The following is a 144,179-nucleotide window of genomic DNA, read 5'->3' on the forward strand; positions in this document are numbered from 1 at the left end:
AACATGCTTTTGGGACTGTAGTGACGAGCCATGTGTACTACATTCTTCTATTTTGTCCTTTTCCTTTTTCTTTGTTTTTTCCACTGCACAACGAAGCACCACCTCATACCCTAGCAAAACTACATCTGCGCAGCAACTAAACCGCAACTGGACGCATCTTATATGCATCATTTTTTGCAACTGAAATGTAAGACAACATGCACCAAACTGCAAGCACGCTGCCACTAAACTGCTTGCTACCTCGGCCGCTGGAGCTAGACGCCTGCATTACAAATCGAACTGATGCTCTCTACTTGAGAGAGGAGTATGGCGGTGAGGGACAACCGAGAGGGACTGTAGCGCCACACGTCAGGGTAGAGCTCCACTCCAGCTCGCAGTAGCACCACCACCAGGGGGAAGGAACACCACCACTAGGATTTAGACAATCTCCAACGGCAAATCCTAGATGCAAAAACAGATTTCTGAGCTGCACTTTTTTTAGCACCAAACTGAATTGAACTGTACTGCATCCTGAAAAACACTAGAAAATGCTTGTAAACAGCAACAAACCTGGACAGCATTCGCACAGCAAACTACATGGCGTCACCATCCGTATTGCATGCCGTGGGTGGCTGGGACCTCGCCAAGTTTGATAAAACTTGTTGCTGCAGCCAGGATAATATAGTTGTTACCGACACTAGGATGGAACTGACAATAAAGAATGTTAAAAGCGCCAAAAACACTCTATATATGTATTGGTTTGTATACTACTCGTACTTGCATATACATTGAGGATTTTAGAGGATAAAAAAATGGATCAATGGGAAGCACCAAACACCAAATTCGAATTCCATAGTGACAACACCAAATTGCTAACTAAGAGGTTCAGTTGCTATATATAACCTTTCAACCTGGAGTGAGGTGAAATTGGGGGAAATAAATTAACTCTGAGAATGGAGAGGATCATGCCGTCGTTGGGCTGGAAGCTGCACACACAAACTTCACGTCGGCATCGCATGGACTACAAACCGCTTCTTCTTCATCTGGACAACAGGTGGCGGCCGCCGTTGACGAGGAGCACGGGATCTGCAGTGGTCCTCCATTGCTGCTCGTCGGATCGGCGGGATGCAGGTGATGGAGCGGGTCCAGGGAGCAGCGCCATGTGAGTAATGGCCGTCGGCAGAGAGACGGGATCGAGGGGCTGTTGACCACTGCCATCTGGTGCTCTATTGCACTGCACGCCTTCGATTTTTGGACTGCACGCACGCACACCGCACTGCACCTCGGGGAGCACTGCCCTGCACATCCACACCCCCGCCCAACTGCCTGGATCGGCATGGGGTGACGCTGGCTAGCAAAGGGTCAAGGGAGAAGAGCAGACGCTCGAGCCTGGTGGCTGCGGCGCCATGGCTAGCAACGAGGGCAGGGCGCCGCTGGTTGAGGACGTGGCCATGGAGGTAGAGGTGAGGGGGCCCGTGGTGGCCGCGAACTACACGACCACGCGTCACCGAACCGCATCGCGTACCCCGGCGCACTTCAATTCTGTTGCTATTACGGACGCGCTTGGTGGCCATGGCTTTGGCCGTGGACCTCGTCGCGGTGATGGTGGTGAAGGGGCGCACGGGCTGGGAAGGAGGGAAGGGAGGTGAGATGTGATGCGGAGACGGCGTGCTAGTCTTTGTTTGGCCATGGACAGAGAGGACGACTCTGGCCGGCGTGGGAGGGTAGGCCCCCGCCGGAGTCTTGTTTCAGATTTGTGGCTGAGCCATGGTGGTCCGAGCCACTGGAGGAGGGTAGGCCCCCGTCGGGGTAGGGGCTCGCCGCGGGGTTCCGGCGAGGTCGGGCCTGACGAGCGCGGCCACCGGTGGGGGAGGAGGCCATGGAGAAGGTGGTGGGGTGTGGGGCTCCGGCGAGGAAGAAGGTAGGGGTGCGGGGGCCCCGACGGGGAAGAAGGTGGGGGATCGGGGGGTGGCCATGGCCCTGTGTGTCGGTTGTGTGTGGGATTAGAAGGTGGGGCGTGGGAGGCTGGTGGTGCGCAGGGTGGGGGTGGGAGAGAGGTGGGGGTCTGGTGGTGGTGGGGTGGGGCGCCGCGGGGGCCGCCGGCTGTGGGAGTGGTGGTGGGCGGCCGGTCTTGTGGTAGGTGGTGGTCTTGCGGGGCACCGATGCGGAATGGGAGGGAGGTTATGCCCTCGGGGCTCGGGGGGAGTGGTGGGTCGTGGGGGTAGGCGGAGTAGGAGGTGTTATTAGAATAAGACTCGTGTTATTAGAATAAGACTCTTAAGGGTGTTATTAGAATAGACCCACCCTATATATATGTAATAAAATAAGATATAAATATAGGTTCAGTTTTGCATTCTTATAGAGAACATGTTCAGTTTTGCATTCTTATAGAAAAATAGAACTGAGCTATGCGTCGTCTTGAAAAAACAAACATAACTTGGGCTGCTGATGTTATAGACAAGCTAGGTTGGTAGGCCCAGAGGCCGCTTGATACCTGCTGAATCCAAAAAATGTTGAAACATGTCGTGGGCTGCCCATGTTAAACAACGAATCCTAGGCCATGGACCTGGTGGGCCCGGGACTGTCAGCCTCTCAACGAATAGTTGTCTCCCGATTCCTCTTGTTTTGCTGACCATGTCAGGAATGACAGACGGCGGCACCGCGTCTAGAGCACCAAGGCGGAGGATGACGTCCCGCACACATACCTGGGCAACGGCGATCCGCTGGTCCCTGTCAGCAGACGAATGGATGGGCACAAGGTCTAGTCCTACAACCTTGTGCTTTCTCGTCCTGTAGGTACTGCATGAACTCGGTGAGGCAGAGCTTCACCAAGTCCGGATCGTTGGTGTACATCACATTCAACTTGGTGCAGCCATAGGACTGAACGGCAAACTCAAAGGGGAATTCCTTGCTGAAGTCCATATCCAGCAGGCTCACCCCTCGGATCACCATTGGAGTGTTTTCAAGTGAACGAGTGTGTAGGCGGTGGTAGCAGTTCATTTTTCAGCTCTTGGGGAACTGGATTCAACAGTAAACTGAGTGTGTACAGGCGACAACAGTTACTACCCCTCCCTCGTCCGTTGCACGACCGACAGAAGATGCACCCTCGGCACATTCAAATGCCTCCATTAAGAAACCTACTCCAGCCACACGTCGGTTCACGAGCGGGTCTGTATTGGTACTGTAAAAACAGGAGTTAGAGGTTACTTTACTTCAATTTAATTAGTTTTAGTAGAAATTTATACTTAAAACAAGCAATGCATTGGCTCATTATATCAGTGCCACAGGATCAACATGCACAAAAATTAGAATTATTATTCTCAGGACGCACACGATCAGCACATTTGTTGCACTTTCACAAAGATAATACTACTAAGTTTGAACTGTTTGTTATGGTTGTTGTCCTCTACATCATCATGCTGTGTTTCCCAGCTTGCAAGATTCAGAACCAATAAATAAGATCCAAATAATAAGTACAACAAAGATGCCTACACATCTCATTGATTCCCAGCTTGCAAGATTCAGAACCAACAAGTAAGATCCAAATAATAAGTACAACAAAGATGCCTACACATCTCATTGATTCCCAGCTTGCAAGATTCAGAACCAACAAATAAGATTCAAATAATAAGTACAACAAAGATGCCTACACATCTCATTGATTCCCAGCTTGAAAGATTCAGAACCAACCCATTAGAGCCTTTTGATAAAGTGAATATCGGGATTAAATCCATCTTGGCTAGCCATGTCATACAATCGAAGAACTTGGCGAATGCTCTTGGCCGTCACAACATCTATAGTTGAGTATTCCTGTTTGCACAACACAAACAAGAAGAGCATGATTTCACTTTAATAGTGGCCTCCTTGAACTCAACCTGCAGCTCCACTCGGATGAGGCCTGCCTCGAGTTCCATGATTCAATTCATGCGCCTTTTTTCTGAAGTTCACCTGAAATGAAGCAAAGATTGCATCATTTAGCTAGCCAGAAGTACTTGCTCTCGTGAGCTGACAGGTTCTTCTTTAGTAGTTGCACTAAAATTGAGGAACATTAAGGTTGGCTGTCCGGCTCATGTAAGGTGCAAATATAATTTTCTTATCCTTTTTTGCAGTCCATTGTGGTGACAGTGACAGCTCATCTTGCAAATGCTAATAAAATGTTGCACGAGATTACCAGCAGAACTTGACGGAGATTTTGGAAACTCCAATCACCATTTTGTGCAGTTCCACCAAAATTGAGAGATGTTGCCCACGTGACATTTTAGTTGAACTGCGCAAGACACGCATTCCAAAAAAAGTGTTTTGTGCAGTTCACCAAAAGGTCACAATAGCAACAAGGTGAAATGGATATCCCTATCTGCAAAAAAAAGATAGAAAGTAAACAGTTGCTGGTCAAAAAGAATATACGAAACATATACGAAATGAAAAGAAGCATCTTAATTATGTTCATGGCAATCACACAAGGACAGTAGAAATATTAAAACGTCAGCAATGCTTCATGTTACCAGAAGCATTACGATCAAAAATGAGATTCCTCAAATATGGGATTACTTTAATGGTGGCATTGCTTGTTTACCAGATACAGTAAATCAACAACAGCTAAAGAGTTGGTTTAAGGGCATGGGATCGTGGGGACACCAGGACACTCAGCAGCATAAAGCAGCAACTTACTTATCATACTAGGGAAAACAGCAGGAGTGTCATTTGTAACACAGTTTAATTGCATCTTATCACTGGAGGCATTAGATTAACAATAACACTGGTTAGACATGTCTCTAAGGTAACAGTGTGATCGCTTCATTTTACATGCGCCCTTACATTAACAACATCAAAAGGTTGGTATAAGGACATGCGATAGTGGACGCATCAGCACAATGTACCTACAAGGAGGCATAAAGTGGTGATCCCGAGTTTGTTCATGCTATGTGAGGGCAGCAAATCTAATCCTAGAGACCTTTTACTATGTGAGGGCAGCAATTCTAATCCTGGAGACCTTTTACTATGTGAGGGTAACAGATCTAATCTTGGACATACTCTGTTGACTTGTCCACCAGCCGCCACTTTCTATCCTTTTTTCAACCAATAATAGATATGTTCCTTATCTAGTTTGTACTGCGTTTTCCCATTATTTCCCTTTTCAACCAAGAGACCGGTTGGGTATCCGGTCTCTACTACTTTCACCAAATTATTTCCTCTTTGAATCAAGTCCCAGATTCATGCTACAACTTTCCCCCCTTTCTTCGTTGTTTGAACAAAGCCCTAGATTTGAATGCATGAAGTAGCTTTACCTCTAATAATACAAAAAAATTAGGTGGCTTTGGAAGAGCTGATGGGAGTAGAAAAAGATGCACATGTAGACACGTGGGGAGCTGGGGCAGTAGAGCAAGGCTGCTTTCGAAGAACTTATACCTAAGGGTCGTCGGGATGTCGGCGGCGGCAGGCCGGAGCACAAGGTTATGAAGATTTCCGCCTCCACGTCGCCGTCAAGCGGCTAATTGGCCGCCGATTTTTATCCCACCAAACTTGGCGTTGACTGAGTGGAGGAGCCGTGGCCTTCCTGGGACTAGAGCGGTGGCGACCTACCGTGTACTACTCTTCCTCGCTGCTGGCTGCACCCGCGCACGCGCGCCGGCTTCGTGGTTGTGGCGGCGGAGGGCGGCCAGGGGGGGAGCCGGCGATCTCCTTCATCTGCTCTTGCGACAGTACATCCAAGAGAGATTTGGAGGGCGGCCAGGGGGGGCGACGATCTCCTTCGTCTGCTCCTGTGACAGTACGTCCAGGAGAGCTTTGGAGCGCGCCCGGAGCGGAGCCACCGATGTCCTTCGTCTGCTCCTGCGACAGTACGTCCAAGAGAGCTTTGGAGTGCCCGGAGGCCATGGTTGGAGTGGTGCCAACAGAAGGAAGGGACTGGAGGAGAATGAGTGTGGGTCTTTGGCTATGGCTGGGAGCTAGGGCTCAAGGTAATATATCGGGCGAATGGCAACAAGCCACGGCAGACAGATGGACGGCTCGCATCGGAGTAGGTTCGTCGGCAGCCGTGGTGTCATTAACGCGGAGCAGTCACTTGCACCGGGATGCCACGCCGGTGGCGCCCTCTCGGTCGTCGCGCTGCTGCAATGCCGGTGCCAGTGAGAGGCCGCGTCGGGCTGAATGCGGACGCTGCTTCAGTGACTTAAACGCAGGTGCGTTGTCTCACTGACATGTGGCCCAACGGGCATCAGGCCCGCATGTTAGGGACGCACCAACCGCAGGTGATTTATATTTATTTTTTATTTCTAATGAATGCTAGCATTTCAACTCTTATGATGAAGGAGTGCCAAACACACGGCACGTGCTGGATGTCGCACACGTCAGCGAAAGAAGTGGGACATGAACAACGTGGTAGAGCGTCTCCACTTCTGGGTCGGAGACCACACGTAGTAGTACTACTGTACTAGTGGTATGAATGATACAAAGTGCGACCCGGAGAGAAAGACACGTCTGGTTGCAAGGTCTCGGGGCATACACATAAACAAATAAAACCTAATATGTGCCTCCAATTAATATAGTAGTAATAGAGTACTTAGTCACATACTCCATAACATCACCGGGCATTGCACGTACAACATTAAGTGGTAGTAAGAGACAAATGCCTATATGCCATGCATGTTCATACTATTTGTGCCTTTCTACTTCACTTACCACGCTACATTACAAAGGTTCGCACGTCCACTCTTGGGTATATGTCTGTCTCATAGTTCCAGTCCCACGTGTTCTTCATATAGATGGAACGATCCTTGCATGACACATGCACCTTGATGCTAGATGTGTCGCGTGTTGGCAAAAGGATGAACAAAGCTCACGTAAAAAAATTAGAGTGGAAGAACATAGATTCTCGACGACTGAGAAGGAGCAAGGAACCTCGGGGTGGAGCGTCTACACTCATAATATTTTATATTATTCAGCGATATAAAATCAACCAATCATCTCCACAGTGGACTGGAAGAGTACGAAACACGACAGCCCAGTGTAGTTACATCATACTAGTACATGGCTAACCCACGCTATCACCATATTTCTTGGCTTCCGTGTGACACCTATCAATAGTAATCTAGCAGCCCGTATCGCTTCTCCCTCCTCGTCTCTCTCAAAGTGTGGCGGGCTGGCGTTTTTGCCATCTATTGAGGTCGGTTAACTCATCAAATGTTAGCGACATGCCAAGAGCATTCTAAAAAAATTCCTTTCACGTTCCGTTTTCAAAAAGAAAAAAATCCTTTCACGTACGAATCTGACTACTAGTTGGACCAAGTATGGTTCCGTTTGTGCTTCTTCGTGAGCACGGTTCGGTCGTGAGGCGACCATGTTGGTAAGAGAGTCCGAGTGACTCGATGCACAAGTCTGGTTTCACTGCATGAGTAGCATGATGTTGTTTGCATTTAACTTGATTAAATGTCATGATATTGTTTGTCATTATGGTTATGTTTGCTGTGAGCTTGCAAGCACATTCAATGTACTGACCAATGTACTGACCTGGTGTGTTATGCCATATTTCAAGAAAGTCTAACTGGATCAGAGTGATGCCATGTCTAGACCGTGTCCACATCAGTGTCCCTGTGCTATGGAGTCCCGCTACGTCATTGTTCCGCTGCCGTGTAGATGTCATGCTCGAGGCCCCCTTTATGTCCACTAAATAATGTACATATTGTTCAGCCACACTGAGTGTGCTGCTTGGCCTTGCAACTTGATGCAACATCACACTTTGCTTCCGCTAGTTCAGTAAAGCGGTGTTTTCTGTACCAAGATGTTGTGTGTTGCCAGAAGACATGATCTCTGGGTTGGCAATACAAGGTAAACCCGTCGCTCTGAGCCGGGGTGTCACATGCATCCTCACACTCGTGTACACATATGACGCCACAGCACATTATACAATGCAGACACCTAACAAAGATACCAAAATGACGCAAGTTATGTTACAGATCCACCTCAATGTATGACAAAAACCACTTCTTACCGACGACGTGTGTTCATCAATCAATACAACAAAAAAGATGTGTCAGTACAACTATGCCCCTTGGTGCGGTGCTTGGTTTTCCCCCTAAAAAGATAGATAATGGGGAAAGTCCATGCAAGGAAGATGGGTCAGTACAACTATACCCCTCGGTGCGGTGCTGGTTTTTCCCCTAAAAAGATAGATAATGGGGGCAAGTCCATACAAGGAAGACGTGTCAGTATAACTATGCAACTCGGTGCATTGCTGGTTTTCCCCTAAAAAGATGGATAATGGGGCAAGTCATGTTACGGACTTGCCTCTGCATGCGATGCCGCGGCGTGCCGTGGTGTCGCCTGCTACGACTCGTTACTGGCTTGACCTCGCCGGGATGGGGGAGGGGGGTCCCGACCCCCCTCTCCCAGGCTCATCATCGTGCTAACGCGGTAGTGCGCTTGTTTGACAGGCATAGTGCGGTTATTCTGTCCCCCCACGCACCCACACACCCTAAAATGATAGATAATGGGGCAAGTCATGTTACGGACTCGCCTCTACATGCGACGCCACGGCACGCCGCGCCGTCGCCTGCTACGGCTCGTTCCTGGCTCGGGCTCGCCGGCATGGGGGAGGGGGTCGGCCTCGCACTAACGCGGCAGTGCCCTTGTTTGACAGGCGCAGTGCGGTTATTCTGTCCCCCCCACGCACCCACACACCCTAAGATAGATAATGGGGGCAAGTCCATACAAGGAGGATGTGTCAGTACAACTATGCCCCTCCGTGCGGTGCTGGTTTTTTGCCTAAAAAGATAGATAATGGGGGAAAGTCCATACAAGGAAGATGTGTCAGTACAACTATCCCCTCGGTGCGGTGCTGGTTTTCCCCTAGAGAGGTAGATAATGGGGCAAGTCATGTTACAGACTCGCCTCCGCATGCGATGTCGCGGCACGCCGCGTCGTCACCTGCTACAGCTCGTTCTTGGACCGGCCTTGCCGGGATGAAGGAGGGGGGTCCCGACCCCCCTCCCCCTGGCTCGGCTTCGCGCTAACTCGGCAGTGCGCTCGTTTGACAGGCGCAGTGCGATTATTTTGTTTACCTCCCATGCACACACACACCCTAAAAAGATAGATAATAGGGAAAGTCATGTTACGGACTCGACTCCGCATGCAACGACGTGTCGTGCCTGCTATGGCTCGTTCCTAACTCGGCCTCGCCGGGATGGGGGAGGGGTCCCCCTCCCCCCGGCTCAGCCTCGCGCTAACGCGGCAGTGTGCTCGTTTGACAGGCGTAGTGCAGTTATTCTATTTCCCCACCCCCACGCAACCACACACCCTAAAAAGATAAATGTTCTTCAGTCCATACAAAAAATGTGTCAGTACGACTATGCCACTCGATGCGGTCCTATATATCTTATCCAGATGTTCATAAAAAAATAAAAAAAATGCTGAAAGAAAATGAGAACAAAGAGAAAGCGAGGGAAACACACTATAAAAAAGATGTCGGTTCAAGCAGATGAGAACATTCGGTACTAATATAAAAAATGCTTATATTAGGAAAAAAATCATAAAAACTAGAAGGACAAAATGCTAAGAATCAAAAATATTGACCGCCCAAGGGACAGGCCAGCCCAACGCAGGTGGGTACTAGGACCCAAGCCAACTGCGAAACCACCGGCGAATCCGTTGTAAACCAGACTGCGGAGGCCAACCCACCAGGGCCCACAGGTCATGGCAGAGAGCGAGTGCCGTGTTTAAGCGCTCAGGTAAGTATTCAGAGGAGTTCGACCAGTAAGCCACGGCAACGCTTATAAACAGGTCGAGAGCCCCCTCGACTAGCGAGGTGGGACTAAAACGTATAGCGCACGCGCACGCCCCACTGCACAGCGTGTGGACGAGCTATTTGGGCCGAAAACAATGGCTCCGGGGGGATGGCCCAATACAACAATTCGCCCCATTACAAAATTCCAGCCGATCACACATGACCAAATAAAAGAAACGAATGCAGATAATTTTAAAAAAACCTCATAAGAAATCAGTTCAAAATAAAGAATGCAGAAAAGTTCAAACACATGTTAATTGTAAGAACTAAAAAAATAAAAAAATTGGAAAATTAAACGTAGAAGATTGTAATAAAAATTTCAGAAACAAGTTTTTAAAAAGTTCAACTACTAAAATTCATAAGGTTCAAGTAAAATTAATACTATGCAGCAAAGACTAAATTCTTTTTATTTTAAAAAATGCTAGAACTATCACTATTCAACTAAAAAATTGTGTTCTAAAATTCCTGTCAAATAGTAAGGAAAAATGCTCTACAACAAACGAATGTGGTTGGCCATTGACATCCAAAATAGTTCAGTACTATCATTAATAGTATGTAAGTTCAACAAACTCAAACCCAAGGGGTCCTACAACCATCATCAGCGTATATTTTTCGTGTCCGAGCTATGTACATGAAAATATCCCAGTAAAAGCAAAGGATTCCCATCAGTTCAACTATAATTGTTCCAATTCAGATATAAAAAAATAGTTGTGCTTGAGCAAAAAATAGGAAGCATTACATAAATAAAAAATAGCGCATACAATAACATACGAACAAATTGTTCCAAACCATCTGGTAATAACATATAATTCAACCATCTCACATGCATTGTTTTAAAGAAAAATACTGCAACATAATCAAACACACACAAATCTCACAACCAGCATCATTTGCCACATTTAAACCTACAACACATGAATTCTGAATGTCAAAGAGTCTTCTTCCCTGGAGAACATAACCATAACCACATCTCCATCCTCAATTCCAGACTCTGCCACAAACTCCTTCCACCCAGTAGTTAGGTTGATGCAACCATCAAACTCGATGTGGTAGGCAACTTCCATCAACTGATACCCGTTTTGTCTGAAGTCTCCATCTTCAGTATCCCGGAACTAGGAGCGACAATCCTGATTCTGGGTGACATTTTCTGCAAATGGGCATGGGAGTTGAAAATAAAGTGAACACCTAACATAACTGAATATTTACACAGATCTAGGAACTGCTGCATAACAAAGTGAAAAGAAATATCTGAACCAAAACAAAAACACCGAACTAACTAGTCATATGACCTGACTAAACTGAAGAAATATACATATCAATACCCCTACAGTAAAACATCTGACAAAAAAGAACAAGGATTATACAAAAATGGATAAATACTATTAAGTAATGAACGAATACACACACGAATCCCTACTGTTAACTTCTAACAAAACCAAATAAAAATTATAGGCAAACTATTGATAAAACTAAACTACAGATTTAGTCCATGGGATTCAAAATGAGACCTACAAAAAGAAGAAAACAAAAAGAATAGAAACACATACCCATGATTCCTCCAAGTCCCCAACCGTCAGGCGACAAACATAGGGTGCATGAAACCCATGGTTGATGTACAACAGACATGAAAGTTGCCCACGACACTGACTCTCGGTGAGCTCCAAACCAGATTCGTACACACAGCCGTCAGCTATGCGCGCCATCTTTGCGAGATATCCGCATGAACAATCCTCCATGGGAAACACAAGAAAAGGGAAGAAAACAACAGAGAGAAGAGGGAGGAACCTAGATCTGATTCTAGAAGAAGGAAGAAAAAGGAGGGGGAGCTGAGCCACACACCACACATAGATGGATAGAATTTATAACCAAGAAGACTCGGAGATTATAAAAATAATAAATAGGTAGGTGGGCAGCCAGTTGGTAGAAAATAGTTAATATACAGGTCACACAACATTGACCGCAAATCAGTTCAACTTCAGATAAAGAAGCAGTTCAAAAATAATTGTTGGAGAGCACATATGGCAGCAGTTCAAACTGCACAAAACAAACATATGTAGATAAAAGAACTCATTCAGAGGTAGACAGTTGAATTCATTTAGTCATTCAACCATCTGCTCCCTCACAACACAAACTTAAAAACATAAAAATTCAGTACTTCGGTCATAACGATCAAAGAAATGACGCCATTTGGCCCTGGTGGATGGATGTGGAGCCGTGGCTTCTCTCACCCTAGCCCAAATGATGATCTGAATATGGTTCCTTCCCCTGCCCTCTAGGAAAAGTAGCTCCAGTTCATTGGAGTTGCAAGTATCCATCACCTTGCATGCAAGGCATCCGTTGAACTTTGCCTCCACTTCCTCCTCGGCAGCACGTCGTGCCCTCTGCCTACACTTGTGCCTCCTCCTCCTCTGCTATGCTACTGCAGCCCTCACATCGAAGACATCCCCCTCCTCCTCTATGACCTCTCCCAGCTCAGGATCCATCTAGCTTTTCTTTGGTGGCAGCTGGTGGAATGAAAGTGACAGAGGGCTCGGGTTTTATACTCAAAGTGCAGATGTTTGGGTAGGCAGCTAGTAGAAAATACTTACTCTGATGTGAACATACAGTAATACAACTATGACATGGAGCAGTCCAACTACACATACGGCAGTCATTCAAACAACACTGAAAAACACACAACTTAATTACACATTTTGACCAGATTACAAGAAATCGTAGGCTACAGTCAGCCACCATACACCACCTCCGCCAACGATAAAATCACATGGGAAACCGGGGTAGAAACAACTCAAGAAGCAAAATTGACAACACAAATATATTCATACAATCCTCATCTCTCTCCCTGCAACGCCAATTCGAAAATAAAACATCATAAAAAGAAGAACACATTTGCATGGCGGACATGGCTAACGACCAAGAACACCAAAACTTCTAATCAGAAATTACAGTGAAAGAATCTCCAAAAACTCTAACACACTGATCATTCCCACATCCCAATAACACATAAAATAACAAAGCGGACGTAAAATCAACGACTATGAACACCACGGTAAACACCAACGCCTACAACACCTCCGCCACCAAATACCCACGCCGTCACCTCCGGTGACTTGAGATCGAAAAACACGACCAGGTGAGCGTGCGCACGTGCGAAGCCCCGTACATGTCTACTCTGGCAACGAATGGCCGGCAGCACCACGCCGGAGAACCCCCGAAAGCCCCCTGTTGAATCCCATGTTTCCGTCCGTCGAAGACGCAAGAAGATCACTTCAAGTAGCAAACCACGTCAGTCCAACTTGTAAACTTAGTCAGTTCAAGTTGGGTAACAGAATAATATTCTGTTACGCGAGACAGAATAGCCCATATATATATATATATATATATATATATATATATATATATATATATATTCTAATAACACCCTTAAGAGTCTTATTCTAATAACACGAGTCTTATTCTGATAACACCTCCTACTCCGCCTACCCCCACAACCCATCACTCCCCCGAGCCCCGAGGGCATAACCTCCCTCCCATTCCGCATCGGTGCCCCGCAAGACCACCACCTACCACAAGCCCGGCCGCCCACCACAACTCCCACAGCCGGCGGCCCCTGCGGCGCCCCTCCCCACCACCACCAGACCCCCGCCTCTCTCCAACCCCCACCCCGCGCACCACCAACCTCCCATGCCCCACCTTCTAATCCCACGCACAACCGACACACAAGGCCATGGCCACCCCCCGATCCCCCACCTTCTTCCCCGCCGGGGGGCCCGCACCCCTACCTACTTCCTCGCCGGAGCCCCACAACCCACCACCTTCTCCATGGCCTCCTCCCCCACCGGTGGCCGTGCTCGTCAGGCCCGACCTCGCCGGAACCCCGCGGCGAGCCCCTACCCCGACGGGGGCCTACCCTCCTCCAGTGGCTCGGACCACCATGGCTCCGCCACAAATCTAAAACAAGACTCTGGCGGGGGCCTGCCCCCCGCGCCGGCCAGGGTCATCCTCTCTGTCCATGGCCAGACGAAGACTAGCACGTCGTCTCCGACCTCCGCTGACAACCATGGCCATCGCGCCACATCTCACCTCCCTTCCCTCCTTCCCAGGTCATGCGCCCCTTCACCGCCATCGACGCGACGAGGTCAACGGCCAAAGCCATGGCCACCAAGCGCGTCCGCAACAGCAACAGAATTGAAGTGCGTCGGGGCACGCGATGCGGTTCGGTGACGCGTGGTCATGTAGTTCGCGGCCACCACGGCCCCCCTGATCTCTACCTCCATGGCCACGTCCTCAACCAGCGGCGCCCTGACCTCGTTGCCGGCCATGGCGCCGCAGCCACCAGGCTCAAGCGTCTGCTCTTCTCCCTGGACCCTTTGCTAGCCGGCGTCACCCTGGGCCGATCCAGGCAGTTGGGCGGGGGTGTGGATGTGCAGGGCAGTGCTTCCCGAGGTGAAGTGCGGTGCGTGTGCGTGCAATCCAAAACTCAGAGGCGTGCAGTGCAGTAGAGCACCAGACGGCAGTGGCCAACAGCCCCTCGATCCCGTCTCTCTGTCGACGGCAACTACTCACATGGCGCTGCTCCCTGGACCCGCTCCATCACCGGCATCCCGCCGATCCGACGAGCAGCAACGGAGGACCCCTGCAGATCCCGTGCTCCTCGTCAACGGTGGCTGCCACCTATTGTCCAGATGAAGAAGAAGCGGTTTGCTGTCCACGCGATGCCGGCGTACAGTTTGTGTGTGCAGCTTCCAGCCCAACGACGGCCTGATCCTCTCCATTCTCGGAGTTAATTTATTTCCCCCAATTTCACCTCACTCCCTGTAGAAAGGTTATATATAGCAACTGAACCTCTTAGTTAGCAATTTGGTGTTGTCACTATGGAATTCGAATTTGGTGTTTGGTGCTTCCCATTGATCCATTTTTTTGTCCTCTAAAATCCTCAATGTATATGCAAGTACGAGTAGTATACAAACCAATACATATATAGAGTGTGTTTGGTGCTTTTAACATTCTTTATTGTCAGTTCCATCCTAGTGTCGGTAACAACTATATTATCCTGGCTGCAGCAACAAGTTTTATCAAACTTGGCGAGGTCCCAGCCACCCACGGCATGCAATACGGATGGTGACGTCGTGCAGTTTGTTGTGCGAATATTGTCCAGGTTTGTTGTTGTTTACAAACATTTTCTTGTGTTTTTCAGGATGCAGTACAGTTCAATTCAGTTTGGTGCTAAAAAAGTGCAACTCAGAAATCTGTTTTTGCATCTAGGATTTGCCCTTGGAGATTGTCTAAATCCTTGTGGTGGTGTTCCTTCCCGCTGGTGGTGGTGCTACTGCGAGCTGGAGTGGAGCTCTACCCTGACGCGTGGCGCTACAGTCCCTCTCGGTTGTCCCTCACCGCCATACTCCTCTCTCAAGTAGAGAGCATCAGTTCGATTTGTAATGCAGGCGTCTAGTTCCAGCGGCCGAGGTAGAAAGCAGTTTAGTGGCAGCGTGCTTGCAGTTTGGTGCATGTTGTCTTACATTTCGGTTGCAAAAAAATGATAAATATAAGATGCGTCCAGTTGCAGTTTAGTTGCTGCGCAGATGCAGTTTTGCTAGGGTACGAGGTGGTGCTTCATTGTGCAGTGGAAAAACAAAGAAAACGGAAAAGGGCAAAATAGAAGAATGCAGTACACATGGCTCATCACTACAGTCCCAAAAGCATGTTAATGAAAAACATTGTCCCAAAAAAAATGTTACATGAAAATGTCAGCAGTAACTCGTGCGATTCACAGAGTTTACGGTAGTCTTGAGGTTCACTTTTTATAGTATTGCGGTTTCACCAACGCTTACATGAAGTGCACTCCATCTCGTTTGGGAAATTTACGTCCCACAAAAAAGAAATCATGCAGTGCACTTGTCCGTCCGATGAAGTGCGGGTTTTAGTCTAAAGAAGTTCGGTTTGCTACCTTGTTTGGGAAAATTTACATCCCATAAAAAAAGAAATCGTGCAGTGCATTTGTTCGTGTGATGGAGTGCGGATTTTAGTCTAAAGAAGTGCGGTTTGCTACCTCGTTTGGGAAAATTTACGTCCCACAAAAAAAATCATGCAGTGCACTTGTTTGTCTGATGAAGTGCGATTTTGCGTCCGATGCAGTGCGGTTTTCAGGTGGATGAAGCACCCACGTCGATTTGGGTGTCGCAAAAAACAGAGTGTCCGCATTTCGGTAAATTTAAAACTGCTCTTAAACCGTAACGGATTAGAGAGAGTGTTCTACATGAAAAAGTTGCATCTCGTCGATATCTTTCCAACGGCATATCATTTGAATCATTTCGACAACCGGTTTGTAAAAATTTCGCGAAAAACGGCCGCTGTCACTCGTCGTCCGCCGCCCGATTTTCAAAATTAACTTAAAACCATAAGGAATCTAAAAAACATTTCAACATATGAAAGTTGCGCCTCGCCCATAGATTTTCAACGGTATATTACACGCCTTGTTTCGACAAACGGTTAGAAAACTGGAGCGAAAACAGTACCGAAAATTTGAATTTTTTTGAAAAACAGAATTCCGTGATTTAGTAAATTTGAAACTGCTCTAAAACCGTAACGATTTAGAGAAAAAAATAGTTATGAAAAAGATGTGCCTCGATGATATCTATCCAAGGGTGTATCGTTTGCTTCATTCCGACAAGCGGTTTAGAAAAAAACACGAAAAAACGCTCGCTGTCACTCGTCATGGGCCGCACCATTTTCAAAACTGCTCTTAAACCGTGAGAAATCTCGAAATGTGTTCAATATGGCGAATTTGCACCTAATCCATAGCTTTCGAGCGGTATATCATACGCCTCTTTCCGATAAACGGTTAAAAAACTAGAGCAAAAACAGTACTGAAAAAACACTGCGTACAGTTTTTTACGACACGAAGTTTACTAGTCTCTGTAATGCAGTGCTCTTGCTAAAGAAAGTGCAGTGCCCTCGCGTTGAGCATGCAGTGCGAAAGTGTTATCAGAATAGTTATTCTGATAATATATATATATATATATATATATATATATATATATATATTAGAAACAACATAAGTTTCCGTTAAACCTGTCGTTCATCCAACCATTTTATAGACCTTCCCACTTCCTTTATTTTTTTCGTTTTCATTAATCCTATATTTGAATTTTCTCCCACTTTCTTTTTCGATGTAAACTGAGTTTTCTCCCAGTATTTTTCCCTAGAACCAACTCAACTGTCCCACGTCTAGCCTAAAAAATAATAATACCCCACGTACTATTAACTCATCAAATTTAAATAATATTTTATTTCGTAAGTTGAAAGTTCTTACAAAATAATAATAATTGTTTATATATAACTTGGCAAGTTAACTTCTAGTGATTGCGTACATAAGCTTGCAAAGATTTTACTGACCAATGCAGTAATAGACGTGCAATCATGTGTTTATGTTTTTATAACATTTCTCCGTCTAGCCCAACATGATATTTTCACCCAGCCCAGCAAGTCCGCGGATTTCGAGAAAAATGCAAATGGGCTTTAAATTTTACCATATATATAAACGAGCTGCATAGATGCTACATCATTGTTTCACCCAACCCACCAAATAGACTAAAAAAACAAATGGACTGGCTGACATGTGGGCCAGTAGGTCGAAGCCTAAGAAGGCATTGGATTTACATCCAACGGTCGACATTCTTCTTCAATCTCTCGTCTTCTTCCCCCAGCGCTGCCGGGACCGCCTGCTCCAGCCTCCGGCGTCCAGCGGCGTTGTTTTGCGCTCCTCAGCGAAATGCTACCGCACCGACGGCCAGACCATCCCTCCACTCCGCACCTCCTGTTATTCTCTGCCGAGTGTAGGCCCACCCCGCACCCGAACCAGTCAAGTTTCCCGCTCCTCTCCGTCTGCGACTCCACAGCCGCGTCTTCCCCATCTCCGGGTCGTTCCAGTCTAGGGCCTCGCCGTCGTCCACCGCCTCGGTGCGCTCGGCGCGGCGTGGTCAACATACGAGAGTCATCGGAAGAGGACTGTACGTGGAGAGCCTGACGACTAGGACCCACGAGGTCCATGGTCGCATGCAAGGAAAGTTCCTCCTTATTACACACTGTACGTGGACTGTACGTGGGAAGGGCTTCTGTATTTCGCGAAAAAAAATGTTCCCCCTGCTAACAGGTCGGACCCACCAGCTATATCTTCGCACGCAAGGAAGTGCCTCCATATTACGCACAAAAAAGAATACCCCCTGCTAGCTGGGACCCACCATAGTGGGTGGCTGACTTGTGGGCCTACTAAGTTGACGGGGACGTAGGGCTTTGTCAACTTAGTCAATATGAACGATTCTAGCTCCAGTGACCGTACGATGTCCATCCAACCGTCATAGTGTTTCTTCAACCTCTGGTCTTCTTGCTCCAGCCGCCCAAAGCGGCGGGGGTCGTGCCGCGTGCTCCTGCCTTGCGTGGTCGGCTGTGATGCCGGGGAGGCCTCACCGCCCCCTACTACTCCCATCGCTGGCCAGGGCATCCCTCTACTCACCCACACCCCCTGTTATTCTACGGCAACGGCAGCCTCATGCCGCAGCCGAACCAGTGAACCCTCGTACTCCTCTCCACGTGGGCATCCACTGCAGCGTCTTCCCCGGCTCCGCGTCGGCCCCTTCCTAGGCCTCGCCGTCATCCACCGCCTTGGTGCTCTCGGCATGGCATGGTCAATGTGGTCAACGACCGACTTCCATCGGAATAGTACTGTACGTGGAGAGGCTGACAGGTGGGTCCACGGCCACATCCCAGATTTTTTTGTGATTTGCCAAGTAAGTCGCTTTGTCAGGCCTATTGGGCTGCAAATCTTTTAAGACGAGGAGAGCTTCATTTGGCTGGCCGAGAAAATGGCCTATCAGTAATGAGAAGTGGGCTGTACATTTTTAAAACACATCAAACCAGCAATTCTTTCAAATTTCTTTTTTTCATTTTGAGATTTTAAATTGCATTGATTTTTATGCGTGGACAATTTGTTGGATTTTATATTGATATATATTTATTTTTAAAATCAGAAATCAGTTTGAATGTGACTCGAAATTTCGGGATTAAAAAGAATTAGGACCGCACTAAAATATGCAAAATTTCGTATAATTTTTCAAACGTGGCCATAATATGGGCTGTAATGCTAACAAAAAGAATATGGGCTCCAAAAAAACCTTAAGAATTAGCAAATGGGCTGTAAATTATTAGAAATAATGGCAGATGGGATGTATGTTGTTTTCCACAGATTTGAGGCTTTCCTAAAAATAGGTTGACGCACAAGCAGTGACTATTGGATGTCCATCCAATGGCTGTCGTGCTTCTTCAATCTCTGCTCTTCCTACTCCAGCCGCTCAAACAAGCGCGGCGGGACTACCTGCTCCATCCTCCCCGCAGCAGGCTGTGCTGCCGCGCAGGCCTCACCGCCCCACCGTACTCCCATCGCTGGCCTGGCCATCCCTCTACTCACCCACACCTGCTGTTATTCTCCAGCGACGGTAGACAAACCAGTAAACCCTCGTACAGTCGTACTCCCCTCCACGTGGGAAACAAGTGCCGAGTCTTCCCTGGCTCCGTGTCGTTCCCTTCCTAGGCCTCGCCGTCGTCCACCGCCCTGGTGCTCTCGGCGCGGCCTGGTCAACGTGGTCAACGACCGACATGCATCTGAAGTGGACTGTGCGTGGAGAGGCTGACAGCTGGGTCCACAGCCGCACGTAAGGAAATGCCTCCTTATTACGCGCAAAATAATGATTCCTCCACCTGACATCTGGGACCCACCGAAAGGGCCTCTGTATTTCGCAAAAAAACGTTACTTCCACTGACAGCTCAGACCCACCAGCTATATCTTCGCACGCAAGGAAGTGCCTCCTTATTACGCACACAAAAATGAATACTCCCCCTGCTTGTTGGGACCCAGTATAGTGGGAGGCTGACTTGTGGGCCTACTAAGTTGATGGGGACGGAGGGCTTTGTCAACTTAGTCAATATGCACGATTCTAGCTCCATTGACCGTATGATGTCCATCCAATGGGCATAGTGCTTCTTCAACCTCTGGTCTTCTTGCTCCAGCCACCCAAACCAGCGTCGGTCGTGCCTCGTGCTCCTGCCTCCTGTGGCCGGCTGCGATGCCACAGAGGCCTCACCGCCCCCTACTACTCCCACCGCTGGCCAGGCCATCACTCGACTCACCCACACCCCCTGTTATTCTGCGGCGACGGCAGCCTCACACCGCAGCCGAACCAGTGAACCCTCGTACTCCTCTCCACGTGGGCATCCACTGTCGCGTCCTCCCTGGCTCCGTGTCGTCCCCTTCCTATGTGTCACCGTCATCCACCGCCTTGGTGCTCTCGGTGCGGCGTGGTCAATGTGGTCAATGACCGACTTCCATCGGAAGAGTACTGTATGTGGAGAGGCTGACAGCTGGGTCCACGGCCGTAGCAAGGAAGTGCCTCCTTATTACGCGCAAAATAAATATTCCTCCACCTGACAGCGGGGACCCACCGGACGGGACACCGTATTTCGTGAAAAAACGTTTCCCCCTGACTGCTTGGACCCACCAGCTACATCTTCGCACGCAAGGAAGTGCGTCCGGGCAAAAAAAACGATTCGCCCCCTGACTGCTGGGACCCACCAGCTACATCGTCGCATGCAAGTGCCTGACAGTCGGGACCCACCTGGTCTAAGCGTATGTAGGGTTGTCATTCTGGTCGCGAATGTGTACATACATACTGGTCGATATAGAGGCATGCACGTGTCGTAGCAGAGGCGCGCACGTAGCATGTACACGTACGTACAGCGGCCAGGGTGCAAGAAAGTAAATACGGCCACGTACGTACATACGAGCGGGGTCTCGAACGCCTACTCGCGCGTATGTACGGACAGGGCACGTGTACATGGCTGGGTCAGAACGGAGAAACATCGTCGTCGTCGTCATGTTCATGGGGAGCCAACCGGCTCGGTCAGAACAGAATGCGTCGTCGTGTTCATCGGGAGGGCTTGGACGGAACAGCCGATAGAAACGAGGTCTGGCGTACCGCAGAACGGAGGAAACGGCCTTGTGTTTGACCGGCCACGTTCGAAACGGGTTCCTGTTCATCGGGAGGGGTCTGGCGTACCGCAAAATGGAGGAAACAGACCTCCTACGGTCGAAACGGGGGTCCTGTTAATCGGGAGGGGTGTGGCATACCGCAAAACGGAGGAAACGGACTTGTGTTGGAGCGCTACGGTCGAAACAGGGTCCTGTTCATCGGGAGGGGTGTGGTGTGCTGCAAAACGGGACTCCACGGGATATTGTTCATCTCCACTGTCGACCCCCTCTAGCTTCCACGGGCTACTGTTCATCCACTGTTGACCTCCTCCAGCCTCCACCTGCGACTGTTCATCCACGGGCTCCTGTTCATCCAGCTTCCACCGCGCGCTACTCCACCAGCTACTGTTCAACCAGCCCTCTCAACGGGCTCCTGTTCAACCACCCCTCCACGGGCTACTGTTCATCCTGCCCTCCACCGTCTACTGTTCATCCTTCCCTCCACGGGGTCCTGTTCATCCAGCCCCAACCGGCTCGATCGATCGGGGTCCTGTTCATCCAGAGGCAACACCACGGGGTCATGTTCATCCACCCCCACCGAGAACTGTTCACCCCCCCTGCAACGCTCACTGTTCATCCAGAGGCAGCATCGAACGACTTCAGTTAGCAGCAGTAGCGAAGGAATCGCTCGATCGGGTTTAGTTAACAACCATCGATCGATCGCTCGGGTTCAATAACGCGTAGCCTGCAGTGCAATCGCTCGGGTTCAGTTAGAGCCCAACGCCTCGCTCGGGTACAGTTAGAGCCCAACGCCTCGCACACACGCGCGTACGTATGAGAGAAACGCGCATCGCTCGGCCCCCGACCACCCACCATAACCGGGGACTCCCCGATATTTTCCGCGCCCTGGCTTCTACCATGGTTTTTTCTGTCATGGACGGCCCAAAGAATGTCATGCAGCTGCGTCTCCTGCCCGCCCAGGACGAAAAGCCCATTTTCTGTCATGATTTTTTGTCATAGAAGTAGGACCCCACCACATCTATAATGATACCATGTTTTGTCACAATTATCGTCATAGAAGTGTCATAAGTATGACAGAAAAGATTTCTGTTCGGCCCAAAATGTCACGGATGTGTCTTTTTTGGTAGTGTGTGGTGCACGTGCTTTTCAAAAGTAAAGTAGGAACATTAGCTGACCAATCAAATGTTATCTGTTTTAGTAATATCAGCATCATATTAGATTCGTATTTGAGCAACAAGTTTGGAATTATGAGTGGCACATTGTTTAGCTTGATGGATTCAGGAGCAGTGCTAAGCAGGTACGATGATGGTACTGAATATAAAGGCATGTCTACATGCAAGTCGCGTGACTTTTGTCATTTGGGTCAGTCGACCATTTCAGGCGGTTGGATGAAGATCCTACGTCTCCTAACCCTTCTTCTTCCTCGTCTTTGATTCTTCCCATACATAACACCGCACGGGCCGCTGGCCGAACCACCGGCCCCCACCGCCTATGTTCCTCCGCCACCCCCACCCCCACCCTCGCCCCACCCGTGTCGAGTTTTCTTCATTCGACGAGGCCCCACCACTGCCCCCCATAACCACCATCCCCACCCGAGCCCCTTCCATCGCACCAGCGAACTCCGGCGAGCTCTGAAAAATCGACTGACCCAATCTAAAATTTAGTCTACTATCATTTAACTAGTGTGGAATATAAAAGGGGAAAACCATAAGCATTGCGAGTATAGGGTTGAGCGTTCCATGGCGGATCTGAAGGTGCAAACCGGACAAAGGAAACTTTGCAACCAATGTTTGCTTTCAACTAGCAAGTAAGTGATGGACAAGAAATCAGAGTAAAGCAGTGGCGATCTATTTTCTTACTGCGATAAATAAGTTGAGCGGATACAAAAGAGTATCGCCTTTGGTGCGACGCCGTGTATGCATCTGCTGAGAATTTGACTGTGTTGCGGTAGCGATGGCTGTCGGCGGCGTGGAAGCAGATCTAGGAGGGTAGACGGTGGCGGCGGGGCACGGTGGACGAGACAGTCGTAGGAGCGGCGTCGGCAAGGTGGACGATGGCGGGGATGAAGCGAGAGGACGGGATGCGAGGATCCCGGTCGAAGCCGTGGATGAGAGAGGTCGATCTCTTGTAATGGAAGACAGCGTTGGGGTATCAGCTCCGGCATGGTGGAGGAGGACGATGGTGGATGGGGTGGCAGACGGAGGAGGCTGGGGTGGAGAGGGTGTTTTGGTGCCCACGGAGTACGAATGGGGAAATGGAAAGAGAGAGGAAGGGGGGAACTGTGGCAACCCGACCTCAAACGGTGAAGTCTCTATGCTTTAGTGTCATCCCTGGATCGGTAATGCTGACACACACAAACGGAAGACTTGGAAGATAAAGTGAGTCCATCAACTCCAACGGCATAGCTGAGCTGCACGACAACGACCTAACGAACCTTACTCCTCATCTGAAAAGTCTGCAACATAATATGTTGCAGCCCGAAAACGGGTTAGCACATGGAATATGCTGGCAATATAACATAGTAGAGCAAGAACAGAATAATGCTATCACTATATGCATATTTGGCTGGTGGAAAGCTCTACAGTTATAGTTTTGCGAAAAGCCAATTTTTCCCTACAACAAAGGAATAGATTTTATTTACTATCATGGTAGTTGAAACATCATTGAGAAGGTTCCTCCAACTCAATCCCAATTAAAAGTAATTATCAACCCATCAATATTAATTTAGAGTGATGAGATACATATGATAATCCAAGTACTAGATACTCAAGATGTTCATAACCGGGGACACGGCTAACCATGATTAGTTTGTACACTCTGCAGAGGTTTGCGCACTTTTCCCCACAAGACTCGATCTCCTCTGTTGGATTTCTCGCACTACATGGTGTTTGAGAAACGGATGACCGAGACACAGTCTTTCAGAAGCATTAACTCTCTACTCCGGATAGACTATACCACCTACAAGCCACTACCTGCTAGTCTACCTCTTCAAGAGCTTCATGCAACTTACTCAACTATGCTAGAGGCCATAATAGCTTGTGGCTGCACACGGAAGTTTCTAGCATGAGATATCTCAGTTCCCTTTGAGCCTGGGTGGCGGACCTTAGGATTATCACACGGGTACTCTGAGATATCGTAGGACAACACTAGATTCTCCAGGTGCCCGACAAGCAATCCGCCCGGATGTGAATTAAAGTTGCCACCTTAAGTTGAACCATTAATTAACAATCTCACATCTGTCATGGTTTCACTCAAACCCAATCCACAACTACGAGCATATCATAGCAATAGAAGCAATACGTAGAAGTAACTCCCAAGGGTTTGATAATAACAGGGCAATAGGTTCTACCTCATCAACTACTTCCCAATCCCACATGTTATCAGGTCCTAATCATGCAATGTTTGAGGGTTGAAACAAATGCATAAAAACTAGGTGATAAAGGGATATGATCAAAGTGTTACTTGCCTTGCTGATGATCTGCAAAACCTAGAGACTCGTAGTAGCACGCTTCGCACTCCGGGTGTTCTATCACAAACAAACAAGCATACAATAAGCAATCAAACAAGGGCACGAGTAAAACTCAAATAAGAGATCTAACCAGAAAGTTCAACTTAAGAACTCCGGTTTGCAAAAAGATTCAAATCAAACAGAGCAACGAAACTCAAACTGCGAAAGAAACAAGATTATATTACTAATCTAGACTAAGGTCAAATTTTACTGTATCAAAATCTTGTTCAAGTTGGTTAAGCAGAAAGAGTGTTTCAAGACGAAACTCTAGGCGCTTGAATCGCCTGATTCCGATAAACGAGCGAAAAGTTATACTAAAACGAAAATCGGATCAGAAATCACGATCGAAAATTAATCACGGAAAATCCGAGAAAAAGAAAAGCTGACGAACAGGCTAACGAACGAACCTTCGCTGTCTGCGGCTAAAGGGTGAAAGTCGTTCGTTAAAACGAACGTAAAAATGGGCGTTTGCTAAATAACTAAACCGAAAATAAACCGAACCGGATCTAATAAAAAACGGATTTAGGGTTTTGAAAAAAACCAAACGGTTTTCTCATGAAAACCGAGGCGGCTACCTCGGGTCCGGCGAGGTCCAGCGGCGCGGCGCGGCGGGCGGCGGCGCGGCACGGATCGGCGGTGGCGACGCGGATCGGCTAGGGTTAGGGTTTGGGGCGGCGGGTGGCTGGGCTGGCTCTGGTGCGGCTTATAAGAGGGCCGGCCCGAGGTCTCCTGGTCGGGTACGGCCCAAAGTCGGTTTGACTTTATATATATAAAAACACTATTCTGATCATGGGATCAGAATAATATTCTGATCACAACATGAACTTCCCGAGTAACGCGCCTGACCTTCCCCGAGTACTAGGTTGAACTTCAGCTAAAAGGTGTCCAAATGGGGCTTGCGATATACCGTTGGATAGCTATGGACATCAATATCATGACCCAAGTTAAATTTTTGGCAAAATGTAAGTGGATTAAGAGCAGTTTTGAAAACCGTTCTTTCTTCATATAAAAAACATGAATCGTATTTTCGATCGCATTTTTAAACCGTTTATCGGAATGAGGCAAATAATATGGCGTTGGAAAGCTGCTGCAAAACCGCTCCTTCCACATGTTGAAAGTTTTCTCTAATTCCCTACGGTTAAAGAGTAATTCGGAAAATCATAAAATTTCGCAAACCGAACACCTGAGTTCGTATTTTCAATGCCATTTCTAAACTGCTAATCCAATTGAGGCAAATAGTATGGCGTTGGAAAGCTTATGAAAATGTGCTACTTTTTTGTGTTAAAAGGTTTTTCTAATTTTGAACAGTTTAAAAGTAATTTAGAAAACGGTAAAAGTTCCACCGAGTTCATATTTTTGAGCTAATTTTTAACCGTACATCCACATGCAGCAAATGATATGGCGTTGGAAAGCTTGAACAAATGCGAAACTTTTTTGTATATATTGTTTCTCCTAATTCATTACTGTTTTATGTCAGTTTTGAGAATGGCTAAAACCGTATTTTTGCCGTAATTTCTACAAACTTTATCGGAATAGGGCAAATAATATACCGCTGAAAAGCTACGGAAAATGCGAAACTTTTTCATGTTGATAGTTTTCTCTGATTCCTTGCCGTTTTTATGTAATTTCGAAAACTGCGAGATCGCTCGTTCTGCCTTTATTTCGAAAGAGATTCTTCAAAAATGCACCGCGTGAAGAACCTGACCTTCTCGGCATGTGCACCTGAACTTCACTCTGTTTTTCACGTGCTTTTTTTGCCCGCAGATCTACATCCACTGCTCGTAGCTCTCCATCCACTCACCGAAATTGAGCAAATAATATACCGGCAGAAAGTTGATGTAAACACGCAACTTTCCCGTGTTGATCATTTTTTCATACTCGCGACTATTTTAAAAGTTTTTCATCTCAAATTCATTCACTATAATAGTCGAACTTCCTGTTGTTTTCACGTTGAACTTCTGTGACGTATTTTCGTTTGTAATTTTCTCATCCATTCGTCAGTGTTACACAAATGATATTACTTTTGTAGAAATCTCTCTCACAATAATTTTTTTAACTTTCTCCGACCGAGGACTTGAAATTACACAAATAATATTCCTGCTGTTTTGAAGTAAATTATAAAATGACGAGATCATGATTTTTGCTTTCATCGTGAATGGAAAAGCACTGTGTGAAGTAATTGGACTTCTCGGGCATGTTTGTTTGAACTTCACTCTGTTTTTGACGTGCTGTTTTTTGCACTGCTTGAAGTAGTTGAACTTCTGGGCATGTCCGTTTGAACTTCACTCTGTTTCAATTTATTGTATTTCTCTTATATGAAATATGCACCATGTAGTACGTGAACTTCCAGTTGTTATCACTTTGAACTTCTCTCTGGTTTGAGATAGTTATTTTAAAACACAAAAAAAACAAATTTTTATGTATTTTGGACATCTAAATACACGATAAACTTCTCAGACAAGAATTTTTTGAACTTTTCCTCGCCGAGCACTTGAACTTCTAGCAACCTTTTTTTCGTTTATGAGTTGTTTTCAAAACTGCAAAAAATGGCGTTGTGTTTTTTATTTTTTGAAAAGGTAAATCCTAGGTTTTAATAAACTCCGAACTTCTGTGTTATTTCAATTTGAACTTAACCTTTTTATATTTTGATTAAAGAATTGTATTCGATTTTTATACGAAAAAATCGAGCATGGAAATACAAGGTGAACCTCTCTTGCAAGAATTTTTGAACCTCCCCGGCCAGAGCACTTGAACTTCTTGCAACAAACCTTTTAAGCTTTTAATTTTCTATACTTTTATTCTCATTTGAAATGCATCCCTTGTAGTAGTTGAACGTCTCGTTGTTTTCACCTTGAACTTCTGTCACATATTTTTATTCAACTTCTCACAAGAATTTTTGAACTTTCTCGGGCTGAGCACTTGAACTTCTAGCAAAAAAAACTTTTTAGCCTTTGCTTTTTTATTCTTTTTTCCATACAAAATGCACACTGTGTAGTATGTGAACTTCTGGCAGTTATCAACCTGAACTTCTCTCGGTTACGTGAGAATATCTAAGTTTTTTTCAATTTTTTGAACCTCTTTTGTGTATTTTCTAGAAATGTGAAAAATTGGAGTTTTTTTAGTAAATGTCAAACTTCTTCGTTATTTCAAACCGAACTTCTTGGTTTATTCATTAGTAATGGGAAATATTTGAGTTTTTTGCAATAAATATTGAACTCCTCTGTTCTTTTAAATATATCTTGTTGGTTTTTCATGTACATTGTACTATTCTATTTTTTTAAATTGAACTTCTTGGTTTTTTCAATTTGGATTTTCTTGGTGTTATTCATTAGTAACGGTTCAAGTCTTAGTTATGTGAAAAACATCAAACCACCCAATTATTTAAATTTGAACTCAGATAGGTGCTCAAGTATATTTTTGGATCTGCTCATTCCTTTTAGATTTCCAATTTTCATCTGCCACCGTGGTGACTTTGTTTGGTGCAAGCCATTGGGACATAGGTGCAAAGTGCAAACCATTGCAGTGAAAAAAACCTCAAATATACTAGAGCAAGCAAGAAGCACTCAACAACAGCATCAGTCTTTTGTGCAACACAACACGATGATGGTACAGCAGGTACAGATTACAGTCTCGCGGCAGTAAAGATAAAAAAAGTTGGTACTACAAATTACACACACTGAAAAGACAACAAGGCTGTAGGAGGGTAAAATCCTAGGACTCTTTCAGACTTTACACTTCACAACACGATGGGGCAGCAGCATGCATGATCCACCGTAGCGACACACGACATGGCCGCATGCGCACTGCATGCACGCACGGACATCTTTTTTATTTTTTATACTCGATCGACAGGTTCAAAAGCACAAAACGGGACAGATATATGGGAGTAAAATATGAGGATCACATAGGAACTGGACAGACAAACTTAGCAGCAAACATTACAAAACACCATCGTGGTGGACATGGTGGATGGGCAGGTCAAGCGAGGAGCCAGAAGTTCGTGTGCCACCGGGTGCTGACGAGGTAGCTGCCGACGCCCTTGCTCTGCTTCCTCACCGCCAGTGTCAGGCACTCGGCTTGGTGTGGCGCACGACCTGCCCAAGGGGTTGCTCGCGACCTTCCCAGGGCGCTGCCGTGACCTGCCCTCACGCGCACCTCGGATGACGCTGGATCCTGGGAGGACACATGCGTCAGATCCGCGTCGACGGCCGAGGAGGTGGATGGGCCCATTGGAAGGAGGGTGCCGCTGTAGCCGGGACAATAGCGAGCGTGGATTTGGGCAGCGGTGCGCGTGAGGTTGACGGCCCGCGGAGGAGGCCGCCGCCATGGTGGATTCAGGGGGAGGTAGGCCACCACCGAGGTGGATCCAGGGGAGGGGGTCGCTGCCGTGATGGATTTAGGGGGGAGAGACCACCACTACAGTGGATTCAGGGGGAGGGAGGCGGTGGCTGCTCGTGGGATCCAGGGCCGCGCCGCCGTTGCGGAAGAAGGGAGGTGGCGAGACGGTCCGAGGGGGAGGGGAGGGGCCGCGCCGCCGTTGGGAGGAGGGGAGGTGGCGCGCTGCCGTTGGGAGGAGGGGAGGTGGCGAGCTGGCCCGGGGGGAAGGGGAGGGGTTGCGTCGCCGTTGGGAGTAGGGGAGGTGGCGCGCCGGCCACGGGGGAGGAGGCGATGCGTCGTGGGGGCAGTGGGTCGGGGATGAGGGCCGAGAGCTGGAGAGGTGGGGTTCGGTGTTTTTTTAGATCTCAGGAACGTCCGGTCGCCTCCTATATAGGGCATTCCGTGATCCGAATAGTTATTCTAATCCTGGGATTAGAATAGTGCTACTATATATATATACAGACGGACTATTCTGATAATATTATCAGAATAACTATTCTGTAACACTTTTGCACTGAATGCTCAACGCGAGGGCACTGCACTTTCTTTAGCAAGAGCACTGCATTACAGAGACTAGTGAACTTCGTGTCGTAAAAAATTGTAGGCAGTGTTTTTTGGTACTGTTTTTTGTTCTTGTTTTTTAACCGTTTATCAGAACGAGGCGTATGATATACCGTTGGAAAGCTATGGATTAGGCGCAAATTCGCCATGTTGAACACTTTTCGAGATTTCTCACGGTTTAAGAGCAGTTTTGATAATGGTGCGGCCCATGACGAGTGATAGCGAGCCTTTTTTCGCGTTTTTTCTAAACCGCTCATCGGAATGAAGCAAACGATACACCACTGGATAGATATCATCGAGGCGCATCTTTTTCATAACTATTTTTTTCTCTAATTCATTACGGTTTAAGAGCATTTTCAAATTTGCTAAATCGCGGAATTCTGTTTTTCAAAAAAATTCAAATTTTTGGTACTGTTTTCGCTCCAGTTTTCTAACCGTTTGTCGAAACAAGGCGTGTAATATACTGTTGAAAAGCTATGGGCGAGGTGCAACTTTCATATGTTGAAATGTTTTTTAGATTCCTTATGGTTTTAAGTTAATTTTGAAAATCGGGCGGCGGACGATGAGTGACAGCGGCCGTTTTTCGCGAAATTTTTACAAACCGGTTGTCGAAATGATTCAAATGATATGCCGTTGGAAAGATATCGACGAGATGCAACTTTTTCATGTAGAACACTCTCTCTAATTCGTTACGGTTTAAGACCAGTTTTAAATTTACCGAAATGCGGACACTCTGTTTTTTGCGACACCCAAATCGACGTGGGTGCTTCATCCGACTGAAAACCGCACTGCATCGGACGCAAAATCGCACTTCATCAGACAAACAAGTGCACTGCATGATTTTTTTTGTGGGACATAAATTTTCCCAAACGAGGTAGCAAACCGCACTTCTTTAGACTAAAATCCGCACTCCATCACACGAACAAATGCACTGCACGATTTCTTTTTTTGTGGGATGTAAATTTTCCCAAACAAGGTAGCAAACCGAACTTCTTTAGACTAAAACCCGCACTTCATCGGACGGACAAGTGCACTGCATGATTTCTTTTTTGTGGGGCGTAAATTTCCCAAACGAGATGGAGTGCACTTCATGTAAGCGTTGGTGAAACCGCAATACTATAAAAAGTGAACCTCAAGACTACCGTAAACTCTATGAATCGCACGAGTTACTGCTGACATTTTCATGTAACATTTTTTTTGGGACAATGTTTTTCATTAACATGCTTTTGGGACTGTAGTGATGAGCCATGTGTACTGCATTCTTCTATTTTGCCCTTTTCCGTTTTCTTTGTTTTTCCACTGCACAACGAAGCACCACCTCGTACCCTAGCAAAACTGCATTTGCGCAGCAACTAAACTGCAACTGGACGCATCTTATATTTATCATTTTTTTGCAACCAAAATGTAAGACAACATGCACCAAACTGCAAGCACGCTGCCACTAAACTGCTTGCCACCTCGGCCGCTGGAACTAGACGCCTGCATTACAAATCGAACTGATGCTCTCTACTTGAGAGAGGAGTATGGCGGTGAGGGACAACCGAGAGGGACTGTAGCGCCACGCGTCAGGGTAGAGCTCCACTCCAGCTCGCAGTAGCACCACCACCAGCGGGAAGGAACACCACCACAAGGATTTAGACAATCTCCAAGGGCAAATCCTAGATGCAAAAACAGATTTCTGAGTTGCACTTTTTTAGCACCAAACTAAATTGAACTGTACTGCATCCTGAAAAACACAAGAAAATGTTTGTAAACAACAACAAACCTGGACAGCATTCGCACAACAAACTGCATGGCGTCACCATCCGTATTGCATGCCGTGGGTGGCTGGGACCTCGCCAAGTTTGATAAAACTTGTTGCTGCAGCCAGGATAATATAGTTGTTACCGACACTAGGATGGAACTGACAATAAAGAATGTTAAAAGCGCCAAAAACACTCTATATATGTATTGGTTTGTATACTACTCGTACTTGCATATACATTGAGGATTTTAGAGGATAAAAAATGGATCAATGGGAAGCACCAAACACCAAATTCGAATTCCATAGTGACAACACCAAATTGCTAACTAAGAGGTTCAGTTGCTATATATAACCTTTCTACAGGGAGTGAGGTGAAATTGGGGGAAATAAATTAACTCCGAGAATGGAGAGGATCAGGCCGTCGTTGGGCTGGAAGCTGCACACACAAACTGTACGCCGGCATCGCGTGGACTGCAAACCGCTTCTTCTTCATCTGGACAACAGGTGGCGGCCACCGTTGACGAGGAGCACGGGATCTGCAGGGGTCCTCCGTTGCTGCTCGTCGGATCGGCGGGATGCCGGTGATGGAGCGGGTCCAGGGAGCAGCGCCATGTGAGTAGTTGCCGTCGACAGAGAGATGGGATCGAGGGGCTGTTGGCCACTGCCGTCTGGTGCTCTACTGCACTGCACGCCTCCGAGTTTTGGATTGCACGCACGCGCGCCGCCCTTCACCTCGGGAAGCACTGCCCTGCACATCCACACCCCCGCCCAACTGCCTGGATCGGCCCAGGGTGACGCCGGCTAGCAAAGGGTCCAGGGAGAAGAGCAGACGCTTGAGCCTGGTGGCTGCGGCGCCATGGCCGGCGACGAGGTCAGGGCGCCGCTGGTTGAGGACGTGGCCATGGAGGTAGAGATGAGGGGGGCCGTGGTGGCCGCGAACTACATGACCACGCGTCACCGAACCGCATCGCGTGCCCCGACGCACTTCAATTCTGTTGCTATTGCGGACGCGCTTGGTGGCCATGGCTTTGGCCGTTGACCTCGTCACGTCGATGGCGGTGAAGGGGCGCATGACCTGGGAAGGAGGGAAGGGAGGTGAGATGTGGCGCGGTGGCCATGGTTGTCAGCGGAGGTCGGAGACGACGCGCTAGTCTTCGTCTGGCCATGGACAGAGAGGATGACCCTAGCCGGCGCGGGGGGCAGGCCCCCTCCAGAGTCTTGTTTTAGATTTGTGGCGGAGCCATGGTGGTCCGAGCCACTGGAGGAGGGTAGGCCCCTGTCGGGGTAGGGGCTCGCCGCGGGGTTCCGGCGAGGTCGGGCCTGACGAGCACGGCCACCGGTGGGGGAGGAGGCCATGGAGAAGGTGGTGGGTTGTGGGGCTCCGGCGAGGAAGAAGGTAGGGGTGCGGGGCCCCCGGCGGGGAAGAAGGTGGGGGATCGGGGGGTGGCCATGGCCTTGTGTGTCGATTGTGCGTGGGATTAGAAGGTGGGGCATGGGAGGCTGGTGGTGCGCGGGGTGGGGGTTGGAGAGAGGCGGGGGTCTGGTGGTGGTGGGGAGGGGCGCCGCAGGGGCCGCCGGCTGTGGGAGTTGTGGTGGGCGGCCGGGCTTGTGGTAGGTGGTGGTCTTGCGGGGCACCGATGCGGAATGGGAGGGAGGTTATGCCCTCGGGGCTCGGGGGAGTGATGGGTTGTGGGGGTAGGCGGAGTAGGAGGTGTTATCAGAATAAGACTCGTGTTATTAGAATAAGACTCTTAAGGGTGTTATTAGAATATATATATGGGCTATTCTGTCTCGCGTAACAGAGTATTATTCTGTCACCCAACTTGAACTGACGAAGTTTACAAGTTGGACTGACGTGGTTTGCTACTTGAAGTGATCTTCTTGCGTCTTCGACGGACGGAAACATGGGATTCAACAGGGGGCTTCCGGGGGTTCTCCGGCGCGGTGCTGCCGGCCATTCATTGCCAGAGTAGACATGTACGGGGCTTCGCACGTGCGCACGCTCACCTGGTCGTGTTTTTTGATCTCAAGTCACCGAAGGTGACGGCGTGGGTATTTGGTGGCGGAGGTGTTGTAGGCGTTGGTGTTTACCGTGGTGTTCATAGTCGTTGATTTTACGTCCGCTTTGTTATTTTATGTGTTATTGGGATGTGGGAATGATCAGTGTGTTAGAGCTTTTGGAGATTCTTTCACTGTAATTTCTGATTAGAAGTTTTGGTGTTCTTGGTCGTTAGCCATGTCCGCCATGCAAATGTGTTCTTCTTTTTATGATGTTTTATTTTCGAATTGGCGTTGCAGGGAGAGAGATGAGGATTGTATGAATATATTTGTGTTGTCAATTTTGCTTCTTGAGTTGTTTCTACCCCGGTTTCCCATGTGATTTTATCGTTGGTGGAGGTGGTGTATGGTGGCTGACTGTAGCCTACGATTTCTTGTAATCTGGTCAAAATGTGTAATTAAGTTGTGTGTTTTTCAGTGTTGTTTGAATGACTGCCGTATGTGTAGTTGGACTGCTCCATGTCATAGTTGTATTACTGTATGTTCACATCAGAGTAAGTATTTTCTACTAGCTGCCTACCCAAACATCTGCACTTTGAGTATAAAACCCGAGCCCTCTGTCACTTTCATTCCACCAGCTGCCACCAAAGAAAAGCTAGATGGATCCTGAGCTGGGAGAGGTCATAGAGGAGGAGGGGGATGTCTTCGATGTGAGGGCTGCAGTAGCATAGCAGAGGAGGAGGAGGCACAAGTGCAGGCAGAGGGCACGACGTGCTGCCGAGGAGGAAGTGGAGGCAAAGTTCAACGGATGCCTTGCATGCAAGGTGATGGATACTTGCAACTCCAATGAACTGGAGCTACTTTTCCTAGAGGGCAGGGGAAGGAACCATATTCAGATCATCATTTGGGCTAGGGTGAGAGAAGCCACGGCTCCACATCCATCCACCAGGGCCAAATGGCGTCGTTTCTTTGATCGTTATGACCGAAGTACTGAATTTTTATGTTTTTAAGTTTGTGTTGTGAGGGAGCAGATGGTTGAATGACTAAATGAATTCAACTGTCTACCTCTGAATGAGTTCTTTTATCTACATATGTTTGTTTTGTGCAGTTTGAACTGCTGCCGTATGTGCTCTCCAATAATTATTTTTGAACTGCTTCTTTATCTGAAGTTGAACTGATTTGCGGTCAATGTTGTGTGACTTGTATATTAACTATTTTCTACCAACTGGCTGCCCACCTACCTATTTATTATTTTTATAATCTCCGAGTCTTCTTGGTTATAAATTCTATCCATCTATGTGTGGTGTGTGGCTCAGCTCCCCCTCCTTTTTCTTCCTTCTTCTAGAATCAGATCTAGGTTCCTCCCTCTTCTCTCTGTTGTTTTCTTCCCTTTTCTTGTGTTTCCCATGGAGGATTGTTCATGCGGATATCTCGCAAAGATGGCGCGCATAGCTGACGGCTGTGTGTACGAATCTGGTTTGGAGCTCACCGAGAGTCAGTGTCGTGGGCAACTTTCATGTCTGTTGTACATCAACCATGGGTTTCGTGCACCCTATGTTTGTCGCCTGACGGTTGGGGACTTGGAGGAATCATGGGTATGTGTTTCTATTCTTTTTGTTTTCTTCTTTTTGTAGGTCTCATTTTGAATCCCATGGACTAAATCTGTAGTTTAGTTTTATCAATAGTTTGCCTATAATTTTTATTTGGTTTTGTTAGAAGTTAACAGTAGGGATTCGTGTGTGTATTCGTTCATTACTTAATAGTATTTATCCATTTTTGTATAATCCTTGTTCTTTTTTGTCAGATGTTTTACTGTAGGGGTATTGATATGTATATTTATTCAGTTTAGTCAGGTCATATGACTAGTTAGTTTGGTGTTTTTGTTTTGGTTCAGATATTTCTTTTCACTTTGTTATGCAGCAGTTCCTAGATCTGTGTAAATATTCAGTTATGTTAGGTGTTCACTTTATTTTCAACTCCCATGCCCATTTGCAGAAAATGTCACCCAGAATCAGGATTGTCGCTCCTAGTTCCGGGATACTGAAGATGGAGACTTCAGACAAAACGGGTATCAGTTGATGGAAGTTGCCTACCACATCGAGTTTGATGGTTGCATCAACCTAACTACTGGGTGGAAGGAGTTTGTGGCAGAGTCTGGAATTGAGGATGGAGATGTGGTTATGGTTATGTTCTCCAGGGAAGAAGACTCTTTGACATTCAGAATTCATGTGTTGTAGGTTTAAATGTGGCAAATGATGCTGGTTGTGAGATTTGTGTGTGTTTGATTATGTTGCAGTATTTTCCTTTAAAACAATGCATGTGAGATGGTTGAATTATATGTTATTACCAGATGGTTTGGAACAATTTGTTCGTATGTTATTGTATGCGCTATTTTTTATTTATGTAATGCTTCCTATTTTTTGCTCAAGCACAACTATTTTTTATATCTGAATTGGAACAATTATAGTTGAACTGATGGGAATCCTTTGCTTTTACTGGGATATTTTCATGTACATAGCTTGGACACGAAAAATATACGCTGATGATGGTTGTAGGACCCCTTGGGTTTGAGTTTGTTGAACTTACATACTATTAATGATAGTACTGAACTATTTTGGATGTCAATGGCCAACCGCATTCGTTTGTTGTAGAGCATTTTTCCTTACTATTTGACAGGAATTTTAGAACACAATTTTTTAGTTGAATAGTGATAGTTCTAGTATTTTTTAAAATAAAAAGAATTTAGTCTTTGCTGCATAGTATTAATTTTACTTGAACCTTATGAATTTTAGTAGTTGAACTTTTTAAAAACTTGTTTCTGAAATTTTTATTACAATCTTCTACGTTTAGTTTTCCAATTTTTTTTATTTTTTTAGTTCTTACAATTAACATGTGTTTGAACTTTTCTGCATTCTTTATTTTGAACTGATTTCTTATGAGGTTTTTTTAAAATTATCTGCATTCGTTTCTTTTATTTGGTCGTGTGTGATCGGCTGGAATTTTGTAATGGGGCGAATTGTTGTATTGGGCCATCCCCCTGGAGCCATTGTTTTCGGCCCAAATAGCTCGTCCACACGCTGTGCAGTGGGGCGTGCGTGTGCGCTATACGTTTTAGTCCCACCTCGCTAGTCGAGGGGGCTCTCGACCTATTTATAAGCGTTGCCGTGGCTTACTGGTCGAACTCCTCTGAATACTTACCTGAGCGCTTAAACACGGCACTCGCTCTCTGCCATGACCTGTGGGCCCTGGTGGGTTGGCCTCCGCAGTCTGGTTTACAATGGATTCGCCGGTGGTTTTGCAGTTGGCTTGGGTCCTAGTACCCACCTGTGTTGGGCTGGCCTGTCCCTTGGGCGGCCAATATTTTTGATTCTTAGCATTTTGTCCTTCTAGTTTTTATGATTTTTTTCCTAATATAAGAATTTTTTATATTAGTACCGAATGTTCTCATCTGCTTGAACCGACATCTTTTTTATAGTGCGTTTCCCTCGCTTTCTCTTTGTTCTCATTTTCTTTCAGCATTTTTTTATTTTTTTATGAACATCTGGATAAGATATATAGGACCGCATCGAGTGGCATAGTCGTACTGACACATTTTTTGTATGGACTGAAGAACATTTATCTTTTTAGGGTGTGTGGTTGCGTGGGGGTGGGGAAACAGAATAACTGCACTACGCCTGTCAAACGAGCACACTGCCGCGTTAGCGCGAGGCTGAGCCGGGGGAGGGGGACCCCTCCCCCATCCCGGCGAGGCCGAGTTAGGAACGAGCCATAGCAGGCACGACATTTTCATGTAACATTTTTTTGGGACAATGTTTTTCATTAACATGCTTTTGGGACTATAGTGATGAGCCATGTGTACTGCATTCTTCTATTTTGCCCTTTTCCGTTTTCTTTGTTTTTTCCACTGCACAACGAAGCACCACCTCGTACCCTAGCAAAACTGCATCTGCACAGCAACTAAACCGCAACTGGACGCATCTTATATGCATCATTTTTTTGCAACCGAAATGTAAGACAACATGCACCAAACTGCAAGCACGCTGCCACTAAACTGCTTGCTACCTCGGCTGCTGGAACTAGACGCCTGCATTACAAATCGAACTGATGCTCTCTACTTGAGAGAGGAGTATGGCGGTGAGGGACAACTGAGAGGGACTGTAGCGCCACGCGTCAGGGTAGAGCTCCACTCCAGCTTGCAGTAGCACCACCACCAGCGAGAAGGAACACCACCACAAGGATTTAGACAATCTCCAACGGCAAATCCTAGATGCAAAAATAGATTTCTGAGCTGCACTTTTTTTAGCACCAAACTGAATTGAACTGTACTGCATCCTGAAAAACACTAGAAAATGTTTGTAAACAGAAACAAACCTGGACAACATTCGCAGAGCAAACTGCACGGCGTCACCATTCGTATTGCATGTCGTGGGTGGCTGGGACCTCGCCAAGTTTGATAGAACTTGTTGCTGCAGCCAGGATAATATAGTTGTTACCGACACTAGGATGGAACTGACAATAAATAATGTTAAAAGCACCAAAAACACTCTATATATGTATTGGTTTGTATACTACTCGTACTTGCATATACATTGAGGATTTTAGAGGATAAAAAATGGATCAATGGGAAGCACCAAACACCAAATTCGAATTCCATAGTGACAACACCAAATTGCTAACTAAGAGGTTCAGTTGCTATATATAACCTTTCTATAGGGAGTGAGGTGAAATTGGGGGAAATAAATTAACTCCGAGAATGGAGAGGATCAGGTCGTCGTTGGGCTAGAAGCTACACACAAACTGCACGCCGACGTCGCGTGGACTGCAAACCGCCTCTTCTTCATCTAGACAACAGGTGGCGGCCGTCGTTGACGAGGAGCACGGGATCTGCAGGGGTCCTCCGTTGCTGCTCGTTGGATCGGCGGGATGCCGGTGATGGAGCGGGTCCAGGGAGCAGCGCCATGTGAGTAGTTGCCGTCGGCAAAGAGACGGGATCGAGGGGCTGTTAGCCACTGCCATCTGGTGCTCTACTGCACTGCACGCCTCCGATTTTTGTACTACACGCACGCGCGCCGCACTGCACCTCGGGGAGCACTGCCCTACACATCCACACCCCCGCCTAACTGCCTAGATCGGCCTGGGGTGATGTCGGTTAGCAAAGGGTCAAGAGAGAAGAGCAGACGCTCGAGCTGTTGGGGATCGTAGCAGAAATTTAAAATTTTCTACGCATCACCAAGATCAATCTATGGAGTAATCTAGCAACGAGGGGAAGGAGAGTGCATCTACATACCCTTGTAGATCGCTAAGCGGAAGCGTTGCAAGAACGCAGATGAAGGAGTCGTACTCGCAGCGATTCAGATCGCGGTTGATTCCGATCTAAGCGCCAAACCACGGCGCCTCCGCGTTCAACACACGTGCAGCCCGGTGACGTCTCCCATGCCTTGATCTAGTAAGGGGAGAAGGAGAGGTTGGGAAGACTCCGTCCAGCAGCAGCACGATGGCGTGGTGGTAGTGGAGGAGCGCGGAACTCCAGCAGGGCTTCGCCAAGCACTACGAGAGATGAGGAGGGAGAGAGGTAGGGCTGCGCCAAGAGGGAGAGGATCTCGTGTGTCTTGCAGCCTCCAATACCTCAAGTATATATAGGGGAAGGGGAGGGGCTACGTCCCCATCTAGGGTTCCCTCCCTAGGGGTGGCGGCAGCCCCAAAACCCATCTAGGGTGGCGGCCAAGGGAGGAGAGAAGGGGCGCACCTAGGGTGGGCCTTAAGGCCCATCTGGACCTAGGGTTTGCCCCCTCCCACTCTCCCTTGCGCCTTGGGCCTTGGTGGGAGGGGCGCACCAGCCCACCTGGGGCTGGTCCCCTCCCACACTTGGCCCATGCAGCCTTCTATGGCTGGTTGCCCCAGCTGGTGGACCCCCGGGACCCTCCCGATGGTCCCGGTACGTTACTGATAGCACCCGAAACTTTTTCGGTGACCAAAACGGGACTTCCCATATATAAATCTTTACCTCTGGACCATTCCAGAACTCCTCGTGACGTCCGGGATCTCATCCGGGACTTCGAACAACATTCGGTAACTGCGTACATACTTTCCCTATAACCCTAGCGTCATCGAACCTTAAGTGTGTAGACCCTACGAGCTCGGGAGTCATGCAGACATGGCCGAGACAACTCTCCGGTCAATAACCAACAGCGGGATCTGGATACCCATGTTGGCTCCCACATGCTCCACGATGATCTCATCGGATGAACCACGATGTCAAGGATTCAATCAATCCCGTATACAATTCCCTTTGTCTATCGGTACGATACTTGCCCGAGATTCGATCGTCGGTATCCCGATACCTTGTTCAATCTTGTTATCGGCAAGTCTCTTTACTCGTTCCATAACACATCATCCCGTGATCAACTCCTTGGTCACATTGTACACATTCTGATGATGTCCTACCGAGTGGGCCTAGAGATACCTCTTCGTTACACGGAGTGACAAATCCCAGTCTCGATTCGTGCCAACCCAACAGACACTTTCGGAGATACCCATAGTGCACCTTTATAGCCACCCAGTTACGTTGTGACGTTTGGCACACCCAAAGCACTCCTACGGTATCCGGGAGTTTCACAATCTCATGGTCTAAGGAAATGATACTTGACATTAGAAAAGCTTTAGCATACGAACTACACGATCTTGTGCTAGGCTTAGGATTGGGTCTTGTCCATCACATCATTCTCCTAATGATGTGATCCCATTATCAACGACATCCAATGTCCATGGTCAGGAAACCGCAACCATCTATTGATCAACGAGCTAGTCAACTAGAGGCTTACTAGGGACATGGTGTTGTCTATGTATCCACACATGTATCTAAGTTTCCTATCAATACAATTCTAGCATGGATAATAAACAATTATCATGAACAATGAAATATAATATAATAATAACTAATTTATTATTTCCTCTAGGGCATATTTCCAACAGTCTCCCACTTGCACTAGAGTCAACAATCTAGTTCACATCGCCATGTGATTAACACTCACAGGTCACATCACCATGTGACCAACATCCAAAGAGTTTACTAGAGTCAATAATCTAGTTCACATCACTATGTGATTAACACTCAATGAGTTCTGGGTTTGATCATGTTATGCTTGTGAGAGAGGTTGTAGTCAACGGGTCTGCAATATTCAGATCCCTATGTATTTCGCAAAACTTTATGTCATATCGTAGATGCTGCTACCACGTTCCACTTGGAGCTATTCCAAATTGTTGCTCCATTATACGTATCCGGTATCTCTACTCAGAGCTATCCAGATAAGTGTTAAGCTTGCATCAACGTAACTCTTTACGTCGAACTCTTTATCACCTCCATAACCGAGAAACATTTCCTTATTCCTATAAGGATAATTTTGACCGCTATCTGGTGATCCACTCCTAGATCACCTTTGTACCCTCTTGCATGACATGTGGCAAGGCACACATCAGGTGCGGTACTCAGCATGGCATACCGTATAGAGCCTATGACAAAAGCATAGGGGATGACCTTCGTCCTTCCTCTTTCTTCTGCCGTGGTCAAGCTTTGAGTCTTACTCAACTTCACACCTTACAACTCAGGTAAGAACCCCTTCTTTGACTGATCTATTTTGAACTCCTTCAAAAACATGTCAAGGTGTGCGTTCTTTGAAAGTATCATCAGGCGTCTTGATCTATTTCTATAGATCTTGATGCCCAATATGTAAGCAGCTTTATCCAGGTCTTCCTTTGAAAATCACTCTTCAAACAACCGTTTATGCTTTCCAGAAATTCTACATTATTTCAAACCAACAATATGTCATCCACATATACTTATCAGAAATGTTGTAGTGCTCCCACTCACTTTCTTGTAAATACAAGTTTCTAGAAAACATTGTATAAACCTAAAAGCTTTGATCACTCCATCAAAGCATATATTCCGACTACGAGATGCTTGCTCAAGTCCATAGAAGGATTGCTGGAGCCAGCATACCTTTTAGCATCCTTAGGATCGACAAAACCTTTTATTGTATCACATACAACTTTTTCTTACGAAAACTGGTAAGAAAACTTGTTTTGACATCCATCTGTCAGATTTCATAATCGAAAAATACAGCTAATGCTAACATGATTCCGACGGACTTAAGCATCGCTACGGGTGAGAAATTCTCATCGTAGTCAACTCCTTGAACTTGTGAAAAGACTCTTTCCCACAAGTCGAGCTTCATAGACGGTAACATTACCGCCCATGCCCGTCTTCTTCTTAAAGATCCATTTATCTCAATGGCTCGCCGATCATTGGGCAAGTCCACCAAAGTCCATACTTTGTTCTGATACATGGATCCTATCTCGGATTTCATGGCTTCTAACCATTTGTCAGAATACGGTCCCACCATCGCTTCTCCATAGCTGATAGGTTCATTGTTATCTAACAACATGATATCTAAGACAGGATTACCGTACCACTCAGGAGTAGTACATATCCTTGTCGACCTATGAGGTTCGATAGCAACTTGATCCGAAGCTTCATGATCACTATCATTAACTTCCTATTCAACAGATGTAGGTGCCACAGAAAACATCTTTCTGTGTCGCATCACTCTCTGGTTGAAGTAAAGGTTCGACAACCTCATCAAGTTCTATCTTCCTCCCACTCAATTCTTTCGAGAGAAACTCCTTCTCGAGAAAGGACCCGTTCTTAGCGACAAACAATTTGCCCTCGGATCTGAGATAGAAGGTATAGCCAACTGTCACCTTTGGGTATCCTATGAAGATGTGTTTGTCCGCTTTTGGGTTCGAGCTTCTCCAGCTGAAGCCTTAAGCATCGCAGCCCCAAACATTAAGAAACGACAATTTTGGTTTCTTGCCAAACCATATTCATACGACATCGTCTCAACGGACTTAGATGGTGTCCTATCTAAAGTGAATGCAGCTGTCTCTAACGCATATCCTCAAAATGAAAACGGTAGATCGGTAAGAGACATCATAGATCGCACCATATCTCATAAGGTTGGATTACGACGTCCGGACACACCATTACCCTGTGGTGTTCCAGGTGGCTTCAACTATGAAACAATTCCACAATGTCTTAAGTGATTGCCAAACTCATAACTCAGAAATTCTCATCGATCAGATCATAGGAATTTGATCTTCTTGTTATGATGGTTCTTAACTTCACTCTGAAACCGCTTGAACTTTTCAAATGTTTCAGACTTGTGTTTCATTAAGTAAATATACCTATATCTACTCAAATCATCAGTGAAGATGAGAAAATAGCGATATCCACCGCACTCTTCAATTCTCATTGGATCACTCGCATTAGCATGTATGATTTCCAACAAGTCACTTGCCCGTTTCATTTTACCTAAAAATGGGGTCTTAGTCATCCTTCCCATGAGGCATGGCTCACATGTGTCAAGCGATTCAATAATCAAGTGACTCCAAACATCCATCGACACGGAGTTTCTTCATGCATCTTATGCTAATATGACCTAAGCGGCAGTGCCACAAGAAAGTGGTACTATCTACATCTTTTGGCATGAACATGTGTATTACCACGACCAAGATTCACTAAACCATTCACATAGGGTGCATGACCATGAAAGGTATTATTCATGTAAACAGAATAACCATTATTCTCTAACTTAAATGAATAACCGTATTGCAATGAGCATGATCTAATCATATTCATGCTCAATGTAGACACCTAATAACATTTATCTAGGTTCAATACTAATCCCGAAGGCAGATGGAGCGTGCGATGGTGATCTCATCAACTTTGGAAACACTTCCAACACACATCGTCACCTCGCCCTTAGCCAGTCTCCGTTTAGTCCGTAGCTTTTGCTTCAAGTCACCAATAATAGCAACTGAACCGGTATCCAATACCCAGGTGCTACCAGGAGTACTAGTGAGGTACACATTAATAACACGTATATACTTTGTTGAAGTTGCCAGCCTTCTTATCTACCATGCATTTGGGGTAATTCCGCTACCAGTGACCGTTCCCCTTACAATAGAAGCACTTAGTCTCGGGTTTGGATTCAACCTTGGGTTCCTTCACTGGAGCGGCAACTGGTTTGCCATCCATGAAGTTTCCCTTCTAGCCCTTGCCCTTCTTGAAACCAGTGGTCTTGTTAAACCATCAACACTTGATGCTCCTTCTTGATTTCTACCTTTTGCGGTCTTAAGCACCGAGAACAGCTCCGGAATCAACTCCATCCCTTGCATGTCATAGTTCATCACGAAGATCTAGTAGCTTAGTGATAGTGGCTAGAGAACTCTATCAATCACTATCTTATCTGGAAGTTTAACTCCCACTTGATTTAAGTGATTGTAGCACCCAGACATTCTGAGCACATGCTCACTAGCTGAGCTATTCTCCTCCATCTTGTTGGCAAAAGAACTTGTGAGAGGTCTCATACCTCTCAACACGGGCATGAGCCTGAAATCCCAATTTCAGCTCTTGGAACATCTCATATGTCTTATGGCATTCAAAACGTCATTGGAATCCCGATTCTAAGCCGTAAAGTATGGTGCACTAAACTATCAAGTAGTCATCAGGATGTGTCTGTCAGGTGTTCACAACATCCACAGACGACGTTGTAGGGGTTTGCACATCGAGCGGTGCATCAAAGACGTAAGCCTTCTGTGTAGCAGTGAGGACACTCCTCGGACTACGGACCCAGTCCGCATCATTGCTTACAATATCTTTCAACTTGGTCTTTCTCTAGGAACGTATTGAAACAGGGAGCTACAACGTGAGCTATTTATCTACAACATATTTGCAAAGACAATTTAGACTATGTTCATGATAATTAAGGTGATCTAAACAAATTATTTAATGAACTCCCACTCAGATAGACATCCCTCTAGTCATCTAAGTGAAACATGATCCGAGTCAACTAGGTCGTCTCCGATCATCACGTGAGACGGACTAGTCAACATCGGTGAACATCTTCATGTTGATCGTATCTTCTATACGACCCATGCTCGACCTTTCGGTCTTCCGTGTTCCGAGGCCATGTCTGTACATGCTAGGCTCGTCAAGTCAACCTAAGTGTATTGCGTGTGTAAATCTGGCTTACACCCGTTGTATTCGAACGTTAGAATCTATCACACCCGACCATCACGTGGTGCTTCTAAACAACGAACCTTCACAACGGTGCACAGTTAGGGGGAACACTTTCTTGAAATTATTACGAGGGATCATCTTATTTAAGCTACCGTCATTCTAAGCAAATAAGATGTAAAACATGATAAACATCACATGCAATCAAATAGTGACATGATATGGCCAATATCATTTGCTCCTTTTGATCTCCATCTTCGGGACTCCATGATCATCATTGTCACCGGCATGACACCATGATCTACATCATCGTGTCTTCTTGAAGTTTTCTCATCATCTATTACTTCTACTACTATGGCTAACGCTTTAGCAATAAAGTAAAGTAATTACATGACGTTTATGTTGACACGCAGGTCCTAAATAAATTAAGACAACTCCTATGGCTCCTGCCGGTTGTCATACTCATCGACATGCAAGTCGTGATTCCTATTACAAGAACATGATCAATCTCATACATCACATATATCATTCATCACATCCTTTTGGCCATATCACATCACACGGCACATGCTGCAAAAACAAATTAGACGTCCTCTAATTGTTGTTGCAAGTTTTTACGTGGCTGCTATAGGTTTCTAGCAAGAATGTTTCTTACCTACGCCAAAACCACAACGTGATATGCCAATTTCTATTTACCCTTCATAAGGACCCTTTTCACCGAATCCGATCCGACTAAAGTGGGAGAGACAGACACCCGCTAGCCACCTTATGCAACTAGTGCATGTCAGTCGGTGGAACCTGTCTCACGTAAGGGTACGTGTAAGGTCGGTCTGGGCTGCTTCATCCCACGATGCCGCCGAATCAAGATAAGACTAGTAACGGCAAGTAAATTGACAAAATCGACGCCCACAACAACTTGTGTTCTACTCGTACATAGAAACTACGCATAGACCTAGCTCATGATGCCACTGTTGGGGATCGTAGCAGAAATTTAAAATTTTCTACGCATCACCAAGATCAATCTATGGAGTAATCTAGCAACGAGGGGAAGGAGAGTGCATCTACATACCCTTGTAGATCGCTAAGCGGAAACGTTGCAAGAACGCGGATGAAGGAGTCATACTCGCAGCGATTCAAATCGCGGTTGATTCCGATCTAAGTGCCGAACCACGGCGCCTCCGCGTTCAACACACGTGCAGCCCGGTGACGTCTCCCACGCCTTGATCCAGCAAGGGGAGAAGTAGAGGTTGGGAAGACTCCGTCCATCAGTAGCACGACGGCGTGGTGGTGGTGGAGGAGCGCGGAACTCCAGCAAGGCTTCGCCAAGCACTACGAGAGACGAGGAGGGACAGAGGTAGGGCTGCGCCAAGAGGGAGAGGATCTCGTGTGTCTTGCAGCCCCCAATACCTCAAGTATATATACGGGAAGGGGAGGGGCTGCGCCCCCATCTAGGGTTCCCTCCCTAGGGGTGGCGGCAGCCCCAAAACCCATCTAGGGTGGCGGCCAAGGGGGGAGAGACGGGGGGCGCACCTAGGGTGGGCCTTAAGGCCCATGTGGACCTAGGGTTTGCCCCCTCCCACTCTCCCTTGCACCTTGGGCCTTGGTGGGGGGGCGCACTAGCCCACCTGGGGCTGGTCCCCTCCCACACTTGGCCCACGCTGCCTTCTAGGGCTGGTGGCCCCAGCTGGTGGACCCCCGGGACCCTCCCGGTGGTCCCGGTACATTACCGATAGCACCCGAAACTTTTCCGGTGACCGAAACGGGACTTCCCATATATAAATCTTTACCTCCGGACAATTCTGGAACTCCTCGTGACGTCCGGGATCTCATCCGGGACTCCTAACAACAATTGGTAACCGCGTACATACTTTCCCTATAACCCTAGCGTCATCGAACCTTAAGTGTGTAGACCCTACGGGCTTGGGAGTCATGCAGACATGGCCGAGACAACTCTCCGGTCAATAACCAACAGTGGGATCTGGATACCCATGTTGGCTCCCACATGCTCCACGATGATCTCATCGGATGAACCATGATGTCAAGGATTCAATCAATCCCGTATACAATTCCCTTTGTCTACCGGTACGATACTTGCTCGAGATTTGATCGTCGGTATCCCGATACCTTGTTCAATCTCGTTACCGGCAAGTCTCTTTACTCGTTCCGTAACACATCATCCCGTGATCAACTCCTTGGTCACATTGTGCACATTCCGATGATGTCCTACCGAGTGGGCACAGAGATACCTCTCCGTTACACGGAGTGACAAATCCCAGTCTCGATTCGTGCCAACCCAACAGACACTTTCGGAGATACCCGTAGTGCACCTTTATAGCCACCCAGTTACGTTGTGACGTTTGGCACACCCAAAGCACTCCTACGGTATCCGGGAGTTTCACAATCTCATGGTCTAAGGAAATGATACTTGACATTAGAAAAGCTTTAGCATACGAACTACACGATCTTGTGCTAGGCTTAGGATTGGGTCTTGTCCATCACATCATTCTCCTAATGATGTGATCCCGTTATCAACGACATCCAATGTCCATGGTCAGGAAACCGCAACCATCTATTGATCAACGAGCTAGTCAACTAGAGGCTTACTAGGGACATGGTGTTGTCTATGTATCCACACATGTATCTGAGTTTCCTATCAATACAATTCTAGCATGGATAATAAACGATTATCATGAACAATGAAATATAATATAATAATAACTAATATATTATTGCCTCTAGGGCATATTTCCAACACGAGCCTTGTGGTTGCGGCGCCATGGCCGGCGACAAGGGCAGGGCGCCGCTGGTTGAGGACGTGGCCATGGAGGTAGAGGTGAGGGGCCCGTGGTGGCCGCGAACTACACGACCACGCGTCACCGAACCGCATCGCGTGCCCCGGCGCACTTCAATTCTGTTGCTGTTGTGGACACGCTTGGTGGCCATGGCTTTGGCCGTTGACCTCGTCGTGTCGATGGCGGTGAAGGGGATCATGGCCTGGGAAGGAGGGAAGGGAGGTGAGATGGGGCGCGGTGGCCATGGTTGTCAGCGGAGGTCGGAGACAATGCGCTAGTCTTCGTCTGGCCATGGACAGAGAGGACGACCCTTGCCGGCGCGGGGGGCAGGCCCCCGCCGGAGTCTTGTTTCAGATTTGTGGCGGAGCCATGGTGGTCCGAGCCACTGGAGGAGGGTAGGCCCCATCGGGGTAGGGGTTCGCCGCGGGGTTCCGGCAAGGTCGGCCCTGACGAGCGCGGCCACCGATGGGGGAGGAGGCCATGGAGAAGGTGGTGGGTTGTGGGGCTCCGGCGAGGAAGAAGGTAGGGGTGCAGGGCCCCCGACGGGGAAGAAGGTGGGGGGTCGGGGGTGGCCATGGCCCTGTGTGTCGGTTGTGCGTGGGATTAGAAGGTGGGCATGGGAGGCTGGTGGTGCGCGGGGTGGGGGTGGGAGAGGCGGGGGTCTGGTGGTGGTGGGGTGGGGCGCCGCGGGGGCCGCCGGTTGTGGGAGTGGTGGTGGGCGGCCGGGCTTGTGGTAGGCGGTGGTCTTGTGGGGCACCGATGCGGAATGGGAGGGAGGTTATGCCCTCGGGGCTTGGGAAGAGTGGTGGGTCGTGGGGGTAGGCGGAGTAGAAGGTGTTATCAGAATAAGACTCGTGTTACTAGAATAAGACTCTTAAAGGTGTTATTAGAATAGACACACCCCCAATATATATGACAGGAGTATTCTGTTACTAGGAACATAATATTATTCAGTTACCATCGGTCCCCATAAAGCGCGACGTGCAGACCACAGTAGAAACTTCAGGACCCGCCCCCAACCTAACCCGCCTCGTACCGCCGGAGGCAGCCGTCGCGGGCGAGCGAGCGACGGCGGCAGCCGGAGCGAGGGAGCCCGCGGCGCCATGACGGGTCGCTCCTCCGACCCACGCGCTGACGCCGGCCGGCCGGCCGGCCGCCCCCCGCCTCCAACCTTCGACGTCGCGCCGCGCCGCGCCCCCGCCCTCCCACATCCAGAGACCCGCCGCGCCCCCCGCCCGACTCCCTCCCCAGCGACGCGCCGCCGCCCGACCTCCTCCCCGGCGCGTCGCCGCCCGGCTCCCTCCCCGGCGACGCACCTCCAGACTCCTTCTTTCCCCGCCAATGTATGTTGCGTGACCCGAGCGCCCAGCTGCAGCATACGAGGTTGCGCGCCGCCGCCGGACCAACCGTCCCCGTCAGGATCCCCCGCCTCCCACCGTGGCTCCTCGCTGCCACCATGGGATCCCAGCCGACAGGCTCCCCAGAGTGCCCCGTGCCCGGCCGCCTCGCTTCCATCACCGGTCGTCGCCCCTCCACCATGCCTCCTCCCACAACCCCGATCCAGATCCAGCGACCTCCACGAGGATGCATGTCAGTCTCGCCATGGTCACATTGGTAGTCCAACTGGTCGCCCCATGGCCGGTCGCTCAAAGTGCTGCGTATAGGCCACCCCGTGCTCTACCCCTGGGCCTGGCTCAAACTTGAAGCAAAGGAGATGAGATGCTACAAAAAAGGTACACATGCTAACAGTAGTTTTACCTTCCAGTCTTTACTCCGCTCTTGTCTGAAGTTTCTGAAAGCAAATCATTAACTTGAAACTCCCCACCTCTTCAACGGGTCTAGCCATAGCTGCAGGCAGCAGAGGATAAAAAATGAATGGATTAATTGGAACAAATCACACATAGGCTATGGGCTACAGATCACACACATATTAGCAAAATGTGCTATGGATTAGATTGATTGATACCTCCTAGTGTAGTATTTCTGTAACTATATTTGGTCTGCACTTATAGGATTTAGGGAAGTACTGCAAAAATGTCTTGCATTTAGTTACAGAGGTAGTGTCTGATAAACAACATCAGTTCTCATATAAAAATTAAAAAAGTGTCTTAAGTCCACCTTGCAAAACAACATAAGTTTTGTACAAAACAACAATCTCTCACACACAGTACAACAACTTCTTGTTACTTCTATGGAGGTACTGACCTCATAATTTTTTTGGAGCAACCACTGACTTGAGAATTACACATGGTGCTCACTACATTCTCTCAACCTTGATTGTCTTGCAGTGCTTATAAGTTTAATTGTGAACAGAACACTTTATTTCTTTTTTTATACTCAGAATAAACCTTGTGAATGTCCAGATCAGGGAAACAGGAGGGCTCACCAACAAAAGCCACTAAAAAGTATAGAAATTTATAGGGGTGGGTGAAGTACAAGAATACAAAAAGTTAAGAGTTGAGAAAGCGAAAAAGTTCAGAGGCCTCTTCCATTCACAAACGCACGCCTCTGTAGAGAAGGCAGCAAGTGCTCTCTGTGATATTAATTTGATCAAAACTGAACAAGGTGTTCCCATTTTAACTAAGTCTTCTCCATTATTTCTATGATACATCTTGCATAGATGATAGTACATCTGCAGTTTTTTGTGAAAAGTTGAGACACTGAACATGTCTACTGCATGTTGCATATGTAGTAAGGTCAGGTTGTACTGTTCACTTAGTATTATATTTTTGAAAACTCACCCCAAAACAATTGCTGAGATGTATTACATAGCCTCATGCCAACATAACTATAAAAATATGCATTAAGTGAATATGTGTTAGAAAAGTTCAATTCAACAGTGCACTTAAGTTCAATACAGAATAGAATACGGAATTGGCAACTTATCCTCCGGCAGCCGGTGATGATCCCCTGCCACCACTCTGCCTCCTCCCTGATGGTGCTACGTCACCACCGTGTACAGGCAGTTCTTAGCCACCACCCCTGTCCGTTCAATGTCACCGATGTGGACGCGTCCCACTCCAATGCCATGGCTTATAATTCAACAGCAAACAGTGGCAATTTTCAAAATACTTTTAACAGTTCAATTACATAAGAAAAACATAAGTCCACTCTAAAAAACAACAGTAGACGCAGAAAGTTCAATTTTGCTATATGTGATCGGTATTGTAGATGTGTTCTTTTGTGGTAAAGATTTCGGCACTAAACTATGCAAACAATTTAAAAGTACTCAAGTCCAACTTGCAAACCCGTAGCGGTCCTATAGTGCAACATGCATCAAATTCAAAAATAGCAAACCTGACTTGAAGTAGTGTTTGTAAATTATAATTAATAGAACTCTTATTTCTCACCCTTTTAATTGCTGGCTAATTCTTGTAAAAAGTAGTGGTTAATCTTGCTAATTACTTTGATGTGATGCCTAGGTGGTCAGTCCAGCTCCTGCAACCAACACAGGTCGTTGCCCCTTTTGCCACAACGGCAGGAGCACGAACACGAGTGTGGTCGTCCTCAACCAGTTCCTCACACGGCCTCCGCGCAAGCCCTGCTCATGTATGCTTACACCAAAAGTAAAACTCTTGCTACTCTCCTCATACTTGCACTTGCTTATTTTCTAAGCACTAATCCTATTGCTTCCTCTTGGGGAAAGGGATCCCATGTTGAAGCTATCTTGGTGCTCACACGCTGTTTATATTCATCACCATAGTGTACGAAACATATGAAAACCATTCTGGCTTCAGAGAAAATATAACCAGTACATGTGCAATTGCACGAGAAGTTCCCTTATGAAAGTTCCTTGTAAACAAACCACATGAAAGTTCAGCGAGAGAAACTTTGTAAGTTCAAGATGGCTATAGAAAAACTTTGTAGGTTCAGATGGGTATAGAAAACTTTGTAAATTTATTTTCTCAATGTACTTATGATGTCCAGTTTCTTTTTTTAGTTCAGTACAATTTCTAAATTTCATTCAGTTCAATTCTCATTTTTTCCAGTTTCCTGAGTTCAAGGAATTTGACAGTCTTTAGTGTGTATATGCAAGTTCCAGTTTTCCTGTAGATGAAAATTACCCTTGAATGCAATGTGCTAATTGCTCATGTATGATTTTAACCTTATGATTGTGTAGAACAGTGAAAGGTTTAGATGGCTGAGATTGGTCAAGTTCCTTTCTATTTCAATTGGTCTCCAAACTGCATAACATGTACTTTGCTGATGTGGATTTGACAATCATCAGGGAAGAATACCTCTACCTATGGCAATGACGTGTAACATCCCAAATTTTCAATTTGGAATGTTATACATTAGAGCATCATGCATATCATATTTTATTTTGCATTTTGGTTGATTCTAGAAATTCTACGCAACTCAATGACCCACGGAGAGAGTTGGGGATTTCGTTATTTTCATATTTGAGTTTTTTCAAATTTTGAGAATAGGATCATTTGATTTTATTTATTTTATCATCAATTATTTCTATTACAAAAATATGAGAGAGGGAATAAAATGACTTTCCCAAAGTAAAGAAATATTGAGGATTTAATAATAAAATCAAATAAGATTTTATTTCGGAGTTTTTCGGTGTTTTATTTGAATTTAGGAAAAATGTGCGTTTTTTAAAATTGCATTTAGGGCCCAAATAAATGTTCACCTTGTGCGGCATGATTTTAGAAGTCCGTGAAAATTTATTTCGGAATTTTTGGAGTCCGTTTAGTATTTCTTTTTATTTTTCTTTCGAGCGGAATAATAAAAAAAACGAATCGACTTCGGGCCGTACCCGAGCGGGACACCGCCCGGGGGCAGCCTTTAAATAGCGTCGCCCCGAGCCGTCCCAGCCCATCAGCCCCGCCTCGATCCGCACGCGTCGCCGGAGCCGCCGCCGCCGCTGATGATCCCGCCGCCCGAGGTTCGTCGCGCCTCGATTTCTGTGCCGAAAAAAGAGAAAAAATATATTCGACGTTCGTCGTTTTTTTTTTCTCGGATTAAATCCGCGATTTTTCTGATCGCGATTCCTGATCCGATTTTCGTTTTAGTTTAACTTTTTGCTCGTTTATCGGAATCAGGCGATTCAAGCGCCTAGAATTTCGTCTCGAAACCCTCTATCCGTTTAACCAACTTAAACAAGTTTTTGTTACTGTAAAATTTGCCCTAGATCCAGATTAGTAGAATGAAGTTGTTTTCTTTCGCCGTTTATCTTTCGTTGCTTCGTTCGATTTGATTCTTTTTGCCAACCGGAGTTCTTAAGTTGAACCTTCTGGTTAGATCTCTTATTTGAGTTTTACCTGTGCATTAGATGAGTACTTATTGTATGCTTGTTTGTTTGTCTGCGATAGAATACCCGGAGTGCGCCGCCTGTTACTTCGAATCGTTAGGTTTCGCGGATCATCAGCAAGGCAAGTAACACTTTGATCATACCTTTTCTACTACCCAGTTTTATTGCATTAGATCAATCCTCACACATTGCATGAATAGGATTTAATTAAATTGTGGGATGAGAAGTAGATGAGGTAGTACCTATTACCTGTTTATTATCAAATCTTTGGGAGTTACTTCTATGTTTGCTTATTATGCCATGCTATGCTAGTAGACGTGGATTGGGTGAGTGAAATCCATGACAGATGTGAGATTGTTAATTAATGGTTTATCTAAGGTGGCAACTTAAACACACATCTGGGTGGATTGGGGCACCTGGGTATTCCAGGACTTGCCTGTTTCTTTTGGACCGTCACCCAGACTCAAAGGGATCATGAGACTATTCATACTAGAAACTTCCGTGTGCAGCCATAAGCTATTATGGGCTCTAGCATAGTTGACTAAGTTGTGCGAACTCTTACAGTGGTAGACTAGCAGATGTAGGGGATGTAGGTGGTACGGTCTACCCATCGTAAGGTGCTAGCGCTTCTGAAAGATTATGTCTCGGTCATCCGTCTTCTTAAACACCAATGCAGTGCGAGAAACCAAACGGAGGCGATCGAGTCTTGTGGGGAAAAGTGCGCAAACCTCTGCAGAGTGTAATAAACTAATCATGGTTAGCTGTGTCCTCGGTTATGGACATCTTGAGTATCTAGTACCTAGATTTTCATGTGAATCTCAACATGTTACTCTAAATAAATTTTGTTGGGTTATGTTTAATGATGATGCTTAATTGGGATTGAGAATGCTGTCAACCATTCTCAATGTTTAACAACCACCATGATAGTAATTAAATTTATTCCTTTGAAGTAGGGAAAAATTGACTTTACGCAAAACAGTAACCATAGAGCCTTTCCACCAGCCAAATATGCATATAGCATAGCTGTTTCATTCCATTATTCTCTATGTGTTACTTTGCCAGCATATTTCATGTGTTGACCCGTTTTCGGGCTGCAACGTTAATGTTGCAGACTTTTTAGACGATGATTAAGGAGTTTTTAGGTCGTGGTTCTATACTCAGTGATGCCGTTGGAGTTGATGGACTCACTTATCTTCCAAGCCTTCCGCTGTTATCGTTATTAGATGGCCTTAAGCGATATTTATTGTAATAAGTTCTCTTTTGAAACACTCGATGTAATAAGTGTGTGATTGCTACTCTGTTATAAATCCTCCGAGTACTGTGTGGTGTCAGCATTACTGATCCAGGGATGACACCGGAGCACAGAGATCAGACTATTTGAGGTATGGTTGCTACATGACGGCCGCACATGCCACACGCTACCAGATTCGCCGCCCACAGCTGCAACCCATCGACCGACAAGGCTGCCATTTCCCCCGCACCCGATGCCGCCTGGGCCCTCCGGACAACGAGACCATCGCCTCCCCATGCTTAATCTAGAGTTCTTGTGTGTTTGCATGGTAGGTGCTCGTGCAAAGGCCCCTAAGGATGCTTTTTTGTATCTAAAAATCAGTCCAGCTGGCAGACATGGAGGTGATTTTTGTATCTAAAATCATATGTGCTTTTCTCTCCAATTGATTGCTTGTCTTAAAGGAAGCAAGGAGAAGCTACAGGAGAAAATTGTCTATGACCGTGGAGCCATGTATGTGTATGTAATGTCTGCAATACGTGTATGAACAGGAAAGAAAATGATGTATGTTGATTGATAAAAGTTCAATGTAAAATAATAGTTAACTTGGATAGATTTTTTAGCTCTGGTGTAGAAGTTCAACAGGTATTATATCATCAATGCATAATGAAGCGCGGAAAAAGTTCAATATGTCTATTGAGAAATTTGATACCAGTTCAAATAAAAAGATAGCACCGGTCCTTACTCGAGAGGCAGTAAGTTCGAGAAAGAAAATGTTATAGCAGTATAGTTGAAAGAAAAAAGCAACTTAAAAAAGGAAACACAAGAGATTCATGATTAAAAAAGGTAATAAGTTCAACATGACGTCCCAAATAAGTTCGGGAACAAACACATACGTTTTAAATATGCTCAAAGTTTAATTACAAAAATAAGAAACCACCTTCAAGTTCATGCATTACAACCAGAAAAGAACACAACACAAAAATTCAAAGAAAAAAAACAAGTTCAATGATTTTTTTAGCATTTTGTGACTGTAAAATCATGTACGACAACGTCAGTTCAAACCCCACACTGAGATCAGTACGACAACTCTGTTTTTCGGACCAAAAAACAACATGAAAGGTCTCATCGTATTCCAAATTACTCTTCAATGGTTGCGAATTTGAGAAAATGTTCAACATGGCTAAGTTTCGCATTTTTTATATCTATCCAACAGTATATTATTTGCCCCATTTCGACAAACTTTAAAAAAATTGCGTTCAAAATCAATTTTCACCGTATTCAAATTTGAATTTAAAACATGGGGAATTAGAAAACATTTCTATACGAAAAAGTTGCGCATTTTCCATAGCTTTCCAACGCCGTATCATTTGCGTCGATCCGACAAACCGTTTGAAAAAAATTGCGAAAATACGTTTCGCCCGGAATTTCACCGTTTTCAAATTACTTTTAAATCATATAGAATTTGAAAAAACATTAGATATATGGAAGATGCGTATTTTCACAAGCTTTCCAACGCCATCTTATTTGCTCAATTCCGACAAACCGTTTGAAAATTAAGTCCAAAATACGATTCACGTTTTCGGTTTTGAAAAAAACGGTTTATTCAAAACTGCTCTTAAACCATAATTTTTTTGCAAAAACAAATTATAAAATTGTAATGTAGATGTCAAGAGCTTTCCAACGATATATTACACGCCACGTTTCGACAAAAAAATATTGCAAAAAAATTAAACTAAAGAAGATGATTTTTAACAGAAACAGAAAGCATCAGTTCAAGCGCTCGAATTTCATCAGTTCAGCCGTTTGAATTCATCAGTTCATATAGGGTAACAGAATAATATTCTGTTACGCGTAACAGAATAGCCCAGCTATTCGTCACCCTGGGTGAGAAATAGTTATTCTTCACCCCCTCTCTACTTTGACGTCAATACACCGTATTTTTAGGTTTTCGTAAATTTTGTCTTATTTCATACATAAAAAGAGAACGTAAGAAAGTATATACCCGTCGTAAAATATATTTTATGTTACGTAAAGTTACGAACGTAAAAACATACATCAAATGCGATATTTCTGGTCTTATAACCTATTTTTTTTATTTTCTTATACCAAAGTTTACGTAGTGAATCAATATGAACATAACTATTTGTATTCCAAACATAATTTATTTATGAAGCGATCGTAAGATTATTTCGGTGAAGAATAACTTATTTTGCACCCTGGGTGATGAATAGTAACATTATATATATATATATATATATATAATAATAAAGCACGGATTGAGTCTCCGGGTTCACCGTCGCGACCTTTTCATACAAATGCCGCTGTGCTTTTTAGGAATTAACCTGCCGTCCATGTAATAAGTCAACCGAACCGGTGCGGGCGATAGAAAAAAAGAACGCAGCCTTCCAATCCCGTCTCCACCTCCGGTGCACCGCCACCCCCTGCCCTGCCGCCGCGCACCGGTCTGGCGCGCGTGGACATGGTGCCCGACGGGGGAGGGGAGTGCCGCATCGCAAGTCTCGCGCCGGCGGGCTGCGCGCTCCTCGAGCGGTTGGAGGCGGCGTGGCTGCTCGACGCAGAACGAACGCGGTGGCCGGAGCTTGCAGGGGATGGATTCGTGTGCGACAGGGGCAGGGGAGGCGGATCTGGAGGCTTTCGGCGAGGCGGGGTTCGCCTGTGACGAGGAGGATGGCCGGAGTGCGGCTTCCTGAGAGGATCCATAGCATCCGCGGCTCCAGGACAAAAAGGAGACACGGTGGTGAGGGAGATAACAAGGGAGAAAGGAGGGGCGGTGCGATGACCTTGGCCGGAGCTCACCGGTGTCCGGAAACGGCAGACGGGCGCCACTGCTACTGCATCCATGGTATTCCTCCTCTCACCTCTCCTGCCTTAATGACATCTGTTGCGTCGCCAAAGCCTTGGCCGCACATCACCAGCATCTCCGGCCTCGAGTACTCCTGCCACTGCACCCAGAGGCCCGTCGCCATGATCGGATCCAGTGTGGTTCCTCTAATGCCCGCCCTCTCCCTCATGGCACATGTGCTATTTTACTCGGAAAGGCCATTGCTCACGCTTTGAATTTTGGCATCAACTTTGTTGTCGTGCTTCATTTCTTTGCTGGAAGAACCTCAATTGTTTCTTTGCTTCGGTTGTTCTTCAATCTTAGCTCTCAGTTCTCAACATATGCATTACAATATGTTTGTTGTCTGTAGGGATGGAGTGAAGAAATTGGATTGGGGTCATGGAATAAATCAACTAGGGGATGCAACTCATGTTCTTGTAGGTGGTCATTCAGACATTTCTTAACTCTGTTGCAAAATCAGCTGCCACAGCTCCGCGCTACCGGTCATGGAAACCTCTCATGTATCCCCTCTTGTCGCTTCTCACCAGCAGCGTCTCTACGCTGTGGCAGCGGCTATCCCGCCCCGACGATTGAAGCTACTGCTCCCGATCTACTGTGTCTGGGCAGTCCCAGCCACTCCTCCCTAGCAAACTTGTGCTCTTCCTTCGGCTTGCCTTCCATAGGGTCTGGCACCGCTTCAATTATAATCTGCAAGACATACACAAGTTGCAGACAAATCGATTGAAATAATGTGCTAAGCCTTGGGCTCCATTGCCACTTTGTCAGCTTGTTGATATTAGAGGGAGGATCAAAGGGGTGATTGGTACTTTCCCTTACAGCAGCCGGTGAAAAGCAACGAATTTTCTCAACCAATGATGCTTTCTCTGTGGTGTCCAGGTTATGAACTCCTACAATTTTAGGTGTACTACAATCCAGGAATGCAGCAGGCCAGAACAATGGACAATGATTGTACTATGAGTGGCTAGGTATTGGCCTACCGTGGCAAGATGCCGGTTACTCTATGAGGTGTGTAAAATATGGATCTGTAAATGTCCCAGGTTGCCTTGGGGGCCAAATGCCGCAAACAGGTCAAGGTTAGTTAATTTCTCCTTTGCCATTTCTCTAGATAATCCTCTCTATCAAGATCACTTAGGACGATATAATCTGCTATGTACTTTCTATATGATTTCAGTATGAGAACATCACTTTAGGACAATATAATAAGCTACCCATGTGATAGTTACTTCCACTGCGTTTCAGCATGTTCAATCTCTGTACAAGCACGCAAATGGACATATTTTGATTTGGCGACTTCGTGTTTTAATCGTTCTCACTGAATATTGGATCCTGGCCCTTATGTTATCTACCTATAGTATGTTTCTAGCTCGATGTCTACTGCTTCTCTTAAGGCCACAGTAGTTTAGATCGACACTATGTATATCTAAATAACAATTTCATTTGGATCACATAACATTCTTTTTCCTGGAAAATCACGTGGTTTATTGGACTTGAATTAGCAGTGTGGTTCATGTGCACATTGTGCTTAGTTATCCTTTCTGTTATCACAAGTCTATGTGATAAACACGAAGTATGCACTTCCATCTATACTTCTAATAATATTGGTGTCAAGTGGTATTAAAAGTCTGAAACTGCAGTTTAGGTTGTTCATACAAATCTGCATTGGGTGTGTTTCTAAAATTGTACGAGTAGTAACTTTGTAGAAGGAATGCAGTCCCTTAATCTAATAGCGATTTAACTTTTTTAAGTGACATAGAACAATCCTGTAACTTTGAAGACACCTCCAGATGTTGTGATTCTGCAAATTATCTGGTACATGCTCCTGCTTTGCAATACCTCTCTGATTGTCTATCAAGCTGCAAAAATGCTATGTGCCAAACATTTAATGTTTGGTAGTTAACTCTAAACATGATAACACTACCATTCTACACAAGCATGTTTCTTCCATAAAAAGAAAATTAATATATAAAAAAATCTGTATCTAATATGTTGTATTGGAAGTAATAGTGTGAGGGAAGCAAAACAAGTTTCCGTCAGGGAAGAAAACATTCTAAAACTTCTGTTTCCTTAAGTCAGTCAAAACACAAATATGTTTTCTGAGAATTATACTATTATTTATTCTGGTAGAAGGTCGTGCTTCATGAAGTAGGCATGCTAAATGTGAGTTGTATGTCGATGATTTCATTTTATTAGTTGTTCAGAAGAATAATGACAATAGTTGTCTTACTCCAATTCATGAAGTACAGTTTGTCTTATAGGATCTTCTTATATGCCAGAAGCTAAGGTCCATTGTCCCTCAACACAGTCTCCCTGAAATACAAATTCCAGCTTTAAAGTGTGGCAATGACGCAAATTCCTGAAGGACACGTTCGTCAGGCTTGACCTGACCCTCTCTGACGCCACCTTGCCGCCTCTGTTGCTGGAGATCAGCCGAAAGAGTTAGCTTGTAGCCGCTTTGTTTCAATGGTTGCTCAATGCTCTTCGACTCTCCATAATGAGCAGTTGATGGTGCTTGGACGAAACAATTGATCGGAAAATGGGTAGTGTTGTACTGGTGGTCTTGTGTCCGCCCACTAACTGTAAGACACCTAAGATGATTCTTCAGGACTTGATACATTCCGATTACTCATTTGGGTCTTCTTCTTACTCTTATATTTGGTTTTGCTTAGTAATCTTAAGATCAATTCTTTCGATTTATAACTATATGTAGAGCACAGAACTCGACCTTGCATGTGGTCGGTTTAATTTGCATCCTGAAGAAATTAGTTTAAAAATGTTCACAGTTTTACACATGTTCACATTATTTTTGTTTCAAAAAAATATGTTTGCACTTTTTTAAAATCATAAAAAATCCTTAAAAAATTCATTTAGAAATGTACAAAAAAATCAAAACATTCTTTAAAGAAAAAATATCTATTAAAAATGTGTTTTTTTAGAGATGTTCTAATTTTCATAAACGTTTAAGATTCTTGAAGAAGTGTTCCAATTTTTATGTAAACCTTAACTTCTATAAAAACTAAGGAAATTTTAATGTTTTCCAGAAAAGAAAAAAAAACGATTGACAAAATATTCCATGCAAAACTTCTCTTGCAACTGACGAAGAACGCTGAGTTGGCTTCTTCAGGTCCAAACTTGATTCTACAAAAAGTAATAATCAATATTACCTTATTATCGATGTTTATTAAAATTGGATATATATGAAATAGTGCACAATGAAATATGGAGCTGGTTGTGTCTCTTTTTCGTCCGGTGCAACGCACGGGCATTTGTACCGGTAGTTGTAATCTTTCCCTAATCTTTCCCTAATAATAAAGCACGGATTAACTTTGTCGGGTTCACCGTCACAATACGCTTCCGCCTGGTCGTAATACGCTTTCATCATTCGTATAGACAAAATCATAATATAAACGAGGTGGTACTAATTGCATGTCCAAACCCCCTCTGTTTTTAGTTAATTAGCCCGCCATCTTCTATTACCTGCGAAAAACAATCCTAGCCGTGAGGTTCGAAGTTTCGACCTCCCGTTCTCACGCTACAGCCACAACCAGTTGGGCTCGCCCCCAAGTTGCCATTAAAAACTGGGTTAGCTTCTTAGTAATCTTCCTTCGAAAGCTTGCCAAATATTCTTGCCCACCCAGCCAAACGTAGCCTGGTGGAGTGAGAATACGGAGATAGGCCCAATTACCCTGGCCCTCGAGCCGAACGAAGCAAGGTTAATTCCAATCGATTCATGCATGTTTTTAATTAAAATTTGCTTGGGTGTTGAATAATCCCACCTCGTTCTATTATGTTGAGTCGTCTCAGTTTATATACGTTTCCAAGTTAGCTGAAATATCAATAAAAGCACCTAGGAATCAACCAGCAGCCCCGAGAGCCAACGGGAGAAGATGATGCAGTACCATTGAACATCCTTGGCGAGGCAAAGAGGAGGAGTGAGTAAAGGTTGTTGAGAGGCGAGGGGCGCGGGCGATGAGAGGAGAACAAGCGGCTGCCGGGAGGTGCAAGAGCGCGAGGGGGCCCGCAGCTGCGCGACGGCGTCCATGGCCAGAGGCGCGCGCAGCTCGGCCATGGTGGCGCGAAAAGAAACACTGGGAAGAGAGAGCGGTGTTTAAGAATTATAAAATCTTGCCAAAGAAAAGAATTTGAAAATCATTTGGGTTTGAAGGAACTTGAAACTATTTTATTTTAGCCTTTTTGGGGTTGTGCCAACTCCACATAAATTATCCCATGTGGAACTTATATTACGTTGCTATAAATATAAATCCAAATATTTAATTAAGAGGTTTAAATTGAAAGTGGGTTATGCTTACCTCGAAATGAATGGGATTGCTATTTTCAGCTCCCTAATATTTTTTGGGGGCAATGTTCATGAGTTATAAAGAGAACCACCATGTGAATTCCCTCAATTTAGATAGATCGAAGATCCATAAAATTTACTTATTTGAATTTCATTTGGTTGGCTAATTTAATAAAATTCAAGTGAGGGATCTCTAAAAAAACCTCAATTCAAATCAAAGCATGATGACATGACCAGCAAAGATAACATGAAACAAACATTATAGTTTAGTAGATGTAGTAATGACACAACAGAAGCCTAAGATGCCCAAACATATTGCACTTGAAAAAAGTAAAGTATTAGGGATAAGAAAACTTCAAAGGGGAATGCCTGGTTGACTCGGTCCTTATACACATTGTTTCGAAAACCGCAAGAAGCCAAGCCGCAGTTGCCGTCATTGAGAAGCAGTGCACTGACGGGCCGTCACGCAAAGTTATGTATGTTTTTTTTATGTATTGCACTTTTTACTAACTATGTGAATTTCCTAAATTTTCAATAGTGATAATGGAGTCTTAGTAAGTAAAATAGGCATGTTTAGTAGAACGCGACGATGTTAGTGGTGAAATGATAAACCGATCAGCTTTATGCACATGGTCATAATAGAAATACCTTTAAGTTGATGCTTTACGATTTTTTTTACCTCCGTTGCAACGCACGGACCCTTTTGCTAGTTATTTTAATAAAGTGTTCTCAGAAATGAGCTATCATGTGTGAAGATTCATGACTTTCAAGCAAAATGATCAATCGTATGCCCATGTTCATGACATAGTTTGTTCAAATGATCTCATATCGTGCACAAGTGTGAATATTGGAATGGCAAACAATGTTTCCTAAGGAAGTTTTCATTTTCTTTGGACGAAAAATTCATTTTCCATTTTTTGAGTGCCTAAATGAGTTTCTTTTGTGAAGGACCTACCATATATTTGTTGCAAAATTGTACCAAATCAATTTTCTAAAATACTAGGTCCTATTTAATGCACAATTGACTAAATGGTTGGGTGTCAAAAGATTTGATCCACCTCTCGTGAAAAAGACAAATTTCTGTTGATTCAGTAGGAAGCAGGTCAAATTTGAACTATAGCTGCCTCATAGTTTGCTATTTATTTTTTTTCAAAAAATCCTTTCTAGGTACATAAGTATCTATTTAATTAGAGAAACAACAACAAAAATCCCAAGATTAAACTACTAGCTAGAAACGGTCATTCTCGCCATTTTGACCGCATTTTGAAACAGGCATAAAAATTAAAATAAAAATAAAAATTGGAAAACCTTCGCATTGTGTCATTATATGTGACCAAGTTACCAGGAAAAATAATAAACTTGTAATATGGTAATTATTTTAAAAAAGTGTTCTCATAAATGAGCTATCATGTGTGAAGATTCATGACTTTCAAGCCAAATGATCAACCTTATGGCCACATTCATGGCATAGTTTGTTCAAATGATCTCAAATTGTGCACAAGGGTGCATATTGGAATGTCAAACAATGTTTCCTAAGGGAGTTTTCATTTTATTTGGACAAAAAAAATCAATTTTCCATTTTTGAGTGTCCAAAATGAGTTTTTTTGTGTGAAGGACCTACCATATATTTGTTGCAAAATTGGACCAAATCAATTTTATAAAATACCAGGCCATATTTAATGCATAATTGACAAAATGGTTGGGTGTCAAAAGTTTTTATCCATCTCTCGTGAAAAAGACAAATTTTCGCCCATTCAGTAGGAAATGTGTCAAATTTGAACTGAAGCTGCTTTATAGTTTGCTCTTTATTTTTTTCCAAAAATCATTTATAGTTACATAAGTATCTATTTAATCATAAATACATGGTTTCGTGGTGATACGTCGAGGTTTGGACGGTGGCCCAGGGCCCCAACTTCAAAGCGCGTAGACTCGCATGCCCGCCGCGTGGTCACCGCGTGACCGTGGCATTGCCATGCGTTCTGGGCAGCCTAGGCATGTCTAGTAGGTTGGGCACTCCCTAGGTAGATGCTAGGAAGAAAATAACAACAGAAGAATCTCACGACGAGACCAAACTATGCTCAAACATGAATTAGCAGCCAAGTGTTTGATAAGCGGTACGAGAAATTAACAAGGCCAATGGGCCTGAGTTTTGGCTGAGGATGATCATCTACTAGGGAGACTGCCTTGGCAAATTTTCATCTCAAATGGAGGAGTTTGGATGGCACTTGCTTTGCAAAGTACCACATCGGGCAGAAATATGGTGTCGAATCTGGGCTCAAATGGATAAGTGGATTGAGCTGAAATTTTGTGGAGTATGGTAATTTGGGCATATTAAAGCACTGTAAAAAATTTATACCATTTGGATAATCCTAGCTTGTACTTCCTTCACAAAGCTTCTCTCTAGATAGAAACTTTAGAAATTTACTGAGGAAGATTTAATAGGAAAATGGAGCTGAATATTGGAATGTGGCAATGATTTTTATATGTAAGATTGGCACAAAAAGTTTCAGGACAATAGGAGGTGTCTAGATAGCACTTCCTTTGCAATGTGCCAATTTGGACAGAAAATAGAAATTGAAGTTGGGCTTACATAGATGATTGGATTATGCTGAAATTTGGTGTAGGGGGTTTCTACAGTCATGGTAATGTCCTGGCAAATTTCCAGCAATTATAAAGCAGTATAAAATGTAGTTGCTTCACAAACTAAAAATATTACCAGGAACAAAGATTCGTTGGTGAGCTCACATGTATTGTTAGATAGAGCTAAGCTTTTGTGTAGAGCTATGACTTTGGCATATAGAATATGTGGCAAAAATTAAACTCATTACGATATTCATATCTTGTACTTCCTTCACAATGCTTTTAGGTGGACAAAAACTTTGGAAATTTGATGAGGAAGATTTACTTGGCAAATGGAGTTGAATTTTGTCATGCGGCAATGATTTGGATAGGAAAGAGTGCCCAAACATTTTGAGGGCAATCAAGAATATATAAATAGTACTTCCTTCACAAAGTGATGTTTTGAACAGAATAGGAAAATGAATATTGTTGAATTATTTTTGAACTAGGCAAGGAAGTATTTTTACATATTTGATGAATATATGACCCAAAGAATTTATGAGATTTTTTTGGGAATTTTGGGAATGACAGAAATATAGGTTGCTTCACAACCTAGGGCAAAAATTGACACATGTACATGACACATAGGCAAAACTGATGAGGTGGCACCTAGTCATAGCAATCCACCACAACTTACAAGGTTATGACCATCTATATTGGTTATGATCAGCTAGAAATAAGGCAACGGATCAATGATGTCTGCTTTATGACCATTTCGTGTAAGGAAATTACGACCTTTATGGCCAAAATGGTCGATATAGTTGAGGGTTTGGAGCCCCCCGAGCAGCTTTTGACCAATTGGTCTCAAATGGTCGTAGATCTATGACCAATTCTTCCAGGGTCACTGACAGAAGGTCACTAGTTGGCATATTTCTTGTAGTGAGGGGAGGCCTTATTTGCAAATGTGGAGAGGGGTGTGGGTATCTTTTTGCAAAATTGCCATAGCTTCCTCCTATCCGTCAGATATAAATCAGACGGCCTATATTGCAGGATGGCAGGCACACCATCATCACCAACTCTGTTTTTTATCTCTACTCTTATAAAAAGCATAGTCGGTAATAATGTTGTGCCTGCCATCCTTCAATATAGGTCGTCCGATCTATATCTAACGAATAGGAAGGAAACTATGGCAATTTACCCGCACTCCTCTCCACATTTGCAGATAAGGCCTTCCCTCGTTCATCCTTTTCTCCCACAAGATCTTGATGTTCCGTGCAACGCATGGGCATCTTGCTAGTAAGAATAGAAATTAGAGATATACCACTTCTCGAATCTTGAAACCAACAACATTCTTCCCTTATCTCATCAAATCCGCCAAAGGAGTATATTTTGAGTGAAACATAAGATATTCTTAGTGATACACGTATTTCAAAACTAGACTCTTTTTTCTACCAAATCGGTGAATATGTGTTAATCTACTTTGATCATGTGGCAACGCATTGGCATATTGCTAGTAGTTATTACTATTGTATAATTTTCTGGACACCAGACAAATGGTGGAGTACATATACGAAGAGAAGAGGCGCACGCACGCAGTTGGTCTCTCGCTCTCTCGCACACGTGAGATTTACGTAAAGGCGCGGTTAACAAATAAACCCTAAAACCATAGGTGCACGATTGCTGCATGCACGAGTACCGGGTACGTGGTGGAGTGCGCCTTTGTAGGAATAGTCAGCTCGAGTGATAATTTGATCCATAGGAGTTGATGGTCGGGACCACAGGTGAACGACCTAGAGGCGGTGGCTCGCTAGTTTCCACAGATCGAGTAGCCACGTTTAAAATATCATTTTTTTAGCGGGGTAAGAGTTCCGATTTTCAAGGGCGAGTTATAAGTACTTAAGTAGTTTTTAGAATGATTGCTATGGAGCGAAAATGGAATTCATAACTACTACCTCCTCGACATATGGTTGTATGGGTTTATATTTCGAGATGTTGAACCTGGTAGTTCTAGGGAAAATACTATGGTTTAGATGTTCATTTTTAGTAATGAAAATCGGAAGGGGGAAACCCTTCTTTGATAAAAAAAAGAACTGCTACCTCTGTCTTGGTTTACTAGTCCCCATCGTATTTTGGGTCAAAGTTAGTCCATGAATTTTACTTGTAAAATGTGAATGGATAACAAGATTTTGTTATACCAAAGCAAAAAAGGACTGGAGGGAGTGATTGCTCTGACACAGATGCAACCTCTAATAGCGCAGGCATTGAACCGGCGTGCCGGCCAAGGGGCCCCACTAGCTACAGGCCCGGCTGAGCATGCCTCCTCGCCGCACGCAACCGGCTTCAGACTGTCCCGCTTGCCTCCATTGAATCCGCGCGTGTGCCCGCAACACGTCCTTCCGCGAGCCGGCTAGCATTTTAGAACACAAAAAATGATCAAAATATAATTAATTACGCATGGTCTTGACTTGTTGTGCTCGCACTGGTAGCAGGAACTAGAGGTTTTTCTTTATTTATAACTCTGCTCACATTTTTTGGCTTTGAAGTGAATCATGGTTGTGGACATTATCTATGAATGTGCAGATATCTGTGAACATGAGTTTGATGCGGAAGTTGAACTTGGAATGTTGGGCTTGAGCGTGGACTATACCATGACCAATGCTTCGTCTGTTATTGTTTGGAAAGTAATTGTTGTTATTACATGACCCTAAAAAAATTATTTTGTGCCACATCAGTAGATGCACGGGCATCACAACACGCATGCTGACTGGAACATTTGAACCTAGCTATTATGAAGGAAAATTTGTATTGACAATAGTTTTAGATAGCAGGAGAGGCCTAGCCTGCTCTGCCTCTGCTAGCTTCTTTCTGGCTTTTTCCATCTCTTCTTTGGCTTGGGTGAAGAGAGCATCTGATTGCTCTTTTTGCTTCTTTAGGAACTCAGCTACATTCTTAAGGGCTGCTGCATGCTTTCTTTCAGCCTTTACTAGAGCCACGAGGACACGAACAGTTGACGACTCCAAAATAAATTTTCTCCGTCCTCTAAAAATAAGCCGGACAAGGTGAGCATTTATTTGGGCCTAAAATGCAATCTTGAAAAACGCATATTTTTCCTAATTCAAATAAAATAGCGATAAAACTCCAAATAAAAAAAATTCTTATTTGATTTTAATATTAAATCTTCGGCATTTCTCTATTTTGAGGAAGTCATTTTATCCTCTCTCTCTTTTATTTTTATAAAAGAAATAATCGAAGAGAAAATAATTAAAATCAAACGATCCTCTTTCCAAAATTCGAGAAAACTCGAATATGAAAATAATGAAATCCCCAACTCTCTCCATAGGTCCTTGAGTTGCGTAGAATTTCTAGGATGAAGCCAAAAATGTAATAAAATATGATATGAAATGATGATCTAATGTATAACATTCCAAATTGAAAATTTGGGATGTTACAAACCTACCCCCCTTAAGATGAATCTCGCCCTCGAGATTCGGGTTGGCTAGAATATAGGTGTGGATGGTCCTTGCGTAGGTCTTCCTCTCGTTCCCAGGTGGCTTTGTCCTCGGTATGGTGGCTCCACTGAACTTTGCAAAACTTAATAACCTTGCTGCGGGTAACTCGGCTAGAAAACTCGAGGATCCTGACTAGCTTCTCCTCATAGGTCAAATCATTGTCCAACTGAATCGCTTCCAGCGGTACTGTATCTCTTAGAGGAATGTCGGCCATCTTTGCGTGGCACTTCTTCAACTAAGAAACATGGAACACATCGTGAACTCCTGACAATCCTTCGAGTAATTCCAACTTATAAGCAACTTCTCCCATACGTCCAAAAACTCTGTATGGTCCCACAAAGCGTGGCGCTAACTTTCCCTTAACTCCGAAACGCTTAACTCCTCGGAGTGGTGATACCCGAAGATACACTCTATCTTCGATTTCATAGACTACCTCCTTGCGTTTTGAATCTGCATAGCTCTTCTGTCGGGATTGAGCTACCTTCAGTCTATCTCTAATCAATTTAACCTTATCTTCTGATTCCTTAATCAAATCCGGTCCAAATTACTGACGGTCTCCAACTTCATCCCACAACAACGGTGTCCTGCACCTCCTTCGGTACAAAGCTTCGAAAGGTGCCATCTTCAAACTGGCCTGGTAACTGTTGTTGTATGAGAACTCTGCGTAGGGTAAGTTGTCATCCCAACTAGATCCATAATCTAGTGCACAAGCTCTCAGCATATCCTCCAGAATCTGGTTGACTCTCTCGGTCTGTCCATCTGTTTGTGGGTGAAAAGCTGTACTGAACTCCAGTCTGGTTCCCAAATTTTCATGCAACTGATTCCAAAACTTTGAGGTAAACTGGGTTCCTCTATCTGATACAATTGTTCTCGTAACTCCATGCAAACATACGATCCTGGTCATGTATATCTTTGGCAACTTGGCACTTGTATATGTGGTTTTCACTGGGATAAAGTGAGCTACTTTGGTCAAGCGATCAACTACTACCCATATAGAATCATATCCTGATTTGGTCCTGGGCAATCCGGTAATGAAATCCATGCCAAGCTTATCCCACTTCCATTCGGGTATCGGCATAGGTTGTAACAATCTGGCTGACTTTTGATGTTCTGCCTTCACTCTCTGGCATACATCACATACGGCTACATACTCGGCAATATCCTTCTTCTTACTAGTCCACTAGAAATGCTCCTTTAAATCCACATACATCTTGGTGTTTCCGGTGTGTATCGAGTATGGTGAGTCATGAGCCTCGTTAAGTATTAACTTCCTGATCTCTGTGTTATTGGGCACATAAACACGGTCCTCAAACCACAAGGTGTCGTGATCATCCTCACAGAAACCTTTGTCCTTTCCTTTGCTCATTCTCTCTTTTATCTCGGCGATCTCTTTGTCATCCTTCTAAGCTTCTCGAATCTTTCCTAACAATGTAGACTGAACTTCCATTGTTGCAACAAAACCTCTAGGGACAATCTCCAATCGAAGTTCCCTGAGATCCTCTGCCAACTCCTTTGGCAATCCTGCGCTTATGAGTGTGTTGGCATAACTCTTCTGGCTCAAAGCGTCTGCTACGACGTTGGCCTTGCCTGGATGATAGTGAAGCTTCATGTCATAATCCTTTATAAGCTCCAACCATCTCCTCTGCCTAAGGTTCAGCTCCTTCTGTGCGAGAATGTACTTCAAACTCTTATGGTCAGTGTATACATCGCAATGGTTTCCAATAAGATAATGTCTCCAAGTCTTCAACGCATGCACTACGACAGCCAACTCCAAGTCATGAGTGGCATAATTTAACTCATGCGGTTTCAGTTGTCGCGAGGCATACGAAACAACTCTTCCGTCCTGCATCAGTACTCCTCCAAGTCCTAAGCGAGAGGCGTCGCAATACACTTGGAAATCCTTGCGTATATCCGGCAGAATCAGTACTGGGGCTGTGGTCAGACGTTTCTTTAACTCCTGAAAACTCGCTTCACATTCTTCCGTCCATTTAAATTTGGTATCCTTCTTCAATAGCTCTGTCATTGGCTTCGTAATCTTGGAAAAATTCTCAATAAATCTCCGGTAGTATCCTGCAAGTCCAAGAAAACTGCAGATCTCGCTAACTGAAGTGGGTGCCAACCATTCAGTGACTGACTAAACCTTGGTGGGGTCTACTGCTATACCTTCTCCTGATATAACATGTCCAAGGAATCCAACTTCTTTCAACCAAAACTCACATTTGCTGAACTTGGCATACAACTGATGTTCCCTGAGTTTCTCGAGAACTAAACGCAAATGCTCTTTGTGCTCCTCTTCATTCTTCGAGTATACCATTATATCATCAATAAACACCACAACAAACTTATCCAAATATTCCATGAACACCTTGTTCATCATGCTCATGAAATAGGCATGGGCATTAGTCAGTCCAAATGACATGACCGTATACTCATATAACCCGTACCTTGTGGTAAATGCGGTTGTAGGTATATCCTTTTCCCGGATCTTCAACTGGTGATATCCTGATCGCAGATCGATCTTCGAGAACACCTTAGCTCCTTGAAACTGGTCAAACAAATCATTGATCATCGACAGTGGGTATTTGTTCTTGATCGTCACCTCATTCAATGCATGATAATCCACAACCATCCTTAGAGACTTATCCTTCTTCTCAACCAAAAGTGTTGGGGCTCCCCATGGTGATGAACTCCGTCGGATGTAACCTTTCTCCAATAACTCCTTGATCTGCTTCTTAATCTCCTCCAGATCATTTGCGGGCATCCGGTAGGGTCTCTTTGATATTGGCCCGGTACCTGGCAACAACTCTATCAAACACTCGATGTCTCGATCCGGTGGCATGCCTGGTAACTCCTCTGGAAAAACATCTGGGTAATCCTTCACTACATGCACTTCCTCATGAACAACTCCCGTGAGGGTATTTGCTTGGCTCCTCATAGGCGCATGTCTAGATACATACTTGATCCTTTTTCCCTCCGGGGTGGTGAGACAAATTGATTTACTAGCACAATCAATGCTTCCTCCATACTTTGACATCCAGTCCATGCCTAATATCACATCCAATCCTTGTGACTCCAAAATTATTAGGTCAGACGGAAAAACATGGCTACCAATGGTTAGGGGTATCTGGTCGCACCATTGGATGGCCATATATTCTGCTCCAGATAAACTTACTAACAGAGGGGTCCTAAGGGTTTGGGTTGGTAGTTTAAACTTACCCACGAATCCCCTTGATATGTATGAATGCGATGCACCAGTATCAAAAAGAACAAGGGCGGTAAAAGACTTAACCAAAAACTTACCGATAACTACGTCTGGCTGCCCTTCAACCTCCTCCATGTTAACGTGGTTCACTTGTCCTTTCTTGAATGGATTAGGCTTCTTCCCAGTGCTCCCATTACCGTTTCCATTCTTCGCTTCAGAGCACTCCGTGGCATAGTGTCCAGTCTTCCCGCACTTGAAGCAAGTAATGTGACTTAGGTCTCTCTTGGCGGGTGTGGCTGGATTGGAGCGGGTCTGATTGTTGCTGGTTCCGTTCCCAGTCCCATTCTTGGAACTATTATGGTTATGTGAACTTCCTCCGTTAGGGTTATGACCTCCATGGTTATGATCAAGTCCTCCCGAGTTTGGGGTTAGACGAGGCTTCTGCTAAGCTCCTGAGTTGTACCATCCTTGTCCATACTTCCTTTTGCGGCTCTCAATTTGCTCCTGCTTCCCTTCAATCATAAGAGCCTTGTCTACCAACTCCTGGTAGTTGCTAAATGTTGCCACCATCAACTACATGCTCATCTCATCGTTCAGCCCTTCCATAAACTTCTCCTGCTTCGCGGCATCAGTGGCCACATCGTTAGGGGCATAATGAGACAGCTTACTAAATTCATCCATGTACTGCCCCACAGTATGGTTCCCTTGGCGCAAGTTGCGAAACTCACGCTTCTTCATGCTCATAGCTCCCGTTGAGACATGGGCGATGCGGAATGCTTGCTGAAACTGATCCCATGTAACAATGGCTATAGGATAGGTGACTATGTAATTCTCCCACCATGAGGTTGCTAGTCCATCCAACTGATGTGCGGCAAAACGCACCTTCTCAACATCTATACATCCTGCAGTGGTTAACTCCCTTCCAATCATGCGGAGCCAATCATCTGCCACTATCGGCTCGGTGCTGCTAGAAAACACCGGCGGCTGCAACCTCAGAAAGCGGGCTAAGTTGTCAACTGGTGGTGGTGGTGGGTTGTTGTTGTTGTTGCCTTGGTTCTGAACTAACAACTGCATCAGTGTATTCTGCTGCTGGATCAACTGAGTGAGCTCCGGTGGGTAAGTAAATCTGGGGTCACGTCTCGGAGGCATCTGAGGGTTTAGAGGGAAGAGAATAGAATAGAATGAGGTCTAGTGAGAAAAACACTACCCATATGCACATGAGACAAACACAATCATATCACTCAATCAATAAAGCAAGGCATACAATCGGTCTAACTATCGTTACAAAAGTGCTCGGACTATACTATATACGTGGTGGAATACTACCACTGATGTGGTGGTCTACTAGAAATATTGATCGGTCAAAGACTCCATGATGTGTGCTCCAGCTTTGTCTTCATAGTCATCATCGCTATCATCGGGGTCCGAGTCGGTGTCGTCGATGATGATGTAGTCCTCAGAACGAATCTCCTTCGGTTCATCATCTTCTCCTCCTGGCGCGGGGTCTCCCATGAATACTCCTAGCTTCCTTTCCCGATCGTCATTCTTCTCCACTAGTACGACGATTTCCTCCTCATAATCTTCGCGAGTAGCCTTGAGTTCTTCCTCCAGTTCCGTGATCCTTGTCATTGCCTTCTTGAGATCTATCATGCCTGCGCACATCTGGTTCTTCTGGCGACGAATGTGCTGGTTTAACTCCTGGATGAAAGATGTGATTGATCTATCCTTCCTGGTGCTGATCATCTCCCATTGCTCATCTCGGCGCCCACAAGTCTGGTAGATAGTATCCTTAAGCTTCTTATGGTAAACTTCTCCAATGCGTCCCATGGTGATGTGAGCTGCCATACTCTTTCCTAGACTCCAGGTTGGTGCATCAAAGAAAAACTCTATGGGTTTGGTGACTGGCGCGAATGTCCTTCCTGGGACTTGAACTTGAATCATCCATCGCTCCTCTTCTGGTAAAGTGGCGTTGTATGTCCCGGTGAAGCTTGGTATTCCAATGTTCAGGTACTTAGTGACTTCCTTCAAGTGTCGTCCAAAAGGTGCTTCTTCATTCGGTTGTGCAAACTTGTTCCTTGCGTCCGCCATCCTAAATAGTAGAAAATGGAGAGGAGTCAGAAATGAGAAGAGAGTGGTGATCTAGGGCTTTAGCTTAGTGGTCGTGTCCTACACTCAGCGTGTGCTCTGATACCATCTTGTAGCGACCCGACCTCAAACGGTTAAGTCTCTGTGCTTCAGTGTCATCCCTAGATCGGTAATGCTGACACACACAGTACTCGAAGGATTTATAACAGAGTAGCAATCACACACTTATTACATCGAATGTTTATTACAATAAATATGGCTTAAGGCCATCTAATACGATAACAGCGGAAGGCTTGGAAGATAAAGTGAGTCCATCAACTCCAACGGCATAGCTGAGCTGCACGGCAATGACCTAACGAACCTTACTCCTCGTCTGAAAAGTCTGCAACATAATAGGTTGCAGCCCAAAAACGGGTCAGCACATGGAATATGCTGGCAATATAACACGGTAGAGCAAAAATAGAATAATGCTATCACTATATACATATTTGGCTGGTGGAAAGCTCTACAGTTAAAGTTTTTGCGAAAGCCAATTTTTTCCTACAACAAAGGAATAGATTTTATTTACTATCATGGTAGTTGAAACATCATTGAGAAGGTTCCTCCAACTCAATCCCAATTAAAAGTAATTATCAACCCATCAATATTAATTTAGAGTGATGAGATACATATGATAATCCAAGTACTAGATACTCAATATGTCCATAACCGGGGACACGGCTAACCATGATTAGTTTGTACACTCTGCAGAGGTTTGCGCACTTTTCCCCACAAGACTCGATCTTCTTTGTTGGATTTCTCGCACTACATGGTGTTTGAGAAACGGATGACCGAGACACAGTCTTTCAGAAGCATTAACTCTCTACTCCAGATAGACTATACCACCTACAACCCACTACCTACTAGTCTACCTCTTCAAGAGCTTCACGCAACTTACTCAACTATGCTAGAGCCCATAATAGCTTGTGGCTGCACACGGAAGTTTCTAGCATGAGATATCTCAGTTCCCTTTGAGCCTGGGTGGCGGACGTTAGGATTATCACACGGGTACTCTGGGATATCCTAGGACAACACTGGATTCTCCAGGTGCCCGACAAGCAATCCGCCCAGATGTGAATTAAAGTTTCCACCTTAAGTTGAACCATTAATTAACAATCTCACAGCTATCATGGTTTCACTCAAACCCAATCCACGTCTACGAGAATAGCATAGCAATATAAGCAATACGTAGAAGTAACTCCCAAGGGTTTGATAATAACAGGGCAATAGGTTCTACCTCATCAACTACTTCCCAATCCCACATGTTATCAGGTCCTAATCATGCAATGTTTGAGGGTTGAAACTAATGCATAAAAACTGGGTGATAAAGGGATATGATCAAAGTGTTACTTGCCTTGCTGATAATCCGCAAAACCTAGAGACTCGTAGTAGCACGCTTCGCACTCCGGGTGTTCTATCGCAAACAAATAAGCATACAATAAGCAATCAAACAAGGGCACGAGTAAAACTCAAATAAGAGATCTCACCAGAAAGTTCAACTTGAGAACTCCAGTTTGCAAAAAGAATCAAATCAAACGAAGCAACGAAACTCAAACTGCGAAAGAAACAAGATCCGATTACTAATATGGACTAAGGTCAAATTTTACTGTATCAAAATCTTGTTCAAGTTGGTTAAACGGAAAGAGGGTTTCGAGACGAAACTCTTGGCGCTTGAATCGCCTGATTCCGATAAACGAGCAAAGTTATACTAAAACGAAAATCGGATCAGAAATCGCGATCGAAAATTAATCACGAAAAATCCGAGAAAAAGAAAAACTAACGAACAGGCTAACGAATGAACGTTCGCTGTCTGCGGCTAAACGGTGAAAACCGTTCATTGAAACGAATGTAAAAACGGGCGTTCGCTAAATAACTAAACCGAAAATAAACCGAACCGGATCTAATAAAAAAACGGATCTAGGGTTTCGAAAAAAAAACCAAACTGTTTTCTCACAAAAACCGAGGCGGCTACCTCAGGTCCGGCGGGGTCCAGCGAGGTCCGGCGGCGGCGGGCGGCTCCGGTGCGGTGGCGGCACCGGCGGGCGGCGGCGCGGCGCGAATCGGCGACGACGCGGATCGGCTAGGGTTAGGGTTTCGGGCGGCAGGCGGCTGGGCTGGCTCGGGTGCGGCTTATAAGAGGGCCGGCCCGAGGTCTCTTGGCCGGGTACGGCCCAAAGTCGGTTTGATTTTTTTTTATAATTCCGACATGCAGAAAATGAAAGAAAAGAAATACTAAACGGACTTCAAAAATTCCGAAATAAAATTTTCCCGTCCTCTAAAAATAAGCCGGACAAGGTGAACATTTATTTGGGCCTAAAATGCAATTTTGAAAAACGCATATTTTCCTAATTCAAATAAAATAGCGATAAAACTCCGAATAAAAAAAATCTTATTTGATTTTAATATTAAAGCTTCGATATTTCTTTATTTTGAGGAAGTCATTTTATCCTCTCTCTTTTATTTTTATAAAATAAATAATCGAAGAGAAAATAATTAAAATCAAATGATCCTCTTTCCAAAATTCGAGAAAACTCGAATATGAAAATAATGAAATCCCCAACTCTCTCTGTAGGTCCTTGAGTTGCGTAGAATTTCTAGGATCAAGCCAAAAAATGCAATAAAATATGATATGCAATGATGTTTAAATGTATAACATTCCAAATTGAAAATTTGGGATGTTACAGGAACCATGTCTTTATGGTGCGCTTGTCTCAGATGCCAGGAAATTTACAAACTTAGCCCCCGTTTAAAATTTCCTACATCACAACAATATTAGTCGGTTGGGGATAGGACGGTAATCTCGCATACACCGAATATTTGCCAATGAGAGTTTGTTTTTGGCGCCCACCGTGTATGAATCGGGGAGGGAGTCAATTTTGGCCGAAGAGACATTGTGTTTTGGCGCCCATCGTGTATGAATCCGGGTGAGAGGCGGTTATGTCACGATTAAGTGAAATTTCAAACCTACCCCTATCGAAACCTATAGAAATCTAGCCGATAGGCTTTGCGTGTCAGGGATAGGCAGTAACCTCCATCTCACAGATTTTGGTTTTGGGCGGTTACTGCGAATTTCCCCGCTTTGTTCAAATTTTTGTAGAGCAAGAGTGCACGTTTACCGCGCCAACTCAATTCGAATCCAGTTTGTATTATATTTTTGTTTGGGCAGGATCCATTTGCAATTGGAATAAAATTTTATATACATACTTTTTTATATATATAATTTCAAAAGCACAACAAAGAATTCTGCTCCTTTATATGTATATAATATGACTTACAAATACAATGATCTCAAAATCATAAGGTTGAATTCAAAAAAAATTAAACCAAATTATGTTCTACTAAAATGTATGGATCAGTAATATCTACATATTAAATACATAGATGCGCGTGAATTCATATGAGTATGCATGTTTGATAGATCAATTTTGGTTCGAGTATGAATTACATGTATCATCATCTCGAATTCAAATATTTGAATTCCTTTTATGTTGACTCCTTTCACGCCCATCTCTCTCGCATGATCCTTCATGTAGCTATCATTCTTTTTTCTCCAGCTCATCCGCAAGCTCACTTCATGTTTATCCAATCCTCGCAAACATGGTCTCTCGACGTCTCCCTTGAGAAGTCTCACACTCTCCCTATCATTATACATTACACGGTTTTCACTATCTCTCATGTCTCTACCATTCTCTGGTATCACTAGGTACCTAAGCTTTCTTTTTCACAGCCACACACACAGTCTCACTCGTCTTTCACTTTGTCTTTCTCTCTATGGGGTTCTCTCACACACCCTATATGTCTCTAGATATGACTCATACCACTAAAATTACTCTCTCCTGCAGACACAAAATTTGTTGCGGTCTCCTTTCCATCTACATCCCAATTATAAAACTGACATATTCATTTGTTTACCGATCCGACAAATTCCCCCCCGCTCTCTCTCTCACACACATAGCTCCTGCTTCCACTCCCCTTCCCGACTATCATCTCTCTCTCTCTCTCTCACCCACAAAACTCTCACTTTCGCACCCCCGAATCGTATTTATCTCACATCATTGATCGACTAGCCTCTAGATAGGTTTATACATCGACACACTCGTGCTTCCACTATCGCGTACATGTCTCTCTCGCGCTCCTTGTATCTATGTAGATTTTTCGTCCCTTCTTGAGACACGCCCTCTCGATGTGCAAACACACACTATCGCCTCATTTTAAGCTGATACCTGTCGCACACACACTCTTTGTGTCTTTGTCACACATGCACTCCGTCCTCCTCCTCTCTCCCTCTCTCTCACACACAACACACACACATGGGCTTTTTGCAACAACTAGCAAGATGCCCATGCGTTGCACGGAACATCAAGATGCATTTGTATGAGTAGTTTATCTTGTGGGAGAAAAGGATAAACGAGGCACTACAAGAAATATGCCAACTTGCGACCATCACTATTGGTCACCGAAAGGTCATTTTTTTAATTTACGACCTTTTTTTGACAAAAAACAGAAGGTCAAAAACTGGCGGTCGTAAACTTAAATTAACGATCTTCTCACAGAGAAGGTCATAGACGTTTACGACCAAAATAAAAGGTTGTGGAACCCATGACCTTTTGTTTTGGTCACTGGTTGTCTGCCCAGGCCACGTCGGATCCGACGTGGCAATCTGACGTGGCAAAATTGCGACCAATTGAAAAGGTCGTTGATAAGATTCAGCCCGGTCCGATTAGGTGTCTATATGGGCCAAGCCCATTAATTCAGCCCATTTATGAAATTTTTTTCCTCCCAATTTTGGTCAACTTCTTTGGGCATTTTGTGGTCCATTTTAAATTTGGGCCTCACAATTTTTACAGTGCATTTAATTTTTGGGCCTTGGCCTTTTTGTGATCCAATTTTTGGCCTTGGCCTCTTTGCGATCTAATTCTTTTGGGGCTGTAGCCATTTCGACCAGTTTTTCATTTGGTCCAATAGACATTTTGGCCAGTTTTTAATTTGGGCCACGCCTCTTTATTTCAAATACAATTTACAGCACAAACATAGAATCAAACCAAATTCAATACCAATATATTCTCTTTTTGACCACTTCTAATCCAAGAATACATTTCAAGTAAACATAGAATAATATTCCAAGGATTTGTACATATATCCTAGCATTTGAATAATAAGTTCAGCAAGCAAATATACACCAAATTCTCAGCAAGATCAACAATACATCCAAATTCCCAGAAAATACGGCATTACAACAAACATATAAAGCAAGTCGTTGACTTGGACTTCCAGCTTCTCCAAAAAAATCAGCACATAACTCTCCTATAGATGAGAAGAAAAGCCACATGTTTAGACTCGATATGGGTAATATATGCTAAAAATAAATCCAAGAACCGTGCAAGAGCCTAGGTTTTACCATCATTTGGACACCCAGATTGGCGATCCTTCCTTACCTAATGTGTGCAAGTCCAAATAAATTAATAAACAATCCATTTATAGAGCAAATGATATGCCCCCTTTTATCTAAAACTATAGTGTATGCTAGGGATAGAACAAGGGGTAAGACTGTTATGACATGCCAGATTGCCAGCAACAGTTCTTACATGCATCTTCATATTTCGAAAGGTAACATGCATCACATCAAAAAATTGTAAGCATTGAACCTACATAATATCTACAGTAACATCACCAATCAGGTTGCATGTGTATGCTAGAAATCAAGAATCAAAAGGACTTCAGCTTGTTTTGAATATCTACAGTAACATTATAAGCATTGAACCTACATCATATCTACAGTAACATTACACAGTCTAGAATTTCTGTTGAGAAGTAGTAACTTGATGTAAAGTCACTTGAAAATAGAAAACACCTTACAAGCTTGTGAAGCTTACCATGGTTTCAGAAGCATGGGTTATGTAATCTTTTATGCCATCCTCCCAAAATTTGGCTGGATGATTTTGCAACTGTAGTTGTACCAGCTGCTCAAAATATAAACATATAGATGAGTTCTTCTCGCATGTCACCAGAGGCAAATAGCAATACACATAAATGAATGAATAGGGGCATATTCTACAACAAGATGAACCGACAGAGATATATTTTGTAGCCTACAACAATCATGTTAGTAACCACAAAGATACAATTACAAGGCTCAGTGACCTCACTGCTACAAATTAACTTGATGTTCTACTACTAGACCATTCAAGCTCATGGCTGGGATCGACCAGAATCAGAACATAATAAACATAGAAAACATATGTGGAAATGAGTTTCTATTCAAAAAAGCAAATATTCCTAAATGAGCATATTCTAGAATGAACATTCTAGAGCACAGATCCTAGAATGAAACGCAACATAGTGTGGTAGAGTATTGAGGCGTTGGGAAATTCTTCAGTGGGCTAACAAAATCATCATGTTCCAGTCAGTGGCGATTTCAGAAATAAACAAAGAAAGTACAACCGCGCTGCTCTGACATATGGAGGGAACTACACACAAGGGGGTTAATACCATGCTGAGATGAAATAATCATTTTCCATTTGCGACTGACAGATCGACAACAGCATGAAACCACGCGCCACACCTCGGGCATCGGGCTATCCTGAATCCATGTCGAGATTCTAGACCAAATCGAATCGAAGCAATCCGCATATGGAATAAACAAAGGACGCGAATCAAGCCGGGAGCGACTGACCAGTGGGCGAAGAACTCGACGATGACGAACTGCTCCCGCGAGGTCGTGAGGAAGGCATCCAAGCTGGTGGGGTTGAGGTCCACGGCGTCGTCCCCCTGCGCGGCGGCCTCGACCCCCGCCTTGTCGCCGACGCCAAGCGACCGAAGGGCGTCCGTGCACCCCGCGAGGGAGGAGGCGACAAGGCGAATGAGGAGGAGGACTCGCGCCGCCGCGGAGGCCATGGGATCGGCAAGGAGCTGGATCTTACCGGTCCGGCGCGGCGGGGATCCGGCGATCCGTCTCTCCACATCCGTACATCTCATGAGGGAGGAGGGAGGTCGCCGGTGGGGGTGGTAGTCGCACAGCGGTGGGATTGGGGAGGAATCAGGGGAGGGAGAGGAATTGAGTGGATCTCCTGCCAGGGAGGGAAGGGGAGGTGGAGGCCATGGTTGTGGTCGCCGACGGGAGAGATAGAGGGGACGCTGGAGAGAGGTGGCCATGGCGTCGATCTAGGGTTTCGGCGTGGAGAGCAGGAGAGGGTGGAATCGAAGGCGGAGGTCGCCCCCGGGTATGAAGTAGAGGATGTCGCCAGGGCAGTCGAGGAGTGGGGGAGGAGGTCGCCGGCGGGGCTGCGGCTGGGTTTGGGGGAGCGGAGATCGGCGGCGGGGCTGGGGCTGGGTTTGGGGGAGTGGAGATCTGCGGCGGGGCCGGGTTTGGGGTTGCGGGAGAGGAGAGGATGGATCTGGGGGACCGAGGGGAGGGGGGAGTGGGTGAGTGGGGGTGGCGGCGGGTGGGGATCTGGGGGGTCGAGGGGAGGGTGGGTGGGTGGGTTAGGGTTTTTGATTCTCGGGAGAAGCTTCACCGTTGAATGGATGCGTGATGGATGGCTCAGATTGCGTTCAATTTGGTGATCCGCGTGAAAGCGGTTCCTCGCATCTCATTTGGTTGGCTATCTCGCACTTGAATCTCAAAATTTTGGACCCAAAACTTTGAATTTTTTTAAACATAACAATGACATAGTTTATCAAAATGATCTTATTTTTTCGTAAGTGTGCAACTTAGGATGGCAAACAATGCCATAGTTCGACATCTTTCATTTTCTTTGCACAAAAAGATGATTTTCCATTTTTTGAGTGGATAAAAAGGTTTTTTGTGAAGAAGCTACCAAATATTTGTTCCAAAATAGCATAACTCCATTTTAAAAAAATATTAGACCATATTTTATGTAAAATTGACCAAATAGTAACATGTCAAAAGCTTTTGATCCACCTCTTATAAAAAAACAAATTCCACCCATTCAGTAGGAAGCGGGGAAAATTCGAATGAAAATTTGTTCAAATGTTTCATATTGTGCTCAAGGGTGCATATTGGAATGACAAACAATGTTTTCTAAGAAAGTTTTCATTTTCTTTGGACGAAAAAAATCATTTTCCATTTTCCGAGTGCCCAAAACAAGTTTTTTTGTGAAGGACCTACCAAATAATTATTGCAAATTTGGATCAAATCAATTTATAAAATACTAGGCCATATTTAATGCACAATTGACCAAATGGTTGGGTGTCAAAAGCTTTGATTCACCTCTCGTGAAAAAGACAATTTTTCGCTGGTTCAGTAGGAAGCAGGTCAAATTTGAACTACAGCTGCCTCATAGTTTGCTATTTATTTTTTCCAAAAATCATTTCTAGATACATAAGTATCTATTTAATCATAGAAACATCAAAAGTTTTCAAAGATTCAACCACTAGCTAGGAACAGTCAAGCCCGCCGTTTTGACCGCATTTTGAAACGGGCATAAAAAATTTCAAAAAAATCAAAAAATTGAAAAACCTCCGCATGTGTCATTACATGTGACCAAGTTATCAGGAAAAATAATAAACTTGTAATACAACAATCTCTCCCTAATAATAAAGCACGGATTGAGTCTTCGGGTTCACCGTCACGGCGTTTTTATACAAATGTCCATGTGCTTTTTAGGAATTAACCCACCGTCCATGTAATAAGTCAACCGAACCGGTGCGAGCGATAGAAAAAAGGAACGCAGCCTTCCAATCCCGTCTCCACCTCCAGTGCGCCGCCACCCCCTGCCCTGCCGCCGCGCACCGGTCTGGCGCGCGTGGACATGGTGCCCGACGGGGGAGGGGAGTGCCGCATCACAAGTCTCGCGCCGGCGGGCTACGCGCTCCTCGAGCAGTTGGAGGCGGCGTGGCTGCTCGACGCAGAATGAACGCGGCGGCCGGAGCTTGCAGGGGATGGATTCGTGTGCGACAGGGGCAGGGAGGCGGATCTGGAGGCTTTCGGTGAGGCGGGGTTCGCCTGTGACGAGGAGGATGGCCGGAGAGCGGCTTCCCGAGAGGATCCATAGCATCCGCGGCTCCAGGACAAAAAGGAGACACGGTGGTGAGGGAGATAACAAGGGAGAAAGGAGGGGCGGTGCGGTGACCTTGGTCGGAGCTCATCGGTGTCCGGAAACGGTAGACGGGCGCCACTACTACTGCATCCCTGGTATTCCTCCTCTCACCTCTCCTGCCTTAATGACATCTGTTGCGTCGCCAAAGCCTTGGCCGCACATCACCAGCATCTCCGGCCTCGAGTACTCCTGCCACTGCACCCAGAGGCCCGTCGCCATGACCGGATCCAGTATGGTTCCTCTAATGCCCGCCCTCTCCCTTATGGCACATGTGCTATTTTACTCGGAAAGGCCATTGCTCACACTTTGAATTTTGGCATCAACTTTGTTGTCGTGCTTCATTTCTTTGCTGGAAGAACCTCAATTGTTTCTTTGCTTCGGTTGTTCTTCAATCTTAGCTCTCAGTTCTCAACATATGCATTACAATATGTTTGTTGTATGTAGGGATGGAGTGAAGAAACTGGATTGGGGTCATGGAATAAATCAACTAGGGGATGCAACTCATGTTCTTGTAGGTGGTCATTCAGACATTTCTTAACTCTGCTGCAAAATCAGCTGCCATAGCTCTGCGCTGCCGGTCATGGAAACCTCTCATGTATCCCCTCTTGTCGCTTCTCACCAGCAGCGTCTCTACGCCGTGGCAGCGGCGATCCCGCCCCGATGATTGAAGCTGCTGCTCCTGATCTATTGTGTCTGGGCAATCCCAGCCACTCCTCCCTAGCAAACTTGTGCTCTTCCTTCGGCTTGCCTTCCATAGGGTCTGGCACCGCTTCAATTATAATCTGCAGGACATACACAAGTTGCAGACAAATCGATTGAAATAATGTGCTAAGCCTTGGGCTCCATTGCCACTTTGTCAGCTTGTTGATATTAGAGGGAGGATCAAAGGGGTGATTGGTACTTTCCCTTACAGCGGCCGGTGAAAAGCAACGAATTTTCTCAACCAATGATGCTTTCTCTGTGGTGTCCAGGTTATGAACTCCTACAATTTCAGGTGTACTACAATCCAGGAATGCAGCAGGCCAGAACAATGGACAATGATTGTACTATGAGTGGCTAGGTATTGGCCTACCGTGGCAAGATGCCGGTGACTCTATGAGGTGTGTAAAATATGGATCTGTAAATGTCCCAGGTTGCCTTGGGGGCCAAATGCCGCAAACAGGTCAAGGTTAGTTAATTTCTCCTTTGCCATTTCTCTAGATAATCCTCTCTATCAAGATCACTTAGGACGATATAATCTGCTATGTACTTTCTATATGATTTCAGTATGAGAACATCACTTTAGGACAATATAATAAGCTACCCATGTGATATTTACTTCCACTGCGTTTCAGCATGTTCAATCTCTGTACAAGCACGCAAATGGACATATTTTGATTTGGCAACTTCGTGTTTTAATCGTTCTCACTGAATATTGGATCCTGGCCCTTATGTTATCTACCTATAGTATGTTTCTAGCTCGATGTCTACTGCTTCTCTTAAGGCCACAGTAGTTTAGATCGACACTATGTATATCTAAATAACAATTTCATTTGGATCACATAACATTCTTTTTCCTGGAAAATCACGTGGTTTATTGGACTTGAATTAGCAGTGTGGTTCATGTGCACATTGTGCTTAGTTATCCTTTCTGTTATCACAAGTCTATGTGATAAACACGAAGTATGCACTTCCATCTATACTTCTAATAATATTGGTGTCAAGTGGTATTAAAAGTCTAAAACTGCAGTTTAGGTTGTTCATACAAATCTGGATTGGGTGTGTTTCTAAAATTGTACGAGTAGTAACTTTGTAGAAGGATTGCAGTCCCTTAATCTAATAGCGATTTAACTTTTTTAAGTGACATAGAACAATCCTGTAACTTTGAAGACACCTCCAGATGTTGTGATTCTGCAAATTATCCGGTACATGCTCCTGCTTTGCAATACCTCTCTGATTGTCTATCAAGCTGCAAAAATGCTATGTGCCAAACATTTAATGTTTGGTAGTTAACTCTAAACATGATAACACTACCATTCTACACAAGCATGTTTCTTCCATAAAAAGAAAATTAATATATAAAAAAATCTGTATCTAATATGTTGTATTGGAAGTAATAGTGTGAGGGAAGCAAAACAAGTTTCCGTCAGGGAAGAAAACATTCTAAAACTTCTGTTTCCTTAAGTCAGTCAAAACACAAATATGTTTTCTGAGAATTATACTATTATTTATTCTGGTAGAAGGTCGTGCTTCATGAAGTAGGCATGCTAAATGTGAGTTGTATGTCGATGATTTCATTTTATTAGTTGTTCAGAAGAATAATGACAATAGTTGTCTTACTCCAATTCATGAAGTATAGTTTGTATTATAGGATCTTCTTATATGCCAGAAGCTAAGGTCCATTGTCCCTCAACACAGTCTCCCTGAAATACAAATTCCAGCTTTTAAGTGTGGCAATGACGCAAATTCCCGAAGGACACCTTGCCGCCTCTGTTGCTGGAGATCAGCCGAAAGAGTTAGCTTGTAGCCGCTTTGTTTCAATGGTTGCTCAATGCTCTTCGACTCTCCATAATGAGCAGTTGATGCTGCTTGGACGAAACAATTGATCGGAAAATGGGTAGTGTTGTACTGGTGGTCTTGTGTCCGCCCACTAACTGTAAGACACCTAAGATGATTCTTCAGGACTTGATACATTCCAATTACTCATTTGGGTCTTCTTCTTACTCTTATATTTGGTTTTGCTTAGTAATCTTAAGATCAATTCTTTCGATTTATAACTATATGTAGAGCGCAGAACCCGACCTTGCATGTGGTCGGTTTAATTTGCATCCTGAAGAAATTAGTTTAAAAATGTTCACAGTTTTACACATGTTCACATTATTTTTGTTTCAAAAAAATATGTTTGCACTTTTTTAAAATCATAAAAAATCCTTAAAAAATTCATTTAGAAATGTAGAAAAAAAATCAAAACATTCTTTAAAGAAAAAATATCTATTAAAAATGTGTTTTTTTAGAGATGTTCTAATTTTCATAAACGTTTAAGATTCTTGAAGAAGTGTTCCAATTTTTATGTAAACCTTAACTTCTATAAAAACTAAGGAAATTTTAATGTTTTCCAGAAAAGAAAAAAAAACGATTGACAAAATATTCCATGCAAAACTTCTCTTGCAATTGACGAAGAACGCTAAGTTGGCTTCTTCAGGTCCAAACTTGATTCTACAAAAAGTAATAATCAATATTACCTTATTATCGATGTTTATTAAAATTGGATATATATAAAATAGTGCACAATGAAATATCGAGCTGGTTGTGTCTCTTTTTCGCCCGGTGCAACGCACGGGCATTTGTACTGGTAGTTGTAATCTTTCCCTAATAATAAAGTATGGATTGACTTTGTCGGGTTCACCGTCACAATATGCTTCCGCCTGGTCGTAATACGCTTTCAGCATTCATATAGACAAAATCATAATATAAACGAGGTGTTACTAATAGCATGTCCAAACCCCCTCTGTTTTTAGTTAATTAGCCCACCATCTTATATTACCTGCGAAAAACATTCCTAGCCGTGAGGTTCGAAGTTTCGACCTCCCGTTCTCACGCTACAGCCACAACTAGTTGGGCTCGCCCCCAAGTTGCCATTAAAAACTGGGTTAGCTTCCTAGTAATCTTCCTTCGAAAGCTTGCCAAATAATCTTGCCCACCCAGCCAAACGTAGCCTGGTGGAGTGAGAATACGGAGATAGGCCCAATTACCCTGGCCCTTGAGCCGAACAAAGCAAGGTTAATTCCAATCGATTCATGCATGTTTTTAATTAAAGTTTGCTTGGGTGTTGAATAATCCCACCTTGTTCTATTATGTTGAGTCGTCTCAGTTGATATACGTTTCCAAGTTAGCTGAAATATCAACAAAAGCACCTGGGAATCAACAAGCAGCCCCAAGAGCCAACGGGAGAAGACGATGCAATAACATTGAACATCCTTGGCGAGGCAAAGAGGAGAAGTGAGTAAAGGTTGTTGAGAGGCGAGGGGCGCGGGCGACGAGAGGAGAACAAGCGGCTGCCGGGAGGTGCAAGAGCGCGAGGGGGCCCGCAGCTACGCGACAGCGTCCATGGCCGGAGGCGCGCGCAGCTCGGCCATGGTGGCGCGAAAAGAAACACTGGGAAGAGAGAGAGCGGTGTTTAAGAATTATAAAATCTTGCCAAAGAAAAGAATTTGAAAACCATTTGGATTTGAAGGAACTTGAAACTATTTTATTTTAGCCTTTTTGGGGTTGTGCCAACTCCACATAAATTATCCCACGTGGAACTTATATTACATTGCTATAAATATAAATCCAAATATTTAATTAAGAGGTTTAAATTGAAAGTGGGTTATGCTTACCTCGAAATGAATGGGATTGTTATTTTTAGCTCCCTAATATTTTTCGGGGGCAATGTTCATGAGTTATAAAGAGAACCTCCATGGGAATTCCCTCAATTTAGATAGATCGAATATCCATAAAATTTACTTATTTGAATTTCATTTGGTTGGCTAATTTAATAAAATTCAAGTGAGGGATTTCTAAAAAACCTCAATTCAAATCAAAGCATGATGACATGACCAGCAAAGATAACATGAAACAAACATTATAGTTTAGTAGATGTAGTAATGACACAACAGAAGCCTAAGATGCCCAAACATATTGCACTTGAAAAAAAGTAAAGTATTAGGGATAATAAAACTTCAAAGGGAAATGCTTGGTTGACTCGAACCTTATACACATTGTTCCGAAAACCGCAAGAAGCCAAGCCGCAGTTGCCATCATTGAGAAGCAGTGCACTGCCGGGCCGTCACACAAAGTTATGTATGTTTTTTATGTATTGCAATTTTTACTAACTATGTGATTTTCCTAAATTTTCAACAGCGATAATGGTGTCTTAGTAAATAAAATAGGCATGTTTAGCAGAACGCGACGATGTTAGTGGTGAAATGATAAACCGATCAGCTTTATGCACATGGTCATAATAGAAATACCTTTAAGTTGATGCTTTATGATTTTTTACCTCCGTTGCAACACACGGGCCCTTTTGCTAGTTATTTTAATAAAGTGTTCTCAGAAATGAGCTATCATGTGTGAAGATTCATGACTTTCAAGCCAAATGATCAACCGTATGCCCACGTTCATGACATAGTTTGTTCAAATGATCTCATATTGTGCACAAGTGTGAATATTGGAATGGCAAACAATGTTTCCTAAGGAAGTTTTCATATTCTTTGGACAAAAAATTCATTTTCCATTTTTTGAGTGCCTAAATGAGTTTCTTTTGTGAAGGACCTACCATATATTTGTTGCAAAATTGTACCAAATCAATTTTCTAAAATACTAGGCGCTATTTAATGCACAATTGACCAAATGGTTGGGTGTCAAAAGATTTGATCCACCTCTCGTGAAAAAGACAAATTTCTGTTGATTCAGTAGGAAGCGGGTCAAATTTGAACTATAGCTGCCTCATAGTTTGCTATTTTTTTCAAAAAATCCTTTCTAGGTACATAAGTATCTATTTAATAAGAAAAACAACAACAAAAATCCCAAGATTAAACTAATAGCTAGAAACGGTCATTCTCGCCATTTTGACCACATTTTGAAACGGGCATAAAAAATTAAAAAAAATTAAAAAATAGGAAAACCTTCGCATTGTGTCATTACATGTGACCAAGTTACCAGGAAAAATAATAAACTTGTAATATGGTAATTATTTTAAAAAAGTGTTCTCATAAATGAGCTATCATGTGTGAAGATTCATGACTTTCAAGCCAAATGATCAACCTTATGGCCACATTCATGGCATAGTTTGTTCAAATGATCCCAAATTGTGCACAAGGGTGCATATTGGAATGTCAAACAATGTTTCCTAAGGGAGTTTTCATTTTATTTGGACGAAAAATCAATTTTCCATTTTTGAGTGTCCAAAATGAGTTTTTTTGTGTGAAGGACCTACCATATATTTGTTGCAAAATTAGACCAAATCAATTTTATAAAATACTAGGCCATATTTAATGCATAATTGACAAAATGGTTGGGTGTCAAAAGTTTTTATCCACCTCTCGTGAAAAAGACAAATTTTTGCCCATTCAGTAGGAAACACGTCAAATTTGAACTGCAGCTGCCTTATAGTTTGCTCTTTATTTTTTTCCAAAAATCATTTATAGTTACATAAGTATCTATTTAATCATAAATACATGGTTTGGTGGTGATAAGTAGCTGCCTTATAGTTTGCTCTTTATTTTTTTCCAAAAATTATTTATAGTTACATAAGTATCTATTTAATCATAAAGCGCGTAGACTCGCATGCCCGCCGCATGGTCACCGCGTGACCGTGGCATTGCCATGCGTTCTGGGCAGCCTAGGCATGTCTAGTAGGTTGGGCACTCCCTAGGTAGATGCTAGGAAGAAAATAACAACAGAAGAATCTCACGAGGAGACCGAACTATGCTCAAACATTAATTAGCAGCCAAGTGTTTGATAAGCGGTACGAGAAATTAACAAGGCCAATGGGCCTGAGTTTTGGCTGAGGATGATCATCTACTAGGGAGACTGTCTTGGCAAATTTTCAGCTCAAATGGAGGAGTTTGGATGGCACTTGCTTTGCAAAGTACCACATCGGGCAGAAATATGGTGTCGAATCTGGGCTCAAATGGATAAGTGGATTGAGCTGAAATTTTGTGGAGTATGGTAATTTGGGCATATTAAAGCGCTATAAAAAAATTATACCATTTGGATAATCCTAGCTTGTACTTCCTTCACAAAGCTTCTCTCTAGATAGAAACTTTAGAAATTTACTAAGGAAGATTTAATAGGAAAATGGAGCTGAATATTGGAATGTGGCAATAATTTTTATATGTAAGAGTGGCACAAAAAGTTTCAGGACAATAGGAGGTGTCTAGATAGCACTTCCTTTGCAATATGCCAATTTGGACAGAAAATAGAAATTGAAGTTGGGCTTACATAGATGATTGGATTATGCTAAAATTTGGTGTAGGGGGTTTCTATGGTCATGGTAATGTCCTGGAAAATTTTCAGCAATTATAAAGCAATATAAAATGTAGTTGCTTCACAAACTAAAAATATTACCAGGAACAAAGATTCGATGGTGAGCTCACATGTATTGTTAGATAGAGCTAAGCTTTTGTGTAGAGCTATGAATTTGGCATATAGAATATGTGGCAAAAAACTAAACTCATTACGATATTCCTATCTTGTACTTCCTTCACAATGCTTTTAGGTGGACAGAAACTTTGGAAATTTGCTGAGGAAGATTTACTAGGCAAATGGAGTTGAATTTTGTCATGCGGCAATGATTTGGATAGGAAAGAGTGCCCAAACATTTTGAGGGCAATCAAGAATATATAAATAGTACTTCCTTCACAGAGTGATGTTTTGAACAGAATAGGAAAATGAATATTGTTGAATTATTTTTGAACTAAGCAAGGAAGTATTTTTACATATTTGATGAAGATTTGACCCAAAGAATTTATGAGATTTTTTGGGAATTTTGGGAATGATAGAAATATAGGTTGCTTCACAACCTAGGGAAAAAATTGACACATGTACATGACACATAGGCAAAACTGATGAGGTGGCACCTAGTCATAGCAATCCACCACAACTTACAAGGTTATGACCATCTATATTGGTTATGATCAGCTAGAAATAAGGCAACGGATCAGTGATGTCTGCTTTATGACCATTTCGTGTAAGGAAATTACGACCTTTATGGCCAAAATGGTCGATATAGTTGAGGGTTTGGAGCCCCCCGAGCAGCTTTTGACCAATTGGTCTCAAATGGTCATAGATCTATGACCAATTCTTTCAGGGTCACTGACAGAAGGTCACTAGTTGGCATATTTCTTGTAGTGAGGGGAGGCCTTATTTGCAAATGTGGAGAGGGGTGTGGGTATCTTTTTGCAAAATTGCCATAGCTTCCTCCTATCCGTCAGATATAAATCGGACGGCCTATATTGCAGGATGGCAGGCACACCATCATCACCAACTCTGTTTTTTATCTCTACTCTTATAAAAAGCATAGTCGGTAATAATGTTGTGCCTGCCATCCTTCAATATAGGCCGTCCGATCTATATCTAACGGATAGAAAGGAAACTATGGCAATTTACCCGCACTCCTCTCCACATTTGCAGATAAGGCCTTCTCTCGTTCATCCTTTTCTCCCACAAGATCTTGATGTTCCATGCAACGCATGGGCATCTTGCTAGTAAGAATATAAATTAGAGATATACCACTTCTCGAATCTTGAAACCAACAACATTCCTCCCTTATCTCATCAAATCCGCCAAAGGAATATATTTTGAGTGAAACATAATATATTTTTAGTGATACACGTATTTCAAAACTACTCTTTTTTCTACCAAATCGGTGAATATGTGTTAATCTACTTTGATCATGTGGCAACGCATTGGCACATTGCTAGTAGTTATTACTATTGTATAATTTTCTGGACACCAGACAAACGGTGGAGTACATATACAAAGAGAAGAGGCGCACACACGCAGTTGGTCTCTCGCTGTCTCGCACACATGAGATTTACGTAAAGGCACGGTTAACAAATAAACCCTAAAACCATAGGTGCACGATTGCTGCATGCACGGGTACCGGGTACGTGGTGGAGCGCACCTTTGTAGGAATAGTCAGCTCACGTGATAATTTGATCCGTAGGAGTTGATGGTCGGGACCACAGGTGAACGACCTGGAGGCGGTGGCTCGCTAATTTCCACAGATCGAGTAGCCATGTTTAAAATATCATTTTTTAGCAGGGTAAGAGTTCCGATTTTCAAGGGCGTGTTATAAGTACTTAAGTAGTTTTTAGAACGATTGCTATGGAGCGAAAATGGAATTCATAACTACTACCTCCTCGATGTATGGTTGTATGGGTTTATATTTCGAGATGTTGAACCTGGTAGTTATAGGGCAAATACTATGGTTTAGATGTTCATTTTTAGTAATGAAAATCGGAAGGGGGAAACCCTTCTTTGATCAAAAAAAAGAACTGCTACCTCCGTCCTGGTTTACTAGTCCCCATCGTATTTTGGGTCAAAGTTAGTCCACGAATTTTACTTGTAAAATGTGAATGGATAACAAGATTTTGTTATACCCAAACAGAAAAGGACTGGAGGGAGTGATTGCTCTGACACGGATGCAACCTCTAATAGCGCAGGCATTGAACCGGCGTGCCGGCCAAGGGGCCCCACTAGCTACAGGCCCAGCTGAGCATGCCTCCTCGCCGCACGCAACCGGCTTCAGACTGTCCCGCTTGCCTCCATTGAATCCGCGCGTGTGCCCGCAACACGTCCTTCCGCGAGCCGGCTAGCATTTTAGAACACAAAAAATGATCAAAATATAATTAATTACGCATGGTCTTGACTTGTTGTGCTCGCACTGGTAGCAGGAACTAGAGGTTTTTCTTTATTTATAACTCTGCTCACATTTTTTGGCTTTTAAGTGAATCATGGTTGTGGACATTATCTATGAATGTGCAGATATCTGTGAACATGAGTTTGATGTGGAAGTTGAACTTGGAATGTTGGGCTTGAGCGTGAACTATACCATGTCCAATGCTTCGTCTGTTATTGTTTGGAAAGTAATTGTTGTTATTACATGACCCTAAAAAAATTATTTTGTGCCACATCAGTAGATGCATGGACATCACAACAGGCATGCTGACTGGAACATTTGAACCTAGCTATTATGAAGGAAAATTTGTATTGACAATAGTTTTAGATAGAAGGAGAGGCCTAGCCTGCTCTGCCTCTGCTAGCTTCTTTCTGGCTTTTTCCATCTCTTCTTTGGCTTGGGTGAAGAGAGCATCTGATTGCTATTTTCGCTTCTTTAGGAACTCAGCTACATTCTCAAGGGCTGCTGCACGCTTTCTTTTAGCCTTTACTAGAGCCACGAGGACACGAACAGTTGACGACTCCAGCTGGCTTGTGTGTAATCTAGCATCATCTGGGAATTTGCACCTTGTGTCTAATCCAACATCATTAGGGAACTGGCACCTTGTGTGTAATCCAGCCTCCTTTTGGAAACATGATCTCGAGGTTAAACATACTTCCCTCCTCACAGGAACTGCATCCTGACATGAAGTTCCTTCTTTTTTAGATCAATACTCAGAGCAACCCAGATCCATTTAGTAGAAGCCAGATAAACAGGACTCGGAGAAGTGAATTCAAAAGGAAAAATATAAAAACAGACTACAAGGTGAGAACACCCACTTCCTAGATCAAGCTAAAAGCGAAAGTACTAGGACGATTATGACTCTTCTTATTACACATGAAGAACACGAGGCTAAGAGAAACATAAACTACAACATATACACATCGAAGAACACGAGACTAAACGAAAGTAATTGAAAGGGTGTTACTTACCAAAGCTCGTTTACAGGTTCGGTGCAGCTCCTCTTTAACTTGCCACGCTCCTTGAAGATGTCTGTCCCGTGTTTGGTCTTCATTGCTCCTCTACATGTTCGCACTCGTGGTTTTAAAATCTCAACATGGCAAGAAAAATATACTAGTAATACTCATGCATCTTGTGGGCAACATTAAATCACTCGTCTGCCATGTTAGAGCATCTCCAACAGAAGCGCAACGCGCGGCGCTTTACAAAAGCATTTACAGTGCTGAGATCGAGAAGTAGAGATAGAGAGTAGAGACTAGAGAGTAGAGACATGATAACCCACAAGTATAGGGGGTCAACTATAGCCTCTTTAGATAAGTAAGAGTGTCGAACCCAATGAGGAGCTAAATGTAGAACAAATATTCCCTCAAGTTCTATCGACCACCGATACAACTCTATGCACGCTTAACGTTTGCTTTACCTAGAACAAGTATGAAACTAGAAGTATTTTGTAGGTGTTTTTGGATAGGTTTGCAAGAATATAAAGAGCATGTAAATAAAATCTAGGGGCTGTTTAGATAAAGAAGCAATAAAGTTAGTATAGCAAGTGTGGAAAAGCGGTGGTAGGAGTTGCGAAATTGTCCCTAAGCAATTGACTACTTTACTAGACCGATAGCAAGTTTTGTGTGGGAGAGGCCACTGCTAGCATGTCATCCCTGACTTGGAATTCTATGCACTTATGATTGGAACTATTAAGAAGCATCCGCAACTACTAACATTCATTAAGGTAAAACCCAACCATAGCATTAAGATATATTGGTCCCCCTTCAATCCCGTATGCATCAATTTATATGCTAGGTTGAAGTTTCTGTCACTCTTGCCCTCCAATACATAGTCCTATCAACATACAACTAACCCTATGGTGTGATCCACACACGCGCTCATATGATGGGCACCAAAGGACAACAACATAACCACAAGCAAATTAAATCAATCATAGCAATTCATCAACCACCGATAGGACAACAAAAATCTACTCAGACATCATAGGATGGCAACACATTATTGGATTATAATATGAAGCATAAAGCACCATGTTCAAGTAGAGGGTACAACGATTTGCGGGAGAGTGGACCGCTGTAGATTGAGGGGGGGAAGGTGATGGAGATGTTGGTGAAGATGGCGGAGGTGTTGGTGTAGATTGCGGTGATGATGATGTCCCCCGACGGCGTTCCGGTGCCACCGGGAGCGAGGGGGAGAGAGCCCCCTCCTTCTTTTTATTCCTTGAACTTCTCCCTAGATGGGAGAAGGGTTTCCCCTCTGTTCCATGGCCTCCATGGCGGCGGAGGGGCGAGAGCCTCTCCGAGATTGGATCTGTCTCTCTGTCTCTCTGTTTCTGCGTTCTCAGATTCTACCCTTTCACCGTTTCTTATATTCCTGGAGATCCATAACTCCGATTGGGCTGAAATTTTAACATGATCTCTATCAGGATATTAGCTTTCTTGCGGCGAAAGAAGGGCATCAACAGCCTTACGGGGTGGCCACGAGGGCCCAGGGCGTGCCTGACCCCCTGGGGCGCGCCCCCTGCCTCGTGCCCCCCTCGGGCATCGCCTCGCGTTGATTCTTCTTCCAAAAAATCACATATATTCCAAAAAAATCTCCATCAAATTTTATCCCGTTTGGACTCCATTTGATATGGATTTACTATGAAACAAAAAACATGCAACAAACAGGAACTGGCACTGGGCACTGGATCAATATGTTAGTCCCAAAAAATAGTATAAAAAGTTGCCAAAAGTATATGAAAAGTTGTGTAATATTGGCATGGGACAATAAAAGTTATAGATACGACGGAGACGTATCAGCATCCCCAAGCTTAATTCCTGCTCGTCCTTGAGTAGGTAAATGATAAAAAAGATAATTTTTGATGTGGAATGCTACCTAGCATAATCTTGATCATGTAATCTAATCATGGCATGAATATTAAGACACGAGTGATTCAAAGCAATAGTCTATCATTTGACATTAAGACAATAATACTTCAAGCATACTAACCAAGCAATTATGTCTTTTCAAAATAACATGGCCAAAGAAAGTTATCCCTACAAAATCATATAGTCTGGCTATGCTCCATCTTCACCACACAAAATATTCAAATCATGCACAACCCCGATGACAAGCCAAGCAATTGTTTCATACTTTTGATGTTCTCAAACCTTTTCAACTTTCACGCAATACATGAGCGTGAGCCATGGATATAGCACTATAGGTGGAATAGAATATGATGGTGGAGGTTTTGTGGAGAAGACAAAAGGGAGAAAGTCTCACATCGACGCGGCTAATCAACGGGCTATGGAGATGCCCATCAGTTGATGACAATATGAGGAGTAGGGATTGTCATGCAACGGATGCACTAAGAGCTATAAGTGTATGAAAGCTCAACCTGGAAACTAAGTGGGTGTGCATCCAACTTGCTTGCTCATGAAGACTTCGGGCATTTGAGGAAGCCCATCATCAGAATATACAAGCCAAGTTCTATAATGAAAATTTCCACTAGTATATGAAAGTGATAACTCAAGAGACTCTCTATATGAAGAACATGGTGCTATTCTGATGCACAAGTGTGGTAAAGGATAGTAACATTGTCCCTTCTCTCTTTTCTCTCATTTTTTATATTTTTTTCTCCTTTTTTTTCTCTTTTTTTGGTGGGCTTCTTTGGCCTCTTTTTTGTGGGTTTCTTTGGCCTCTTTTATTTTTTTGTGGGCTTCTTTGGCCTCTTTTATTTTTATGTAAAGTCCGGAGACTCATCCCAACTTATGAGGGAATCATAGCTTCCATCATCCTTTCCTCACATGGGACAATGCTCTAATAATGATGATCATCACACTTTTATTTACTTACAACTCAATATTACAACTCGATACTAGAACAAAATATGACTCTATATGAATGCCTCCGGCGGTGTACCGGGATGTGCAATGATCTAGCGTAGCAATGACATCAAAAACCGGACAAGCCATGAAAACATCATGCTAGCTATCTTACGATCATGCAAAGCAATATGACAATGAATGCTCAAGTCATGTATATGATGATGATGGAAATTGCATGGCAATATATCTCGGAATGGCTATGGAAATGCCATGATATGTAGGTATGGTGGCTATTTTGAGGAAGATATAAGGAGGCTTATGTGTGATAGAGCGTATTGTATCACAGGGTTTGGATGTACCGGCAAAGTTTGCACCAACTCTCGAGGTGAGAAAGGGCAATGCACGGTACCGAAGAGGTTAGAAATGATGGAAGGGTGAGAGTGCGTATAATCCATGGACTCAACATTAGTCATAAAGAACTCACATACTTATTGCAAAAATCTATTAGTCATCGAAACAAAGTACTACGCGCATGCTCCTAGGGGGATAGACTGGTAGGAAAAGACCATCGCTCATCCCCGGCCGCCACTCATAAGGAAGACAATCAATAAATAAATCATGCTCCGACTTCATCACATAACAGTTCACCATACATGCATGCTACCGGAATCACAAACTTCAACAAAATATTTCTACAATCCACAACTACCCACCAGCATGACTCTAATATCACCATCTTTATGTCGCAAAACTATTGCAAGGAATCAAACATATCATATTCAGTGATCTACAAGTTTTATGTAGGATTTTATGACTAACCATGTGAATGACCAATTCCTGTCATCTCTCTAAATAGATATAAGTGAAGCAAGAGAGTTTAATTCTTTTTACAAAAGATACACCCATGCTCTAACAAATATAAGTGAAGAAAAAGAGCATTCTACAAATGGCGGTTTTCCATGTGAAGAGAAACAGGCAATCCAAACTTCAAATGATATAAGCGAAGCACATGAAGCATTCTATAAAGCCATACTCAAAAGATATAAGTGAAGTGCAATGAGCATTCTATAAATCAACCAAGTACTATGTCATACCAGCATGGTGCATAAAGGAAAAGTGAAAACTAAATGCAAAAGCCGCTCCAAGATTGCACATATCGCATGAACGAAACAAATCCGAAAACATACAGATACTTTGTTGAAGAAAGGTGGGATGCCTTCCGGGGCATCCCCAAGCTTAGACGCTTGAGTCTCCTTGAATATTTACTTGGGGTGCCTTGGTCATCCCCAAGCTTGATCTCTTGCCTCTCCTTCTTCTCCTCACATCGAGACCTCCTCGATCTTCGAACACTCCATCCACACAAAACTCAACAGAAAACTCGGTAAGATCCGTTAGTATAATAAAGCAAATCACTACTCTAAGTAATGTTGCAAACCAATTCATATTTTGTTTTTGCATTATAGATACTGTAATATAACTTTTCTATGGCTTAATCCACTGATATAAATCGATAGTTTCATCAGAACAAACAAACTATGCATCAAAAACAGAATCTGTCTAAAACAGAACAGTCTGTAATAATCTGAACATTCACCATACCTCTGGTACTCCAAAAATTCTACCAAAATTAGGACAATAAAAAATTTATATAGAAATACAGTGCAAAAAGTTTCATAACCGTTTGACGTTCCACTAAAAAATGTAAAATCGCGCACTACAGCCAAAGTTTCTGTCCTGCACCGCACAAACCAACAAGTAATCTAAAACATCCTAAAGGCAAACCTTGGCACATTATTTTTATTTTTAAACTTTATTAAAGCACACAACAGAAATAAATGACTCTCTAAAACTTCCGAGTTGTCTCCCTGGCAGCACTCTTTTTTAAAGCCATTAAGCTAGGCATATAGTGCTCAAGTAATGGATCCACCCGAATCCCAAGGTATATCAAAGCCAATTTTAATTAACAATGATTTGTAATTTAGTAGTGAGCACAAAGTAACATATATCAAGCAATGATGAAGTCTAACTCTCTTCCTATGCATCGGCATGTCATAAAAGAACAATTCATGCACACATAGTAAAGGCCAATGCTTAATAATCCATGTAGGAGCAGCAAGCACATGCATATTATATCTATCAAAATCATCATGTGTAATAGTAAAAAGCAACCCATCAATATAATCCTTAATAAGGGTAAACTTCTCCGATATAGTGTAGTTGGGAGAATTCAAAAAGATAATAGGAGTATCATGCGTGGGTGCAATAGCAACAATTTCATGTTTAACATAAGGAACTATATCAAGTTCATCTCCATGAGCATAATTTATATTGGCATCTTAGCCACAAGCATAGCAAGCATCATCAAAAAGGGATATTTCAAGAGAATCAACGGGATCATAACAATCATCATAGCAATCATCCTTCGGTAAGCACGAAGGGAAATTAAACAATGTATGAGTTGAAGAGTTACTCTCCTTAGAAGGTGGGCACGGGTAGCTAATCCACTCTTCCTCCTTTTGTCCTTCGCTCTCCTCGTCATCTTTTTGATCCAATGAGCTCACAGTTTCATCAATTTCTTCTTCCATAGACTCCTGCAAAATATTAGTCTCTTCTTGTACAGCGGAGGAGACCTCGATATATGGTTTAACATAGGCATTAGAAGCATAATTCTCATAACAATATTAAAGTATGGCAAAAATTTTAGATTTGTAAAGATTAGCATCATACTTTTCAATCAAAGAAGCAATTTCATAAGGACCGTTAAAAGCAACAAATTCTTCAATTTGTTGGACATCATAGTAATTATAAACACCCTTAGCATAAGAAGATACGATTCCATTATCACTAAACTCACATTGGTAGGGAAGGTGTTTCTTAGGGTTTTCATAACAACAAGTAACATCATATATTTCACATAAATTCCAAGCATAGCACTGCAAACGATGAATTTGATCTAGTAAAAGTTCCCCTTTTTGAGATAAGCGGTGTCGCACATAACAAGCATGCCCATCTAAAGATTTGCCCTCAACTAAGCTAGTTGGGGTTTCAGCACGAGCACAAAGGGATCGAAGATGATCCAACTAAAAAGCTTTAGGAGTGTGATAGATTTTGAATGGTTCTTGAACCATTGGTGTAGTAGGTACAACTATTTTTTTTGGTATTTTGCGTTTCCTACACATAACTAAAGGTAGAAAACAACTTAGAACAGCAAACAAAAATTATTTAGTGATAAAGCAAACAAGCACACGCGAGAATATTCACCCCACGCTATTGCTCCCCGGCAACGGCGCCAGAAAAAGGTCTTGATAACCCACAAGTATGGGGGATCAATTGTAGCCTTTTTCGATAAGTAAGAGTGTCGAACCCAACGAGGAGCTAAAGGTAGAACAAATATTCCCTCAAGTTCTATCGACCACCGATACAACTCTATGCACGCTTAACGTTTGCTTTACCTAGAACAAGTATGAAACTAGAAGTACTTTGTAGGTGTTTTTGGATAGGTTTGCAAGAATATAGAGAGCACGTAAATAAAATCTAGGGGCTATTTAGATAAAGAAGCAATAAAGTTAGTATAGCGAGTGTAGAAAAGTAGTGGTAGGAGTTGCGAAATTGTCCCTAAGCAATTGACTACTTTACTAGACCGATAGCAAGTTTTATGTGGAAGAGGCCACTACTAGCATGTCATCCCTGACTTGGAATTCTATGCACTTATGATTGGAACTATTAGCAAGCATCCACAACTACTAACGTTCATTAAGGTAAAACCCAACCATAGCATTAAGATATATTGGTCCCCCTTCAATCCCGCATGCATCAATTTCTATGCTAGGTTGAAGTTTCTGTCACTCTTGCCCTCCAATACATAGTCGTATCAACATACAACTAACCCTATAGTGTGATCCACGCGCGCGCTCATATGATGGGCACCAAAGGACAGCAACATAACCATAAGCAACTTAAATCAATCATAGAAATTCATCAACCACCGATAGGACAACGAAGATCTACTCAGACATCATAGGATGGCAACACATCATTGGATAATAATATGAAGCATAAAGCACCATGTTGAAGTAGAGGGTACATCGGGTTGCGGGAGAGTGGACCGCTATAGATAGAGGGGGAGGTGATGGAGATGTTGGTGAAGATGGCGGAGGTGTTGGTGTAGATCGCGGTGATGATGATGGCCCCCGGCGGCGTTCCGGTGCCACCAGAAGCGAGGGGGAGAGAGAGCCCCTCCTTCTTCTTATTCCTTGACCTTCTCCCTAGATGGGAGAAGGGTTTCCCCTCTAGTCCATGGTCTCCATGGTGGCGGAGGGGCGAGAGCCCCTCCGAGATTGGATTTGTCTCTCTGTCTCTCTCTGTTTCTGCGTTCTCAGATTTTGCCCTTTCACCGTTTCTTATATTCCCGGAGATCCGTAACTCCGATTGGGATGAAATTTTAACATGATCTCTATCCGGATATTAACTTTCTTGTGGTGAAAGAAGGGCATCAACCGCCTTACGGGGTGGCCATGAGGGCCCAGGGCGCGCCTGACCCCCTGGGGCGTGCCCCCTGCCTCGTGGCCCCCTCGGGCATCGTATCGCGTTGATTCTTCTTCCAAAAAATCACATATATTCCAAAAAAAATCTCTGTCAGTTTTTATGCCGTTTGGACTCCGTTTGATATGGATTTACTTCGAAACAAAAAACATGCAACAAACGGGAACTGGCACTGGGCACTGGATCAATATGTTAGTCCCAAAAAATAGTATAAAAAGTTACCAAAAGTATATCAAAGTTGTATAATATTGGCATGGAACAATAAAAATTATAGATACGATGGTGACGTATCAAGAATAGGTAGTTCTCAGCATAGATATAGCATAGATAGATATAAAAAAATAGATAGTTCAACTACTCCTCGTCGTCCGACTCCTCCTCGGTGATGTCCTCCTCCTACGTTTCAATGTAGGCGTGAAGATACCGATCATTGTCTGATTCCTAGGGCGACGCTGATCCTAGCCTCATGTTGAATGGAGCGTCCGCTTTTCGCGTACGCTTGTCCCCGTGATAGGCGGCTTGCTCCGCCCTCCTCTTCTCCCTCTGTGCCCTCCTTTGCGCGTAGAACTCGCGCTCGTTGATGATGTCCTACGGGAAGCGTTGGCGCCACAGCGCCATGGCTTCCTCATCCATCTCGGCGATGCCGATACGGTGCTCCCGCCTCCGGTTGTCGCGACGATCCTTATCGGTGATAAGCCGCGGCAGAGGCGGGAGCTCCTGCGCTCGCTCCCGTGTCAGCACGTTGGGGAAGTTCAATGTTCTATAAGGCCACCGGAGGTGCCACGCCGCCGCGTCGTACGCGTGGGCGGCTTCGTTGGCAGTGTAGAAATTGTCGAGGCCGAGGCGCATCCCGTGGAACCGGATCTCGGCGGAGAAGCCGCCGGAGGGGTGCGCGTGGACGCCGCGGTATCCCCAAGTTTCCCGATGACGCGACGGGATGGTGGCGCAGTGGCGGCGAGGCGAGAAAGAGTGGGGAGAGAGCGGTGGCGAGGCATAGAGCAGGGATAGAGCGGTGGCAAGGCACAGAGCGGTGGGAGGGCGTTGGATTTCATAAAGCGCGCGGGACGCCGCGGGCCAAAACTAGCGCGCGCCCGACCGCTTTTTCCCGCACAAGCGCGATCCTTTCCCGACGTCCCTGCTATCTCTACTCTCTTCTCTACTGTTATATTTATTTAATATTTAATATTTATCTCTACTCTCTTCTCTACTATTATATTTATTTTATATTTATATTATTTATCTCTACTTCTCTACTTCTCTACTCTCTACTCTCTTTTTTCTACTCTCCTTTTCTTTTAAAAATAGAGTTGCTGATGATGGTGTGCCCTGCCGTCCTGCAATATAGGCCGTCCGATTTATATCCGACGGATAGTAAGGAAACTATGGCAATTTTGTAGAAAGATACCCACACCCCTCTCCAGATTTGCAAATAAGGCCTTCCCTCGTTAATCCTTTTCTCCTACAAGATATAAACTACTCATACAAATGCCTCTTGATGTTCCGTGCAACGCATGGACATCTTGCTAGTTCTAAAAAACTTTCCATCATTTGCCACACTACTGGTTGCAGATGAAGAACCTACCCAAGCACAATGCGATATAGGAGCGACGCACAATTACAAGTTGATATTATGTTGGACAATGGAGGCTATAACCAATTACTTTTACGGGAATAATAGCAACCAGGAAATTTGAAAGGTAGGTACGAACAAAATTGGAACTGCACATGTACTGCTAAGTGATTCAATACACACATTACCGATCGAGGAGGAGAATGATGGTCGCGGCGGCCTCTGTGCATCATGGCCGGCAATGGAAGTCAGTTCATTATCCACGACGGCGGTGCTTCTGCGCTTGGCGTCGGCTTCCAGGAAGCAGATTCGAGATCGTGGAAGACGGTGTTGGGGAAGAGGCTCCGTGTACGACGATGACGGTGGACCGGCTCTAGTGCGGCGTACGAGGTCATCAATGAGGCAGATGCGTTGCGGTGGATGAGTGCCCCGATGGAGAAGGGGAGGAGCACGAAGGCTGCGGTGCCATGGAGAAGTCTATTTTGGTGTGGGGATAGAAAATGGGGAGTATTCAGGTGTACTACTTTGGGTGCCGGGGTGGGGTTGGCTGGGTAGGGTGAACCTGAAGTTACGAAAACAGGCCCCTACCAAGCGTAATCTGTAGACCTGTTCTGAAGGTTATGATGGTAACTTCGCACTGCTCGAATCAGGGTCGCGGGAGATTTTCCCGCCGACCTCAAAATTTTGTGACACTGAACTCCCTGTGTGGCGTGTTGGGTGATTGGGCTAAGCAACTAGAGAGTAGTACTAGTAACTACTAGTACTCCTTCCAATTTTATTAACTCTGCATATTAGGTTTGACCGAAGTCAAACTTCCTAAAGTTTGACCAAGTTTATAGAAAAATATAAACATTTACCATAACAAATATGTATGATGTGAAAGTACATTCAATAATGAATCTAATGGTATTTATTTGTTATTGTATATGTTAATATTTTTTGTTATAAACTTTCTGAGAGTTTACAAAACTTGACTTTGACCAATGCTAATACACGGACTTAAATAAAAACGGAGGGACTACACATTTGTTTTCTTAGTTTGTAGTGAATTAATCATTTGTTGTAATTGTGAAATAAATATATTAGGCTACTAACTTCGAATGTAATGGTCTATACAATTCAATAGTTACAATCATTGTTGAATTCCAAGATGTATACGAGGTCTATAGTACTTCACAATATGCTCAAACTCACATAATCCCAATCAAATGAGAATCTAAATGCATTTCATAGTTATTACTTTGTAGGATGCAACAAAACCAACCATAACTCTACATCATCCATTATAAAAGCAACATTTTGGACACATACCAATGTGTGAATGAAACGTGTAGAGAGTGCTTGCAAAGATGGAGCAGATAGGGCGGGAAAGATTGTGTGTATGTGGACAAGAGAGTAGGAGACAAACCTAACGAGAGAGAGAGAGAGAGAAAGAGAGAGGAAGAAGTTAGGTCTATGAGATAGATGGAGACATGTAATATACGTGAGATGTGTGTGCATCCGGATTCTGTAGACGTGGAAGGAGAAGAGACAACAGGTTTGATGAGAGAACTGGAAAAACATGGACGAAAGGGGAAGGATCTCGTGGGATGAGGGATTGATAATTTTGTGTGGGAGAGAGAGGTATTGGTAATTTTGTGTGGGAGATAGAGGGGGGAGGAGTCAGTCAACCATCATCACATCATCCTGCTTCCAAATGGCCCGACATTCTCTAGTGCAGTGCGGTCGCCGGTCTTCGATCTCCTCAATGCCCTCCTTGAAGGTTGAGGTGTTGTGCATGCTGGGGTGCAGAGAAGCACAAGCGAGAGTGGTCGCCATATAGCCTTGGATGGGGATGAATTGTTTGCTCGGGGGAGGGGTGTGTGTGTGTGTGTTAGGTATTGAGAGAAATCAAACCTATGGAGAGAAGTGTGTGTGTGTATGTGACAAAAAGCTACATGCTAAATAGGGTTTTCACGAAGAGATTGTGCGTGCGAGATAGAGAGCGATGTGTGGGCCTTGAGGTGGGCAGGGACCGGGTGAGGGTGTCAAAATGTGTGCATTGATGCATGTGTTACATGCGATCGTGCGAGGGACGGACGAATCGAGAGAGATGGTTGTTGTGTTACGGATGCTCCTCTCTCTCTCTCACACACACAAGTACAAATATAAGACCATTCTCTCATGTATACACAACGTATCGGAATCTGTCTATGTCTCACTCATGCATGATCATTTGCACATTCATAGCTCTCTATGTCTCTATCACACGCACACCGTCTCTACATTGCCCTTCCGCCACAACACACATATGGACACATACACACGTTCTCTCTCAGTCACACACACAAAATAAGTATTAAAAAAACTAGGGCGCTCCTAAAACGTCCAAATCCAAATAAACACAAACTGGAGCTAAATTCAAATATATGGAAATATTGTAGCGTCAAGACCTTTTCCAGCAAAAAAAGTTGAGTAATATTCAGGGATTGTTTTCACACACACAAAAAGGTTCGGTGGGTGTCCTTCGAGCGCGACACGTTGACACATCGTTCAATCAACCGTGCGGCCGTGCACTACTAGGGAAAAGCCTATACATAGAATTTTACCAGTAGCGCTGTACAAAATCAAGCGCTGCTGCTACTTAGTAGCAGCGCGCGTGAATAAACCGCGCTACTGCTATGACTTTAGCAGTAGCACGTACTAGCGAAAAGCGCTGCTGCTACGTTCGAACTGGGCGCACATGGCTAGCCCAACCTAGTAGTAGCGCGTATAATGACCCAGCGCTACTGCTAATCTCCTTAGCTGCAGCGCGCTTACGTGTAAAGAGCTGCTGCTAACGGAAATAAAATAAAGTGAAAAACAAGTACAAAAAGTAAATGAAAATGAAAGAAATAGAAAAAGGAGAAAGGGAAAAAATAAAATGTAAAGAAACATAAAAGAAAAAAGGGAAAAAGGAGAAAGGAATAGCGGTAGTGGGTTTCAGTAAACGCGCTATAGCTAACTTAGCTATAGCGCGTTTCCGGAAACGCGCTACCGTTACGTTTCACTTAAACAGCGGTTTCCCCCCACCCCGCCCCGTGGCCACCAATTCTTCCCCAAATCGTCCCTCGCCCTCGCCGCCGTCTCCTCACCGCCGCCGCCCGAGGCCGCCCTCAGCCTCACCGCCGCCGCTCGAGGCCGCTCTCAGCCTCACCGCCACCGCCCGAGGCCACCCTCAGCCTCACCGACGCCGCCCGAGGCCGCCCTCAGCCTCACAGCCGCCGCCCAAGGCCGCCCTCCACGTCACCGTCGGCGCCCTCCACCTCACCGCCGCCCGAGCCCGCCCAGGACCGCCATTGCCCGTGCCCGAGCCCGCCCTCTCCGCCCCTACCTCCATCACCGAGCACCTCCCCGCCACCATCTCTCCCCTCTCTGTAAGTCCCCCACCCCTCCCCCTCACTCATCTCTCTCTGTATTTTAGAGAAAAAATTAGATGTTTTTCAGTTAGGGCACTAGAGTTTTGCTAGGTTAATTAGGTCAGTAGTGCTGCTAGTAGTATTGGTACAGTAGGTTAATTAGGTGATGTTAAATGAATAACCTAAATGAATGAAATTAGTAGTTAACTAAATTTTTTTTCCTTTCATCATTATAGAGCACTAAAGTTAACTGAATTTTGTTCTATTAGTAGTTAAATGAATTTTCTTCTACACTATTTGCACATGTGGTTGCTCGTGTATATTTGGACACTGTTTGCAGGGAATGATGCTTAGTGGCCTATGTTTTGCCGGAATGTTGATTCATTTCTTTTCCGGCAAATTTCAGGTTCTCGATTTGTCCACTTTTTAGCAATGCTCATGCCGAAATTTTCCGTGAATTTCGGCATGACTTGTGCTACAAACTAGGACATATCGAGTGCCCGTGATTTGCCGCACCAGGAAGGAGTCAACATTCCTGCAAAACAATAGGCCTTTTTATGTCATTATTCATTTTATTAGGTCTAGAATTAATTGACTAGATTTAATCATAGGAAACATGGCTAGCAACGATGAAGGACAGGGTTCTGGTGATTGCGACGACGCCTACCGGGCGGCAGACGAATTTTTTAGCCTTACCGATGATCAACCGATGTTATTGCTGGGCCCACCGGTGGCATCGGGGACTGGGACCGACACGCAGACCGGTGCTGAGACTGAGACCGGCGCTCAGACTCAGATCGGCATCGAGACCGGCGCTAAGACTGAGACCGGCGCTGCCTCGGGGAGCGGAGCCGGTGTAGAACCGAAAGCAAAGATGCAAAGGGTTCCTAACAAACTCAGGACTACTAGAGTGGTGGTCACGGAGGTGGACGACGGCAATTTTGAGCCAACGGCGCTCGAGGAAGCTTTATTTGTGATGTAATTAAACCGTCCTCCTCGACTAGCGAAAATCACTCTAGTTAGGGCATTTTGGGGTACGATGAACTTTGTTATTTATGCTTATGATATGTTGTTTTTATTTTTGCCAAGTCTGTCTCTTTCTGTTGCTTAACTATATATGTTGCATATCATCGACTCATGTGATGATGCAGGTGCATAGATCATAGATGGCGAAGAAGTGCTATGCCAGGAGTATATATACGACAAGTGGCCGGAGTGTCAGGCCCTTCCGGTTTCCGAGCGACAGGCAGTAGTTAGTTTAGAGGTTCACGCTAATGCGAAAGAGGGATACGAACTCATGTTCTCAAAGTGATAGCTCTTCTCGCATATATCATTGTTTAGATGGATGACGATGTATTTGCATATCATTCGAGACTTGTATCGCTATTTTTGAGATGATGACGAGAGACCACTTTGTGTTGGATGATGATTATGATGATGACATGATTTGATGAGACTAATTGTATGTATATGCTATGATTACATTTGTATGTGTATGATATGCTAAAGATTATTGTATAAAGCCTATTCAAATACAAAACAAATATGCAGGAAAAAAACTAATAAATAAACTAGTAGTAGCGAGGGGGGAAATTTAGCAGTAGCGCCGCATTGTCAGTAGCGCGCCCCAGCAAATAGCGCTGCAGATAATATCAGTAGCGCCCTTTCCCAAAGAGCGCTACAGCTATTCATGTATAGCAGTAGCGTGGGACAACCGGCGCTACTGCTATACGTTAGCTGTAGCGCCTTATTAGTAGCGCCGGTGCCCGCGCTACTGAGAGGCCCAAAACCCTCGCTGCTGGTAGGCTTTTCCCTAGTAGTGGTGGTTCACGCGCTTGCACAGGATTCCGTATCGTGGCTGTGGTAACTAATATAAACGCTGCCTCAGTCTAATGTTTATCTGTACCAGTACGGTTTTCTTTTAAGTTTGACCAACCCTGTATAAAACTAAAGTAATCATCAATATGCCGCCGCCGTTGCGCATGCCGGCGCCCGCCTGCTCCGGCCAACCATTTCTTGCCTATCACCGCCGTGTCGCCGCCATCCCTATACCGTGAAGCCGAAGGCTCGCCCGCTCACGTTGTCTGCAGTCCCTCCTCGTGATGTTGCCGTGCTGCCAAGCACGCGAGCAGCTGGTGGAGCCATGTCTATGCATGCAGCGTATGAACAGGAGGACAAGCGCGTGCTCCAGCACGCCGACGAGGAGGAACTAGCATGTCATTATCGTCTCCGCCTGTCCGGAGGAGGCGCACATGGTGGCTGTCACGGCGGAAGCCGGTCGCGCCCGCGCCAACCCCACAAATCGGGTGTGGACGCAGAATCTACCTTCAAGACCTTGGATGCCACGTTGATCCTACAATTTGAAGGAGCAATTTGGGTCAGTCGACTCTTGTGAGTCGGTGGATGCAACATGGATGGCTAGAAGGGCTTCTTCAACCCCCGAAATTGATGCACTGTTCATCTTCTCAGCTCGCCACACGCCTAACCACCTGCCGCCGCTGCCCCGCCCTCCCCTGAACTGCCTGCCACCGCCATGCTCCCTCTCACCCCACCATCCGTTTAACCCCGGGCACGATCCATTTTTTCCGGCAAACTGCATTCCACACCCAACACTCATAAGATAGATCATGGGCACCCTGCCACCCTAATATAGATACTGGGGTAGCTCCTCTACCGTCTTCTTCCTTCGCTCCATCGAACTTCTTTCACAAATCGACTGACCCTAATTATACTACTAGGACGAACGTATTAAGTACAGTAGGAACACGAAGATACGAGCAGTAGTACCAACTACAAGAAGAACAGTAGTAAGACATATTACTAGTACTACTATACGTACTAAAGAGTGCAAATAACGAGAAAGAATATGAAGTTCAAATAATGAGAAAGAACATAAACATAGTTCTGCTGGGGGCTTAGCACAACACACCCCTGAAATAAAACTAAGCAACTAGTCTGTTCGACACTGTAGTAGAACGAGCATGAGCGACGGCACTGTCACATTACTCGGAGTCTGAGTCCATGTCCTCGACTTCGTCCTCGTCCCTCTTCCTCTTCCTCTTCGCCGCCGCTTCTTTGCTTGATCGGACACTGGGCTCTGCTTCTTCATCCAACCCTTGTAGTTATTTACACAAAGGTAGGCATCCATTGCTCCGTACAAGATGTGATCTTCATCTATTGTCTTTGACTCCCATGCATGATGAAACTTGTCGTGGAATTGTCATGGCAGATGTCCTTAGTGTCAGGACTTAGTCGCGAGGCCAACACATCTATGTGGTAGCTTGAGAGGGGTTGAGCGGGACGAGAGACGTGATGTTTTACCCAGGTTCGGCCCCTCATGGTGGAGGTAAAAGCCTACATCCTGCTTCATTGATATCGATGATGATCATCATGGTTACAAGAGTGCTCTATCTTGAGAGCTATTGTCTAAACCTAACTTGTCCAACTTGTGGAACTTGTGAATCTTGTCCCTTTTGGGGAGCTCTGCCCCTCCTTATATATGTTGGAAGGGCGGGTTACATGTAGAGTCCTATTAGGATTAGGACTAGTCTATCTCTAATACAAACCGGATACAAGTCCAGGTCTTAACTCCTTGTAAGATAAATGTTCCTCATGCCTTTCCTCTTAAACCAGCCCACCATTAACCTAAACCGGCCCGCTGGGCCTTGGGCCTTGTCATCCATCTGGAATACGCGCCGGGTCACCAGTGAGTCTTCAGGCTCGTGAATCGTTATACCAGTGAACCGCCAGACACGTAAACCGCCAATCCTCTGGCGGTTTACCAATGAAACGCCTAATCCGGCCGGGTTATACTTCCAGCAGGTTTACGCCGTGGGGTATATCCCCGACATTAGCCCCCAAGTTTAGCTTGGATTTATCCATGGTAAACTTATGCTGCAAAATAAACACAAGAACAAATTTGGAAGGTTATGCTTCGGGTTAAGAATTTTTGTAAACCGGTACCTGATCACCCTTAAGTCCTTGTTATTTCCTCCTTCTGGGAAATCCGGGTCAACAGACCAGCTTCGTAATCAATTTGCTGATATTGGTTTGTCACCGAGAAATATTGTGAAGAATAACTCCTTTGACTCAGCTCCCAAAGCGCCGGTTTAAGAAATATGGGTCTGAAAATACTTATCTGATATTCAGCCGGTTTGAAGATGTAAAACTTGCCGGTTTAATATTACCAAAATGGCCGGTTTATAAATATTGATGGCGCCGGGTCATAATTGTTGTCGACACTAGGTCATGTAATTGATCTTCCTGATTTGCTCAAAACTGATAAAATGAAGATGTTCCTCCTTTATATGCCTAATACCTGTAGCCCCCAAGTCTTAAGAGGAGAACATAGTGACAACTTAAGACTTGCTCCAATAAGTGTTTCAACCTTGAAGAAATCCGGTTTGTTCATCTCAATCATATAAACTGAATACTCCATATATGTAGCCCCCAAGTGCCGGGTTGTCATGCTTGCAGCAACCTGGGACTTGTAATTGCTTATAAAAACTTCAATCAGTGTAACCCCCAAGGGCCGGGTCGTTTATGCAATAATGAGCAGGGACTTTGTAAATATAATCATGTAGACTTGAAAAGTGATGTGTAGCCCCCAAGGGCCGGCTCATTATGATGTGATGAATCGGGTCTTCAATAAGGCCAAAAAATGACTTTGCATTAGCCCCCAAGTGTCATGGTGCATGCTTGCAGCGACATGAGACTTGCATGTAATCTCAATTTGAATAATGTAGCCCCCAAGTGCCGGGTCGTAAGCCTGCAGCGACTCGGGACTATTCCTACCATTGTAGAATATATCCTTTGATAAAATAATAGCCATTGCGCTAAAGTGACTTTGAAAACCTCAATAATACCGGTTATTAATAACCATAATAAAATCCAGCCATGTTGGCTATTCAAGATAATATAATCCGGTATGAAAACCTTATTCATTCAATATCATAATGAATACTCAGCCAAGTTTGGCTATTTGAATAATATAACCCAATGATTTATAAGCACATGATTCAAATGATGCAATCCAAATATATACTGGCAACTTACAGTCCAAAGCCAGGCCGGGTTAACAAACACCGGATAATTTCTCGTCATATACTGGCGACTTATCGTCTTAAAACCAAGTCGGTTTAATAAACACCGGATAATTTATCATCATACTGGCAACTTTATAGTCGAAAGCCAGGTCGGGTTAGTAAACACCGATGATTTATAATCATGCTTTATTCAACCTGTTTCTGCATACAACAAGTTTAAAGTGTCCGGGCGGTTTACCGTCGGACGAGTCGTAATACCCAACATATAACCCAGGTTTATAACCAAGGCTGCACTTAAGAATAATCAAATATGAAATATATCATACCTGTGACATTGAATCACATCGATGGTTTACCAACTTTTTGTAATAGGGGTAATAACCCAGATTTTGAGTACTGATAACTCCTTCCATATTGTGTCGGTTTATGATAAAACCGTACCAGGTTGTGATAAACACCGGTTTAACCACATATAATACTGGTGACTCGTAGTCAAACCAGACCGGGCTGATAGTCTCCGAATTATAACTTGATCGTGTACTGACAACTTGTAGTTAAAAGCCGAGCCGGGTTGATAAACACCGGTTTACTCCATAATATGATGGTAACAGAAAATCAAACCGGACAGATGGCCTCCGGATTAAGATTTGACCGTGTTCAGTCAATTTGTAATTTGATAGTCGAACCGGTTTAAGAATTGTCGGTTTAAAAACACAACAAAAGAAAAATTTATCAAAACAAAATTTCAAGCAAAGGCAATGATAAAACCATCTGCAAAAAGAGGCTATTGAGCCGATCAAATGGCGTTACCATGGTCGGACACGACCAAGCCCCTGATAGGCGTAGCTATGGTTCAAGTCAGCCAGGTCCCCAAATGAAACAATGGCATTATGCCGATCAAAAGGCGTGGCAATGGTTCGGGTTCGACCAAGCCCCCAAGTGATTCTGTGGCCTTAGGCCGATCAAGAGGCATGACTATGGTTCAGACGTGACCACAAGTCCCCAAGTGATGCATTGGCATTACGCCGATCAAGAGGTGTAGCGATGGTTCGGGTTCGACCAAAGCTCCCTAGTGATGCTGTGGCACTAGGCCAATCAAGAGGCGTGACTATGGTTCAGACGTGACCACAAGTCCCCAAGTGATGCTGTGGCTTTACGCCTATCAAAAGGTGTTGCTATGGTTCGGACATGACCAAAGCCCCCAAGTGATCAATGATATGATAAGCCAATAAGGCATGATACCCATGTTTGAACCGCGCATCATGGCAGCAGGTCCTCTTTGGCACCTTTTAACTTTTTGCAAGAGATAAATCCTTCTTGAACCGGATTTTGAACCGGATATTGAGAGCTTCAAAGTTTTGTGGGAGATAGCTTTCCCTTGAACCGAATTTTAAACCGGAAACCTTCTTTTTAAGCCGGAATTTTTCTGACGGCCTTTAAATTTGCACCAATATGGCAGTTTAGGGTCCTGCATTAGATAACTTTTGCAAGCCAGAGTAATTTCTTTTTCAAAGAAAGCAATATATAATATAAAAATATATTGGATGGATTTCACCTGATATGTCAGGCCAGTTGATACCCATCGTGGGGTTATACGCCCGTACGGATAAAAGAGTCGACCGCGGCATTGCTGATGTAGTCCGGACTGCGGGGGTGGCGGTTTGTGTTCCGGTTCACCAGTGTGATATGCACAAATGCCGGCGTAGAATAGCTAGCACGCGTCGTCCGTAGTAGGGCATCACTTTTATAGTGAGCACTTGTCCTGTATAGAAAGATATAGGCCAGAGTAATCGTTCTCGGAAAAAACAATATGTACAAAAAAGAAACAGATGGAAAAGATAGCACCTGGAAATTTAATTGGCCGTGCCACCAGCGAGTAGCAACATGTTTTTTTGTCTGCACGTACCGACTGCTCCACAGTAAACCGTCCAGAACACTTTCCATGGCTTGGTTACTATTAGCACTAGGATTTGACCCTCAGGTTCCCCTTTTTTTTCCTTTTGTCTTGAGGTAATGGCATTGTATCTCGATAGACCGTGCGCAGTGTAGTAGGAGTAGTATGCAACGGCAGACAGGCATACGCAGCAGTGAGTACTAATACAGTAAAAACAATTCCTAGCAGATTGCCAGATTTCTTCTTGCTTCAACTGACTTTGACTTTGATCTGCTGCAAATTTAATAGTGGTACTTGCTTGCTGGGACCCATGTTCCATTATTGTAAGCATATTGCTTTTTGAACCGTCATGCATGCATGCATTCCGATTACCCTCCAGGCCTTGCACAGCTTGAAACCATCGATGCAGCGGTAACTAAAACCAAAAAACTATTGCAACCCACATGTGTCTGGATGTCATCCTTCCAGGTGAGGTGGGTCGAGCGCGACGCAGCGGGTCAAGCGCCGAGTCGTAACCAACATCTTGGCGGTTCACGGCGTTGGGCAGTTTAGAAGTAGAAGCGGCCAGTCCAACTTGACTCAATGGCTGCGGGGGTAGCTTCCAGCGGAAGTAGCAGAGGTGAGCTGAGGCACCGGCGGGTCTGTAAGTAATTATGCAGGCTGAAGCGAAGCAAAGGGGGGCGGCAGGCCAGCTCAAGGTGCTCTGCAGCCAGCAAAGCGGTGATGGTCCAGAAGCAACAAAGGGTGGCGACTCGGTAAAACGGTGACGGCGACTCACGGCACCGACGATTTAAAAACAGGAGCAACACAAGGCCATGGCAGCCTGGAAGTGGACGGCGGTTTGATGCTGCTATGTTTGAGGCAGCGGCCTATAGTGGAGGCGAAGCAAACCTGCGACAGTGCAGACAGGCGTAAAGCGGCGGCTCAACCCGCCGGCAACTTAAAGCGGCGGGGTGCGCGTAGACGGCTCAGGGCGCGGCCGTGGTGATGACGGGAACGACTCCAGCGGCCGGTGACTCAACGCCGCAGCTGAGGCAAACCGGCAGAGGCGGCTTATAAGCAGACCGCCGACAGAGACTAGCATAGGTGGAAGCGAGGTAAGGTAGCGGAGGCGGTGGCTTCAAGTCCGAGGCAAAACAGGGCGGCGCCGGTGGCGACTCATGACGACGGGGGGCGCTCATGCGGCCCAGAACGGAAGCTAGGGCAGCTTGACGGAGATGGAGGGGCGCCGACGGCTTGGGGTATGGCGGTTCGAGGGCGATCCCGCGGGAGCCCGCAGTGGCGACTCAAGGCCGCGGTGGTGCGGCGGCTCAACCGTGCGACAGCCGAAGCGGCCGATGTGGAGACGAACCGGCGAGCAGACAGCTTCAGTAGCGGGCGCATGAGAAGCGCAAGGGCAAAGAGTCCGGGTCGTGGCTGCTCCGTTTTTCGGTCGTGGCTGTTTTCTGCTCTTTTTTTATTTTGGATCTGCTCCGATCGGGCCTTGTGACTTGTGTCCCAGCAATAGACGGAGATCTTCAACGAACTAGTTCTCAGCCCATGTGAGAAGTACAGATCCGGTTGATCCTTTGTGTGATGACGTGGAGACTGAACTTGTAGATACAGTTTGATGGATGCTCTACGACTTGAAAGTAGTACTAGCAGTACTGAAAAAAAATCTTGACTTTGACACGCCGACGGAGCCAACTGCGACGGTCTCCGCGACTTGTGATTTGGCCGCTCGCTTAGACTGGCAGCGTTTGAACAGATCGTCGGCAGCGTACAGAACGCAAAACCTTAATTTCTGTTAACCTCAATCTTGTATGTCGTTCCGACTGCTTGACACGAAGACTTTGTATATCTTTCTGCGCCGGCTCTTTCCCATCCAACACATCAGGAGTTTCTCGATCCCTGAAAAGATCCCTCCAAGAACTCAACACCACCGTGCGGCTGCCCCACGGTGGGCGCCAACTGTCGTGGAATTGTCACGGCAGATGTCCTTAGTGTCAGGACTTAGTCGCGAGGCCAACGCATCTATGTGGTAGCTTGAGAGGGGTTGAGCGGGACGAGAGACGCGATGTTTTACCCAGGTTCGACCCCTCACGGTGGAGGTAAAAGCCTACATCCTGCTTCATTGATATCGATGATGATGATCACGGTTACAAGAGTGCTCTATCTTGAGAGCTATTGTCTAAACCTAACTTGTCCAACTTGTGGAACTTGTGAATCTTGTCCCTTTTGGGGAGCCCTGCCCCTCATATATGTTGGAGGGGCGGGTTACATGTAGAGTCCTATTAGGATTAGGACTAGTCTATCTCTAATACAAACCAAATACAAGTCCAGGTCTTAACTCCTTGTAAGATAAATGTTCCTCATGCCTTTCCTCTTAAACCGGCCCACCATTAACCTAAACCGGCCTGCTGGGCCTTGGGACTTGTCATCCATCTGGAATACGCGTCGGGTCACCAGTGAGTCTTCAGGCTCATGAATCGTCATACCAGTGAACCGCGAGACACGTAAACCGCCAATCCTCTGGCGGATTACCAATGAAACGCCTAATCCGGCCGGGTTATACTTGCAGCCGGTTTACACCATGGGGTATATCCCCGACAAAACTCGTGGTGAGGTTTCTTCAGTTTAGCTTATGAAGGATCAATCATGGCTGCTGCGAGGTTCAACATTGAAGGCTGAGAGGAGGACACCAGGATTTCCTTCTGGATATCGAAGGGCTGGCCTACAACGCGGCCTATACGACCAAGGACATCCCTGTCGTTCCTAAAGTCTACAGTAATGAATTTCACTCTTTCGTCCTTGAGGAAGTTCTTAAAATCCCGGCACTCAACATCGGCATGGCATATGTGGTAGACCAAGCACATGTTATGTACGCAAACCTGGATCACGATGGGCTTCTTCTTCTCTGCCTCCTTTAGAATCTTCTCGCTTTCCAGGACTATGGTGTACTCAACATCTAGCCCAGCGACCCACTCATCCTTTGAGTTTTCGAACATGCTTCTGAAGCGAGCAAGACATCCTTTCACCGTCGCGGATCCATGGGTGTAGATGACGATAAACTCATCGCTGGTGATGGCTCTAACCTGGTACTCAGCGGCGACCATGGATATTTGGGAGGCCATGGATTTTGGAGGAGGGTTAGGAGAAGTTGAACTGGTGTAATGTGAAAGGACGGGACGACCAGGAGCGAACTATTGTAATGTAGCAGACGGGGACGAGTAGGGCATGCGAATGGCGTGGGGTTGTTATCTTACCCGGTGGATAAACGGTTGCAAGCCCCCAAAGAGTTCTCGAGTACTATGCGGGACCCACTAGATGTCATGCGTACTAGACCCATATCGTAGGCTTGACGGTATAGCTTCTACCTGTTCGCACACCATGCCGACGCGTGGATGTAACTTCACTTAATTCTCTCAACCGTCGCGCCTCCCACGACCTTCGCCTCCCTCGCGCGGTCACGCCCTTTGAGACTTCGACCGGCTATAAATGAGCAATTTTTTTGCCTACTCCGCATGCATGATACTCCCTCTCGTCCTTTTTACTTTCGTCAACCGTTTGCAAAGTTTTTGACCAAATTTATACTAAAAATATCAATATCTACAATACTGATTATAATGAGTATAAAAACTATGTTTTATAATGAGTATAAAAATATTGGTTTGACATTGTGAATATTGATGTACATTTTTCTATAAGTTTGGTCAAAGTAGAGGTACATTGACTTCAGACAAAACTTAAATGCACAATGCAGACTAGTTCCTCCATCCAGGTGCGTGCCATGTCATACCTCGTCATCACAACAAGGTTAGCTATTAGAGTACCACTACCTCCCTTCTAGTTTAAAGGGCTCGATTCAAAAATTTCACCTACTCTTACCAAGATAGAGGCGGTGGAATAGTTTTTATAGTGGTTTCTAGAGTCTGGACTCCATCTTCAGGAACCTTCGCCGCTGCCGACAAGAATTCAAGGAGATGAACCATAAAGGAAATGAGGCTGGAATGAGTAGTTTCGTATTTTATATAGTGGCAAAGGTGGGTAAATATCTGCTATATAGTACCTCCGGTGGCAAGGCCACGTGTTGGGGGTTAGGTGTGACATATGCCAAAGGATGGCTTATCATGGTGGGGGCGAGTAGAATGTCGCCGGTGCCTGGAAACGGGATGAGGCGAAGACATGCACGTCGGCGAATCTTACCCAGCTTCAGGGCTCTCCGGGGAGATAATACCCCTACTGCTGCTCTGCGGGGTCTCCGCATGGTCACTATGCCAAAGTGTCTACACGGTTGCTCCTTGAGCTGTTTTCTGGTGGTAGGAGAGGGCGAGGCTAGCTCTCTCCCTTCTATATGGTCTGGTCTAGAGCTAACGGGTTCCAACCCTTTGCATGGGTGCCCTGGGGGGTTTATATAGGCCTACCCCCAGGGGTACAATGGTAATCCGGCTGGACGCGGGCCCAGCCGTCAGTGCCTCTAGCCTCTGTCTTCTCTGTCGACCGCTGGGGCCCGCCGACTGGCAGGCCCCGCCGACTGGCCTGGTACGGAGCCGACAGGCCGCGTCCGCTGCGGGCGGGTCTTGCCGGCTGCTGATTACTATAGCCGTGCTTCTGATGACGCGGGCTTGACCATGAGGTCGTGGCGACAGCCCCGCCGCCTGGCGGGCGATCACTATTGCCACTCTCCATCACATCTTGATTAATGGCGCGTGGGCCCCGGGGGAGCGCTCGGCCGACTCCCAGGGGCCGACTCCCGACGTGCCTGACTGGTGGTCCTCTTGCCGTCTCCTGGGGTCTCACTGACTGGTGGGACCCGCTGCCTCTGGGCCGTACAGACAAGCCATCATGGGTGCAGGATTCGGTCCTGCGGTGCTGATGTCAGGGCCGGCATGGCAACAATGCCACACCGCACGGAGATCTTCCGGGGTACGGCGTGATGTGGCCATGCCTGCCCTTGGTAAGGGGCAGGAGCGGGCTTCATTGTTGCCACTCCCCTGCCCCGTCCCACTTGATGAGGTCGTGAGGGGTGTTGGAGTCACAGGCCGATTCCCCAAAGCCGACTTCTCTGGAAGTCGCCAGTCAGGAGTCGGCTTTCCCTGAAGTCGTCCCTGGGACTCGGCCGTGAGTGGTCAGTCGGCCATCTTGCCGTTGACTTCTTGAAGGCGGCTCTTCGTCCTGGGGTCTTGAGGGGCACAGCCTGCCCCGATGTCTTGAAAGGTTCTGGGGCTCGGGTTGGCCTACCCATGGCCCATTACTCCGACAGTAGTCCCCGAAGCTGGTGAGGTGCCGCGGACGATCAGCCGAGAAGCCTCAGCAGTTTCTCTTTCCGGGTGCTCAACACATGGTCTTTGATTGACTTCTGCCGGGCCGACTAGAAGGAGTCGGACTCGCTCAATTCGGACTCACTCAATTCCGACTCGCACAGTATTTCGATCGTCGCGGTGGGATCCAAGTAGTGTGCTAGCTAAGCCTCCAGGCCACTGCCCGTTCTAGGCCTGTCATGCGATGACACGTGGCTGGGCTGTCCTGCCAGCCTACGCGCGCGACGGGACAGGCCCATAGGCGGGGCCCGCCACTACCGCACCTCGGCGCCCGAGTGGATCCGCTGCGGCCCCGGCGGACGGTTGGGATTCCCGTGGAGTTACTGCGCGCAGTAACTTTATCGTGGAACGTGGGGGTTGTGGGGCCGTGGGCGCAGTAAATCCCCATGACCGCCCCTCGGCTTCGCAGCCCACGAGGCTATAAGTAGGGGGAAGAGGGGGCCACGCGCGCCCCTCCTTCCCACCACTCCTCGCTCTCTTCCTTCTCACTGCTCCTCGCTCTCCTCCTTCTTCTTCGCTCCACCGCGCGCCCAAGCTCCGGCGAATGCCGCGGCGATCAGCTCGCGATGAGTTCTTCCTCTGCCGCCGCGCCTCCGCCGGTGCGCTCCAGCACCTGGGACGGCTCCGAAGTTCACGACGACCACATCGAGTTCCTCCGCCGGACTCGTCGGCTCCCCGGCGAGGATCACGTGCGGGTGTGCCTTGCGCCGAAGGGGGAGATTTCTCCCGCGCCGCAGGAGGGTGAGCGGGTCATCTTCCGCTCGCACTGCTTGCGCGGGTTGGGGCTGCCGGCGAGCAGTTTCTTCCGATCCTTCCTGGAGTTCTACGGCCTCCAGCCGCACCACCTCACCCCCAACACAGTGGTGCTGCTGTCCGCCTTCGTGGCCTTGTGCGAAGGCTTCCTCGGAGTCCTCCCCACCCTCGAGCTCTGGGGGGAGTTCTTCTTCTGCAAGCTCGGCACCCAGGCTGCGGGCGTGCCGGCTCAGTGCGGCGCTTTCATCGCCGTGCGAAGTCGGGGGCCAACAATCCCTTCCCCTCCATCTCGCTGATAAAGTCAGTGAAGATGTGGCAGAGATCCTACTTTTACGTCAGGAGCGTCTCCGCGAGGGGGGACTGGGTCAACCTGCCGGCTTTCGAAGCCGGCCCGCCGGCCAGGCTACTGCCCAACTAGTCGTACCAGGCCAAGTCGCTGACGCCTGTGGGAGCCGGCACCATCGAGCGACTCCGAGTGCTGACGCGGTCGGAGGGTTTGACTGGTCTAGACTTGCTGGCCGCCTTCGTGGCGCGCCGAGTTCTCCCACTCCAAGGCCGCACCCACATGATATGCCAGATGAGCGGGCACCGCGACTCGAGTCGGATGTGCACTAAGGACATGCCTCATGAAGAGGTGGCCTTCATGGTGAACTACCTCTCGGACAGCAAGCTCCTGGAGGATTGGCGGTTCAGCAAGGAGCCGTACTCCCGCGCCAATCCCCCGCCCGTGGTGAGTTGCCTTTCCTTTCTTTCTTTGGATTGTCTTCTCTCTCGCCGAGTTTGTTTTGACCAGTCGGCTTTGGTCAGAATCCCCTCCTCCACCCGCCAGCCGGCACCTCGGGGCCGGCCCGCGAGTTCCTCGCCGACCGGGCGGAGAGCGACGTCGACGACCCCGATCCGGGGGCGGCGGCTCTGGAGGACGACGCCGAGGGAGGAGGAGGAACAACAGGCGAGTTCAGGCCTTCGACCACTTTCGCCGACTGGCCTGACGATGACGCCGAGGGGGAAGTCGCCCCCCGCCATCGGCCAGGAGCCAGCCAGCCTGGCGCGGGCTCTTCTGCCGCGTCGGGTGCTCCAGGCGGCAGGAAGAAGCGCAGGGCCGTGCCGACCTTGTTCGACAGTCGGTTGAAGAAACCCAAGGGTTCGGCTGCGGCGACCCGGCGGGACGAGGCGGCCGCGAAGGCCATCCGCTTCCGTAAGGAAGTGAAGAAGCCGCCATTGGTCTCCGCGTGAGTATTCTGTCTTAATGCTTTATTCTTTCTTTGTGACTTTGTCTGAGTCTTTGCTTGCCCCCTTTCTTCAGGGCTCCCCTCACTCTTGAGAGGGTCACCGCCGCCTCCGTCATGGGGTCAGCGGAGACGTCCGCCACCACTCGGCGGATTGACCCCGCTGCTGACCTCCGGGAGGCGACAGAGCGGAATGCGCAGGAGAAGCGCAACGAAGAAGAGGCCGTTCGGCTGGAGAAGGCGGAGGCCGATAGGGCGGAGGCTTCCGCCAAGAAAAAACTGGCGGAGGCCGAAGCCGCCGCCGTGACGAAGCGGCAGGCTGAGGAAGCCGCACGCCGCCAATCGGCGGTGTTCGTCACCCCGTTGAACTCTGCGCCGCCGCCTCCGGAGTTCTCGGGGCAGACTGGAGAAGCCAGCGGGGAGAACCCCGTCATGGGGAGGGAAGGCAGCGACCCCTCTACGCCGGACGTGAATGTTCCGCCGCCGTCTGAGGGAGCGCAAGGCAAGTAGCCAGCGGACCCTCCGGTGCCGCCGACCGAAGACGAGGCCGTGGCGAGGTTACTCCTCCAAGTCGGCTCGTCGACGTGCCGCCGTCTGGAGAAGGCGACTTCGGCACCCCGCCCCCTGGAGGCCGGCACCGCCAGCTCGGCGATCCCAGACGCCGAAGCGACAAGCGCCGCGCCCATTGGGTGGGTGCGAGGAGGCGGCACAGGGCCGCTGAACCAGGCGCTTCTGGACGTCCAGGCGAAGCTTCGTGGCGAGGGCGACACTCTCCAGAATTGCACCAAGGCGTACCTGGCGTCGCGGGCAGCCGTCCGGGTATGTTTTTTCCTTTGGTCCTTGTTTCCTTGTTCCTCTCTATGGGGGCGCGCTAGCGCACCCACTGGGTGTAGTCCCCGAGTTTTGGGCTGGCTGCTGAGCAGGCGGCCCAGAACTCCAATTGATGAACTCTGGGTATTAATTTTTTATCTGAAATGCTTGACGCAGGATTACCACAACCTCCGTGTCACTGCCTTCAACCGTAACATTGAAGAGCTGGGCAAGCGGACCGCCGATTTGTCGGAGACCCGGAGTAAGTCTTTTTCCTTCTTTGTGGGGGCGCGCTGGCGCACCCGCGGGCTGTAGTCCCCAAGATTCGGGCCGACTGCTGAGCAGTCGGGCCGGATCTCCCCTGCGATCTTCTTTATTGATGACTTAACGCCTTCTTTCTTTCTTCTTTTCAGGAGCCAATGCTGCTCTTCAACAGCAGCTGAGTGAAGCTAACTCCGCATTGCGCACCAAAGGGGAGGAGTGCAGCAAGCTCGCCACGGAGCGCGATCTGATGGCCACTCAATTGGCAGAGCAGAAGGAGCTGCTTGTGAAGATGCAGAGGGAGGCGGAAGAGACGGAGACCGCCCTCCTGGCCGAGTTCATGAGCGAGCGCTCCTCCTGGTCTGACAACGAGGCGATGCTGGCCTCCGGCTTCCATGAGATTGAAGACATCGTTGATGGTGAGTTTCTTTACTTTCTTTCTTCGAGCTGCCGATTATAAGTCGTGCCGACTCCTGGTTTTTGACTTGCTTTTTCGTTTCTTCCTGTCTTTGTAGACTTGTTTCCTGGGCACTCGCAGGCTGCCATCCAAGCCATCGAGGCTGACCATGAAGGTCGGAGGGCGGAGGGCGCAGAGATTGCCGTGGACGCCCCCCGAACTCTTGACGAGCACATCCTGAGCATCGAGGCTCGCCTATGGCCGGGTCACCGGATGCTGCGCCGGCTTCAGCGTGTCGGTGCCTAGGCGATTGCCGCCCTGTGGCCGGATATGCAGGCTCCGCGCACCCCCAGCCTGACGGCCGACTGGCTAGAGGTCGCGGCTGGTCGTCTTGAGGCCTGGAAGGGCTCTTCAGCCCGAGCTGGAGCGCGCCGGGCCTTGGAGTTCGTCAAGGCATGGTATCCGGGGCTGGATCTAGACCGGCTGGCCACGCTTCGGTCGGAGGCCCAGCCGGAGTTGGCAGCTGCAGAAGACGCCCTCGTCAAGCGTGCTACGGCAATCGCCGAGTACACCGACACCAGCATCTTTGTCCCCGAGCAGTCTGAAGACGGCGAGGAGGTACCGCCGGAGTGGTTTGGGATGAACGCAGACTACGGCGAGGACTCGGCGGAGGTGATTGGCTCCAGCATCGAGGAGGAGGGCGAGGCGGAGGACGGAGGCGAGGCGGAGGCACCAGAAGACGGAGCAGACGGCCAGCCTCAGCTCGACCGCGCCTCCAGCAACGAGCCGCGTGCGACCGAGTCAACTGCCACCGGAGGCGATCAAGCCGAGACTACCCAGCCGGCCGCCCCGACGCCTGACGCTGCCGCCTCCTCCGACCCTCCGAATCCGTCTGCTGCTTCCTAAGCTGCCGCTTTATCTTTATTTTATCTGCTTCAGTAGTCTTTGAAGAACTTGTTAATTCGCACAATTCCACCCGCGGGGTGTATTTTGAACTTCTGCTCGAAGATTCGGCCAAGGGCCTATGTTATGTAAATATATTTATCCGAGTTCTATCTTTTCTTGCTCATTGCTCTTTTGGCTTTTTTCCTTTGCCGCTTCTCTTAGTTGCCTGCCTTGCCAATCGGACAGCCGCTCTGCAGACTGTCGCTGGATCAAATGCTTGGCTACTTTGAGAAGGTAAGTACTTAGCCATTTGTAAGAGTTTTTGAGCAAGTTGAATAGAAGGCGGCAATCCGACTACTCGAGAGTGGGTTTGCAAAAAGGCTGGAAGCCATCTTGAGCCATGTTTTATGCTTTGAGTCCTTAGCCATTTTTCATGCGAATGCCCATTCTACCTTACTTCTGCCCACCGTACAGTCGCTCTGCGAGCTGCGGCTTATGACAGGAGACGGTTTAGGCGTTTATACACTACTTGTCCGACTGCAGGAAGCATTTCATAGTGCAAGGCGGCAAGTCCCCGGGCTGACTTGTCGAGCCCGGTGCCAAAAGGCATAAAAAGGAGTAACATACTTGTAGGCATAATTTTTATCATACAGACAAAAGAGGGCAGTCCCTGAGCTTGGCGGAAGTGATCTTTGTCTCCAAACAGGACATCCATCAGGATCTTGCCGATTGGCGAGCAGGAAAGCCCAGGAACAATGCCGTGGAACACAGTTCGTCTGTTCTGAAGTTGTCTTTGCTTGATTCCTAAATTCTCCATGGTGTCCTTGTACAGGATATTGATGCTACTGCCTTCATCTATCAGAACTCGCGAGAAACGCGCAGCTCGTCTATCCGTAGCAAAGGTGGCGTCCAAGACCAAGGCATAGGAGCCCGGACTTGGCATCACCTCTGGGTGGTCAGCCCTGCTCCAGCTGATGGGCTTTTCGGACCAGTGCATGAACTCTTGTGTCTCTGATGCCACCGCATTCACCTCTTGTCGCTACAGCCGCCTGCTGCGTCGATCATCAGCCATGCTGGTAAACACCACATAGGCTCCATGTTCTTCAGGGTATTCGTCTTGTACTGCGCCGACTGGCCTGACAGCCGGCTGCTGGGGCAGAGGCGGAGGCGGCTGCCCAGCAGGCGGGGGTGGCAGGAGGCCGTCTCCCTTGGCGATCCTGGTGAGCCAGTGGCACTTCCGGGTGGTGTGGTTTGACGGCTTCGCGCCGCTATGGAACTTGCAAGGTCCATCCAGGGTCTGCTCATAGGAGAAGGCCGGCAACCAGTTTGGCTTGCCGCCTTTCTGTCGCTTGGGCGGAGGCTGCTCATCTGGCTGCCGGGCTTCAAAGGTCGCTACCTGCCGGCTGCTGGAAGCCGGCTGCGGGGCCTTGCGCTTGTGGTCGCCCTTCTGTTGTCGCTGGATGGCGTTTGCCGCCGGAGTTCTTGGAGCTTGAGGGGCCACTTTGCCAGTTGTGCTGATTTGAATCTCCGCCTTCATGGAGGAGTCGGCCGTGGCGTACTTGTCCGCTATGATTAGCAGCTCATCGAGGGTTTCTGGCTCGTCGCAGAGGAGCTTGTGCTTGAGGAGGGTGCCTTCTCTGCACCCGGCTGTGAAGTACTCGATGGCCTGCACCTCGTGCACGCCCTCACAGGAGTTCCGAAGCTCGGCCCAACGCGTGAGGTAATCGCGAGTCGACTCGTCGGGGCTTTGCACGCACAAGGAGAGCTGACGAGGCTTGGGAGGACGCTTGTACGTGCTGGTGAAGTTGCGGACGAACGCTTCAGTGAAGTCGACCCAGCTGTTGATGCTGTGGGGCTTCAGGCTGTTCAGCCACGTCTGGGCTGTGCCCTGGAGCATGAGCGAAACTTTCTTCACGGCGACGCGCTTGTTGCCGTTTGCTATGCTGACAGCCATGGAGTAGTTGACTAGCCAGTCTTCCGGCTTCACGGAGCCGGTATACTTGGGCGTGTCTCTTGGGAGCGTGAACCCTCTGGGAAAGGGCTCGTCCCGAATGCGGGGCCTGAAACAAGGCGGACCTAGCTCATCTTCTTCTTCCAGCGCTAAGGATCGGTGAAGTCGGTCGATCCGGTGGCGGGTGTCATTCTCTCCAACTCCCTCCCGGCGGCCAAGGCGGTCGCCGAGAGTCGGATGGTCAACAGGCGGCGGGGAGACTCGCCTCTCCTTGCGGGGAGGGGGAGGCGGACAGTCATCCCGTCGTTCCACTGCTCTCAGGCGGCCGTCTCAGTCGCGCTCTATGGTAATGCAAGTCCGACTGTGGCTGACAGCCGGCTCCTTGTCTCTTCTTCCTCGGGCGCCGCCAGTCGGCATCCGAGACGTCGCGCCTTGATCTCGGTGAAGGTCGTCGTTTGGCCGCTGCGGCACCTCCGTGCGGCAGCCGGCCTCGTTCTGTGCGGCGGCCGCGTCGAGGAGCCGCTGGACTCGCTCCATCATGAGGCGGCGTTCTTCGCCCTTGAAATTGTCCAGCTCATCCGCCGCTGCCTGGGCGGCTCGGATGTTCTCCGCTGGTGTAGCGTACACAGGGCGGCCTGCCCCAAACAGGTTGGCGATGGCTACGCCGCACTGCTGGACCGCGCCAAGGCGGCTGGGCCCCGCCGGGGCCGGCGAGCCGCCGACGGCACGATCCATCTCCCGCTGGTAGGCTTCTGACAAGCGCCTCATGCTGGCCAGCTTCTTCGCGCCTTCGACAGCTGAAGGCGGCGCGCCTCCAACGTCTCTGCATCAGCGTCTTCCGGAATGGGCGCAGTTAGGTCTTGTAGCGCCACGCCGAGTGAGTCATGCGCTCCTCCGCCGGGGAGCTCGTCATGACTGATGACGAGCACCTCGGTGACGGTGCTTCCGTTGCTCTCCGCGCGAGGGAGAGGTTCGTCGTAGACCACCACATTAGTGGGGAACGCGTCGAGCGACACGGTGTCGGAGTCGACCAGCATCGGGTCGGTGGAGCCCACAGACTCCAAGTCTACGGCAGGCTTGCCGGAAACGTGGAGTTGATCGAGGAGGCCCACGAGGAGGTTCTCGGAGCCGCCCGTGCCTGCGTTGGATGCAGGCTCGTCGGAGAGGCGAACCTCACCGACAAGTTCGGCCAGGCAGCTGGCTGCGCAGGCGATCTCGACGCCGCGCAGCGCGTCGACGCAAACTTCATCTGGCGTGCCTGGCTGGCTATGCTCGTCAGGGAGGAAAAGGGTTCCCGTCCAGAACAGGTCTCCGGACGGCGGTGCACCATGCCCCACGGTGGGCGCCAAATGTCGGGGGTTAGGTGTGACATATGCCAAAGGATGGCTTATCATGGTGGGGGCGAGTAGAACACCGCTGGTGCCTGGAAACGGGATGAGGCCAAGGCATTCATGCCGGCGAATCTTACCCAGCTTTAGGGCTCTCTGGGGAGATAATACCCCTACTGCTGCTCTGCGGGGTCTCCGCATGGTCACTATGGCAAAGTGTCTACACGGTTGCTCCTTGAGCTGTTTTCTGGTGGTAGGAGAGGGCGAGGCTAGCTCTCTCCCTTCTATATGGTCTGGTCTAGAGCTAACGGGTTCCAACCCTTTGCATGGGTGCCCTGGGGGTTTATATAGGCCTACCCCCCAGGGGTACAATGGTAATCCGGCTGGATGCGGGCCCAGCCGTCAGTGCCTCTGGCCTTCGTCTTCTCTGCTGATCGCTGGGGCCCGCCGACTAGCGGGCCCCGCCGACTGGCCTGGTACGAAGCCGACATGCCACGTCCGCCGCGGGCGGGTCTTGCCGGCTGCTGATTACTGTAGCCGTGCTTCTGATGACGCGGGCTTGACCATGAGGTTGTGGCGACAGCCCCGCTGCCTGGCGGGCGATCACTATTGCCACTCTCCATCACATCTTGATTAATGGCACGTGGGCCCCGGGGGAGCGCTCGGCCGACTCCCAGGGGCCGACTCCCGACATGCCTGACTGGTGGTCCTCTTGCCGTCTCCTGGGGTCTCACTGACTGGTGGGACCCACTGCCTCTGGGCCGTACAGACAAGCCGTCGTGGGTGCAGGATTCGGTCCTGCGGTGCTGATGTCAGGGCTGGCATGGCAACAGTGCCACGCCGCACGGAGATCTTCCGGGGTACGGCGTGCTGTGGCCATGCCTGCCCTTGGTAAGGGGCAGGAGCGGGCTTCATCGTTGCCACTCCCCTGCCCCGTCCCACTTGATGAGGTCGTGAGGGGTGTTGGAGTCGCAGGCCGACTCCCCAAAGCCGGCTTTTCTAGAAGTCGCCAGTCAGGAGTCGGCTTTCCCTGAAGTCGTCCCTGGCACTCGGCCGTGAGTGGTCAGTCGGCCATCTTGCCGTTGACTTCTTGAAGGCGGCTCTTCGTCCTGGGGTCTTGAGGGGCGCAGCCTGCCCCGATGTCTTGAAAGGTTCTGGGGCTCGGGTTGGCCTACCCGTGGCCCAGTACCTCAACACCATGTCTCTATGCACACACATCTCAGTCGTTGGTTCCAAGTAGATCGAATGGCTCACGTTGTCCAGAGGCAGACATACCATCACCACCAACTGAGATTTTATAGGAGTGGTCATGCATGCATGGAGTGTAATTAATGCATCGGTTTACACAAATTTTTGAGAAAAATGAGAGTACTAATTAAGTACTTCTGCAAACTACGGAATTAATTCCACCATTCATCATCTACCTTGGTTGAAGAAATTTTCAAATTAAGCCCTATAAACCGGAAAGGAGGGAGTACCACATTACCACCACTATGGCCAGCCTTAATCATCGCATGCAATAATTTAGTGCACATTGAAATCTAAACACGTGATTGACTCTCCTTCTCCCTCCAGCAGTCCCACCACTCCACCCCATGTGGAAAAATCTACATGCATGACTCTCCTCCCCCGCGCTCGTCCAATCCGTTGTGACCAGCAATATTTCCACCCCTTCCCTCACCCGTAATTTACTCCAACAAATATGCCCACATAGCTGCTTTAGTTACTTAACTGTAGGTGCAGTGGGTCACTCACATGTGGGCCCAACAGTCATCTGGCCCACATGTCAGTGACGCAACTGGACCTGTAGTTAAGTTAGTGAAGCTCAGTCCATATATTACGTAGGTGTGCCATTGCTCGCTATAAATGCTACACCTCCCATGGCATTCGGAAGAATGCTCACGTTCATCGCTATCTCCTCCCCCTCCCTCTCATGTCGACCACCATGGCATCCCCCTCCCAAGCCCTAGGCGCCTCTCGCTACACTGCCCGGACAGTCACGCGTCGCCGGTCCGTTCATCGCCACCACTAGTCGAGGAGAACACGTCGCCGTTTTGTTCCTCGCCGCCACTAGTCGAGGAGGACGCGTCGGTGTTCCGCTCCTCACCGCGACGCGTCGAGGTGGACACGTCGACGTTCCCAATCTCGCCAGCACGCGCGTCAGAGGACACGTCGGCTCCCCGCTATGAGGAGGACGCCGCGCCACCCGCCGAGCCCCCCAGCCTTGAGGAGCTTTGGAAATAAATGGATGTCGCCTTGTGGGAGGCTTTGCCTCCGGCAGAGTGCGCCAAAATAGAGGCGGAGAAGAAGGTCGAGGAAGAGAAGCGCGCCGCGGGACAAGCTGCCTGGCAGGCCTATGTCGCGTCCGAGAGAGTCAGGCAATTGGCTCTTTGGTGGAAGGCTCGTGCGAGGGCCGTGAGGGTGGCGGAGGACGCTCGTGCCAAATCCCCGAGTGCAGTCGGGCCCAAATACCTCATCTACACTTGGCGGTACGTGGACGGGGGCACGCTTCCAGCAAGGAGTACTTGTTGGCGCCGGATCACCACACCGGTGAGATCGCGCTCACCCGCCGGCAAGCCGCAAGTCAGCACCTCGCGAGTTGTGTGGCTGAGGAAGAGGCATTGTGTTGGCGCGCTGGGAAATGGCCGTGCACTAGGGCACTCGTGGCGCACCGTAAGCGGTCCTGCGAGCGCCGTGGCTTTTATTAGAAATATAATTTAGTTTCATATAAGGCGATCTCATTAGTTTTGGGACGCAAATGATAAATCCCGAACGTTCGGGAATTATTAGCGTCCTTAATTAAGTATGTAAAAGTAAATGTTTGGAAACCTTGTGTATCCTTATGCATTTTGTAAGTACGTGCATATGTCACATGCACTAACATGTTATCAGTTAAATCTTTGGTCCAAATTTAGCACAAATTACGATGGTGACGAATAAACCAGGAGGTACTAGTAGTAGTTTAGAAGCCCAAATAAATGAGTGAGGCGCCTTAATGTTACTCACCACTGTGACTAGTCTTATGGGAAAAGCTGGGGAAGAGATGACTTATTTTTTAAGCCGCCAAAAGAACTGACCCTAGGAGTGGTAGCTAGGGATACTAGGAGTAGTTGGGTTTTGTGATATAACGGCTTTACTGCCGCGCCACAAGCAGGGTGAGACTCGCGTGCAACGCCTCCCTCTACACTAGTACTACATCGGTCATGGTTTATTAGTCCCCCATTGAATTTGACTGAATATTTAACTGACAAAATGTTAGTGCATGTCAACAAAAACTACATCGTTGGATTCGTATTTGAACACAGTTTTCAATGATATAATTTTAGGTGACATGCATCACATTTATCGTACTATAGATAATGTTAGTTCAATTTTTGGTCGTACTAATCTATAGTACGGTGCACGTGCATTGCACGGAATAGTGAAATGCATTGATCGGGGAGTTGTTTATTTTGACAAAGGATGTGGGGGTCATCTCATGTGTAACGGGTATTGATAGGTTTCTTCAGATATTATTTCATCTCTAGAGCTCACGAACATCCGGGTGAAATAGATAAAAAGGTATCTTTTGCAAACAAAAGCGTTCAACTATTCAACCTGCATCCAAAACTTGTGAAGAAATAACACTGATTGTGCTTTGCAAGAAATGATCTTTAAGAATTAGTTTTTTTGTATCGATTGTTATACATGTTGGCTACAGATGACATGGCACTTTCTTATAGTCAACAGTTGGCTATACTATTAAGTATTAACCATGCCCTTATACACCTAGACGGATGGATTAAATCAGGATGACTTGGAAGGGGGCAGAGGAGATGTAAGAAATGGTTCATCATAAGTCTTTCACCAGTACTATAGTAAAAATTTCATACATGGAAGATTCTAGACTAAACCATAAATGGATACAATTTTTCATGCGCGATACTCCAATAGAGCAAGATCATGCATGGAAGTCTCCACATGCTTAGATAGCCGATTACATTGAGTGAAGACTAATAATCAACATTTAACTTGGTAATGCATATGTCCAGGTGAACATCCTTGGAGTCCCCGTGCACCACGTTGGGGGCCAAATCATACCATGCGTCTTCCATGTCCACATCGGCGGGAAGGTCCCCGCTCGGCACAGTCCTAGTCAGCTTGATGTAGCCAGTGTCGCCGCCCACGTACCTTTGAGGGGTAGTAACAGTGAGCACGCACCTGTACATTGGCCTTGTGTCAATGTCAGCGTCAACGATGTCGCCCTTGACGCTCACTACAGATACGGGGCGGCGGCCTGCGCGGGCCTCGCCGGTGCCCACGATCAAGAGGAAGACGTTGCCTTCCTCCTCCGAGACTAGTAGGCGGCGGTGATCCTCTAGCGACTCCAGCACGGTGAACGGGTAGCACGTCTCTTACTTGATGTTCTTCGCCGCGGGCTAGTAGTGATAAACGGACGACAGCGTGAGGTGATGCATGAGGTCCGCCGGCGAGCCCCAAAATGGCATTGGGCACTCATAGAAGTAGATGAAGGGCTCCTTGGAGGCATCGACCAGGCGGTCCATGAAACGGGAGTGGCTGTAGGGGACGGTGCGCCAGTTGAATATATGAGCAAGTTACTACGAGATTTAGTCTGAATAAGCACAAAATAAATCATGACGGCTATAACAGAGATTAAACTAATCATGTGGACTAGCATAGTAGATGAATAGATCGAATCTAGGACACGGACTAGAAACATGAATTCTACCACAATTTTGAATAGGAAGGACAAAAACACATATGGTGCAACGGGAGCAGCACCATTGGCATTGAGGTTGTCATCCATGTCATTGAGGAAGAGGTTGCCGAGGTCAGGGAAGAAGTCGTCGCCGGTGAAGTCGTCGCTGCCAGCAGTCATGAGACTGCGCTCCCCAAATTTCAATAGCGCCTGCCGAATGGAGCGCAGGAGGGAGTGGTTGTAGGGGAGGTTGCGGCAGCCGAATGGAGCGCAGGAGTAGCACACGAAGCAGTAGATGGTGCTCCTCCCTAATCTCTATCTCTACTCTTATCTCTATCTCTACTACTCTTCTTTATTTTTTTATAATATACTAGTAGCTATCAAATCGAATAGTATTGCGCTGCCCGCTGCACGGCTGGCTGAACACGCCTCCTTACCTCCATCAAACCCCTCCGTTAAACCCGCATGAAAACCGAGAAACCTACTCCGGCCCGTAGGAGGAAATTTGCCGATTGCCGTTGGAGAATAATAGAGTCACGTCCAATCTATTTGAGTTAATTGCGTGCATGATTCTCCCTCTTTAAAAAGTTAATTTCATCCTTAATCTTGTATTCTAAGTACTCTGTGGGTTCCACTGTCAGTACAAAGTACATTACTTTTAGGCTGGCTACAGATTCGTATAGAAAGTTAGAAAGAAACGAATCCATCCTTAATCTTGTATTCTAAGTACTCTGTGGATTCCACTCCCACTAAAGTAGCGAAAGAAGTATATATTAAAAAAACATAAAGGCTACACTTTAGGACAGAATTCGAACCCAGGCCATCGCGCTGCAAGCATCCGGCCGGACCAGTACACCAGGTGTTCATTGCGGACGATGCAGGAGATAAAACTTTACAGCAATGAGCCCGTCCGTTGCAACGGATCCAAAGTAGAATAATACATATTCACAAATTTGAAAGAAAACAGTTTAGTTTTGATATACATATCACTAAAAATATCTTATGGTTCACTCCAAATATATTCTTTGGGCTGTTTTGATGAGGTAAGGGTGGAATGTGGTTGGTTTCAAGATACTAAGGGGTTTTGTGTAAACTGGAGCAGAGAAGTGGGTATTGCTGCAAAAGGCCACAACTTACATCACAGCCATTAGATGCAGATCTAATGGTCAGAAATGGCGGATGGCAGACACACCATCATCACCTACTGAGTCTTTTATATATTAGGAGTATAAGTATAAGTAATATAGGAGTAGGAGTAGAGGAAAAACTGAGTTGGTGATGATGGTGTGCCTGCCATCTTATAGTATAGACCGTCCGATCTATATCTGACGAATAGAAAGAAAACTATGACAATTTTACAAAACATACCCACACCTCTCTCCACATTTACAGATAAGGCCTTGCCTCGTTCATCCTTATCTCCCACAACCTCATTGCCGAGCAATTAAAAAAGGAAGTCTCTGGAACAATCTGGCATGGTGGCCACTGTGGGTGCCGTCCATCCCCATGCCTCCGCCCACTCCGACCACCAGTCACCACGACGGCCCACTCCTCCTCACCTTATTTATCATCTTTCTCGAGATATCATTTTTTCAATGAAATGGTAGAGATACCATATTTCCGATAAATTTCTCGAGATATCATTAGTTTTTACACATGGGATTACTCCTGCATGGGTTAATCACAACAGGTGTTTTGTAAAAAAATGCATCTTAATGTTCCATGCAATGCATGTGCATCTTGCTAGTTTTTTGCATATAATTCCAAACACCACGTATACACGGTCTTTGACCATTTTACAACTATGTTAGTATCATTGTTAGTGGTCAGCTGGTGCAAGTTATACCCCCGGGTGTTTTAACCTTTTTTAGTAATGATATCTGGTGATTATTCACCACGAGCTCAATCATGGCAAATTCCACGTAACCGTCAGATTTCCATCCGACGGTGGCCTGTTTTTAAGCCATAGTATTTGACAAAACCGCCACCCTTACACACGTACTGTAACTGCATCGCGGGCGTTTGCAACTGCCATGTCTACCAGTGAACGTTTGTTGGAGATTGGAGTTAGCACCGATGGCGGTTCGTCGTCATACCACTCTCAGGCATTGAGGTTTGTAATTATTTTAGACTAGAATATACTAATCCTCCAGTGCTAGTAGTAGAGCAGAGTCCTACTCCACTACTACTCTAGTCAAGCAAGTTAGGGCATAGTAGTAGGTACTATAGGGAGTACCAGTACTGTGATCACTCAAGCAAGTTGTATGGCATCGATATGACCCTACGCTGCCGGTACGTGTCTCGTAAGTCAAGCGACGTGTTGTAGTCATCATCACTTGTCCACTTCCCACAGCACATATTCGGTTCTCCATCCTTGTCCGCACATAATCGTCCAATCTTCCATCCCCGCTAAGGCGCCTCCCCCTCTTCCAAAACCCAAGCACTAACAATGGCAGAACCGAGTAGCGTCCGCCAAAAGAGTGGTTGGAATTCTCTCCCCACAGAGGTAATCAACCTCATTGTTTCATGTGTGGACAATCTCAGTACCATGCCGCTCGCCGCGTGCTCGTCGGGGTTGTACCGTTTACTCAAAGCCCTCAGGCCGGAGCTTTTTAAGCCATCTCCTTGCTTGCTGATGCCGCCTGATCTTCAGAAATGGCGTGTCACGCAGCATAACGATCGTAGGGTGGCAATCATCAACCCTCTTGACTGCGATCTGATCCCCGTCACCCTCAACTACATTAACGGTATGTACTAGGTCGGCATGAACATGTCTTGGATGGTGCTCGTCGACCGTGGCGGCCGCTGGATGCTCGTGGAGGTCTACACCCGGCGATTGTTCCCCCTTCCTTCGATTAACACTGCACTTCTTTGGCACTGCGGCTTAGAATACTCGGAATCTTACAGTAGCCAACATGATACCAAGTTTGATTTGCTCATGGTTGTAATCTGCCAAGTGCCCACAAGATCTACGAATTATAAAGGCTTCAGGCTAATTGCATTCTTCAACTGTTGTCTCACCTATCTGACATGTCACTACGGTAAGTGGATAAATCTGCACGTCCATCGCAAGATCATACATCCTCCATGGTTCTCTGATGCCATTGAACACAAGGGCTTCATTTATGCTGTCGACTCCTTGTATGGCTGGATGTATTGCTGGCCTACTCCAGTCATCGCTACAAACAGTTGTTACAGCAGTATGTTACTTTCCTATGATATCATGATGGCTTGCTTATATTAGTGTCAACATTTACTGAAAAAATATTCATGCTCATAACATGCTGTTCTTAAGATTGACTACATTAAGAGCCCTTTTTATTTTACTCCAACTTGATATGATGTTGTTGGCCGCCTGGTGTCCCTACCCTTCCTACTCCTAGAACCTTTCAAAGAAAAGCAGCATGGCAGTTGCAGGTGGTTCCTAGCTCAATTAGACGACCAATCGTTCACATGTACCAGACATGTTGTTTCGCAGAATACAATCACAGTCACTGCAAGGTCTTTGAGCAGGATCCCAGCTTCTCTGGGCCTTCAGGAATTTTTGACTGGAGGCTGGTAAGTAGCCTTGGTACATGCTCTCTGTTTCTTGACTGAATTATCCATTTAACCAGTACATAACCGACGGCAAGGATCATGATGGCAGCGCGGTTTCGTTCATCAGGCAAAACTATGTGTACATAGTGTACCATGCGTTTTTGCATGCACCATACCATGATATGTGCCGCCACGCTCTACAGCTCAATGTAGGAGAGAGGGTTGCAAGTATCAGACTTCGACCTGTTGGCTGGAGTTTCCCCCGTCAGGCACCCATCTAGTTCAAGCCGTCAGCCAATCTCCACAGCTTAATAAATAGTAACGTCTAACTGAGCCAGTTAGTTAGATGCGTACACTTGGTGTAGTAGGATCTTTATTTAGTTTGATGCATACACTTGTTCTTTTTTGGTAGCCCTTTTGTAATGGTGGCTGATGTTTGGTTTGGAAGAGAGAGCTACCTCTTTACTCTTCTGGCCTGCTTACTGCTTCTGTTGCACCCCCAGCCCTAGTTGCTACTGCTGCTGTTTTCAATGTACAATCGGTAGTATATTTCATCTGTTGGTTGAATAAATGTGTTCTTAGAATGACAAACACAACGTTTTGGAAGTCATTGCACGGTCTGATCCTTTTGTGCCCCGTACCGTACGTAGCGCATATTATTTTTCATAGGAACACATTTCCACCTTTTTTTGAGTGATACACATTTGTTGATAACATGCAGCCCACTGATGAAGGCCCAATAGAGGAGCCCATAATTAACTGGAAGGGAGGCTCTCACATGAATCCGGCCCAGGTACATGCTCATGGTCCCGTAAATAAGTAAATAAATAAAGCTAAATGCGCATGCACCAGTTCTTTAAATTCACGATTTAACAGGAGGGTATTATTTCCTATGATATTGTCGTTACATTCAGTCGATATAATTCTTAGGCAAAGATAGCGACCAGTCTTCTTTCTCCCACCATTTTCTTCCTGCAACCAGCGGACCCATGCAAATCGTAATCAATGTCGTAAATAGTTCCGGTCCATTTTTATTTTCCAATAAGAATGTCCAACCCAGCCCAGCACATTGGAGACATCACTTTATCCTCCGCCTTGGTGCGCTCACCACGGCGCCGCCGTCCGGCCTTGTCAACATAGTGAATCGGGAGAGGACTGTAAATGTGAGTATGAAAGTACGGACCCACCAGGTCCACTCCCGAACACAAGCAAAGCGCCTCTTTTACTACTCAGATACACCCCTTGTTTTTTTACTCTAAATCCACCCTGTTGATATCTGGGACCCACATCATTTTCAACGCATAGTCAATTAACGACAGAATTGCACAATTTTTTTTCAGGATTTGTTCGGAGGAGCAGGCTATAAACTGGGTTGTTCGGTCTCTGTGGCCCGTCTAACAACATGACCAGCCCAGCAGTTTTTTCTTTGGGAAAATAGGTAGGCCACTATTTCTTTTTGAAGAATACCCAAGCTAGGCCTATTTGTTTTCTCCAACTTACTGGGCTGCAAATCTTTCAAGACGAGGAGGGATGCATTTCGGCCTGGCCAAAGAGTTTGGCCAGTATCTGTTAAAAGTAAATGGGAAAATTAGTTTCTTTTTTTGTTTTTGTTCTTCACTGATATTTTATATTTCATTGGATTTTAACATGACATTGTACTAATTTATTTTTAAATTTGTTTTAGTATGGCTAATAATTTTTGGATTAAGAATATTTTGTTCCCCAGCAAAAAATTGCAAATTTTCAAAATTTTGCACATTTTAGTTCAATTTTTTAGCCGTAGTACTGACCAGAAAATGGGCAACAATTCAAAAAATGGAAAATGGGCTGCAATAAATTCCATATGAATTAGAAAATGAGTAAAAGTTATAAAAATAATAGCAAATGGGTTGTACACGCCACAAATTTCGAGGCTGACTTGTTTACGGAAGGCTTTGTCAGTCAACACATGATTCTAGCAGCAGTGAATGTTGGATGTCCATCCAACGGCCGACGTGCTTCTTCAATCTCTGATCTTCCTGCTCTAGCTGCCTAAACTAGCGCCGGTAGGACTGCCTGCTCCCTCCTCTTGTGGCCCCCTGTCATGCCACGCAGGCTTCACCGACCCACCCTACTCGATCTGCTGGCCTGGCCGCACACAATCAACTGTCTCCTTATTACATGAAAAAATGATTCCTCCCACTGACATCTGGGGTGCACTGGTTCGGAGGCTGACCTGTGGGCTTACTCAGTTGACGCGTACGCAGGGCTTTGTCAACTTAGTCAACAAACGATTCTAGCAGCAGTGAATGTTGGATTTGAATTGAATGGTCCTGCTGTTTCTTCAATCGCTGCCCTTCTTGCACCAGCCGCCCAAACCAGCGCCGACGAGACCGCCTGCTCCTACCTCTAGTGGCCAGTTGTGCTACCGTTGTGGCCTCACCGCCCCCTACTACTCCCACCGCTGGCCAGGCCCTGCGGTGGCGGCAAGCTCACACCGCAGCCGAACCAGCGAACCCTCGTACTCCTATCCGCGTGGGCATCCACTGACGCGTCTTCCCCGGCTTCGCGTCGTCCCCTTCCTAGGCCTCGCCGTCGTCCACTGCCCTGGTGCTCTCGGCATGCCGTGGTCAATGTGGTCAATGAACGACATTCACCGGACGTGGACTTTACGTGGAAAGGCTAACAGTTGGGTCCACGGTCGCACACAAGGAAATGCCTCCTTATTACGTGCAAAACAATGATTCCTCCACCTGACATCTGGGACCCACCAGAAGGGCCTCTGTATTTTGCAAAAAACGTTCCCCCCGCCGACAAGTCGTGTTGGGGATATAGCTATCAGTTATGACCCCCCCAGGTGGGGCCGGGTCAGCCGCAATGGCGGGTAACAAAGAAAGCTCAGTAAACATTCAAGACGATAGTTTATTAAATCTTATAGAAGGCCCAAAGGCCTAGAGGCGGCTTAAGGCCCAATATTGTAAACCGCCGTATGTAAGGAAAGACTTGTAAAGAAAGGCATGTAAAAGAAGTCACCGAGCCGAACACGATTTATGAGCCGGCCGGGACTCTATAGGCCACCAGGCGTCAACCTGTGTATATAAGGGGACGACCCGATGGCGGCTTAGGGCAAGAAACAAGAGATCGATAACCAAGCCGGCGAGTTAAGCCTCTTGGTGATCAAAACCCCAACAATACCAACACAACTAGACGTAGGCTTTTACCTTCATCGTAAGGGGCCGAACTAGTATAAAACGTCTCATGTCCTTTGTCCCGATTAACCCCTTTAAGCTTCCTAGTTGCGATGGCCCTACGACTAAGTCCTTTCGCTAGGACATATGCCATGACAATTCCACGTGTTGGAAATATGCCCTAGAGGCAATAATAAATTAGTTATAATTATTATATTTCATTTTTCATGATAATCGTTTATTATCCATGCTAGAATTGTATTGATAGGAAACTCAGATACATGTGTGGATACATAGACAACACCATGTCCCTAGTAAGCCTCTAGTTGACTAGCTCGTTGATCAATAGATGGTTACAGTTTCCTGACCATGGACATTGGATGTTGTTGATAACGGGATCACATCATTAGGAGAATGATGTGATGGACAAGACCCAATCCTAAGCCTAGCACAAGATCGTGTAGTTCGTATGCTAAAGCTTTTCTAATGTCAAGTATCATTTCCTTAGACCATGAGATTGTGCAACTCTCGGATACCGTAGGAGTCCTTTGGGTGTGCCAAACGTCACAACGTAACTGGGTGGCTATAAAGGTACACTACAGGTATCTCCGAAAGTGTCTGTTGGGTTGGTACGAACCGAGATTGGGATTTGTCACTCCTTGTAAACGGAGAGGTATCTCTGGGCCCACTCGGTAGGACATCATCATAATGTGCACAATGTGACCAAGGAGTTGATCACCGGATGATGTGTTATGGAACGAGTAAACAGACTTGCCGGTAACGAGATTGAACAAGGTATCAGATACCGACAATCGAATCTCGGGCAAGTACTATACCGCTAGGCAAAGGGAATTGTATACGGGATTGATTGAATCCTTGACATCGTGGAGCATGTGGGAGCCAACATGGGTATCCAGATCCCGCTGTTGGTTATTGACCGGAGAGTTGTCTCGGCCATGTCTGCATGACTCCCGAGCCCGTAGGGTCTACACACTTAAGGTTTGATGACGCTAGGGTTATAGGGAATAGATGTACGTGGTTACCGAATGCTGTTCGGAGTCCCATATGAGATCCCGGACATCATGAGGAGTTCCAGAATGGTCCAGAGGTAAAGATTTATATATGGGAAGTCATCATACGGTCACCAGAATAATTCGGGGGTTATCGGTATTGTATCGGGACCACCGGAGGGGTTCCGGGGGTCCACCGGGAGGGTCCACCTGCCCCGGAGGGCCCTATGGGCTGTATGTGGAGAGGGACCATCCCCTTAGTGGGCTAGGCGCCTCCCCCCTAGGGCCCATGCGCCTAGGGTTTGGGGGAACCCTAAAGGGGGGGCGCCCCCCTTGCCTTGGGGGGCAAGGCAACCCCCCTTGGCCGCCGCCCCCTCCTCAGATTGGATCTGAGGGGGCCGGCCCCCCTCTCTCTTGCCCCTATATATATGTGGGGGGTGGGAGGGCAGCCGCACCCAAGTTCTGGCACAGCCCTCCCCCTCTCCCAAGTTCTCCTCTTCTCCCGTGGTGCTTGGCGAAGCCCTGCAGGATTGCCACGCTCCTCCTTCACCACCATGCCGTCGTGGTGCTGGATGGAGTCTTCCCCAACCTCTCCTTCTCCCCTTGCTGGATCAAGGCGTAGGAGATGTCACCGGGATGTACGTGTGTTGAACGCGGAGGTGCCGTCCGTTCGGCACTAGGATCATTGGTGATTTGGATCACGACGAGTACGACTCCATCAACCCCGTTCACTTGAACGCTTCCGCTTAGCGATCTACAAGGGTATGTAGATGCACTCTCCTTCCCCTTGTTGCTAGATTACTCCATAGATTGATCTTGGTGATGTGTAGAAAATTTTGAATTTCTTCTATGTTCCCCAACAGTGGCATCATGAGCTAGGTCTATGCGTAGTTTCTATGCACGAGTAGAACGTAAGTTGTTGTGGGCGTCGATTTTGTCAATTTACTTGCCGTTACTAGTCTTATCTTGATTCGGCGGCATCGTGGGATGAAGCGGCCCGGACCGAGCTTACACGTACGCTTACATGAGACTGGTTCCACCGACTGACATGCACTAGTTGCATAAGGTGGCTAGCGGGTGTCTGTCTCTCCCACTTTAGTCGGATCAGATTCGATGAAAAGGGTCCTTATGAAGGCTAAATAGAAATTGGCATATCACGTTGTGGTTTTTGCGTAGGTAAGAAACGTTCTTGCTAGAAACCTATAGTAGCCACGTAAAAACTTGCAACAACAATTAGAGGACGTCTAACTTGTTTTTGCAGCATGTGCCGTGTGATGTGATATGGCCAAAAGGATGTGATGAATGATATATGTGATGTATGAGATTGATCATGTTCTTGTAATAGGAATCACGACTTGCATGTCGATGAGTATGACAACCGGCAGGAGCCATAGGAGTTGTCTTAATTTATTTATGACCTGCGTGTCAACTTAAACGTCATGTAATTACTTTACTTTATTGCTAAAGAGTTAGCCATAGTAGTAGAAGTAATAGATGACGAGACAACTTCAAGAAGACACGATGATGGAGATCATGGTGTCATGCCAGTGACAATGATGATCATGGAGCCCCGAAGATGGAGATCAAAAGGAGCAAAATGATATTGGCCATATCATGTCACTATTTGATTGCATGTGATGTTTATCTTGTTTTACATCTTATTTGCTTAGAACGACAGTAGCTTAAATAAGATGATCCCTCGCAATAATTTCAAGAAAGTGTTCCCCCTAACTGTGCACCGTTGCGAAGGTTCGTCGTTTCGAAGCACCACATGATGATCGGGTGTGATAGATTCTAATGTTCGAATACAACGGGTGTAAGCCAGATTTACACATGCGAAACACTTAGGTTGACTTGACGAGCCTAGCATGTACAGACATGGCCTTGGAACACGGAAGACCGAAAGGTCGAACATGATTCGTATAGAAGATACGATCAACATGAGATGTTCACCGTTGATGACTAGTCCGTCTCACGTGATGATCGGACACGGGCTAGTTGACTCGGATCATGTTTCACTTAGATGACTAGAGGGATGTCTATCTTAGTGGGAGTTCATTAAATAATTTGATTAGATGAACTCAATTATCATGAAGATAGTCTAAATTGTCTTCGCAAATATGTTGTAGATAAATAGCTCACGTTGTAGCTCCCTGTTTCAATATGTTCCTAGAGAAAGATTAAGTTGAAAGATATTGTAAGCAATGATGCGGACTAGGTCCGTAGTATGAGGAGTGTCCTCACTGCTACGCAGAAGGCTTACGTCTTTGATGCACCGCTCGATGTGCAAACCCCTACAGCATCGTCTGTGGATGTTGTGAACACCTGACAGACACATTCTGATGACTACTTGATAGTTTAGTGCACCATACTTTACGGCTTAGAATCGGGATTCCAATGACGTTTTGAACGCCATAGAACATATGAGATGTTCCAAGAGCCGAAATTGGGATTTCAGGCTCATGCCCGTGTTGAGAGGTGTGAGACCTCTAACAAGTTCTTTTGCCAACAAGATGGAGGAGAATAGCTCAGCTAGTGAGCATGTGCCCAGAATGTCTGGGTGCTACAATCACTTAAATCAAGTGGGAGTTAAACTTCTAGATAAGATAGTGATTGATAGAGTTCTCTAGCCACTATCACTAAGCTACTAGATCTTCGTGATGAACTATGACATGCAAGGGATGGAATTGATCCCGGAGCTGTTCACGGTGCTTAAGACCGCAAAAGGTAGAAATCAAGAAGGAGCATCAAGTGTTGACGGTTTAACAAGACCACTGGTTTCAAGAAGGGCAAGGGCTAGAAGGGAAACTTCATGGATGGCAAACCAGTTGCCGCTCCAGTGAAGGAACCCAAGGTTGAACCCAAACCCAAGACTAAGTGCTTCTATTGTAAGGGGAACGGTCACTGGTAGCGGAATTACCCCAAATGCATGGTAGATAAGAAGGCTGCAACTTCAAAGTACATACGTGTTATTAATGTGTACCTCACTAGTACTCCTGGTAGTACCTGGGTATTGGATACCGGTTCAGTTGCTATTATTGGTGACTTGAAGCAAAAGCTACAAACTAAACGGAGACTGGCTAAGGGCGAGGTGACGATGTGTGTTGGAAGTGTTTCCAAAGTTGATGAGATCACCATCGCACACTCCATCTGCCTTTGGGATTAGTATTGAACCTAGATAAATGTTATCAGGTGTCTACGTTGAGCATGAATATGGTTAGATCATGTTCATTGCAATACAGTTATTCATTTAAATTAGAGAATAATGGTTATTCTGTTTACATGAATAATACCTTTCATGGTCATGCACCCTATGTGAATGGTTCATTGAATCTCGGTCATGGTAATACACATGTTCATGCCAAAGGATGTAGAGTTAATAATGACAGTACCACTTTCTCGTGGCACTGCCGCTTAGGTCATATTGGCCTAAGATGCATGAAGAAACTCCATGTCGATGGATGTTTGGAGTCACTTGATTTTGAATCACTTGACACATGCAAGCCATGCCTCATGGGCAGGATGACTAAGACCCCGTTTTTAGGTACAATGAAACGGGCAATTGACTTGTCGGAAATCACGCATGCTGATGTGTGTGATCCAATGAGAATTGAAGCGTGCGGTGGATATCGCTATTTTCTCATCTTCACTGACGATTTGGGTAGATATAGGTATATCTACTTAATGAAGCATAAGTCTGAAATGTTTGAAAAGTTCAAGCGATTTTAGAGTGAAGTTAAGAATCATCATAACAATAAGATCATGTTCCTACGATCTGATCAAAAGGGGATTTTCTGAGTTATGAGTTTGGCAATCACTTAAGACATTGTGGAATTGTTTCACAGTTGAAGCCACCTGGAACACCACAAGGTAATGGTGTGTCCGGACGTCGTAATCGAACCCTATGAGATATGGTGCGATCTATGATGTCTCTTACCAATCTACTATTTTCATTTTGAGGTTATGCATTAGAGACAGCTGCATTCACTTTAGATAGGACACCATCTAAGTCCGTTGAGATGACGTCATATGAACATTGGTTTGGCAAGAAACCAAAGTTGTTGTTTCTTAATGTTTGGGGCTGCGATGCTTAAGACTTTAGCCGGAGAAGCTCGAACACAAAAGCGGACAAACACATCTTCATAGGATACCCAAGGGTGACAGTTGGGTATATCTTCTATCTCAGATCCAAGGGCAAATTGTTTGTCGCTAAGAACGGGTCCTTTCTCGAGAAGGAGTTTCTCTCGAAAGAATTGAGTGGGAGGAAGATAGAACTTGATGAGGTTGTCGAACCTTTACTTCAACCAGAGAGTGATGCAACACAGAAAGATGTTTTCTGTGGCGCCTACATCTGTTGAATAGGAAGTTAATGATAGTGATCATGAAGCTTCGGATCAAGTTGCTATCGAACCTCATAGGTCGACAAGGATATGTACTACTCCTGAGTGGTACAGTAATCCTGTCTTAGATATCATGTTGTTAGACAAAAATGAACCTACGAGCTATGGAGAAGCGATGGTGGGCCCATATTCCGACAGATGGTTAGAATCCATGAAATCCGAGATAGGATCCATGTATCAGAACAAAGTATGGACTTTGGTGGACTTGCCCGATGATCGTCAAGCCATTGAGATAAATGGATCTTTAAGAAGAAGACGGACGTGGGCGGTAATGTTACCGTCTGTAAAGCTCGACTTGTGGGAAAGAGTTTTTTCACAAGTTCAAGGCGTTGACTACGATGAGAATTTCTCACCCGTAGCGATGCTTAAGTCCGTCGGAATCATGTTAGCATTAGCTGTATTTTTCAATTATGAAATCTGACAGATGGATGTCAAAACGAATTTTCTTACCAGTTTTCGTAAGAAAGAGTTGTATGTGATACAATCAAGGTTTTGTCGATCCTAAGGATGCTAAAAGGTATGCTGGCTCCAGCAATCCTTCTATGGACTAGAGCAAGCATCTCGGAATCGGAATATATGTTTTGATGGAGTGATCAAAGCTTTTAGGTTTATACAATGTTTGCTAGAAACTTGTATTTATAAGAAAGTGAGTGGGAGCACTACAACATTTCTGATAAGTATATGTGGATGACATATTGTTGATTCAAAATGATGTAGAATTTCTGGAAAGCATAAACGGTTGTTTGAAGAGTGATTTTCAAAGGAAGACCTAGATAAAGTTGCTTACATATTGGGCATCAAGATCTATAGAGATAGATCAAGACGCCTGATGATACTTTCAAAGAACGCACACCTTAAGATGTTTTTGAAGGAGTTCAAAATAGATCAGTCAAAGAAGGGGTTCTTACCTGAGTTGTAAGGTGTGAAGTTGAGTAAGACTCGAAGACTGACCACGGCAGAAGAAAGAGGAAGGACAAGGTCGTCCCCTATGCTTTTGTCATAGGCTCTATACGGTATGCCATGCTGAGTACCGCACCAGATGTGTGCCTTGCCACATGTCTGGCAAGAGGGTACAAAGGTGATCTAGGAGTGGATCACCGAATAGCGGTCAAAAAAATTATCCTTAGAGGAATAAGGAAATGTTTCTCGGTTATGGAGGTGATAAAGAGTTCGACGTAAAGAGTTACATCGATGCAAGCTTAACACCTATCCGGATAGCTCTGAGTAGAGATACCGGATACATATAATGGAGCAACAATTTGGAATAGCTCCAAGTGGAACGTGGTAGCAGCATCTACGATATAAAGTTTTGCGAAATACATAGGGATCTGAATATGGCAAGACCCGTTGACTACAACCTCTCTCACAAGCATAACATGATCAAACCCAAAACTCATTGAGTGTTTATCACATAGTGATGTGAACTAGATCATTGAGTCTAGTAGACTCTTGGATGTTGGTTACATGGCGATGTGACCTGTGAGTGTTAATCACATGGCGATGTGAACTAGATTATTGACTCTAGTGCAAGTGGGAGACTGTTGGAAATATGCCCTATAGGCAATAATAAATTAGTTATTATTATTATATTTCATTGTTCATGATAATCGTTTATTATCCATGCTAGAATTGTATTGATAGGAAACTCAGATACATGTGTGGATATATAGACAACACCATGTCCCTAGTAAGCCTCTAGTTGACTAGCTCGTTGATCAATAGATGGTTACAGTTTCCTGACCATGGACATTGGATGTCGTTGATAACGGGATCACATCATTAGGAGAATGATGTGATGGACAAGACCCAATCCTAAGCCTAGCACAAGATCGTGTAGTTCGTATGCTAAAGCTTTTCTAATGTCAAGTATCATTTCCTTAGACCATGAGATTGTGCAACTCCCGGATACCGTAGGAGTGCTTTGGGTGTGCCAAATGTCACAACGTAACTGGGTGGCTATAAAGGTACACTACAGGTATCTCCGGAAGTGTCTGTTGGGTTGGCACGAATCGAGACTGGGATTTGTCACTCCTTGTAAACGGAGAGGTATCTCTGGGCCCACTCGGTAGGACATCATCATAATGTGCACAATGTGACCAAGGAGTTGATCACAGGATGATGTGTTACGGAACGAGTAAAGAGACTTGCCGGTAACGAGATTGAACAAGGTATCAGATACCGACGATCGAATCTCGGGCAAGTACTATACCGCTAGGCAAAGGGAATTGTATACGGGATTGATTGAATCCTTGACATCGTGGTTCATCCGATGAAATCATCGTGGAGCATGTGGGATCCAACATGGGTATCCAGATCCCACTGTTGGTTGTTGACCGGAGAGTTGTCTCGGCCATGTCTGCATGACTCCCGAGCCCGTAGGGTCTACACACTTAAGGTTCGATGATGCTAGGGTGATAGGGAATAGATGTACGTGGTTACTGAATGTTGTTCGGAGTCTCGGATGAGATCCCGGATGTCACGAGGAGTTCCGAAATGGTCCGGAGGTAAAGATTTATATATGGGAAGTCATCATACGGTCACCGGAATAATTCGGGGGTTACCGGTATTGTACCGGGACCACCGGAGGGGTTCCGGGGGTCCACCGGGAGGGTCCACCTGCCTCGGAGGGCCCTATGGGCTGTATGTGGAGAGGGACCAGCCCCTTAGTGGGTTGGGCACCTCCCCCCTAGGGCCCATGCGCCTAGGGTTTGGGGGAACCCTAAAGGGGGGGCGCCCCCCTTGCCTTTGGGGGCAAGGCAACCCCCCTTGGCTGCCGCCCCCTCCTCAGATTGGATCTGAGGGGGCCGGCCCCCCTCTCCCTTGCCCCTATATATATGTGGGGGGTGGGAGGGCAGCCGCACCCAAGTTCTGGCACAGCCCTCCCCCTCTCCCAAATTCTCCTCTTCTCCCGTGGTGCTTGGCGAAGCCCTGCAGGATTGCCACGGTCCTCCTTCACCACCATACCGTCGTGCTTCTACTGGATGGAGTCTTCCCCAACCTCTCCTTCTCCCCTTGCTGGATCAAGGCGTAGGAGACGTCACCGGGCTGTACGTGTGTTGAACACGGGGGTGCCGTCCGTTCGGCACTAGGATCATCGGTGATTTGGATCACGACGAGTACGACTCCATCAACCCCGTTCACTTGAACGCTTCCGCTTAGCGATCTACAAGGGTATGTAGATGCACTCTCCTTCCCCTCGTTGCTAGATTACTCCATAGATTGATCTTGGTGATGCATAGAAAATTTTGAATTTCTGCTATGTTCCCCAACACCACGACAGTTGGCGCCCACCGTGGGGCCAACGTACGGTGGATTTGAGTTCTTGAAGGGCAACTTCGAGGGGCTCAAGGGATACGCTGTGGGCCGGATGACCAAGAGTCGTCGCGGCAAGCTCTACATCAACGATGAAGGCTGGGGCCCCAAGGCCGGCTCAATTGAGTACGGGTACTGGGTCCCCTTCGGCGGAATTCACGTCTTCATCGGCCGGATCGGCGAGTCAAGCCCTGAGCCGGACGTCCACACCAACCTCGTTGAAATGGCTCAGCGCGCGAGGGCCACCCGTGTTCAATCTTTCGTGAAGCATGCCTTCGTAGGCTGCGTCCACGGCGGTGAATACTCTAAAGGATCGGTGGAGGGCGGTGAGACGGCCGTCTGTTCTGACAGTACATCATCAATGGACGAGACGGACTCTTTGTACCAGCTGCAGGATGGCATGCTCGGGGGCTGTTCCGATGACAGCAGTATTCCGGACCCCCTTGAGCCGCTGAATTGGGATGGAGTCTTCATGGAAGGAACATAGCCCGGGCAGAACTCCACAGCAGCAGCGACAATAGCT

At 46.0% G+C, this 144,179-nt stretch overlaps 3 long non-coding RNA genes across 6 annotated transcripts; 2 read left to right on the plus strand and 1 right to left on the minus strand.

The window, feature by feature from the left end:
- Window positions 1–55,699: 55,699 nt before the first annotated feature.
- On the plus strand, window positions 55,700–58,860 carry LOC125531484 (uncharacterized). Of its 2 annotated transcripts, XR_015607743.1 has the most exons (4): window positions 55,700–56,209; window positions 56,559–57,282; window positions 57,955–58,018; window positions 58,465–58,860. It is a non-coding gene; the product is annotated as an uncharacterized LOC125531484 (long non-coding RNA). The 2 variants fall into 2 exon arrangements; XR_007293256.2 differs by lacking the exon at window positions 57,955–58,018 and having other exon boundaries at window positions 55,702–56,209.
- Window positions 58,861–76,933: 18,073 nt separating this feature from the next.
- LOC147964589 (uncharacterized) lies at window positions 76,934–77,335 on the minus strand. The gene is made up of 2 exons (XR_015609398.1): window positions 77,296–77,335; window positions 76,934–77,201 (listed from the first exon to the last, which is right to left on the minus strand). It is a non-coding gene; the product is annotated as an uncharacterized LOC147964589 (long non-coding RNA).
- A 3,213-nt stretch (window positions 77,336–80,548) lies between these two features.
- Window positions 80,549–83,661, plus strand: LOC125512171 (uncharacterized). 3 transcript variants are annotated; one of them, XR_015607745.1, is made up of 3 exons: window positions 80,573–81,186; window positions 81,401–82,124; window positions 83,307–83,661. It is a non-coding gene; the product is annotated as an uncharacterized LOC125512171 (long non-coding RNA). The 3 variants fall into 3 exon arrangements; XR_015607744.1 differs by having other exon boundaries at window positions 80,574–81,051; XR_007285227.2 differs by having other exon boundaries at window positions 80,549–82,124.
- Window positions 83,662–144,179: the final 60,518 nt, after the last annotated feature.

The sequence above is a fragment of the Triticum urartu genome, chromosome 6A, assembly GCF_056163025.1.
Source record: "Triticum urartu cultivar PI428250 chromosome 6A, HENAU_Tu73, whole genome shotgun sequence".
Lineage (NCBI taxonomy): Eukaryota > Viridiplantae > Streptophyta > Magnoliopsida > Poales > Poaceae > Triticum > Triticum urartu.